The 134107-nt window shown below is 43.8% G+C and overlaps 2 protein-coding genes and 1 long non-coding RNA gene across 7 annotated transcripts; 1 reads left to right on the top strand and 2 right to left on the bottom strand.

Annotated features, from left to right (window-relative positions):
• Positions 1-16405: 16405 nt before the first annotated feature.
• Positions 16406-22643, bottom strand: MRPS10 (mitochondrial ribosomal protein S10). Of its 2 annotated transcripts, none has more exons than XM_032184846.1 (7): positions 22601-22643; positions 19763-19821; positions 19586-19658; positions 18498-18637; positions 17929-18037; positions 16852-16941; positions 16406-16596 (listed from the first exon to the last, which is right to left on the bottom strand). In XM_032184846.1, exons 1-7 carry the CDS (start codon positions 22634-22636, stop codon positions 16510-16512), a joined length of 594 nt encoding a protein of 197 aa, XP_032040737.1. In that variant the 5' UTR covers positions 22637-22643; the 3' UTR covers positions 16406-16509. The 2 variants fall into 2 exon arrangements, with proteins under 2 accessions (XP_032040737.1, XP_032040738.1); XM_032184847.1 differs by lacking the exon at positions 22601-22643 and adding an exon at positions 21775-21983.
• Positions 22644-23523: 880 nt separating this feature from the next.
• TRERF1 (transcriptional regulating factor 1) lies at positions 23524-124655 on the bottom strand. Of its 4 annotated transcripts, none has more exons than XM_032185257.1 (17): positions 124476-124655; positions 95897-95952; positions 56176-56273; positions 46787-48435; positions 46127-46176; positions 45229-45379; positions 44045-44293; positions 40280-40649; positions 38255-38315; positions 37331-37470; positions 36504-36607; positions 35237-35312; positions 29907-29995; positions 29001-29114; positions 28065-28253; positions 27363-27571; positions 23524-26703 (listed from the first exon to the last, which is right to left on the bottom strand). In XM_032185257.1, exons 4-17 carry the CDS (start codon positions 48164-48166, stop codon positions 26382-26384), a joined length of 3504 nt encoding a protein of 1167 aa, XP_032041148.1. In that variant the 5' UTR covers positions 48167-48435; positions 56176-56273; positions 95897-95952; positions 124476-124655; the 3' UTR covers positions 23524-26381. The 4 variants fall into 4 exon arrangements, with proteins under 4 accessions (XP_032041148.1, XP_032041151.1, XP_032041149.1 ...); XM_032185260.1 differs by having other exon boundaries at positions 46127-46173; XM_032185258.1 differs by lacking the exon at positions 124476-124655 and adding an exon at positions 124063-124161.
• A 4987-nt stretch (positions 124656-129642) lies between these two features.
• On the top strand, positions 129643-130729 carry LOC116487837. Its single transcript, XR_004253112.1, has 2 exons — positions 129643-129766; positions 130148-130729. It is a non-coding gene; the product is annotated as an uncharacterized LOC116487837 (long non-coding RNA).
• Positions 130730-134107: the final 3378 nt, after the last annotated feature.

Genomic DNA, 134107 nt, shown 5'->3' with positions numbered 1-134107 from the left:
GAATGCAGCAATGAAGCAGGTTTATTAATTAATCCCACATTTATAAGTGGGATAATTAAGCATTGCATTATAAACTTAGTAGAACTAATTGCCTTAAACATGTTTTTGAATTACTATTCAAAGCTCACAGGGGTATCTTCCTGCTCCTGCAGTATGGTGTGATAGGATTTGCTGGGGGTAATTATTCCTGAGTTTCCTTAAGGCCTTCTTCACTGTAATCACAGCTGGCTGAACCAGTGCGTTTGTGAGCAGAAAGTAGGCTGTAGCATGACTGTAAGAGAAATTCTGCAGCATTAGTTCAGGGTCTCTTCCCTGGGATTGTATAGGGTAGAAGTATATTGCAAGCAGATGGGGGTGGCAAGAAATGGAGGTAAGAAATGGAGGTTCACTGGATTCAGTTCCCATATGATGTCCGAACAGTGCAGACCACAAGCTGAAGGATCATCTACTGATGGGGCTGACCAGAGGGGATAGAGGGGTCTAACTCTGAAGTGGGGGTGATGAGGAGTCACATGTGGCTGGGTGAAGGGTTCAGCTTCATTCCCTGGACCATGACTTGGAGGAACTGAGTTATTTTGGCATGCTGGAGGTATAATGCCACTGCCTCTGCTTTGAATAGCAGGTCTGAGGCTGTGGATATGATGAGAGGCCCTAGTTTTTCTGCCTTTCTATTTTAATTCATTTTTATTTTTTTCCAAATTTCCTTTATACAAATAATCCTCTTGAGAAGAGATTCACTAAAGCATAAAATACCAGTCCCTAAACTGATGCTGTATAAATGCTTCTGGGGACAAACTACTGTAAGAATTCTTGTTTCAAAATACCTTTAAAACTCAGTGAATTATGTTACTTATTTTTTTTTCCTGGAAATAAAAAAAGAATGAATAGAAGAAGCATAAAACCATTACAGCTCCAAAAAGTGCCTTTAAAGCATCCTTTGTGTCTGCTTAAAGGTCTCCCAAGTTTCCTTAAAGCTTCAGTCCTGTGCTTGAGTTCTGGGAATGCTAGATATAACCTAATAGTTCAGGTTAGAAGCCCAACAGTCTTGGTAGTGCTGTGTAGATGTGAAATGAAGCTGGGATTTGAATCCTAAGAAGTGATATAAACAATTTACCTACATTCTCTCTCTAGTCCAAGCTAACCGAGCCAATTTTCGTTCCAGAATCAGCTCTCCAAAGGATAGCAAGGGGAGAAAGACTGGAAGCAGCCAGACCTGGGAAGGCAACACCATGAGAAATTGCCCTATGTCTTTGCCACCAGAATGGGTCCTGTAGAGGTACTTCAGTTGGTCACTTAACAAAAGACTAGGATAACAAATAAACTATGTAGCTTCATTTCTCAGATGTCGTTAAATCAAAACACTTAACAAAAACCCAACCTGTGGGAAAAGCACTGATTCAAATGATGAGCTTAATTGCTTTTAGTTACTATCTTTCCTATGAAGGGGCTTAGCCCACTTGGATCTGTTTCTACAGGCAGAAGGTAGGAATACTTTCAAATAGCACAATTTCATGGCAGACAAATCAATGTTCTTTGACAGTGTTGCAGACTAATTTTCCTCCTGGAGAGCCTGCAATTTTAAAATCACTTGTGATATAGTAGATTGCTTGCAATTTTGAAAGACTGTCGTGAGGACTTGTCAGCAATGTGTCCTGGTGTGAAAAAGGGGAGAAAGCAAGGCATAGCTGGCTCTCTGGAATATATCTTAGCATTTGGAGCAGCTTACCACCATAAACGTTAGGCTTGCATTCAGGTTTGTGATCTCAAGCCAATGCAGAAATTAAACTCAAGAGGTTGAAGGCCAAAAATATGTAGATATAGCATAGGTCAATTTTTTTTTTTACGTGTTGAATTATTCAGAATGTGGCTTGATCTTTTTGTTAAGCTTTTTGTGTCCACTAGATGTCACCAACGTATGCTGTTCTTACTAAAACTTCTGTCCTTGTGTAAAAGACTTGGGTTAACTGGAAGATTTGTTAAAATTTGTGGTGGTGGAAGGGTTGGTGCTTTTTGACAAACGAGCAGGTAGTGGATAAAACCAGGTCAGTCAGAGGGATGCTGCATGGAACAGAAGGAATAGATTATTGTTTTGAGTGGGGAAGTGATTCTTTTCATCAGATTAGACTCTGCCAAATGCTTTGTAAATTCTTCCATTTCTTCCCTAATTCTTCCCCAGGTCATTCACCAATTATCATAATCAAAACTGTGATTTCCTGCATGTTCCTGATCATCCAGAACTGGAAGAGGCAGCACACGTGCAGATTTGAAGAGGGTTCACATGCTTACAGATTTTTACCATTACATAGAGTAGTAATGTTAACTAGTAGTTACAACTAGGCTGGTCTGTAGTCTTGTTACAAGCTTTAAAACTTGAGCAGAGAAGTGGTACAGACTGAATCACATACATAGCAAAGCTATAGTTCTGGGCAAATTCCTCTCTGCTTTAGCTGCATCCTCCAGATTAAGGATGGCTTGCAGAGATGCTGTGAGATTTAATTATCTCCAGTTTTCCAATTTGTTTCCCTTTGATTTAAAGAGAACCAGCATGAGTCTTAAGGGTAGTAAAGGGCTTTTAAATATGAACAGAAATGTTAAATCATAAATATTTTTATTCGATGGACTGAAAAGAAAGCAGAAAATACCAGAACTAGCCTCTTTCATGTACATTTGTTCAAGCGAAGACTTTTTCATACTGCTTCTTAGTGAAGGAGAAAGCTGTCATCTTGCTGAAGCTCCAGCCTGAAACACAGATTTGGGTTTATTTCAACTTCTTATATAACTTTGGGGGCAAGGTTCAAGAAGACTTTACATGCAGCTCACAAGAGAGAAGAACTTAGCAAGGGTGCGTTTGAGAAAACTGTGCACAGATCGTTTTCTCTTCCAGACCTTCTTTACATCTTTTTTCATTCTACTAGCAGCAAACTATCCAATGTTACTGTTGTGTTGCAAAAGTCGCTCAGCCATGCAGGCTGCTTATCAGTGCTCATTGTGCACTGCACGTACTCTGCATGCCCTGGCTCCTGCCAGGGGTGTATTCTTCCCTTTCAACTCCTTCAGGGCTTTTGCAAGGCTTTCAGATTTACTTCATTTTGGGGGAGATATTGAAAAAGATGGACTCTTCCTCCATATCCTTGCTTCTAGAAGGAAGAGGATGCAAATGCTTCTGGTAGATCACAGTACTAGCCTGTCTTATGTTTTTTCCTATGCTGAAGTTTCACATGGGTTTACAAAGAAAACTGAGTACTGACCAGTACTGTAAATCCCATGATTTTTTTTGTGTGCATTTTGTGTACCACTGTGACCTTCATGTGTCCTCAGAAGCAAGCAGGTCAGGGTGTAATGCCACTTGCAGCACTTTCTTCACACCCTTAAATAGCAAGCCAACAATTACAGCAAGCCACAGTAATTTGAATTGGTAATATAGTCTTGGTATATAATACCACAGCCACCCAGGAGAGCAAGGCTTAATGACTTACTGCAGCTATTTCATCTTTTATTATCACTTCTGTAACGCGCTCTACATTGTTTCCATGGCTAGCTAATTCCTGCACACACTAGTCACACTCCTGTCATTCTTTGTATCATTCTCGAGAACAGATTGATCAGGTGCTCAGGAGCGTGTCTGTCATCAGCACCCAACGTTGTTGTGTATGCAGTGATGACGAGCCATCCCATAACAGCTGAAAAAAGCCTTTTTTTTTTTTTTCAAGGTATAATTCTTCTCAATGTATGCAGTATTGTCACTGTCACTTCCAATTCTTACCAGAACTGGCCTCCACTGAATTATGCCTTTGCGCCTGTGAGCAGCAACCCTCTGTTTCAGTAAGTAAGTTGGGCGTGTGTCACTAATGTCCAACATTCATCATATTCTAGCATGTATGCCAGGTGTTACGTTGCCTTTTGAAGTGCCTGTAGAAAACTTGTTCTATCTTTTACTGTAAAAGCATGCAAGGATGGAAGCTCCCTTTTTAAACCCTTTAAAGCAGACAAGTCCCTTCTTGAGAGGATGTTGCAGCTCCTTTTCTCAGTACAAGGATATGGAGATGAGTGCAGGCTGACAAGACTGATAGGAACATTCCTCCGGAGTTCACTGTGCCTGCATGCCCCTCTGCATTAGTTGTACCTTATTTTCAGCCTTTCTCCAAGTAATGCTATTTCTGTGACCTTCAAGTTCTCTGTCGAATTTCAGTTCTGCTCTTTGAGCCCTATTGGATGCTCTCTGCAGCCTTTCATTCGGATTTATTCTTGTCCTTTTAGTGCACTGTCTGTTACTTTGCCCTGTATTCCTTCAGGAATTTGTGATGCTTTCTTGTAGGGGAATGAAATACCAGGGACAGATTTTAAGCCACAGAGTAGTCTATAACAGTATTTGCTCCCATATGGCATATTGGAAGTGCATATTGAACTCTCATTATCTAGAGAATGTGCCAGAACCATCAAAATGTTTAAAAAATATTGAGCTTCAATCATGTCAATAAAAATGTTCTGCTAGATGTAGGCAGTGATATTTATTGAACATTTCAAGTCCTAAATATTTTCCTCAGTGACCTACTACTTCTTCCTGCTACTGTTGGTAAATTCACCCAGTTAGTAATTTTTTTTCAATTTATTGACTTCATTATAAAGGATATTCCTGGTAGCATGAATTTCTGGGCAACAGTGCTAAAAACTGATTTTCTGTGTTCAGTCCAGTCCTGTTAAAGAAACCTGGAAATTATTTTGTGTACATTTTAGGGGCCCCTTTATTGTATGTGTTCTCTAAATCAAATCCAGAACTAATCACCTGTGTTTTTTAAAATCTGATATTGACTGTTCCAGATAAAACAATCTTTTATTTTGAGCTGTGATTTTTATTTTTACTTTTATTCGATTGGAAATCAAATCATACCTGCAGTAGGAAAAGGGAAACTGGATCATTCATACCAATTCTCCATTTTCTGTTTTTTTTTTTTTTCCCTCTAAATATTTTTTTGTCAAATACTGGTTTCATCTGAATGTAATTCTCTTCTTGTGAAGGAGTTAATCTGGACATTTCAGTTCTTGCGGAGAGCACCCCATATATCTGTGCCTTGCCACCTTTGCTGCCACATCCCATAAAGCAGCAATGCATTTACTGTGTGGTCCTCACTGCACATGGTTGTAAACCCTTGCAAAATTAATAATTTTGTTTCAGTGTTTTCCAAATGCTGGAGATACACTTTTTCTTTTGCAATTCCTAACAATTTGCTTTGTGAGGTGTCTTCTGAAGGTTTTTGCTCTGTGGTAACTGTTTTCTGGTCTTATTTTTTCGCAGATGCTTCTTTCTTGCTTCAGACTGGGTGTTTTCACTCTGTGCTGAAGGAGCCAAGAGCCTGACAACCCTTCTGATGGAAAAAGCTGTCCCTTTAGCCATCTGGTCTCACCAGGACTTTCTGATACCTGATTATGGAATCTGTCATATCTGACTTCAGTCACCAGTACAGAGTAAAACATGAAAAGGGCTTTTCTGTTACCAAACTTCCAGCAGCTTGCTTTCTTTCAGAAGAGAATGTTTCTGAAACTTGTTTCTGCAGGTGTCATTGTGCTGCTGGCATTGGCTCCATCAGCCAGCCGGTGGCTGAGCTTGTAGCAGGGATGCTTTCATTCTGTGAACTCAGTTTTCCCTGCAGGGAGGACACACACTGTGTTCTTGCAGGTGCTGCTGCTGACCAGGCAAACCCACCACATTCCCCCCATAGCCCCTTGGTGCCTGGGGACATGGGCATGGCTGTAAGCCCCCAGCCCAAGACCTTTGGCTCACCTCGGGGCTGTGGTTAATGCTGTGGGAAGCAAGGTGAGAAATCACTAACAGCCTCTTTACCTTCACAATGTGCAGGTGATGGTAACTTTTCCTGAGCCCAGCCTTGCTGTGTTTGTGAGGTGGTTCACTGATGGATGTAATATAATGCTTGCACTGGTTAGTTGAAGCTGGTGGTGTACAAAGCAGTTATGAGTGTGATACATGTGTACCAAAAGAAAATGGTCTAACAGGTAATGGAGCTGTACAACAGACAGAATTAATGCTGTAACTGACTGCATAAGATGAAGACAAAAAGAAATACATGTACAGCTCATCTACAAAGTTTCTTTGCAAGTTACAATGCTTTATGTTGTAAAAGAAGTATTTTTAGAAAGCTAGTTAAAATCTGTAATGCTCTTCTCTTTGAAGGGCTTGGGAAGATTATTATTGGAGTGCTAATATTATTGAAGTTGTGCTGGAAGAAGAAAATTGTTATTTTAAGGAAGAGCTTTATTTTGGGCATTCTCCTTGGACATCCCTTTCTGCAAATGCTAGAGCCCTGCAGTCAGGTTGTACTGAGCACCTTGTAGTAGCTTTGCATGACACCACAGCTCAGTTTTAATATGAAATACTTAAGATATACTCGAGATACCCAGTTTTAAGACAAGATACTATCACTGTTCCTTAATTATTAAATTGAAAATGTTTCTTGCATAACTTGCATTGTTATATTGACATACTGCTTGATTTTCATGTAAACTCTGAAATTTTTCTAATAAAGTTTCAGAGCTGCTACAGGCTTGTTTTTCCACAGACCTCTTTTTTTCTTATCTTTGCTGTCCTGTGTGACTTTTTTGCACCTTGCTTAAAATCAGCTCAGCATTGTGATATATGTTCATCTGATTCATGTCAGTATGGAACAGAGCTAGGGCCGCATGGTATGATGAATGTGACCTTCTGTCTTAAATACCCTTGTATGACCACAAGTCTAAGAAAAACAGAATGGTTATGTATATAGTTCTTGTACCTTGCAAAGGAATATTTTAACAATTCGTGTCAATAGAGAGCAGTTCTGGCTGTCTCTGGGTCCTGCACTGGCAATTTAATTCTTCCACAGATGTGGTTTCTTCCCTTTCCTCCCAGTGTCCCAGTCTCCCCCTCATTATAGTCAATTTATCAAATCTTCAGAAATATTCCTCAAATCCATGAGTCTACTTGCTTTTGTTATTCCAAACTCTTATTCCTAACAGTTAGTTACAGCATTTTTGCCTTCTTTTTGGTTGATTTAACACTGCTATAGATGTGACTGTCCATGTGAATGGCCTGTGAGGAATGTTTTAACAACACGCTAAGTGTCAATATAGAGCTATTTGTATGTTCTTTCTTTGAAGTCTCTGATGTCTGGGGTTTCAGAACAACTGCTAACAACTAGTAACTGTTACGGCTTCTGAATGGGACACTGTGCAAGCCCGTGATATCTGGCCAGGTGGCCAGGAGATTAAGGAGAAGAAAGAAAGAAGCTGAAGGATGGCTAGAAGACAAAACTTGCAGGGGACGCTGTGTAAGCTTTTGACGTGCTGCCAAGGAAGTACAAAGGGGAAGGACAAAAAAAAAACTTGGAGAGGAAGACTACGAGCCTTCAGCATGAAAGACCCCTATAGACCCCCAGAGGGACCACCGGAGACTGATGCACATGCTCCAGTAGGAGGGACTGGACCCCGGAAGCTAATTATAATAACCTATTTTTTTTAGAAGTAGTAATGAATATGTATTAGTCTAGGACCATAAAAATCAGCTACTTGATGTAACTGGTGTGCGTCCTGGTGGAGCGGAGACTCCCGGTGCACCCAGCGCTGTTTGCTTACCTCTATTCTTTTAATAAATCCTTTTTTTTTTTTTTTTTAAATTTAATCCTGTTTTGAAGATTGAGCCATTTCTAACAAACCCATACTTCAGCTTCTTTTTTTTCTTCTTATTAATCTATTGGCCACCTGGCCAGATATCAGAGGTCTGCATAGTATCCCGTAACAGTAACTAGTTGTTATCAGTTGTTCTGAAACCCCCAGACATCAAAGACTTCATACAAACACAAATAGCTTTCTTATTAAAACATTCCTCACCAGTCATTCACAGGGACAGTCACACCTATAGCAGTGTAAAGTCAATCTCGAAGAAGACAAAAAAAAAAAAGGCTGTAACTGTTAGAAATAGAAGTTCGGAATAACAAAAGCAAACAGGTTCATAAATTTAAGGAGTATTTTCTGAAGACTTGATAAATTGATGAGAATGAGGGGGAGACTGGGACACACTGCATCTGTGGTTCAAGAATTAAATTGCCAGTGCAGGACCCAGAGGCAGACAGGACTGTTCTTTATTGACATGAATTGTTAAAACATTCCTAACAGTTTATGAAAGGCAGGTCCTGCTTGACGAACCTGATCTCCTTCTATGACAAAGTGACGTGCTTGGTGGATGAGGGAAAGGCTGTGGATGTGGTCTACCTTGACTTCAGCAAGGCTTTTGACACCGTCTCCCACAGCATTCTCCTCAAGAAGCTGGCTGCTTGTGGCTTGGACTGGCGCACGCTTCGTTGGGTTAGAAACTGGCTGGATAGCCGGGCCCAAAGAGTTGTGGTAAATGGAGCCAAGTCCAGTTGGAGGCCAGTCACTAGTGGCGTCCCCCAGGGCTCGGTGCTGGGGCCGGTCCTCTTTAATATCTTCATCGATGATCTGGACGAGGGCATCGAGTGCACCCTCAGTAAGTTTGCAGATGACACCAAGTTAGGTGCGTGTGTTGATCTGCTCGAGGGTAGGAAGGCTCTGCAGGAGGATCTGGATAGGCTGCACCGATGGGCTGAGGTCAACTGCATGAAGTTCAACAAGGCCAAGTGCCGGGTCCTGCACCTGGGGAGCAATAACCCCAAGCAGAGCTACAGGCTGGGAGAGGAATGGTTGGAGAGCTGCCAGGCAGAGAAGGACCTGGGAGTGATGGTGGATAGTCGGCTGAATATGAGCCAGCAGTGTGCTCAGGTGGCCAAGAAGGCCTACGGCATCCTGGCTTGTATCAGGAACAGTGTGACCAGCAGGGCTAGGGAGGTGATTGTCACCCTGTACTCGGCTCTGGTGAGGCCACACCTCAAGTACTGTGTTCAGTTTTGGGCTCCTCGCTACAAGAAGGACATCGAGGTGCTTGAGCGGGTGCAGAGAAGGGCGACGAAGCTGGTGAGGGGCCTGGAGAACAAGTCCTACGAGGAGCGGCTGAGGGAGCTGGGCTTGTTCAGCCTGGAGAAGAGGAGGCTCAGGGGCGACCTTATCGCTCTTTATAGGTACCTCAAGGGAGGCTGTAGCGAGGTGGGGGTTGGTCTGTTCTCCCATGTGCCAGGTGACAGGACGAGGGGGAATGGGCTTAAGTTGCACCAGGGGAGTTTTAAGTTAGATGTTAGGAAGAACTTCTTTACCGAAAGGGTTGTTAGGCATTGGAAGGGGCTGCCCAGGGAAGTGGTGGAGTCACCATCCCTGGAAGTCTTCAAAAGACATTTAGATGTAGAGCTTAGGGATATGGTTTAGTGGGGACTGGTTTGTGTTAGGTCAGAGGTTGGACTCAGTGATCTTGGAGGTCTCTTCCAACCTAGAAATTCTGTGTTTCTGATGCAGTCCCCCAGCCCAGAGACAACCACCTCTTAGTCTGGCGCAACGGATTTGTGTGTTCCTTGCAGTAGCTGCTCCTTCACCTCCTCTTCACATACAAGGACACGCGTCTCTTTCACACTCCTTCAGAAGTAAACAAGCCAGGAGAGATTAAAGCCTCTCTTCAGGTCAGTAAGATCCCTGCTTTTGGTTTCATTGAGAATTCAGGCCCTAACAACTCAAGTGTCTTCTGGACGGTGTTTCTTCCGGGTAGGATAATTTCATTTCCCTTTTGAAGACCTACAGGGATGCAGTAGCAAAAGCAAAGGCATAAAACGGTACCTGAGGCACAGGCTACTTTTCAGCCTGCAGCAGACTATAGGTATGATATCATCCCTATATCATATACCATGTTATCATATCAGGAACTGTAGAAAACTGCCTGTTGCTTCTCAGGTTTAAAGTTTTCCCTTAAACGGTGTATGCAAAGGTGTAATCAGCTGTTTCAGTACACGTATGTGTACACGTATACACGTATAATGTACACGTATACATGAACATTTTCCTCTCCCCTTCCCAACTTGGAGTGCAACAGTTTTCATCATACTGTTATAAATTCCGAGTCAACTTAGCTTTATGAGATTTATTTATGGGCTTAATAAAAGGCAAGTAAAGAGTGCTGGGTGCGCGGGGAGTCTGGGCTCCTCCAACATGCGCACAAGTTACATCAGGTGGCAGCTTTTTCTACTCCTAGGCTAATACATGTTCATTACTACTTCTAGAAAAGGCAGGGTTATTATAATTAGTTCCCGGATTCCGAACCCTCCCACTGGCGCATGCGTATCAGTCCCCGGTGGTCCCTCTGGGGGTCTCTCGTGCTGAAGGCTCATAGTCTTCCTCCCAGGCTTTGTCCTTGTCCTTCGCCTTTGTCCATCTTGGCTGGATATCAGGCATTGCCTCTAACTCTATCCAAGAAAGAGAGAGAAGCACACCTTTCTACTCTGTCAGCTACTGGCAGACCTAGAGAGAGAAAAAAAAAAATGTTGTTAATTAAAAAGTAATGTTGTTTTAAGGCATTTCACCAAATATGTGATATTTGGTAGAAACCAGACAACAAATGAAAGGGAAGAAGAAACAGTAGAAGGTACTTGCATGGCCTTAATTTACATGGCAATGGACAACAACAACCTGCAATGATTTACAAGTGCCTTACACCATTCACCCTTGAGACAGAAAACCAGGATTCCCGTATGATGTAAGGGGAGTGCAATCCCTCTCAAAATACAGGAGCCTGGGTGACGCTACTGAGTACTGAAAAGGTTAAGGCTAGGCAGCACCGAACTCAACAGAGAAGGGAGGCTGAGTCTCCCTGGCTGTTCACGTAACAGACAAGAGCCTCAGCCTTTAGCCCTAAGCAACGGTTCGTAGTGCCAGGCGGGGAACTAGTTCTTCTTAAGCCAGGGACCATTTCAGCATCTTTAAAGCTACAGAAAGGCTTGAAGACTCTGTGGAATTGTGTTCCTGATGCAAAAATCTGGGGATCAGGACTGGGCAAGTGTGCTGGGGAGCAAGCTCTCTGGGCTGCTTACCAGGGCTTCTAACTAGGTTTGATGGGGGAAGGGAGGGGAGGCTAAAGGGGACAGAGAAGGGCTGGGGGAAGTCCTCACTACTGTTATAAATGGCTCAGTCTTCAAAATAGGACTATAATCAAAGTTTACAATTTATTAAAGGAATAGAGGCAAGCAAACAGCGCTGGGTGCGCCGGGAGTCTCTGCTCCACACCAGTTACACCAAGCAGTGGATTTTTGCTCCTAGGTTAAACACATATTCATTACTACTTCTAAAAAAACAAACCAGGGTTATTATAATAAGTTTCCAGAATCCAAACCCTCCTACTGGAGCATGAGTATCAGTCTCTGGTTGTCCCTGTGGGGGTCTCTCATGCTGAAGGCTCGTAGTCTTCCTCCCTCTTGTCCTTCTCCTTTGTCCAACTTGGCTGTATGGCAGAGACTGGTGCAGCGTCCCCTGCAAGCTTTGTCTTTTAGTCGTTCTTCAGCTTTCCCCGTCTCCTTAGTCTCCTGGCCAGATATCAGAGACTTGCATAGTGTCCCATGCAACAGTCATAATAAATAGTCATACTAGTTAGCAGCTATTCTGACAGCCACCCCCCCCAGATATCAGAGACTTCAAGGAAAAGCCTACAATTACATTTCCCTTCAAGCTCTCTATTGACACGAATTGCTAAAACATTCCTTTGCAAGGTACAAGAACTCTATACATTAAGCACTCTGTTTTTCTTAGACTTGTGGTTATACAAGGGTCTGTAGGACAGAAGGTCACATTCATCATACCATGCGGCCCTAGCATTGTTCCATATTGACACGAATCAGATGAACACATTTCACAGTACTGCCACTGTTGAAGACAGGGAAAAACTTCAGAGCTCTCCCATAGGATTGTCTGAGGGCTCCTCAGAGAAGGTAGCGTTCCCAATCCCCTGTCCAGTACATTCTTCTTGCATCCCCCCAGGGTAACTGTACCTGCTGCTTCCCTAAAATGCCTGTACACCAATGCACGGAGCACGGGAAATAATTTCTACCCTGGCCTTTCAAAGAGCCAACTTCGACCTCTTCTGGGACCTGCTTGGGAGTATCTCATGGGATAGGCTGCTAGGCTGCAAGGGTGCTTGTGTGAGCTGGGCTACATTTAAGCAGCACTTCTTCCATGCTCAGGATGGGTGCATCCCGAGGAATAGGAAATCAGGGAAGAGGGGCAGGAAACCCGTGTGGATGAGCAAGGAGCTCATCAATAAGATCAAAAGGAAGAGGAAGGTCTATGAAATGTGGAAAAAGGGCCTGTCATCTTGGGAGGAGTATAGATGTGTTGTCAGGGCCTGCAGGGACGCTATGAGGAAGGCTAAAGTCCACCTAGAGATGATGCTTGCAAAAGAGATAAAGGATAATAAGAAGGGTTTTTCCAAGTATGTAAACAGTAAGAGGAAGACTAGGGATAATGTGGGTCCCTTGCTGAATGAGGGAGGTGTCCTGGTCACTGGAGACATAGAGAAGACAGAGATACTGAATGCTTTTTTTGCTTCTGTCTTTGCTTCAAGGACACTCCCCCAGGACTCGTTGAACCTGGCAATAAGACAAAGGGTCTGGGAAATGGAGAGCTCCCCCCTGGTGGACGTGAGAAAGGTTCGGGAGCGTCTAAATGGGCTCAAAGCACACAAATCCATGGGTCCCGATGGGATGCATCCAGATGTGCTAAGGGAGCTGGCAGACGCGATCACTGAACCGCTCTCTATCATGTTTGAAAGGTCCTGGAGCACGGGTGAGGTGCCTGAAGACTGGAGGAAAGCCAGCGTCATTCTGGTCTTCAAGAAGGACAGGAAGGAGGACCCGGGAAACTACAGGTCAGTCAGTCTCACCTCTGTCCCTGGAAAGGTATTGGAGCAGCTTGTTTGGGATATCACCCCTGACCAGGTCTGGGGACCATGACTGGGGACCAACCTGCCTGCTTCTGAACTTGAGTCACTGCCAAACTACTTCACGAAGAAGTAACACCACCAACGTAAGTAGCTTATAGAGTCTCCAAAACTATTTCACAGACATGGTAGAAAACATGAAGAAAAAGCAGTCTACTGGGGAACCCTGAGTCCATTTCAACAGCACATTAGAAAAGCACCCTAAGTAACCTGAACCTCAAGCTCCCCTGGAGTGGCAATTCTTCCCATAAATCCTCATGCTTCCTATATAGCAAAGGTCAAATGATCCCCACCTGGCAGATTTCACTTCACAAGGGTGGAGCCAAGAGAGCTTGTGGAATAGGCTTGTTATATATGGAGTGGTAATTCGTGTTGAGAAGATGGTTGATATTAATAAAGAAGGGAGAGATTTGGGAATGTGGCCATGGGGGCTGGAAAGCCCCATGGTTGAGATAGCATTAGACTCTTAACGACGAGGCCATCAGGAATATAAGAGTTTAGAGGGAACAAAGAAGGGTGATTCAGGAGACTCCATGCAGTCTCCGCTTTCTTTTTCTCCAGCTGGTTCTCTTGTTCTCCAGCCGTTAAGGCATGGATGTTTCTGGGTGTTTGCTGTTGTTGTTACATTCAAAGTTGTTTGACCAATGAAAAGTTGTTTTGAAAAGAACTGCTGTGGAGAGAAGGGTATAAGAGGGGAGCCTGCCCTCAAGAAAAGAGAAGAAAAAGAAAAAAAAAAAAAAAAAAAAAAAAAAAAAAAAAGGGCAGCACGATGAAGTTACATCAATAAAGAAGCAGGAAAAAGAAGTGAAGAGGAACAGGCTGGCAGAATGGAGACCAGGACGGGAACAGGCACTTTGATTGCCTCATGAAGATAGGTTCGGCCAGACTCAGCAAACCGCTCAGAGAAGCTCGTACAGAAAGTTGCTGGAAACAGGCACACTGGAGCTGGAGAGAAGCTCGAGCTGAGAGAAGCGGAGCCGCGCACACAACTGCCTCTCGCTGGTAAGCAGTTGCGCATTATGGGGAATCATACGTCCTTAGGAACAAAGACTGTCCTGGTACTTAAAGCGAGACATATTGTTCAAAAGGAATGGAAAATGAAGACTTGTTAGTAATCAAGAAAAGGAATGGAAAATGGAGACTGTTAAGTCATGGAACTTGGAGGATTATTTACCTTTTCTGATCGTACATATGTATAGGTGTACTCGATTTTAGCAAGTTATGGAACTTAAAGGATTGTTTGTTACCTATCCTGATTGTATGTATGTATAGGCATACTCGGGTTTAGTACGTAAAGCAATGTTCTGTATATTTAGAATGTTTGATGTTCGTGTGTGCGTGTTGGTGGAGTGTAGATTCCCCGCACACCCAGCGCTGTTTACTTGCCTTTTATACCTTTTAGAAATATTTGTTTTATAAATATTACAAAATTCAGATTGAGTTGAGACCTCATTTATAACACTTTCCTCACAATAAAACAAAGAATTTAATGCAATTTGTCCTACCTGCAGTGACACATTCTATTATCCATTTGCTCTGCAACACAGTTCTACAGACATTTCATGTAAGTTAGAGACATAAGCCCATGGAAATCTCACATCTGTATTGCAATCACTGTGTTCTTCTTTTAGCAAGTAGTTAATAATATTGGAAATGAGTCTGTTGGAACTGCAAGAGCCTAAAAAACTCTCACGACTCACTGTTCCCTAAGATTATGTTTCCTGACTTACTGTAAATTAATAGGTAAGCTGTGTACACAAGTGGATTTTTTTTTTTTTTTGTTGGTAACAGAGAAAAAAAGTCTAAATCTGGCATTCATTACCTTAAAATTACACAAATATGAGCAACTTTTTGAAAGTATTTCAGAATTCAGAAGCCATTCAGTATCACATAGGGATCAAGATTATACCTCTCTCAATTATTTTTCAACGATCCTGGGAATTTGGAGAGGTCCCGGTAGACTGGAAGCTGGCAAATGTTGTGCCGATTTTCAAGAAGGGTCAGAAAGAAGACCCTAGCAATTACAGGCCTGTCAGTCTCACGTCAGTGCCTGGTAAAATCATGGAGAAGTTGGTTCTCGGACTTATTGAGGCGCACCTGGGGGACAAAGCAGTCATTGGTCCCAGCCAGCATGGGTTTGTGAAGGGTAGGTCCTGCCTAACTAACCTGATTTCCTTTTATGATAAGATCACCCGTATGGTGGACCAAGGGAAACCAGCTGATGTGATTTTTTTGGACTTCAGCAAGGCTTTTGACACGGTTTCCCATAGGATCCTACTGGACAAAATGTCCACCATACAGCTAAATAAAAACATCATACGATGGGTGAGCAATTGGCTAACGGGCAGGGCCCAAAGGGTTATGGTAAATGGGGCTGTGTCAGGCTGGCAGGCGGTCACCAGTGGGGTCCCTCAAGGCTCCATTTTAGGGCCAGTACTTTTCAATATTTTTATAAATGATCTGGATGTAGGAATAGAAGGTATTTTGAGCAAGTTTGCTGATGACACCAAACTTGGAGGAGTTGTGGACTCAAATGAGGGCGTAAAGGCCTTACAGAGGGATCTGGACAGGTTGGAGAGCTGGGCGATCACCAACCGCATGAAGTTCAATAAGAGCAAGTGCCGGGTCCTGCACCTGGGACGGGGAAACCCTGGCTGCACGTACAGACTGGGCGATGAGACGCTGGAGAGCAGCCTAGAAGAGAGGGATCTGGGGGTCGTGGTAGACAGCAAGTTGAATATGAGCCAGCAGTGTGCCCTGGCAGCCAGGAGGGCCAATCGTATCCTGGGGTGCATCAAGAACGGCATCGCTAGTAGGTCAAGGGAGGTGATTGTCCCGCTCTACTCTGCGCTGGTGCGGCCTCACCTCGAGTACTGTGTGCAGTTCTGGGCACCACAGTATAAAAAGGACATGAAACTGTTGGAAAATGTCCAGAGGAGGGCTACGAAGATGGTGAAAGGCCTGGAGGGGAAGACGTACGAGGAACGGCTGAGGTCACTGGGCCTGTTCAGCCTGGAGAAGAGGAGGCTGAGGGGAGACCTCATCACAGTCTACAACTTCCTCGTAAGGGGGTGTCGAGAGGCAGGAGACCTTTTCTCCATTAACACCAGTGACAGGACCCGCGGGAACGGGGTTAAGCTGAGGCAGGGGAAATTTAGGCTGGACGTCAGGAGGGGGTTCTTCACAGAGAGGGTGGTTGCACACTGGAACAGGCTCCCCAGGGAAGTGGTCACTGCACCGAGCCTGTCTGAATTTAAGAAGAGATTGGACTGTGAACTAAGGCACGTGGTCTGAACTTTTGGGTAGACCTGTGCGGTGTCAAGAGTTGGACTTGATGATCCTTAAGGGTCCCTTCCAACTCAGGATATTCTATGATTCTATGATTCTATAAATAAATGGTAACTTTTTACAAACGTTACAGATGATCACAGTTCTTGACCACAGAGTGCAGTGAAACTTCTACACTTCACAGATGTTCAGTCTACAAGTACTGGAGCTATGATCAAGAGTAACTCAGTAAAACAAGAGTTTATATGATTTCTTTGTAAAAGAGAACTTTTATTTGTCAGCAGTGTCTTAGTAAATGAGGTTGACAGGAACAAGTAATTCCACTACTAGTAGCCAAGTGCCCATTGAGTTCATGATTTGACTTCTGTTTCTTCTACTTGAGGTAGTGTATCCCAAACTGGTTCCTGAATGTGTTCAGGTATTTTCTCTATCTTAGTCTAAAAGGAAAAGAAATAAACCATTTATTATACGAACTACTTAACATCTAACAACTTCATTTACTTAGGTTTGAGATATTTATCAGATTAAAAATGCCACCTAGTGGCGTTTTCAAGCAATACAGCCTCTTTACCTTTCAATACTTTGAAAAAAAGGTCCTTTACAAACTACGTGCATTTCCTCTACTGACAATTATTAGTATTTACATCTGGACTTAATCTCACGGCAGTTAATAATGTGAGATGGAAACTTACCTTTTTTACTTCCATGGCAACTCCTTCAGGTAAGTTTCGTTCAACATACTCCAAGTACACTGCAGCAGTACTACCCGTTAGGTATTTTAACTAAAACAGAAGTAATGTTTTTTAATGAGCAACTAATATTTCAAACAGGATATAAAAAAATGAGTTTTCTATAGCTTCTCTAGTTCTTGCTATGGGACCATGCATCTTACAGCGAGAATGGAGACAGTTAAGCTGTACATAACAGTTATGCAAGTATGAAATAGCAATTTCATACCACAGAACTGTGCATACTGCCTGTGATCATATGCATTGATTATGCTCGAAGTGCAACTATCTGATCAAATCAACTTGAGGTTATGCAAAAATTCACAGCTTTTGTATGCTCTCAAAGTTCAAGCTGGCTATAAATCCTGCCACTCTGGAATTCCACTGCATTCTTGATTTTCTGGTTTCTCCCAGACAGCTAAAGCTGTTGGTCTGCGGGTAGTGATGCCCGACTGTCTGGGGACGTTATGCAAAGTCCCATTTTGCTAAGCTCTGTACAATTACACAGTAAGAGACCCAGGGGCCACAAAATGCTGGCAGTAAACCTTTCTTCTAAGAAAGTCAACCACAGCTGCATTCTAAACCATACATAAGTCTGCGTCATCAGCCACAGAGCAAGTGGTTTGTACACACTTCCTTTCCTGTATTTCCCCCTTGCAATTTTTAGTTTGCTACATGATGCTGCATAGGGCAAGTGTGTTCAAAAATTATTAGGCAAACTCACAGAGAACAGAACCTTCAGTGACTGGTAGTGACAATGATTTACCTGCATCTTTTTCCCTTCCTGAGAAAATTCCTATTCCCTGGATTATTGGAAACCAGGAACGTAAATCATACTAAAGTAACTCTGGTATCTATCTTATTTTTAACCATTCTTTCAGATAGTGATCAAAATCAGCCTTTTAGTCCAAAAATTATGTAGGCTGTAAATTCAGAGTAACTTGTGTTACATTTGGTGTACTTAGATCAGCTCTTTTCTGCTATTCTTGGTACTCTCCTCCCCAGCCCAATTAATGTATATATTTTTAACATCTTTCTTACCTCCAAACATGTGTAATGTGTTCTCATTTCATACTGAACTCTGTGCTTCTTGTAAATGTGTACAGATTTTAGAAGAGTAAATCGTTCTATCTTCTTTGGAGGTCTGTGTCTGAACAAAGCACAAAGAAAATGTTGTAATGCTTAATTTTATATAAAGGATGCTAATATAAATTAACTGAGATTATGGTGAAATCCTTGTTATTTGACATTTTGAAGATCCACAGTATTAAGTGCTGGTACGTTTAGTATTAATCCACATGGGCACAGTTCATTCTCAGGTATTAACCAGCTTTAGTTCAAGGAAGCTACAACAGCTGTAACAACAGTACTGTTGGTATTCTTCATGCACTTAACATGCAATCCTTCTGTGGCAGTGCTGTGTGTATCACTGCTGCTGCTTCCCCATCATTGCACTGCTATCTAGAAAGTGTTAGATTTATAACCTGAGAAATGTCAGATTACACCCATTTCTTCTGAAAAAGGAAATACTTGTAAGCACAGAACTTAAGTTACAGTAGACAATGTGAAAAGCACCTGACACATCATCATGCTAGAGATCAGTTACTTACATTTTTTCAACAGAGATGCCAAGTTCTTTAGCTGCAAGCACTGCGAAATATTCATAGCTGTCCAACACAGCTTTATCGTGGCCTTTAACCAAAAGGGACAGTCTCTTGTACAGTGTTTCTGGCTCCTCTGAAATAGTCACCTGCATTTAAGAATGGATAAGAGTTAACACTCCATGTTCTCCTTAAATAATCCATGCAATATGTTCTATGTTTTCTTAGCCTGTGTGCCACATTTGAAAAACAGGGAAGAAAAAAAACTTCACACACTGTTAGCTGCTCATATTCTTTTACCTACAAGAAGCTGGCTGTATTATCTCGATTGACAGTCCTTAGTTTTATTGTCCCTGGTAAATGTGAGAAGTATCCTTTCTGTTTGTCCAGGTACAAGTCTGTGACATTCAAATTACAAATTTATGACTTTCAGTTCAAGCATTAATTTCTGACACCATTCATCCAAAAAGCCCTGGTGTGTCCAGGAAGCACTGCTTTTCTCACAGCTTTACTCTCCTGCAGTTTAGAGCAGTAAATGCCGTATGCAGCAGATGTGGCAGGAAGGCTGGGATCTAACTGTGGATCTAGCACTGCCTGTAAGAACTTGGCTTGTTTGCATCTATCAGAGAAATTTAACATGTGTCTGAAATCCTAGACAAAATCAAGGCAACCACATTCTATATATAAGATATACACCACACACTTCCAAGAACTTTCCACCTCACCAGCCCTGGTTTCCCAGCTTCCAAACCAGAAACAAAGTACTAAAAGTACTAAAAAGTACTAAAGTACAGAAACAAGGATTGGCTAAGATGCTGCAAGTGCTGAACTAAATGTGGCCAAAAAGCTGTTTTTTCATAGAGTTACAGCTGCATAGAGAAGGAAGAAAGTGACAAAGATGCAACTTTAAGCTTCAGGAATCTTTCTGGGAAAAAAAATCCCAAATACCAGTCATTAAAATGTTTTCTTTCTCTACGGCAAATTTGACGTAATTTAGACAGAACTTTAAAAAGATGAAATTGAAGGATTTGTTTTTTTCTGTATATCCTTTTTATTATTAAGACAATTTGCAAAATATTTTTCTATGAAACACTTACCAGAGGATTAGTTTTATGCTCCTGAGTTTGAGCATGGGATCCAGAGAATCGTACTCCCATCAAGTCACTGGTTCTAGATAGATGGTAAAGGGAAAAGCACAACATTAGTGTTAAAGTTAGATTTTTTTAAGGGAAATTGGGGGGAAAGTGGAAAGGAGAAAGATCTTTTAAACTTACGGAAGAAAACATTGCTTTTGAATAATTCTGCTTGCATAATTGGCAGGACGAGCCGATGCCTGTATAAAACAAACAGTCAAATGGCTTTTTTTTTCTCCCCAAACCAAAAGTAGCCAGCTAATAATACAGGTTTATTAGAAGTTACTTTTATGCACCATGATGATACTCATTTGATCTACCAAAAGGTACTCATTTGATCTACCAACTAAGTAAGTTTGCTCTATTGGAAAACACAGGAAAACAGTAGCACAGAATCATATTTTAGTATACAATAGGATCATAAAAACAATGACAAAAACACACACAAAAAAATCATCAACCACAAAAATAACCAAGAAAACCCACATGCATGCAGGAAAGAAGCTAACAGCATGCAGCTATTATTAACCAGGCACCTGAATAGCAATCATAAAGTGTTTTTTATTAGAAAAACATGTTTTGTGTGGCATCAGATACCATTTCGGCATATAGTAGTTTCCTGTTTAGACCTGCTTTCATAGGACAGTATCTATTAGCTCTATCAAGAGACAAGCCCAAGTAGGTCTTGCTGTTGTAAAGGCAGTTGAAAATAGTATCTTAGAAAAGATACTATGCAAAAATTCAACCTCTGAATTTAATTTGAAATTTTCCATTCTTTTTTTAAGAAAATGTTCCTTGTGTTTTGAACATTTGTTCTGTTGAGAAAATATAAATGGTTAGAACAAGTAAATGAACTGTCGAAAAGATAGCATGATTTTTTGGTGTTAAAATGGAAACCCAACTGTTAATCAAGATGTAATCTTGCTGTCTGTCATACCAGATAAATCTCTCCCTTCTGAATGTTCATGTGGCTTCTAGCTTCCTACCAGTAACTCAACTTGGCAAAGTTAGAGACTACTCGGGGCGGGGGGACAAGGAACCAGAACCCTCTCGCTTAAGAGAAACTCAAGACTGTGCAGAATGAAGGAGCACCATGAGCTGAGCCTACTTATCCAGCCCCTTGGTACTCTTATTTAACAGGTGCTGGGGTCATGGCTTTCAGAGAGAGAAGACAGATTCCCCGTGCACCAGTCAGAATTAACGCTTGTCCATGTAACCTTAACTTAGTCACTCATGAATACGTATAACTCTAGCTTTATGGTGCTATTAGGTCCATGTATAATTTATAATGTGATGTATAATGTATATACATGTATAACTTATAATGCAGTACGCATTATACATTAATTACAGATCAGCAGTGAATGAAGCTGTTCTCTGAAGTAATTCTGCCTCGGTCACTGTTTACCCAGCAAATTCTGCATTCAGTAGGAAGGAAGAGGCAGGACGCTTTCCTGTTTACAAAGCTAATTGTTATCTGAAGAACAGGCTGAGTGTCTCCCGTTAGGCAAATCCAAACTTTGTCAGATGATCACAGGTATTACATCTTAAGTACACAATACAATGAGCAACTTTACGAGCACAGAGGATTTGCCACTGTAGCTGATGCCCACCAAAATGTTTCCAAGTTCACGTTAATAACTCCTTGAGACCTAATACCCCAAATTAAAGAAACAGATCTGATGGAGTTATGTTGACCCTTGTACCTCCATTCTCCTGATGTGAAATCAGAATACCACCTTCCTTTTGTTCAGGTGGAAAACCCACAGTCATCGCCATCACCTGACATCATGTCAGAGCACTGATAACCCCTCAAGCACAGAAAATTTCTGTTCAGATCAGGGCTTAAACTGCATGTGGCAACATCCTACCCCAGATGGCAAAGGAGAGTCCACGGATTGGGCAGACATCGGGTAAGTAAGCTGCTGTTAAAAGAGGGCAAAAAAAATTGTAGCTAGAAGTTGTATTGGTGCTTTTGTGTTTTGTGTGTACGCAGTCTCTGATACACACATAGTCTGTTACTTTATCTAATTGGCCTTGTATTACAGATATATTATTTGCACATAAAGATGCACACGCTTATAGCACGTACACCCTGTGCTGCTGGAGACAGAAATTACAGTCTTTGTAAAATAAAGATGAATAAAACAAACCATGAAATATCAGAGTTCCGCCCCGCGTACTGAACTCCACAGCCTTCACAATTCTGTGTGCATTGCTCCCACCGCACGCGGCCCCCTTGTGTTGCTAATTGTGCATCTAAGTGTTGAGTCTAAAGCTTCTGTCAAATAAAACGAAAGGTGCTCTGTGCAAATTTTGATTGATGCTTGGTGTACCCCAGGTAACCAAAACAGCATTTGGCGTGCGTTAAAATCTGTTCTAACAGCTTCTTCTGCTGTCCGACTGAAATATTTGACGTATCCTTGCTAATGGCCGTTGTAGGAGGTGGAAGAGATGATCAAACTGCAACAGGATTTAATTTAATTCCCTGTTTGAACCAGTCCCCTGCACAAATCGTAACTACTGCCCCCTCTCAATGGCAAACAGCCCCGTTATTTGGGGGAGAGATCCTGAAGCGAGCAGGACGGGATGGAGACGGCTGGCTGGAAGGTGCAGACAGCACATGCACCGCGAGCACTTAGGGCTTCGGGAAGCCAAGGGGAAACTCCTAACGCTGTATTTCCCTCAGCTTGTGAACCCGGCCAGCCTCCCTGCTCTCCCCCCTGCAGCTCCGCGACCGGGAGCTTCACGCTAGACGCGAGCTCGGTGCGCGACCCCGAGCCCCAGCCGCCGCCACCCCCGACCCGCAGAGCAACCCGCCGCAGCCGGGCTGCAGCGGAGCCCTCCGGAGCCCCCTGCACGGACGGCGGCGGCCGAGACGCGGCCCCGAGCCTCCCCTTCGTCCCCGGGAAGGGGGAAGATGAGGGACCGGAGGCCGGGGGGCCGCCGAGGCGCCCCTGCCCCACCGCACGCCCCCACCTGCCACAGCCGCCGCCACAGGCACCCCGCCGCCATCTTGTGCCGAGCCCCGCACAGCGCCCCCGCCGCCCCGGAGGAGCCGCGGCCGCCGTGAGGCGCCGGCACTGCGGCACCGCCGGGAGGGGGCGGCCACCGGGACCGGGACGGCGACCGGCACCGGGACCGGGACCGGGACCGGGACCGGGACCGGGACGGCGACCGGGACCGGGACCGGGACCGGGACGGGGACCGGGATGGGGACGTGGAGCCGCGGTTGCGCTCCCCGGCCCCCGGGTAAGGGCGCCGCCGCACCGGCTCTGCCCCTCCGCGGCCGCCCTCAAATCTCTCCGATTTTTCCAGGCATCAAGGGGAAAAACCAGTGCCGCAGGGAAGAAAGAGGCTACGGGACACTCCTCCCAGCCCCGGCCTGCAGAGGTGGCTTGTTTTTTAAGACGGTAGATCAGGCTTCGTCAATTTTATCCCCCCCACCCGCCCCCCCAAATAATGCGCCGTTTTCCCCTATGCCCACCCACACGTATGCAGGTGAACACCTTGATTTTTTTCTTGGAACATTTTAGAAGCCATCCCAAAAGTTACTCGTGAGTTTGGGTTTTGAGGTTCACCCCTCTGCAAAATGCTCAAATAGCCTGCTAGCAAAACGCTGTTGGCTGGGTTTTGCTAAAATAAAATGGACTAGAAGCGTCTCGTCACGTAAACCCCTCAGTCGTCACCCAGGTTCTTCACCCCTTTTCACCAAGCACGAGGGTGCAGGGGATGTGAACAAGCACTTAATTCGCACCACTAAGCCCTCCTAGTACACAACCAGGCAAGCAATAACCTGCAATTAAGCTGTGTGCAAGTTAAATGCTAACAGCAGGAACCTGAAACCAGCAGAGATCACAAGCTATATAAAATGCATATATTTTTTTATTTTGTTACTTCCTCTGCCACCTAAAATTAACAGTCTGCTTTTTACACTAAAGCACCTAAAATATTTACAACCATCTTCTAATAAAATAACAGTTAAATATTGAAAATAAGATTTTTCTCATAAAATATGTTTTCTGTATGTACAGGTTTTAGCAAAGAGGACCAAGTTCAATAGTGAACAGTTTTCCATCATCAACCATCAGTAAGAAAACATCTTCCCTGAAATAAAACTGTCCGATTTATGTACAAATAGGCAGAACAGCATCTGTTTCATATCAGCCAATGCAACACTTAAAGAAGTCAATGTTCGAGGCCTAAACTGTGTACTGTGTAAGACATGTGCATTTTTTTCTTTATGAATAACTTCTTTGGTTATTGTTGTTCTATCATCTTCTTGGCTGTAGAATAAAACAGCACCTGATTAGTATTACTGAACCAGGCATATATATGTATGTATTTATGTATACACTGGGTTTAGCACAGATACCTGTCCAATTGGTGCTAGAAAAGTTCCGCTGTAGTTTCTTTGACACAGAGCTGCTTTTCAGAATCCAGTCCACACGTTTTACTGCACTTCACTCTGTTCTTCAAGCAGAACTCTCACTGACTTCAGTTAACCACTTTGCTGAGACACTTGGTTTGCTTCCCACCACTGACACAGCAGTCGGGAAATGTTTCCATTTTGCCAGGGTGGCAGCCTTTCTCAAAAATCTCCTTGAAGTTCAAGAGCATACAGGTTTGAAAGAGAAAGAGTAGACTGCTCGATTGCTTCTGCCACAGGCCAACTCAAGTTACAGCTCACAAAAGCTTGCTAACTTTGCTAACACTAAGACTTGTGCACCCTACAAAATGTGCCATCCGTGGATTTAGTTGGCAGCACCCAGTTGAACTTGGGCTACATGGGCCCTGCAAACAGTGACGTGTCACAGCGTGGACTGGAACTCATCAGGAGTCTGCTGACTGGCAGCTCAGGAAAGGAAAGAAGGCTGCTGCCTGATCTCCTGAAACTCACAGGTACAGCAATTGAGAACATTGTCCTTTCTGTATGAGAGGGAGCAAAATTCTACCCACTGGTCAAAAATAACCGAAAAGTCTCTGAAACAACCCCCAAAACACTAAAACCACATACACAGGAACTTCACTAACCTGAAACTGAGAAGTGACTGCCATTCTCCTGAAGGGCTGATCTTTAGTTTCAGAACACTTGACCTGAAGTAAAAAGTTCAGGTCATTTGGCTTCACGTATTTGGCTTTGACAGAGAAGTCACCTCTCTGCCAGTGAGTCCCACTGGTTTTGAAATTGTGGTCCAGTACTTCTATACAAAAGTATTGTGGTTTACCCTCATTTTGCATAGTTACACAAAAAAAAAAAGATAGTAGAAAATAAGATCCTCCATCTCTCAGTCTTCTTAAAACATTAGGAACGTGACAAAAAGACCTCAACAAAAAAATAAAACCCAACCCATAAAAAATTGGAAACTGGAAGATCTGAAATTGGTCTTATAAAATATTTTATAAAATTAGCAGTACCCTCTACTGTGCGAGATTGACAAGAAAATCAATGCTACTTGCTGTGAAAGCTCTAAAGTCAGTACTCCTTTTTTTTGTAATTAAATGTCCACTCAGCCTAACTCCATTTCTTCCAGAGGTTCTAGATTTGCTCAAGATTCTGCAAGGTACCATTATTTTCAGATCTCATTTAGAGAACCACATTCAAATTTATATAAATGTAGTTAGACATCTGGCATGTGGGTCTGAGCCTATGGGAGGAGAAACAGTAAACAAACAGCAACATCATCTCACCTTGGGAGTGTGTGTTACTAAATCAATACCATTTGAATTTGATGCAATGAGGAAGACTGAAAATGGCACAAGAGCAACATTTCATGCACAGGAATACTAACTAACATATGCTGAAGGCATATACGCCATCAATCTCTTCCACAGGCAGGAACATCTCCTTGTATTTGCCCAGTAAGAGTAAGCTGCTGCATTGCTCAAGCATATGTTCCTAAAACCACTGAGATGGCTATTCAACAGTGTGATTTATTGTCACAGCAAAATATATTTCCAGTGCAATCTGATTACCAAGGCAGTGCTCTGATTCAGTGTTCCCATCAGATGATGTGAACCACAGCACAATCGTCTTCTTTCTTCAATCCTTGAATTAGGTCATTTTAAAATCAGCAGATCAAAACCTTGTTAAAAAGGAAGCTCTAAAACGCACAAGGTAACCAAAGCTTTTATGAACTGACTAACATGTATGCATTAAGGCAAGACAGAACTGAAAAAGTACTGTGATACTGCAGATGATACAGTCACTCCTGTATTTAATTCACAGTTAAAGATTTTTTTTCTTCTACCTCCCTTGAAATGACAGCACAAAGAAAAAGAATGTAATCATCTCCTTAACAGAGATGACATTTAGCTTCTAGAAGATGCTGGAAGTGATCCAGTGCAGGCAAGAAAAATGTTCCACCAGAAGTGTGCAAAGATATTCTTGTAAGTGGGGTAAAGTGAAACTTGGAAGGGTTAAAGACTAAAGATCCTACTGTGAGTGTCTGGAGGGAAATGACAGCAGAACTGCGAGCTTCTCTAATTAGTGGCCTTGGAAGATACCAGCAAAATAAGCCCAGATAAAAACACCTTGTAAGAATATTTGTACCAATTATTTATTTTTCCCCCCAAAACACAAATTAATAAAAAAAGGGAAAAAAAAAAAAAAAGCAGATTTCTTTTCTAGACCTGGATAAAAGAATTATCATTTCTCAACAGGTAGTTTACAATCAGTGGGAAATAAACGAACAGTCCAGGTTTCCTGATCGATGCATTCAGGGTGTGCTCAGTAGCTGTCTTTATCAAACAACTTTATTTACAACTCAGCATCATCCTGCAGTAGATCTGCATCTTCATCATCTAATAAAAGGTCAGCATCCATGACTTCATTCTCTTCCATGACATCACCTAACTCCTGAACAACATCGTCATCAATGTCACCAACATTTTCAACGTGTTTAACCAAACTCATATGATCCAGAGGGATCAAACTATGCCCAACTGGCCCAGTAGTTCTCGCAATAGTAGCTGCCATTTCTGCTGCCACTGCAGCTTTCTGAGCCTTCTGCCTTTGCTGTTCTTCTTGTTGTCTGTGTGTCTTCATATGAGCATTGCGGCTTTTGATTTTGAAAAATACTCTAAAATTTTAAAGAAAAAAAGAAAAAAAAAATCAGATAAAAGTGCATTGCTTATGATGAAGGGAGCCAAAAAAGACTCAACAACCTATCAGTACATTTGCTTCCTTGTTCTGAAATAGAAGTTAGCAAAGCCTGCAGTGCGGTGAGAATTTCAGGGACAGACTTCCAGATTTGTACATCCTGACGGTATCAAAATGGCCTACTCAGACTGCTGAAGCTATTTTGCAGCTCCCACAATTGCTTCAGTATCTACGCACATTGAAATCCTCCCTGGACTTATTTTCACCACGTTCTTGCACAACAGGCAAAAAGTGAAGGAATCCCCTGCTAGAATGGACAAACTCGAGCACAGAAATAGAGAAAGTTGCTCATCAGAGTCACATGCAAGCCTGTGATGAAGTAGGAAACCAGAGTGTCAGTTGTAGGAACTCCAGCAGAGGAGAAAATTCATGAAAATTGGATTAAACGCTGCAGGAGATGCATCTAAAATGTCATGCAAACCTACCTCTGAAGGTTTTGGTAGGAGAACATGACATCTTAGGGGGAAACTATTCTTTTGAGACCATTACAGCAGAATAAATAATTTGGTGCAACACTATTCATTTGGATTGTAAATAGGCAAATGCGGTGCGATACCACAGACAGTCATATCCACTTACCTGCCACACTCTTTACAAGGAAAAATTGTTGTTGGGTCGGTCTCACCACTCGTTGTGCTGTGGGCAGGTGAACTCTTGATGGAGCAGTATCCGCTCTGCGTACCAGATTTCTGCTTAGTGCCTGGAATAGTGCATCGTGGTTTTGTCACCTGGTTTGTACCTCCATGGACGCGAGCGTGGCCATTTAGCGCTTGTCGGGAACTGAACACCTAATGGGGCGTAGGAAGGAAAAACATCAAGAAAAACTGCACTAGAACAGGAACTACAGACAGCTGAATGCATATTATAAAAAAACAACTGTAGTGTCAGATGCACACCATCTACTTGGTCATATGCTGCTTGCTTTCAGCTATATCCCACTAGAGCTAAACAACCAAGTTATAATAAAAACTTATAACTCAGTTATAATAAAAGCAAACCAATGAGCTATCTTATTATTACAGTTGTATAACAAAAAGGCAAACAGAGCTGTTACTATATAGTGCTTGTCATCCCTACATCATCTCAGGATACAACTTGGTGTAGAGCTCACCATATTGGCTGTATTTAATACTATAAGATATCAATGCAGCTGAAATGACTTGTCCCAAGATATTCAGGAGGTATCACTGGCCAGGAATATATGCAAATTGATTTCCAATAATCACTATTCGTTAACATACGAAGCCCCTGCTATTACTTAAAGATATGAAATGCACGTACAGCGCCGCAGTTTGGCATTTCACAGATGAAGGAGGATGAAGAAAGTGAAAGACTCTGAAGGGCAGGCAGGTCTATAGGTCCTACAAGAGGGATAGCTGGTGGGTCAGGAGACTTCTGCATTTCCCTTTCTTCCTTTCTGTCTTCTTCAATCTCCTCATCTTCCTCTAACACTTCCTCTTCTCCGCTTGTCTGAAATAGAGTGCGTTTAAGAAATACTAGAAATATGGCCAAGTACAGAAAGCACAGGCTCGTAGAACGTAGAAACTGCTGAAACAAGTTAGTCAAGTCTGCTTCCAGGGTTTGGGATTTTTTTCCATTCTGGTCTTGCTAGAACCACCACTCCTTAGTGGACAAGCTACAGCTCATGAAGCTTCACTGCAGCACTCAGAATGCCCTCCGACTGTTTTATGGAGCTGTGGCTCCAAAAGGCTACAGATACCACAGTGCAATACTCCCATTTTTAGAATGGGGATGTACACTACATTCATAGTTGAATTAAATGGCTTTCTAAACAAAACATGTCTCTTAAGAACGCTTCAACGACCTAATACTGACCTTGCACACCAAGAATTCATTGCCAGTCTGTGTAAATGCTAGTTGTACCAGAATGGCTGAGCACTTTCAGGCACGTTCACACATGCACACACACACACAGAGGAATAACTTACAGATGGTTACCTGCTTCATCAGTAGCAAAGCCATAATTGTTGGACTACAGTTAAATAATGCACCGATTAACATACTTTTATCTCACTACGGGAACACAAAATCTTGGTGTAGCTGAGATCACAGAATGTTCACACAGAACATAATTTAGAATTACAGAATAATTTAGGTCAGAAGAGGCCTATGTCATCTAGCCCAACCTCATGCTCAAAACAGTACAAACTTCAAAGTTAGCAACTGTTAAACTTTCTTATATGCTTCTCCATTTACCATGCATTCCTCTCTTTTTTTCTCTAAACGTGTTCTGTGTTTCCGTCCCAACCGCAGGATTTTCTTCCAGGTGTAGTAGTATTCCACACATTGTGCAACCGTCTTAGACTTAACCTGTAGTTAAGGAATTGCAGAAATAGTCCGATCTTAGTTTCTCATTTTAATTCAAGACAAGTTTAATAGATCCCGAGAGGCAGGTTTTGTTTATCAAACGTTCAAATGGAGTAATAAAGTCAATTTAAATACAACACAAAAAGTCTTGCAGAATCATTTTGTTAATTATTGCTTTTCAGTCAAATTTGTGTTGACTGTTTCAGCTTCAGTACATTTTTCTGAGATCCTCTAGACTCTAGTCAGAGAGTGACCAAGAAAGTACATTTATAGCTCAAGCGTACAATACCACTGAGAATTAAGACTTGGTTCCCATAAACCCAAATGTTTTCCAACATTTTAGCTAACAGCAAGGGGATTTACTTCTGCCCCGAGACAGACACAACTCATCTTTTCTGCTTTGTGACAGAACGTGAAAATTAAGCCCAAACACGTTCTCTCTTTATGAGCACATTTCAACCCCTTCTGGTGCGAGCTCAGTGCCTGTGACACGGGCAGCTTTCAACAAACTGCCGGGGAACGTGAAGGCACTGGGGGGCACCATAACTGGGGAGCCTTGGATTTCTGATGTGCCAACTTTTAAATTTAACAAGAGGAACACATTGTTTTTATCTTTTTACCAGTGCTGCAGTTGCATGCATAGGTACAGCAAATGGAAAACCCCACTGACAGCACCCTTCTACCTGCTGCTGCGTCTATGCCTGCAGTAAGCGGGTCTGTCACTGGAGGGAAGATGAAGGGGAGCAGAATGCAGCAGATGGAAGCAAACAGTTAACAGAACAGAAACAACCTTACCATTTTCTGTACAAATATAAAATCTTTGCTGTAGGTGGACAGTGCCTCTTTGAACAGCCTCCTTTCTTGATGTGTCCATTTGTCAGAGCCTTTAAAAAAAAAAAAAACACACACAGTGAACTCACTATAAACAACAAAAACCTTCCACCTTTATGCTGAAGTAATATCTGGACCAAAAACTGGGAAACCTGAAGCACAGGCTGGCGATTGCTGCCACGCAAACTAAGTCTGGCTGTGCTGACTCCGGCCTGAAGCCCACCTCGGCAGCACTTCATCTCCAGCAGCAGCCCCAGGCAGTTGCCTAGGAAACAGTAAGATCAGGGCAAGCAAATACAATGCCTCTCCCTAATTCTGCCTAACCTCTGACCATTTATGGCTCAGGGGATTTCCTGAATCTGCTGGAATTTGCTTATGTGGTAACCAACCTTCTAAGTGCTGACCCACTCTTCCTTTCAATTAATTAAGTCTCTTGCATCCCCAACATACTTTGCCAAGGGGGCTTTGCAGATCAATAAACCATCTCCATGAAGGATCCAGCTCCTCTTCTTTGATTCCTGGCTCCCAAGTAGCTTCACTGGATGACCCCTCATTGTTCAAGTGGAAAAGAGAAATGAACCCATTCTCTACCAGCATCTGCACGCTATTGAGGATTTCATGTCCCTTCTGTCACTTTCTTTCCCCTCCTGAAGAAGCCAAGATGCTTCAATGCCTTTGGTCACGACTGTTGTTCCTCTCCGAACCTTTTCAGTACAAAAACCCCCATCTAGTGATGAAGGGAACAGAAAGGCTGATAATAATCCACAGACGTGCACACTGGCACCACCACGTGCTCTATTCTCTTAACATCTGACTTGTGCCTTTTTTTTAAACTGCTGTAAAGTACAAAGCTGATGTTTTCATACAACTACCATCATAATCCCAAGGTCTCACTCTAATGGATAAGTATCAAGCCAGAGCTCATCATTTTATATGTAATGCTTGTACTGACTAATTCCCATATATGCCACTTTATATTCAGCTTCTCAGAAGTTCAGCTAGCATTTTGTTCTCCAGACAGCAACTCTCAAAAGGTCCTTTAGCAGCTGTTCACTTGCATGGCTTGAGGTAAGAGAAATTCTTTGTGATTGAGGCCACAAGTAGATAGAGATGGCACGGCGGTGTGGAATACGTGCAAAGCGCTTTCTGATCAGTTAATGGAAGCTGTACATAAAGCTTTCATATATTATTATTCTGTTTGCTTCACCAGCCTAACTGCCTATGAAGATGTGAAATCAACACTTAAATTGAAATGAATTTGTGCTTCCTCAGTATCAGTCCTACCGAAGGAACACAGAAGTGCTGTACTGCATCAAACACCCATGTCCTGACTGTAAGAGCGGGTGTTACATACATTAAAGGCAGGGTATGCAAGAAGCCATAAGGCAGACGCCTTTGAAATGACTCAGAGAAGATCCTACCACAGTCTGAGAGTAGCTGAAAGTTTCATCATTAAAAGAAATCCCTAATATTCCTGTCAATGTTACCATTCTCCACAGAAATGCTTGCCTCTGCACTGAACTCAATTAACTAGGGCTTGGCACCGTGTGCGGTATTGAACTCTGCAGGTTACTTATGTCTATAAAGGATATATACATTTTTCATTAACTGCAAATGTTTTGCTTCTCAGTGTCAATTCCCAGGCTCCTAAAAGCCCAGAGCAGGTATCTCACCACTCCGTTATATACTGAAAACTCCAAATTAACTTTTCTGCAGCCTGTTTTCTGTAGGCTTTTCCAGTACTGGCTATAAGCACGCATTAGTTATTTCCACAGAGATTTATGCTAAAGCTCTCTATCTAAGCGTCAGAGAAAAGCACCAGCTTCAAGCTGCAAATTTTATTTATTCTGTTACCACCCAAAGATCTTTTTGCTGACACACTGCCTTGCCATCTTTTCCATCCCAAAACAGTGCCGTTCCCTTTTTACAAAGCCGGCCATTCATTTGCATTTACCCTCCTTTTGAGCAGGGGTAAATGCACTGATCCAGTCCAGGGTCTTGGACTAAAACATTTTAGAAAGCATGAAAACACCACAGGATGGATTTTAGTTTTCAGCAATCCTCTCCAGTCACCCTCTCCTGTCTCTACCCCACTCTCCTGAAATAATAATAATAAAAATCACTTCTATGAACTAATTTTATTGTACATCTATGGCAAATTCAGGCCTTACAGAGTTTCTCCAATAGCTATGGTATTAGCAGAGACCCTTATAAGATTACGAGGGTTAATTGGAAGTAACCTAATTAATAGAATAAATCCTGTGTAGGAAAAGAAACAGAAGAAAAGCTGTTTTTAACTCTGGTTGCTGGGAAACCGCTTTTGCTCTTGTTAGCTTGAGGGAGATATAGAGAACGTGTAGAGAGAGATCTGCAATGCAGCAAGAAAGAATTTTGGACTTTGCAATACAGATCAAATTCTAAAGCTGATCTTTATGCTTAGAGATTATCGATTTTATCTGCCATATTAAAATACTGGTTTTGAACTGATTTAACTGATTGTTTGAAAAAAATATATTCTGTGGACCGGGGGTCTTTAGGCCCAATCTGTGGGTTTCAAGGGAACCACACCTCCACTTGTGAGCCCCCTCGAGAAGCAGCTCAAATCCATTACATGTCACATACACTGGGTCTGAGCCTCACACCATCACAGCACCTATCAAAGTTTTCAGACTGCCTGAAGTTCAGACACCACTTCTCCTGTCTCAAGTTGTGCCAGAGGAGGTTCAGGTTGGACATTAGGAAGAATTTCTTCATGGAGAGGGTGGTCAAGCACTGGAATGGGCTGCCCAGGGAAGTGGTGGAGTCCCCATCTCTGGAGGTATGTAAGAGATGCGTGGACATGGCACTAAGGGCCCTGGGTTTGTGCTGGGACTCAGCAAGTTAAGATGATGGTTGGACGTCTTGAAGGTCTTTTCCAACCTGGATGATGCTATGATTCCTGCAATTCTCACTGCACGAGAACTTCAGACCTGAGAAATTTTGCTGCTAAAATGAAAAACCATTCAAACATCTGTAAAAGTGCTCCTCTTGTATGAGGTACGTGCTCCCTCTCTCTTCCTTAATGCACCATCCTGGCAGATGGCAAAGCATTAGGACACAGAGGTTAGGGTGTTCTTCCAAGCAGCCCTAGATCAACATGCCCAGCTCTCTTGGTGGATAACAGAAACATCTGAAGTTTTACAACTTGCTTCCCCTCACAAACCAACAGGTTTCAAGGACGAAGGTTTCACTGGCATCCCTGCCCATGGCAGGGGGTTGGAATTAGATGGTCTTTAAGGTCCCTTCCAACTCGAGCCATTCTGTGACTGTATGATGAGCTATCACTCACATCTTTATTCTAGGGCAATGCATAGGATGAGTGTGGATATTTATTATTTGTGCTACCACCTGATCCTCAGGAGTCAGTGCCGTGCTCTGTTTTGGTCTACTCCAGCTTTAACAGTGGCTGTGCCTGTTAGCTGTGATTTCTGAATACAGAGCAGAAAGCCCAATGAGTTTTCTGAAACAAATGCAACTTGAAGTTATATAAAGCTATTCACACACTAGATTTTGAGAAATCCACATACGTCTTGAGTGCCTGATTATCAACCACAAAATCTATTATTCAAGAGCTGCATGGTGCTAGAGCTGAGCTGTCAATGTAAGGTGCAATCACATGTTGCATTCAAGAGCACTAGTAAGTAATGCTTCTCTTGTCGTTTTATGGCAGTGAAACCTAGGCTGGTGAGATTTTGTTTCATGCTGTGATAAGCAGACAAACTTCCTTTTCTGCTTAAGAAATAAATTAGTTATTTCTTATACTACTTATAATACTGTTACTCTAATGTCCAGAGCTCTCTGCTAGTTAACAAGGATTAGCATCATCTCATGTGAAAGATGAAACTAAAGTCTCTCCTGGCTCCTCCCAGCATCACAACAGAATACTTTCTGAAACTACTGTGAGCTTGCTTCAGCTTAAACTATCCCCCCTCTGCCACACAGGCAGTATTTTCTCATCTGTTCATTCTGCCAGTTCATCCTCTCACTGAGGATGAGGTTGCTGGGATATCCTTCATCCCCCTACTCTCCTCCCTCGGACCACATCACACACGTGCTTTGGTGTTCTCCCTCCAGACATGAACGCTCAGGGACCTGGTTACAGCTCCTGGCCGACATCCTCCTCCTCCAGCCAGCTCCACGTCCATTCTTAGGACTGCAGTGGAGCTGCCTTCAAAGGCAGTAGGCATCTCCCCCAGCCAAGACTCAAACCTGACCTTCACCTTTATTCACTCCTGTTACCAGCGGCCACCAGACATACTTCTGTACTGGTTCTCAGGCCTCAACTAGGAGTTCTTTGCAGAAGAGTCCTTGCTGCTTGGGAATCCCTGCAGTGAGCTGCTACAGCCAGCAAGTAGCTTGTTTTTGTACTTATGTGGCACAGTGACTACAACGGGAAATGAGTATATGGCCCTGAATATTGTGACTGACCAACCACCAGAAGATTCTCGGCTTGTTTCCTGCTGAGCCTAAACTGGAGGTAAAGTCTCAAGTCTCTTAAGTAAAACCCTGCTCTGTGTTAAAGCAGTTGCCAGTCACTGCAAAGCCCAGAACAATAATACGGAGGGTTGCAGAGGAGAGACGTGTTACCTTGAGCTATGCTTAGGTGACAAAACTGAAGCCCAATAACTTTAACGCCACCCTGTGTATGTCACAGAGCACTTCTGCCTCAAAACCAAAATGAGGTTCTTGCTGTGTTTGTTAAAGCTGTCACCACCGCAAACCTGTTTCTTTTAGGCTATATCCATGCCAAGAGAGGCTCTGTATTCAGCACTAAGACACTGGTGAGAGTTATAGCGCTGTCTTTTTGGACGGATGCTCATGATTATCACATTCCCTTATCATGCACCATCACATCAAAAGAGAAAGGCATGACAGCAGACAGTTACACAGCACAGGAAGACGACCTTATTGCTATTAAATCAATCATGTATGAATAGAAGCAGTTTTAAAGGAAGATCAACAAATTAAATTTTAGTTAAAAGAAAAAAGAAAATACTCCAGGCAGTTTATAATCTGCAGAACCCTACACAGGAACATGACTACAAGGTTTCTGTCTGTCATTAGTCAGGTAAAACTGCCAAACTCGTAAATGAAAGGCTGGATGTACCACACAGCACTGTCCACATCGCCCTCTGTCAGAGGCTGCCATCCCTGCAGCAGACAGCAGAGAGAGCAGTGCAACTCCGCGCACCGGACGGGGATGCCAACCTCGGGCTCTGTGTACCAGCAGATGCAGAGATCACAAGGAAACCTACCGGCGTAGTGGTAATTTGCCAAAGGATGACACTTCAATCTCACTGGCTTCCTCAACAGCAGCTTCTCAAGAGTAACCTAAATGAATAAGCAGAAGGAAAAAAAAAATTAGCACATGCAGTCAGTTGCTGCATACAACTGCATTCAGGAGACTACTTGGTAAGATATTAAATAATGTTATCTTTTTTTGTTGTCACACAAAACTCACACCAAATTACTCCAAGGCCCTTTAACACTGTAGCTCACATAAGAGCACCCAGTGCACACCTCTCCAGCCTTCATTAGCATAAATGTGGCTATTAGCAGCTTGCAGCAACTCCCTCCCTCCCGATTGTCACAGACAAATATGATCATAGTGTTTAACTTGATATTATTAATTAATATTAATATTTAATGGTTGATTTGGTAGCATTGTTTTAGAACACCTGTTTAAGTCACCATCTGTCAGGAATGACAACAAGTATAGTTAATTCTCCTTTGGATCAGGGAGAAAGATGATTTGTACATTCCTGATTTTTTTTCCCCCAGATGATGCATATTCCCATACAGCAAATGTTGAATCCTGACAATAAGACTCAGATACCTGTCTCAGAGCCCCCAGATACAACTAATGGAGCCTGACGGAAGTGGGATGCAAGTTAAAGAACACCATATTAGCCTATCTTGTGAGATTCATTCCAGCCCCGTGTTCTGTTGCATTTTATTTTAAACTGGCTCTCCAGGAACTGGGGCAGGACCTTGTCTTTCCTTAACACTGGGCAAAAGGGATGTTTTGCCTCTTAGTAATGTTCCCGTCACAAAGCTAATGCAAACATTTGAAATGCATCATTTGTATGACAACTGTATGCAATTACCTCACAGTACCAAATAAACAAGTAGATGTGATTGCTGCTAATATATATATATATATATATATATATTTTTTTTTTTATAAGGGCTAGAAGAAGACTAAGCTCTCTCTGACCACAAACCCTGTGAAATATCAGGTCTGGAGAAAGCACTGGGAGACAAAGTCCCAAGGCTATAAACCAAGCAATCTTATCTATCTGAAATATACAGTAAGCCTTCAAAGAGGGACTGCTTTGAAATTTAAATTTATTAAAGAATGAAAGGGAAAAGTCATTCCCCAAAAATGTTACAGGATGCTTAAAGCATCACTGCTAATCAATCAGAAATCTCCTTATTATATAACCATATCTAAATCCATTTAATAAAGCATGCTAATTTATCTGCAAAGAGGATCGTCTCTCCCGTTTCAGCTTATCTTACCATAATATCTCCTTTTGCCTCAAAGAGGGAGTGCAAAGCATATTCCGAGTTAGTTCCTCCACCAGGTAACACACTGGAACAACTCATATTTAAGAGGTCTTCCACTGTTAGAAACAAGTCAACATTTTACTGCTAATACTGTACCAGTCAGTAAAACAACCCGAGCCAATGATTCTGTAACTACAGACAACGTAGTTCAGGGCAGCAGCTTTCACGTTTTCCCTCCCCAGGGTAATTTTTCTCCTGGTTTTAGGATCACTCACTGGGGAGGGGACGTGACTGGATTTTCAGAGCATGTCCCTGGGATGTGATGGAGTATTATAAAGCCAGAGGCAGAGACCTGGCTGTGAGCAGTGGCTTGCACAGATAGATATGGTCAGTGGTGCTGCTGCACCAAGAAAGCTCCAGTCAGGGCAGAGGAACAGAAATGAATGAACTACACTTGAGCAGGAATAAACTCTGTTCAGGACTGTAGTAATCAATAACACCATCAAATTTCATCTCTATTATGGTCCCAGGAGAGGCCTAGGAACCAAGAGCTGCCTCTCACCTGTGATCTCTGCCCTTACCCCAGGCAGTGCAGTGCCCAGAAATCTCTTCCCAGCAATAACCTTTCCCTGTTGGCTGCCAGAGAACATTTCATCCACATTAAAGGCCCAGAATGTTGCTCTGAATCTGTAACATGCAGTTCTGGTCTTCTGCCCTGAGTTCTCAGTAATTAACACTCTCTTGAATGTTTTGTACAGTATACAAATGAGAAATCGATGGGAATTTCTTCAGCAGGCAGAGGGTGATGTATGGGTGTTTAGAACAGCAAGTCATCATACCCCTTTGTTGGAAGACTTTGTTCTCCAGTTCTGGCCATGGTTTCCAAACCAAAGTAGCCTTGTGCACATCTTTGTCCATTAGCAACCTGTCCTGCAGCTCAGGAATATCAGCCTGGAACCTGGACCCAATATTGATTCGTCTATAAGAACAAACAAACAAACAAGTATTCAAGCACGCAACATGCAGAAAAAAACGGAAGTCACATTAGCGTTCACTTTGTTCCCAACAAAACTTTTATTACACTGGAGCGGCAGGAAATTGTGTCAGACTGCTTTACGCAATGCTTTGCTCTCAGTGGGATAAGTATTTTGAATATTAGAGAGAACTGATCTCTCGGGGGGAAACCAGAATTTCCATACACAATTTAAACTATATTGAGACACCGTACCTTACAGATAAAGAAAACCCAAGCTGGTATATATACATGCTGAGCAGCAAAGAGGCTGGGTGCAGGAAATGCTAGCTTTCTGTTCCATAGAGAATGGGACTCTGGCAGAAAGCAGAGACATTACTGCTTCAGAAGGGGGGTAATGTTGTTTGCAGACTGCCCTGAGGAACCTACCAGATGACACCTCTCTCCAAAGCTCCACAGAGAGTATCTACATATATGTATATATATAAAATAGCAAAAGTACTGGAGCAGCATATGTTCTCCTTGTGACCCTTTCTCCAGCCATCATTAACTGTTTTCCGCCTTCAGTGGCTCCCACCAAGCATTTCAGAACCACGACACCCACATCTCCCACGGGCGCTTTGCTCCAGGAGTCCTTGGCCATCACGCCGAGTACCCTTAAATGCATCCAGACTAACATACATCCAGGCAGCCGAACACTACCTGTCCGGTTCAAAATATTTCAGGGCACGCACTCTAGGTTGGAGCTAGTCTATAAAAGCAGTGACAAAAGCAATATTGTTTTTCTTACGGTTCAACAGTCTGTTCTCCGGGCCCAGGCGTCACTGGAATGACACTTCCATCAATACTATCTGAAACAGAGATTGGAGTGCGGGGTGATTATAACATATTTTGGTAACAACAGTATCCCTGCTGATGCTCCACCACCCAGGCTATTTTGCCACCTTCCTATTAACATCCTGCAGGAATCGGTGAGACATCAGGCTACATCTGGGAGAGCTAGCAGCACCTGGGATGTGTTTGGCTCAAAATTACCTAGTTCCTGCATAATCGGGTGTACTTCTCGTGTAAAAGAGTAGTCAGGCGCAATACACAGGGTTAAGTAATAGCTGAGAGGCTAAAACAAGTTCACTTTAAAGCACATACCATCAACAATAACTCTATACTCTATAACTCTATGTTCTCTATACTCTGCTGGTCTGGAGGAGAACATTAGTCAGGGTGGTAAAACAGCTGAACACAAAGAGCACACAATGATTTAGGTTCCTTAAAGCAATTCTTACTTTGGCTTTTGTAGCTGTAGCTCTGCAATACCTCCCCTCCACCTTTGACTGTACCGATCAACGCTGCACCTCTGATGTACCTTCATTCATAGCTACAGCATCTTCTGGCTTGTTTGCCATGCAGTCTTTCCCCCTTTCAGAAAAGCTATTGCTTTAACTCTTCCTCACTCTCTCTCCTACCTGACCTACAGTTTTGTCCTATTCGACTCACAACTGTAACCACTGCAAGTCAGAAGTGCTGATACTTCAACTGTTCTGAAAACATCTTTTCACTGAAGCACTGAGAACATCTTTTGTGAGATGAAATGATTTTGTAAATAATTCTACAGCAAAATGCAACCCCAACCCTCCAGTCAGGAGTTTCCATTTTGCTTTGGTTTTTGAGGAAACTAACAACTAGATTTTAATGAGGTTATGAGAAGACAAAAGATTCGTGCACAAACTACTTTCCTGAAGGTGGACATGGCCAGTCCTGATTTCTATTTCCCAATTTTCTCCAAAAAAGAGCAGGCAGACAGGAAGGACAACGTAAGATAAATCTGTGAGTCTACTCATGCCTACCCCAAAGCATGACAGGCTATGGCATTTACCTTTGCTGCCTCCAACAAAAAGCCACCCAGCATGTTTTTTCATCATTTGAGCAGCACTGGTGTGGTACTGCAGCGCAGAAAGGAGAACAGGGAACCAAAACCACATCAGCATTGGTTAAAAAGAGTTTGTCACATGCTTGTCTCCCAAGCCAGAGTGGCTCTGATGAGAGGAGAGATAGGTAACCGACCTCCAAGAGAGAAGTGGGAAAAGTGACAGGAGCTTCACTTTCTTTGGATTACAGGACACAGGTGGTGGTCTGGTAAGTAAGATTTTAGCTTACTCCTTGCATTTTCGTGCTAATAACCTGCGCATTTTACAAAGCTAAGAAGGAGTTGAAAGAAGGGCAATGGGAGCTCTAAGGTATTGCTATGATAGCACAGGCAACCATCACAAAATACACAAGCCTTTGGTGACCGTGTCTGGAGTGACTCAGAGCACAGTTACCACCTCCTTTCTACTGGGAGGCTTCTTCCATTCTGTTATGGAAAAGTTACCCTTTCTCAATATTTAGCCATAAAGACTGTCTAAATCGTTAAAGGTAACAAATGTCACGCCCACGTCTCTACCACCATGATCAGGTATGGTTAGCCACCTTTTCTTGGGAAGCACCGAAGAAAAACAAAACCCCAAGGCTCAAACTAATCTCTTCCCTCCATCTCAGACGGCCTTGCTGCATGGAGAGGCACAGCAGTCGTTCCTGGAGGCAGCCACGGTGAAAGATCTCGGCCCTTCTCACTGGTTAGGCCCCTCTGTTCACTCCGTGCTTGTAACACCACCGCTCCCAAATCCAATGCAAAACCACTGAGGAAGACAGACTAGTCCTGTGACATAACACAACCAGCCACAGGCGTGCTCACACATAAAACCCTCAGTGTGGTACCACCAGGAAAGAGCTCGGCGCTGTCTGCTACACGCTGCCCCCCTGTAAACCCAGCACTTACTGGACCGACACAGGAGCACCCGTGGAGTGGGTGTGAGCGGCGTAAGCGGCAGCTGAGCGTGCGAGGTGCTGTGAGATGACGTGATGACGCTGCTGAAGAGCCCGGAGCCTTGCCGAACGGGACTAAGCATTGGTGGTGGAGTGTAGGGGGGGAGTTCGTGCGGCCGGTCCAGCAGATGATCTCCGAGGATGCGGGGAGAGCGGAGCTGACTCTGGTACAGCATGGCACCGGAGTGGGACATGCTGAAGTTGAAGGAAGGAGGAGGTATGAAGAGAGGTTCGGGTCTGTGCCGATACTTCTTCTTGTCCTGCAATGGTTTTAAGTTTTCTTCCAATTTTGAAGCACTTTGATGAGGTTTTTTGCTGATTTCCTAAAGGAAAACATACGGAACTGTAATATTTAGCCATGCTTACATGTGGTTTGCATTGAACGCAATCCCCTGCAGCCTAGGGCACAGAATACAGCCACAGAAATGCTGTTACCAGCAGGCAGATATTCAGGTACTGGTCAGTACGGTATCTGGTCCTACCCAGAAACCACAGAGGAAAGAGGAGAGCCGGGAAGAATTACCCTCACCTCCCACATGGATCCCTCTGGGTCAAGGCAGGGCTGAGCTGGAGGCACAGACCTGGAGAGGCTGCAGCCAGCTTTTGAAGGTGCAAAGAGCAGCCCCCTCAGGCCACGGGTCTCCCACACCCTTCAGCTCCACCTGAACACCCTGGTCACTTTAATTTGCACTGAGTACACAAAGGCTATTGCAAGTTGCTTCACTATCCAGCCACGGTTTATTAGGAAGTTTATACGAGATGTTTTCCAATGCATTTATTTTGTTTGACTAGGAAGGACGTATGAGCTCAGTGAAATTACTGCAGCACTCAGCAGCAGGAAAGGAAGAAAAATGTAATAAATTCAAATTCTTCGCCTCTTATCACTACATTCCCATCAGCTTGAGCACAGTCCAGCTGCAACAAATCCTGAATTTAACTCTCTCCTCTTTTCTTGGAGGAAAAAAAGGGTAGTAGATAACCATTTGGGAAATTCAGGCATTCAAACACTCCTCAAATTTGAAGGTTAAAAATCATTTAATACTAAATCCCTAGAAATCACAGAAAGCAGAAGATACAACAGTTGTGCAAACCTAGGATCTGGCTATCCTGAGGGTGGGTAAGAAATAGGTTTTCAGATTATGCTTTAAAAACGTACAGAAGCTGGTAGATGAACACAGTAGTAAATACGCTGCTTTAAGGTGCACAGATTGGAGATCTATGATTGAACTGGAAAGCGGAAGAAAATTTTTGACAGACAAAACAGGGTTACTCCAGAATGTCTGCATCATCTATAAGTACTATTACTATGTAAAAGAATTACTACCATGTATGTTTATACAATATATATCTTTACACCATGGGTGGTTCCTGAGAATCACATTCACCCAATAAAAATCATGTTAAAGAAGCATTAGCACTGTCACCCTTTATCCCTTACATTAATGTGTTCCAGCTTGTGGAAATGTTTTTGATTACAGAGGTCCTGTCCTCTCTGTTAGATCATGGCTGTATCCTCTCCAACAGCTGTTGATGGTTTTGCTCTCCAAAAAAGTTAGGTTTCAGAAAATTTTTCCTTTAGCAGAAGAAAAAGTGCAGCTTTGCAGAGAATTTTACAAATAACGAGCATTCAGAACAGCAAGAGGGTGAGGGTTACCTACAGTCACAGACAGCCCGCCACGATGGTGAACATTTAGCGTTCACAGAGGTGAAAGTGTAAAGACTCTAAACTTAAGAAAACAACAACAAACTAGCAACCCCTCCAACCCCCCCAAAAAATATAAGTCCAGATCTATGTATTCGATTAAAGGCTTGTTTTGTTCTGCTCTTTAAATGTGAAAGAGCTGGCATTCTTCTCACTAGTGTAAGATCAACTAACCAGCCAAGGTGACATCTCAAACAGTTAAGTATACCTAAGTACACCAACACTCTTTTCAAAAAAGGCCACACTGAGTATTCAAGGAGATCTTGGTGTCCATGGATTTTCAGTGCAGAATCACCTCAACACTACTCTGAAGCTCCAGAAACTTATGTCCATTATTCAAGAATTTATGCTTCCACCTGCCCCAGCTCAACAAATCCACTCTGGGTAGACCCTAATGGACCTCACTTGACTGCTGGGTTCACCACACCCAGCATCCCATAGTCTTGCTGAAGACTTACGTCCTTCTGCTGCTTGACTTCTACTAATTCCATGAATTTGTGAGCAATTTTCTGGGCAGCTCAAAGCACAGTGCAAATGCAACATGGCTTCAGGTCTTTGGTTAAAGAAGAAAATTAGTCTCCAATGGCACAATACCTTTACAGAAGAAAAGAGAACTACAGATCTTCTGGTGTTTGAATGTTTCCAATGCTGCTACTTAAATAAAAGACAGGATCTAGGATCTAAACTCAGGAAACTGAATTTAGTTTGCTTGGGCAATAACAAAGACTACCAAGCTTAATTTTGAGTGAATGAACATGCATTTAGCCAAACTCTGGCAGATTTAATCACAGTCATTTTATAAACGTTGCAGAAATACACAAGCCCAAGCCACCTACTCTGATGTCTCTAGAGAAGATCTCCCACTCAGAGCTCATGGATTCAGAAAAGACTGTCCCTTTCCTCTCCAGAAACTAGAAATAGAAAAGAGAAACTGCACTGGCAAGTTACAAGCTAAGTACTGTGAGATGCTGGTTTCCACAGTAGAGTGGAAGTTTGTGTGTAAAATTTCCATCTGAGAGGAAGAGAGTAAAGATTTTCTGTGTATTTAAATTAGCGGGCATCTCTGAGTGAAGGGTGAGGGGAGGGTGATAAATATACAAATACTACAAAGAGCCACCCATGATGGTGTATGCTGTCCCCTCATTTAGCCATCTGACTGGTGAGAAAATAAAAATCACTGGAATATCTCTCCACATTATTATATAGATAATATTATGGATAAGTAGAGTACTTCTACTCCCCAGTAATCCCTTATCATGGCGTAGTCTGCGAGCACAGATTCAAAACAATGAGCAGCATCTATTCCTGGACTGGACTGTGAACAAAATAATACTGCTTGCTCCAGGACTCTTCAGGAAAACAATAAAGAGCGTTCTCACATCTCATTCAAGGGCTCATCAGTTCCTCGTGCTACTTGACAATTTCAGTTTTATGAGCGAAATGAAAGCACTATGCACAGCCATTTTTCCTATGTCAGAATTCCCAATGATTAACCCTTAGATCTGATGCATGCAGAAGGAAAGGGAAAAATGACTTCATTTTAAAACTCCGAGTCAGCAAGCTTCATACTGGCTCACAGCACGCACTAAGTACGGCACAGTGCCTTCCTATCTACAGCTGAAATGAGAAGCACATATATCTGACTCAAAAAACAGGAAGAAATAAAACTGCCAAATTTAAGCAATAACGTAAAAACAAAGCAGCCTGAAAAGGAAAAAACAAAAACAGTAAAAAGATACTAAATCCCTTTGTTCTAGTGGGATAAAAAGAATATCACATTCCAATTTCAAATGGCTTATTTTCAGCTAAGTCTTGATTCCCCAGTAAAGAGAAAATTAGTATTTTCAAAGGACCGAGGAAGAAATGATACAATGCCACGGCCTCTTTTTGTTTTTTAGGCATCATTAGGATTCCAGAAAATACTCTAAAACACGGGCATTTTAGAACACAGCAGCACTACAAGCAAAGGGATTTAACAAGCACAGCACGGTTAGTGGCAAGAAATGCAGCACTCACAGAGGACGAGCAGGGGTTGGCCACTTTTGGACTGCACGGTGGAGAGTAAGTCATCTTCACGAGAACGGGCATCTCATCATCTGACACAGAGTTGGCAGGCTTGTCTTTGACTGTGGCAGTGCTGGCAGAGGGCTGCGTGCTGGGCTCGGGTGACAGAAGCTTTACAGGGACAGACACGGGCATGATGATGGGCGCGAGGCTATCCACCTCTTTAGGCAGCGGCTGCTGTGGTGGTTTCTCTCCTTCATCCTGTACAGACAATTAGAGGCTTTCAGCCCGAGTGAGGGAGGGCTGCTTCTGGATCGATAACTACACAACGTATGCACCGTGGCTGAAAAGAAGTGGCCAGGGTTACAAAACACACAAGAGCCTTGCTTCTTGGACTCTGTTTGCCTTGAACGAAGTTGGCAGATTACTTGCAACTCCTATACAGGATTTAGCCTCGGTGATAAACAACCACATTAAGCATCTTTACAGATCACTCACAGAATGGGCAATGAAGATGTGCCCCTTTTTTTAGATCTCTATAAACGCAGAATTCCCCATCACCCACCTAAAAACAAAGAGATACAGATGGTGTAACTGTGGTAGCTCTTTGCCTTCCCGTACTTCTCCCCATCAAGAGAGAATTTTTAACATATCAGGACACTGAAAAACTGATTGACAGGCAAGTTATTTTTATTCAGAACAATTTAAACCCACATTTTTCATTTGGTATTTGTTGATACCTATAGAACTAAAACACTCGGGAAGAAAGCTGTCAAAGATTCAACAATCCTGCTCCTTCAATTAAAGCCTGGGAATGCTTCCAATAAACATCCCTTAGTCATCTAAGTAGTCCAAATGAAAATAAGGAAGACTTGATGTTCCTGATATTTCTAATATAATAAACAAACACAAGGGGAAAAAATCAGAAGCTTGTGCCATGACTTCGTCGTGTGTTTGTAATGTGCAGAGACACAAAGAGGCACAAACGTTGTTCTGTCCTCCACCACTCTCTCACTTTTAAGCAAGACTTCTGGCCTGTAAATTAGCAGAATTCTGTGTATTTCTACTTCCACAGGGTGTGACATAAAACAGCGCCAAGGAGAACAGGTTTTCACAGCAAAGCAAAGCGTGGCAAAGCAAGCAAACATCAACATTGAAAGAAGAGAGTCAAATACTGAAGTAAAATGAACTGCTACCTGTTTGAAGTTAGGAGATGCTCGTACTCCTCCATGAGATCTCATGTGACCATTCAGAGCAGGCAAACTCTTAAACTCCTTCAAGCATATTGAACACGTTAGCTTGTTCTTCACATCAGCTCTCTCAGGAAGTGTTTCTCTGTTCTGGCCACTATTGTTTGTTTTTTATTTGTTTGTTTGTTTTTTAGCATGGAACAGAAGAAGAGACATCAGGTTGGCATGCTCCTTTCATTGCAGAGGAAGCTTTTTTGTTAAGGAAGTCAATAAAATTTTACAGCTAAATGTTTATGAAGCCACAGCTAAGCACATGGTGAGTACTATGGAATACACAGGTGATAACCTAGGCCAGCTGTTCCCAAGATGGGGAGAAGGAAACCTTCAGGTAGGAACTCCCTCTAACACGCTTTTATAAGGTGACCCTTGACATGGGAAAGTCTGAGAAGCCAGGAGATCTATTGTGACAGATCTTCACTTCCCCTCTGTGACAGCACTCAGCGAGTACTTGGATGTACTGCCCCTACTTAGGGCTGGGGGATGGATGCCTCAGCCCTGCAAAGGCAAGACCTTAAGAAAAACAGAAGGTCCCTGCTGCTGAAGATACAAATCTAAATGCATCATCGCCCTTCTCTTACAAATTCAACACCGAGTGCAGGCTGTTCCCCTGCCTGGTTCTTTTTTTATTTTGTTTTTTTTTGGGGGGGGAAAGACAAAGCGCTTGATTTTATTGCTAGAAGGGTGTGGAGTGTAAAATCACACAAGCTTATATCCACAAAGCTAAAAAAAGATGTTTCTAGAAGAGTAAGATCTATGACCTACCCAGAGTGCATTCTCCTCCCTTTAAGCTGCAGCACTGCTTTGTATTTCTCATATTTAAACCACTAACACAAAATATTAATACCTTTGTTCTGGCGACAGCGGCTGCAGTCTGCCGTCTGACAATTGCACCTGCTATCAAAGTAGGAGAGGGAAAACGAGGGGAAAAAGGCAAAAAAGAATTTTTCAGGAAATAGTAATACATAAATGAACATCCTCACAGCTTTATGCATGCATTTTGCGTATGATTTTCTTAATACTACAGGCCTCTGAACTGAGAGCCTTACATGTATCCAGCAAATCAGTGCCCCTGTGAGCATGGTGAGCACGTTTTCTTGCACCCACCTGCTGTTCAAAGCCTTCCCTCTGACCCAGCAGTGTTACTTTTGGAAACAAGGAGCTAAGTCTTCCTGCACATTCAGCCCTCAGGTGTTGAAAAAGGAGCAGGAGCACCTTGCTGTAACCGGGTTCCTCCTCCCCTGAACCCAACCCCAAGCTCCCCGAACCCTCTCCGGAGGGAGCCAGCAGCCCCACAGCAGTGGTTTCGTGCTGCTGCCAGCCTGGCCTGTAGCCAAGCCAGCCATGCAGATGGCAAAGTCTGTTACCACAGCTCCCCAAATCACCCAAGCAATGCCCACTGCTCACATCATACCTTCCCGGCTCTCCCACAGCAGTTTCATTTCCATACCTGGCTGCTCTTCTACAGAACAAGTTTGTCTGAGCAGGGATCTGAAATGCCACCTACCTGAGGCCACCCGGCGCTGGGCGAGTCCTGCTGAGAGCTTTTGTTGTTCAGATGAGCTCCCGAGGGTGGCAAAAGAGTTCGATGAGGGACAGCGTTACCCACAGAGTTGATCTCCGGCCGCGCGGGATCCTCCGCTGTCTCTGGCGGCGTGAGGCCGATGTGGGAGTTCAGAGAGGGAGCTCTGCTCTCACTCGGGTATTGCTTCTGCTGGTCGTGCTGCTGCTGCAGCAAACCCTGCGGGTACAAGTGCCTGTACTGCTCGTGGGGGTCCTGGTAGCAATACTGAGGCACCGCTCCCAACTGGATGAGCTGCACAGGATGACTCGGGTCCTGAGGGTACTGGTGGGGTTCGTGCATAGTCTTTGGATCGGGTTCCCGGTGATACGGAGGAAGCTGCAGTTGCATCTGTTGCTGCTGCTGCTGGAGCTGCTGCATGACGGGTTGCGTTTGGTAATACTGAGCTATTTGCATCGGGCACTGCCTCTGCTGCTGCTGCCGAGTTGGCTGTGGCTGCTGCTGCTGGATCTCCTGTATCGAGAGCCGCTGATGTCCCTGCTGTGGCTGAGCGTAGTACTGAGCCTGCTGCAAGTGCTGCATCTGTTGCGGTAGAAGCTGCTGGGACTGCACCTGCTGCACGTGCGTCTGCCCTTGCTGAAAGGCGGAATGCATCTGCATCTGCGATAAATGCTGCTGGTAGTCGTAGTACAACTGTTGGTGCTGCATGACTTGCATTTGCTGCTTTTGCTGTGTGCTTGCAAAATTCTGGTGCGTTTGCTGTGGCACTGGTTGATATCTTTGTACACTGGAAGTTACAGGCTGTTGCTCAACCGCTGGCTTCTGGGACAGCAGCTGCCTGAGCGCGCTGTCACCAGGATTATCCACCATCGTAGACTCGGTGTGCAAAACCTGAGCCATGTTGTTGACTTGAATTCTCAGATTTTGGTTAGCGAATACTTGCGTAAAGGAGTCCAATTTATGCAGGACCCCACTGGTAATTTTTTGCGACCGATTTTCGCTGGGTTGAGAATAAGGATATTGGTATCCGTCATGAGACTCCCCCTGCCCGAGGGGGCTCCACATTGCGCTTTGATTACTCAAATTGTTCCTCGCTGGGACATGGTTTCCTGAGCCAGAATGCGTCCATGTTTGTCTAGGTGTATCCATTGACCCAAGACTTTTTGAACCTACAGGCAAAGCTATACTGTCTCTTGAATCTTGGGGAAACTGGGGGGACAGAGGGGACGCCTGGGGAGCATCCATAACAGATGTCCCGTAACTGTGGTTTAGCGATGGAAGGGAGTTCATTTGGTGCTGTTGGTAGTACAAGTTCTCGTTGCTGTTGGCAGCATGGTTAGTTTTATACAATTGCTGGTCCCCCATTTTTGGTCACTTCTGTTCCAAGCTTACAGGCACGCGAACCATTGAAATCTCTATGAACCCTGAGATAGCTGAGTGAGGGAGGGGAGGGGAGGGGAAGAGAAGCTAGGATTACTTATAGTTCAGCATGTCCGTGTGCATCGCAAGGACTAAGATTTCCTCCAGTCTGTCAGTAATTCCAATCGCAGACTCAACGTTGCTTCACATCTTCAAAAAATGGACCACAGCGCAAATCTTACACAGACCGGTGACAGGTTCAGCGCGCCAGGCACCTGTGGGGCAAGAGAAAGGCAGGGTAAGTGCTGGCTTTCCACATAAACTGTTCTCCTTACTGCCTCAAAGCAAACTGCAAAATCTCCTGGTTCAAAACACATAATCATATGCAAAATTGTAGCAGCTGGGCTATTCCAGAGCAGTTAGATTACTTCATCTCATCCCACTATCCTGCTTCTTCTCTAGTTCTCTGATAAAATCGTTCTGCCAGACCCATAAAGGCCCGTTCTTCTAAAACAAGAGTTATTTCTTCCTGAAGTATATGAGCATTCAAGCCATAGCTGGCCACATATTGCTCTCTTGTGACTAGCTTTAGCCAGACAGTTAACTATTGAGCCAAATCACCTTTTCTAGCATTACAGCTTTCTTGTCAGAAGCAACACATCCATTTTCTAGCATAAAATAACAGACGCCTGCACAAAGGCCTGAAAAGAAGGGTAAAAGAAAACCAGGGCTTTCAACAAAGCTGACAGTACTCAGATTAAAAGGACATACAAAGAAAAATAAATGTAATTGCCATCCAGGATTTGCACAGAGCCTTCCACAGCTTCTCACAGCTTTCAGGGTACCTACAGGAAGCATCCACCAGTGGAATGAAAACAAAGCATCACTGAAGAGTAAGATGCAAGACCAATGCTCATTGCTGTGACAGAACAAACAAAAACCCTAAAACAAGTAAATAAATAAATAAAAACACACCCCCAAATCACAAGCACAGTTACCCAAATGCAGCTATGCTTGCAGCTTTCTTTGCTCACCTGTTTGGAATCTGATCAATGCTAAGAGCAAATAAGTCCTTGGAAATCTGTTATGGTCGCTCACCTTACACCAGAAGCACTGAATTCCAGCCTCTCTTCTCCTCTCTTACCTTTCTTCAGTTTGCATTACTTTAACGGACTAATTCATGCTAAATGCAACCATTTATCTTTCTCACCACACAAACTGCAATTCAGAACAACACTTCACCGATGCCTGTACCGTTTTCAATGAACAGCACAACAACAACACAAATGCAGTCACGTTACGAGGCTGTTTCTCCATCCCACAACACGACGCGATCGCTGTGCCTACAATCATCCACATGCAGGGAGGCACAATGTGCCTGCACACACGAGTACGTTTCAACACAAACCGTGATTCTGAACTTGAACAAGAACACAACAATATTAGCCCACAACTTCAACCCTGCCCTTTCACATCTGCCTTTCTACACGTAACACTTTCCATCAAAGGCTCCTTTGTACCGATCTCCTTACCTTTTTTTAACCTAAGAGAATCCTTGATGTGGATGAATAAACGTGAAGCCACAGATACAGACAATTTTAACCATTGCCAGATGCATATTAACGAGTCCTGTGCTAGCAACAGCAAATAAGAGCAATATATAGCTGCGGGCACAAAACCCCCTTTCCGTTGTAGCACAATGTATGACAGAAAACCGTAGCTCCCAAGGAAGAAGGCTTTCAGTGTGTACAGACAGTTTTTGTGTATACCATCTGCAACCATTAGTATGTAACTTTTTCATGTGACTAATAATGGCAGCAAATAATTGCAAGCTTATTTCCCCTTCCAGAAATATGCGTCGCTTCGTATTTGCTCCGCGCACGCTCCCTTCCAGATTTTTATGGATGTACAATTAGAAAAGATAGGAGTCAACAATGAACGGCCAGCCTGCCAACAAGATTTTTTTTAGCCACAACCCAACTTCAAAGACTTCCTATTAAAAGTTATGAAGAGAAACTAAACAAAGCCTGCACAAAGCATTCAAAGGGCATAAAAATAAACACTTGTGTAGTATTTCACACTGAAAGGCCATCAACTTTTAGAGGAAGAGGGGATCCTGCACAGGAATATCATCTCCTTTCATGCCTGCCAATTCCTAAAGCTCGGCTGGGACTCTGACCATCTTTCCTTGATACCAGGGCACGAGTGGACCTGTTCATACACCTTTTGCATAGGACCTATGTCCTATGTTCGCTTATTGATGGTATTACAGTTTACACCGAGCTCTTTCAGTTTTAGCCATTCTTTTTATAGTTTCTGTGAAGTGACAAGCATTAGCCAAAGGACGAGACCCAACAGTGACACAAACCAGTGAAGGAGAGTAAATATCTTCAGGAGACGATTAAAAGACCACAAGAGCTTCAGGGCTAGGGCAGTAGGAGCACTTACTCCTAAAGCAGCCAATAACACAATTTAGCTAGAAAAACGACCCAAGCAGCCAGGCAGGTCCCTGAACCTCTGCCACAGGAGGAGCACCACGCTGACAGATGCCACCACCTGCAGCCACGGCAGCTCTGTGGGCAGCTGTTTGAAACCACACCAAACTCCACTTACAGCACTCTTTCACCTGGGGGTTTACCTCTCCCGGTTCTCCACGTACTGGTCAAGGTGTTCGTGTTTGAGGCACAGCCAGTAATAAACCAGACCCTGAGACATCAGAATTGTTTTTAGTACCTGAACAGGCTTAAATTCAAGGGCATGATGCTATATGCTGAGTATCTGCAATCAAATTTAACAAAAAGCCCACGGAATACATTGTTTGCTGGATTAAAAGTTACCAAGGAGTATTCCGATGCTGTACGAAACATGATTAAGGCTGTAGGAGCACAGAAGTTAGTCTCTAGCCAAGTGAGAAGCCATTGGCAGCATGCTGAATGATTTCTGTTCCTTCCAGTGACAGGAAGAAAAGGCTTTTTTCTCCTTTTTGTTACGCACACACTTCTGAACACCTCTAATTGCCATTTATCACAACAGCAGCTTATTACTAAATGGTTAAATTAAACAACTCAACTTCGGAAAGCAGCAGGAGTTTTAAAGCAGGAGCAGTTCTGCAGCCGTGTGCTCCTGTCCTTTCCAGCAGTCACTTACGCTCTTAGCCTATTACATTTCTGACATTGCAGATATATCCCAATTACGCAATCGTTACGAAGAAACATGAAAACAAATGCAAAAGGACAGAAACATTTCTGCAGACTGCCTAGAAAGAGAAATGCCCTATTTAATATTATGGATGGAATCTGGACTCAAACTAATGGAAGCTCAATTGATTTCAGCAGAGACGAGATTTCACTCCAACTCTTCTCTCATCATTTCAGTGTGGTCCCTGTAAGCTGCACAGGCTGAAAGCCACACACATGCTAAGCTTGCCGAAATGCCTTTACACACGCCGACTGTCTCCCTCTTCAAAACACAGGCAACTCTAAGGCAATGCAAGCAATAGTTGCTCCTGGAAGCGCGCCATAATTTAATTCTGGTATACAGAAAATGGAAGAATATTCTGATGTTATGAGTCTTCAATAAAGATGATCCGATTTTACATCCTTCATAAATTGTATCACTGGAGAGACAGAAAATCCTAGAGAAAAAGGCAGGCAGCAAAAAGGGGAGGATAATTGTAACATATTAAAAAAAAAAAAAAGCTCTATCACACAACACAGAACCTGAAACCTGCAGAAAATTTCAACTCTAGTACACAACGTATCAAGTCACAGTCACATTTTTCAGCTCCCTGAACCCAGCACAAATTTCAGAGCTAGACATCCACACCAAATAAGTCAGTGCTTGCAAGTTGTGCTGGGTGCGGGCTGCAAAAACAGGACCGAATGCCAGCCGACTCCAGTTTCAGAACAAAGTTAATGGAGAGGGATAACAAAAGACTGTAGGCAAGCACACGCTGAAGGAAGCAGTCTCATTAATAGGCTGTCAAATTATTATGGCACTGATCTAAGCTGTCTCAGTATGCTGCATGGCTGCAAATCAAAATGGAATTGGATCCTATAGTTTCAACTGACTTCAAAATTTTCAGCAATGACTTTACTCAAAAAAATCTACATGTTTTTACAGACAAACTACCAGTTAGTCCGAAAAAGGAAGACTAGATAAGAAGGCAGAAGCAAAAAAACACACACACACACAAACAAAAAACCACAACCAAACAACCAAAACAACAACAACAAACCAACAACTCTTCCACACTCAACTGGCTTCTGCAGGACAGAGCACTTGCAGCTACTCACAAGCAATAGCATTAGCAGATGCTGACTTGCACAGTGCTGCCAGGGACTGTAACACATCAGTTGCAGTAAGTTTACCATTTTCAGCAATTTAAACAATTTTGTTTTGCTTTGTTGGGTGGTTGTTTGTTCTGGTTTTTGTTTGATTGGTTTTTGGTTTGGTTTGTTTGTTTGTTTTGAATAATATTTAACTCAAAGCACGCCTGCTTAGAGAAATGCATCACTACTTTTTGTTCTTCCACCACCAGAGTCACGTTTTAATGACACCTTATTGCCCTTTAGTCAGACAGGCTGAGACAGGGCTTTCTCAGGTGCCCGTCTTTTTGCTATCAGAACATAAGCTTCGTTTTTACCACACATAAGACAAAATCCAAAACCAGAAGTTCTCTGTTCCCTTCCTTCATTTTTTTTTCCTACCACTTAGCGTCAACAGAAACAAAACAGGATTTATCTTACTCAATTTTAGCTTTTTTACCGGAATGTTTTTACTGGCTTGCTTTGTAACTCAGAACTGTGAGATGATTTGCTGTGCTGTTCCTAAATCCAGCCAGCCATCATTCATATCATCTATCTCTCTCTCTCTGATTTCTCTCAGGACAGAGACAAGTACACAGTAGATCCTTCCCTGATACACTCTCTTTTGCCAACACTGACAGCACCAGGAGCCCCCGACACCTGAGCTAACTATACGCCATCCTTTAAGTAAATGATAGCACAGACAGGCGTGATTCTCAGCTGGGCACTAGTGGCATAAAACCACCACTAAGAAGCCACCAGAGAGAGCGTCTTTAAAACCCAGGAGAGATCTGTGAGATGGGACACAGCTGCGTTTCCCAAAGCCAGCTTCCAGGAACAGAGCTGGCTCTATCCCTACGTCTTCAGAAGCCTTAACTCACCTGGGAGAGGAAGAGCGGTATGTTTCAGAGACCCCCGTGCTCTTGCAGGCTGCCGAGACACGAGGTTTGCTTCCGTAACTCTTCGTTTAGCTACAGCTCAAGCCCCAGCTCCAGTTTTTTGGCACAGGAAGTAAGCGTGTGAGAAAAGAGGCACAGAACTAAAGCAGAACAAATACTTTCTAATGCCAGGCAAGGTAGCTGGGAGAATTAGCAGAGAAAAGGAGATAGGGAGGTAGGAAGATAGTAACTCAAACATCACATCTACCTTTTTTCCTACAGAACTTCTGAATGTGTGTCAGATACAACAACAAAGAGAGGCAAACGCTGGAAATAAGGGTTAAAAGATGCAGGATTGTAGCTATTTTGGTTAGAACAAGCAGCAAAACAGCCATGTGGATTTCAAGGGCCACCAACAATTTATATAGCAATCTCAAGGACAAATACTTCATGCTGAAAACCTCTTTATCCCAGTCCTGGATAAAACTATTTGTATGTTTTGTACTGCACTTCAATGCTATCTTTCAATGGTAGAGGTCTCAAATCCATGCCCCACATCTGCATACAAACCCCAAAGATGGAGTAGTTAGGCAAAAACACCACCACAAAAACACTCTGACATAGGAGAGCATACAGGAATAAAATAATTGCAAAAGCAAAAAGATGGAAAGGAACCAAAATACTTAGTACACTGGTTTTATAGAAGGCATATCAGGAAAGCTAAACATTCAAAACGGAAGAGGAAAAACAGATTAGCTGCTTTTTATTATTAACACTGGTAATTCTTCAACAGTTGCACAAATCCTTCAAAAATTATCATTCCCTTTGCAGCTGAGCTCCTTCTGCAGTGCAGTTGGAAATGCTGGTGAGTCTCATGTGGCTGCACATTTGAGCTGTTCCCATTTCCACTCTTAAGAGAAACGAGAATGTCCTAATTCACTTTAATAAAGAACACATTGGACTTGGGGGAGGGGAAAGCAACAACGGCACTGGGAGGGGAACCGAGCAATTTCTCCACTTCAATAAAGTTTTTTTTAAAAAAAAAAAACAACGAAAAAACAACAGTTGATCATCTCAGGAAAGTCTCTAGAATAAAGGGGGAGGAGAGAGGAAGACAAACAAGCAGAAACATTTTCCTCTTCTTTTGATCTAAGTTATAAGTAGAAAATGCATTCTGAGGCACTGGTAATTTAATGAAAACTTTTTTTCCTAAAACTAACAGAATTCTTGTTATTCAAGAAGAGGAGGCTACTTCCTAAATAAAGCCATTAACTCAGTTTAGTTTAAGGGAGATAAAGTTCCACGAGTCCCGTAGAAATAAGGAAGGCTGCTTCAGCGCTCCGATCATCTTTGTTGTCAGTTAAGCAACGTTACGGTTTCGAGGTACTTTGAAGGTTTTGCAGAACTGTGGCTGAAGCAAGCACAGCATTATTTCATAAAAATGGCAAGCGTTAAATGATGTGCAAATACAAAATGATAAAGTAAAAATAAAATATAAAACCTTGGCTGAGGCCAGAAGGGCATTTGAATTGCATATCCCAAGACTAAGTAACTAAAAAGCTTACAGAAGACAGCATTTATTAAAGGGGCTGATCACCTCTGATAAAAACACAATGTTTTTTAATATTCACCAATACATCATTGTATATTTGATCAAAGCTGAAGCTGTCTATGAAACTTTATTTGAAATGTCTTCAGCCAATCCAGGCTTACTGACTGCTGATGTGTAAGAAATTGTATCACCTTCTGCTGAGTCCTACATCAAGGGCAATTCTTCCACATGCTTCCTCGAAGATGAACATGTCCTATGATCCAAATTGCCCTCAATTTCATTTTCCAGTTTACTTGTATTACTTAATTGAGCAATTTTTTTTTCTTCAGAAAGACCCTAGTTCTGCGGACCTGCCAAGACCCCAGCATGAAGATCACAGGCAGAGATAGGTCAGGCTTTGCCCACTGCCAGACATGGGTACATTACAATGTCTAGTCACTACTGTTGATTTGATGAATTTGTTGATGGAATTGAGAGAGGAGGGAATATTTATGCCTTTCCACTCAAACATCAATCCATCAGCTCTTGTTCCAGCCTCAGCAGTTGGCAAACAATACTTTAGTATAAGGCGAGCACCCTTATAACGCACTTTGCCGATTTCTTCCTGACCTCTGTAGTGTTTATGTTCCGAAGCTTGTAAGGTGATTGCCTTTTTCTGTGACTGTAACTGCCGTGAAGCAGTCAGAGAACATATGCTGGGATTTGCAAAAACAGGCAAGAAGGAAACATCCTGAGACAAATAAACAATTAGGAAAAAAAAAAACAGGCAGGAGTAGCATGTGGGAAATAGCATATGGCTAAGCTTTCAATAGGGAGGGAACAGCTATTTTGATCCAGCATCTCCCCCAAAGGAAATCACATTTTCATAAATGCAGCTGCAGGACCCTTTGAAAAGTACCTCTAAAACACATCATGTTGGTACCTAGCAATGGGACTTGATAAAATTGAGCAGCTATGCTGAACTGAGCACCACAGACTCACTTCTTTTAATTAAGGTCACGTCGACTTTGCTTGTACTAGACAATAAAGCCAAGGTAGGCCTTTAAGACCTTTAAGAAAGATGTAAAAACATGGGGATCTCCTGTGCCATATGTACTGAGGTACAAAAAACAGTGTTTCACAGGAAAAAGCCAACAAACAATTAGCCATATTTAAGAAGTCCATCAGTAAAGCTACAGAGACTCAGAACTGCGAATTCTGGGAAATGGTTAAAAAGCACCAAGCCACATTAAACGAGCAAGCCTAATAGAAAGTGGACTTGTGATGTTGCAACATTACCTGATTTTTGATTATTTGTGAGACTGCTGTATCTTGCCGTGCCGTCTTCTCCATAACATTTCATGCTGCTTTCATTCTGTGACTTCAAAGTGATGTAACTAAACATAAAACAAAAGAATGGAAATTCATTTTTTTCCTGCATGGTTAACTTATAAAATATTACCAACTCATCCCAAACCATCAGCAGATCTGCAAGAATGAGCATCCTATTGTTAACACAACCAAATATTAACTTCTGTTCAGTATAGTATTTTCATGCTACTCTGTTCTTCAATTCATTACCGCAGAAGACATCCATCAGCTTGGTAATTCCCTTAAAAACCAGTAAAGTACCTACTTTTCCATATCGATAGCAAGGGATTGCTTTGTTGTCAAATCTCTGGGATTAATACATTCATGGTCCTTCAAGCTACAGACTGAAATAAGAGAAAATTCATCTTTTCTTCTTACTCAGCTTGGCGCCTACTGCAAAAATGAGGAACGGGTTACGTTGACTCAATAAATAAAACAAGATGTTGTGTCTCTACTGCAGAGACCGTAAAGACTTCGCAGCATCTTACGGCTCTTTGACAGAACCCGAGGGCAGGCTGGATGCTCTCACGGAGAGGAGACCTCGCTGGCAAGCGTGACACAAACAAGAGAAGGAAGGGAGGGATTAATGAAAGTCAAAGGTGTGGGAGATACAATCAGGTTGTCACCCAGTTCAGACAAGATATCTAGACGAGGCATCTTCAATTATTTAAATGAAAGCAACGTATTTGTTTTGTAGGTGTTGCTGCTAAGACGGCTTTTAGGGAAGGCCCTGAATGAGGCCAGCCTGGAAGCCAAAGCTGCGATTTCACCGCTCACTGATGTCAATGGGAAACTTTCCATTCGCATCAGGCCCTGCTAGGAGGTATTGGAAAGTCATTAGAGCTGTAAGAGGTAACCATATGAACAGTGGCTCGCAGGAGAAGGGCACAGGTGACCCCATGAGCTCAACCAGCATCTTCCTCCTCTCGCCCACTGGCTGCTTGTCACCTTCCCGTGAGACAGGCCTGCTGAAGGCGCTCTCTGAATATCTCTGGTGATGGGTCCCAGGCTCTGTGACACGACTGCACACAGCAAGAAACAAACCCCCCAGAAGCAGCAGGTCCTTCCCTCAACCCCCACAGCAGGTGAAACCAACACAAGTGGCTCCCTCACCCGGCCCAGCACCAACCTCAGTGTCCCAGCTCACGCTCCTCCAAAGCCAAAGGAAAGAGGGGGTTCACGGCACAACCCCAACACACCTGACCAAAACACACACTGCAGGAGATAACAGAGCTCCTCGTGAAGCCTCACCAGCCCCCAAGGTGATTCTTTTACAGAACCCCTCAGCTGACAGTAAATGCTGAGAGCCTCGCACAGGGACACATGGGTTTTCTTGGAGACAAGCGAGTTCTCGCATACCAAGTTACTGAGTCACAGTACCCGCAATTTGTGCGTGCCCAGATCTCATTCTGGATGTGAGCTGAAAGGCTGCGGATGTCCCAGAAAGCACACCATTCCTTACCTGCTTGCATCCTATCTGCTGATGGCTTTTCTCAGGGAAGCCCACCTTTTGAGAGTAACATCTTTAATAAATCTGCTTGTATGTTGAAATAAGACTTTTTTTTAAGCTGCATCTACTTCATGTTTTAGCCAACTTCTTTTTTTTTTTATACTGATCTTCAACACCTGTAGATGCACGATGAGTCTCAGAGAGGACTGACTGCTATCGCCTGTGTTTGTAACAAGAAATATTCGGAAGTGGATGGAAAACCCAAGGTTAACTTTAGTGGAGACAAAGGGAAAGCTTTTTTTTTTTTATCAGCTCAACATGGCTGTTTAGAACTTGCCAAGATCTTTTTAAACATCATTAAAAAATAACTGCTTTATCATTAGCAGTGACCACAGTCACAGTACACGCTTCGGCTTGATTTTAGTTTATCCATCTGCTCTGGAACAACGAGCGCTTGTACTGAACCTAAAAATGCCAAAGTGTTCTGCAGACAGACCATCCCTGGCAGCTTCCTGCAGAGACCAGCCCTATGGACAGTGGGAAAAGCAACAACAGGAATGCCCGAGAAAACCCTTTCCTTATTATTTTTTTTTTCTTTTGGCTTCTTTTCCCACTCCACCCCCTTTTTGCTCATTTATGTTCATTTATGCCGCTGAGTCACTCACATTCATCAGCAGAGCTACAAGAATACCCACACGCAGTTGTATTTAAATTAGCAGGCACGTGCAAAGCTCTTCTGCATAACACCACAGGTAAAGAACAAAACTTTGGACATTTCAGAGCCAGAAATAGTGAACTAATGACTGATAAATATAAAAAATAGTCCCAATATTAATTAATGCAGGACCAAACCAAACAAATTCACAAATAACATTTTAATTCCTTGACAATAGCTTTCATTAAATTTTCATCATCTCGTTTTTGAAGTTGATTAAAAAGCAGTGTAAATTAGTATTCCTTCACCATATTCTTCAGTTTTGTTCCTATCCCAGCCCCTCGATTCCAGCTATAACCTAAGCACAGTAAGGAGAAGAGAAGCAAAGTCTTCAGCAACATTTACAAATGAAGAGCTAAGTCAGAGATCAGCTATCCCATACACACAATATAAATTCTCATTCTTCTCTCTTCATTAGGATTGATGACACTGCTGGAAAATAAGGAGCTCTTAATACCTTTTATGGCAATGTAAAGCACCAACGAATTAGCACAGAGAGAATGCAACTAAATCAATTTTTCATCTCAAGATAGTAATGAAGGCAATTTCTTGAACCTGACTATGCTTATAACATATTGATCAGCAAAGCGCCACGCTGAAAGTTACACTAGGTATTTTCCAGGGATAAAATGGAAGATGGCAGTAAACTGTAGACAAAACACCAAAGGCCAGGGAACTGACAGGGAGCTACCCACAGTTAGACCAGCCATGTTAAACCCCAGAAACCCAAAGCTTCCACCTGCCTGCAAGTTACTGAGAAACATCGCAGGAAGACAACTGACAAGGGCTAAATCAGTGGGTGCTAAACCCTTTGCACAACAGACTTAAGGAGAAGCAAAAAGACACACAGGTTATCTAGAAGGGATCACACAAACACCAACAAATTTCTTGCAGCAGTGCCCTGCGGTGGCAACTCTGGGCCGCCAGTTTTGCTGCAAACCTCCGCTCCCCTCAGCTACACGCCCCAAGTCAAGAGCCTTCAGAGAAATCTTCCAGCCTGCTGTGACTGCATGGTGCTCCAGGACATTGGCCCCCTCCTGAACTTCTGCTGCTGCTCTGAGGCCCAGCAGCAGGTTAGGACAAGACGCAGCTCCGTCCAGAAGAAGGCACTACACAGTCCCACCATGATGAGTGGTGGCACCAAGGCAAAGCCAGGCAAATACACTGCACTCTACTCGTCTTTGTCCAGCACAGGCCATGTGCTTCCAAAAGTAACACTATAGCTGCTATTGCTTGGAAGATTTTAGACATTAAAAGAGCAAGACAGATCAAAGATGAGGGTACACATACCCTCTATCAAAGTAAAATGAAACCAACGACAGGACACACAACCTTAACAACAACAATATTTACTTGAACAAGATGGACTTTTATATCATTTGGCATCAGGAACTTAACTGACTTGCAATTGGGAACTCAGACTCCACACATACCATCAGAGCATCCAAAGTGTGACCCTACAAGAACACAACTCATTTGTGATTCTCTTCTCCTCCTGCCCAGTGGCAGCCAAACTAACCATACACAGATACCAGCTGATAACCTTCCCGCAAATTAACAAACCTCTTCTAACCCAACGAGACACAAGAGTTTTCTCCACTGTGTTTGCCATTATTTCTGTTACAAGGGTGACCAAGAGCATCCTTTTATCTGAATTGGTCCATCATAATTAAACAGTATTTAAATTATTTTTGGAAGGGAAATTAAGCCACCTTAAGGTATGAAGCGGATGAACAACAACTGAATATAACCGTAACAACTAATACCAATAAAGGCAACAACATCAAGTGGCAAAACCAGCAACAAAATGTTGAAAGTACCAGAACTATTGTCATCCATTAAATTGGCTTGCTTAACTACTGCAGAAGAGCACAGTCTCTATTCCAGTCTTTCTGGCATTCAGCTTTCTGACTGCACCTTATTTCCTAGAAAAGCCCTCTAGAAATTTAAATTCTCTTTTGAGGACAGGATTCTTCATGCATGCAGTTATTTCTTTTTTTTTGACGTGCTCATTTCTACAACTTCTAAATGCTCCAACAATATTGCATTAAGAGATTTGCTGTGGAAATGAATGTAGACAAATGGCACATCTTACAGATGAGATGCTCTAGTACAGATAGTTATGAATTCCAAAACGAAGTAGTTTTTCACATGTAGGATCCAGCGCTTCAGATAACAGATACTGCACTGCGCTAGATTATATTCACTAGATTATAGATCAAGCGGTTTTGATTTGAGCTTGAGGCATCGAGTTAGATGCTTCCCAGTCACACAAAAACAGGTGACCAAGTTGAAACCTGGGAAGAGACCACCACAGATATAGCAGATGCCTGCCCAGGAGATGCCCATTTTCAATGAGCACATTACATGGCAGCTCTGTGGCACTGGCCCAGTTCCCCCAGGCAGGGTTCAGCTCATCCTGTCCAGGAGAAAATATTCTTTACTGCCATTTCTTGCATCTCTCATTACATAACTTCAAACACCTGCTGCAAATGAACTGGAGATCCAACACAGCTTTCTTCTACACATTTAATCTGTCTTCTCAGCAAGTCCATCATATGCACCAAGCTGGGCAGCAATGTTGTAAGGAAAAAAACAATTCAGTTTACAGATTCCTCAAAAAGTACATTTATGTAAAACAAGTCTATAATGACATTATAAAAGCATATTTTCATTCTGGTGTTTAATCTTGAGAGTGTCTTTATATCTTCTTACCTATGTGGTGTCACTTAAAAAGAATATTCCATTACGAGGTGTTGTCTAAAAGTTATAATGGTTCTTCAGTCAGTAACACGGCCTCAACACAGACCAGTCAAGGTGAACAAAATAAAATTATACCAGTAATAGGCTGTCATCTGCTGGGGGATGGAGCGCTGGCACAATGCTCACGAGTTTGACAGGCATTTGCTGACAGCAGAATCTCAGATCCTGACACTCCTGTTTCCATCCCCTCCTTGGAAGTGTGTTTCAGTAGGCAGAGGATTGCCTGCCTATTTCTACAGCTCCTGTGCTTGGCTGCTTCCTTCCTTTCCCTCCATTCCCCAGTCCTTTCTGCAAAAGTGATCCTGCGTCCAAGGTCCATGTTCTTCCTCCTCTCTCAGAGCAGGCTTCACTCCTCCGGCACACAGCCAGGCTGCCCTCCTCAGCCTCACCTCAGCTCTCTTCTGTCCTCCTGCAAGCTCATTTCTTCTCCTCTCCACAGGCCAAAAACCCACAAGAGCCCAGAAAGGCTGTGTAGGAATGCAAGTGTCATCACCGTACTGGAAAGGTAAAGACAATGAAAAATACCTAATCCAAAACCCCAAATCCCTAGTACTCTCATGCTCGTTTTGCCCAGGGCTCCTTAGTCTCCTGGAAAGGACAGCAGATGCTCACTCTCCATTCCCTTCTTCTTGTCACTCATGGCTTTTGCAGGTCTCCTAATCAGACACGTTCCAAACTGAGGTCTCCTACTAGGTTTTGTGACTCCATACTTGAGATTTTCCTTCTTTACAATGTTTGTGGAGTGGGGGAGGTGAGAGGCAAGGTGAGGAGTTACCAGAACCGCACACAGTATTTAAGACAGGTGAACATCGCACATTTACACAGAGGCACATTTACGCTTTCTGTTTTGTTTTCTATTCCTCCACAAATGAGTCCTGGCACTCATTTTACCAATAATTACACTGCCATTTTTACAGAACTACTGTAAGTACGAAACCTCTCCAGAGCAGTAACACCTGGTGCAGAACTCATCACGGCGTACGGAGAGCTGTGACCCCCCTTCCTCCCACACGCATTACTTTCATTTATCTGCGAGCAATTTCCTCTGGCTTTTTATCATCCAATCACTCAGTACAAGGAGTTCTCCCGCAACACATTTCTGTCAGCTCTTCTTTTCGTTATTCTTAATACCCTAAGCCTACACTCTCGCAAAGATTTCAGTTCCTTACTTAAGCTACGAGGCGACTGAAACTGTTCAAACAAATCATCGCCAAGAACGATGTCAGTAAACAACCCCGCTTCCCTGAAAAACCCTTAAACTACACTTTCCCTTCGCAAAATTACTGGAAAACAACCACTCTCCTAAATGAAATTCCCCCATCGCTCAAAATAAAAGATACATCATCCAGCAGGCACTCCCTGTAACAAGCCTTAGCCCTCCTTCTTTCACTTTGACAGACTCAAGAGCCCCGCAGCCGAAGGCCTGGAGCTATCACGCCAGGCCTCCGCGCCATCTCTGCCCTGCGAGGCCGGAGCAGGAGGCCCAGCACCGAGGAAGGAGAGCTGGCGGGCCCCAAAGAAAGCCAAACAAACACGCAGACAAACCTACAAGTCTACCAGGCACTGCTCGGTTCCAGCGCTTCCATGCAGAAGGTGGAAGGAGGAGAAAAATCCCACCCCTTTGCAGGCAGACTCCTATGCAGTGCCAAGAATATTTTGAAAGACAAGATGTATAATAACTTTTTAACTGAATATTCATTTCTGAATTGAAGGGAAACATCTTAAGGGCGAGTGGGCGTAAGGAACGATCTCTCCTCAGAACCGTCGCACTATTTATTGAAGGCTGCGAATACCCACAAGAATTCAGCTTTGGCCTTCGTACTGTACACTAACAAGCTGGGTTTACTGACATTCACATCGCATATGGAGCTCTGCTTCAAATGATCCCTTTGAAAGGGACAATTAAATCAGACAACTGGAGATTGAACAACCAACAGAGCTAATTAAATTCTTAAGTCCTGTTTGTGTATTTACCCAAATCTTCCTCTCCGTTCCTGCTGAGAAGTGCAATGGGTTGGCTTGGGAGGTTGAGGGAACAAAAGTCTGCTTTTTTTTCCTCCATAGTTACAGATCTGTTTGCAACAAAACTCTAGGCACTAAATCAATGCAGCCAGTGGTGGAATTCATCTTATTGTGACAGAAATATTCCATTTTCCCTAGCTTACATTTTAAATTGCTTTCTGATATACCAGGTTATTATTTTTTAGCCTCTCCGGTTCCTCACATAATTAAATGCCATGCCATTCAACTTTTAGAATTACTTTTACCATTTTCAGAGGCACATTGACACTCAGGAGCTTTCTCAGCTTTGCGTGATGAATTTATTCCCCACAAGTATTAGCTCCATGAAGTATCTTTTTCTTCATTACATTCAAAGTCCTTAGCCATCCCCATACAAATCCATTTCTTCCCCTTGTACAGACTTTTCTGTGGAGAAGGTGCTATCTGCTGATCCCCACGCTCCTCTCCCAGTATTCCCCATAACCAGAAGTGCCACAAAAAAAGGCAAAAGGACTATGTTTTCTGGTATCATCATGCCTTTAGCTTATAGGCATGGCAGAATGGTGAAGTAAGCAAAATGTAAGGATGCACTTCTGTAACTAATCCAGATTTTGCATTCAATATTTGCAAAACCAACAAGGAACGCTCCCACAAGATCTCCTAGGTTAAGCTGTGAACATTTGCCTGATTTTCCCATTGGCACAGATACACAACCTCTGATGCTTTGAGAACGGGCTTCTACAATTTGTCTTGGACTGCCTAAACTTTCAGAGCATACCTGCTCCCAGTCCTTCTTACCTACCTCTCAAGGTATTTCCCACACTAAATGCATGTCTGGCAGCACAACACCCTCTCTAATTTTGTCAGCTTGTGACAAAGCACACAGGACACCTTACAGGAATACTTTATGTTTACTTTCTCACTTCAGCATCAATAACATTCTACAATGAGCAAGTTCATCCTGCTTAACGCTTACCTGAGAGAAATGCAAACAGAGAAACACAGATGAAGGTAATTTCTCCCTTCCAAGACTAAGGAGAATTATTTGACCATGGGTTACATGGGTTTCATTATTTTTGCTTTGGGAATTTTTTTGGTTCTGGTTTTTAATCTTTTTATTTTGTGGACAACTGAGGAGAAAACAAAACAAACAAAAAAACAAACAAACAAACAAACAAAAAACACAGAAGAGTATCCCAAGAAAGGGGACTTAAATAAATGAATGGTTAAAGTCATATTTCTGTCAAAACTGCCAACTTCTTAGCAGAATGCTAGGAAGAAGTTTCCAGAGAGCACCTAACAAGAACCAAAGAAGAAACCTGGATAGCAGGCACAGCTCAACACCATCATATCTTCTCCCAGGAACAAATTAAGCAGGTAACAAGAAGGTGATATTGATAAACCTGCCTGTCATCTATAGCTCTACCTTACGTACTGGTTGACCAAGTCATCCTTCATAATTCCTAGCACATTACCAAACATCACACTTGTAACTGAAAACTGTATACACCTGACCATTTCATCCTCATTTCATCAATATTACAAACTGCCTGGCACACTACCCTGGATGATAATTCAAGAGCCAAAAGGCTCTGCCTGCATTTCCCTGCTGCCCAGCCGGTGTCCTGCCACGGCGCTGTGCACAACGGCGAGGAACTGGTGGCTCTGCAACAGGGAGCCCAAGGATCATCTCTCCTTTCAAGCCTCCTTTTTGCCCGAGGTCACAGCGACCTGATTCTTGCAGGAATTACACGTAATTGCCCTCCAAGCAAATGGATCTGCGCCAAATGAGCCTCATAAAAGTTTTGGTTGCTAGGAGGTAGCAGGGGACGTATTCTGAAGTCCTGTTTACTCGAGCCTGTCAGGTTCGTCTCTGGAATAACCACCCAGTCTGCTCACTGGTTCCTCTCTCTTCTCGAGCCATCAGACTTCTGCTGAGATCTGTGATTACCCATCTGCTGTCATCTAGAGAAGCCTCAGTGAATTATCTCCCTAAACTGTCTGCAAAAGATCCCCAACAACACCAGAACAAGCTCCCATATCTTTAAACAAACTGGGTTACGTGCCCAGCATAAATTCTGCTCAGGTAAGTCTCTTACCTGAGCTCTGACTTCAGGCACTGGGTTATTCGGATGCCCAAGTACCAAGTTCTGGGCCTCAAACTCCAACAGACAGCAGTGATCACACGGCTGGTGTCTGTCACCTCAATACCACTTTATAGAGCTGGCCCTGGATTTTGAGCTCTCTCAAAAAGTTTCTTTCAGATAGATACGCGATATTTTTTACATCAACATTTTGCATCAATTGTTTTATGTGGATATTAAGTTTCAGAGTGTGCTATCTGGAAATCTAGGCTGCTCCAGACCATGCTTTTAAAGACTTACTCTGTAATTCTCCTACCAGTTTGGAGGAGATGCATTTTATCCTCTGATTTAGAAATGCATAAAAGGATTTGCCATGCTTATCTTAGCTACGATTGGATTTATCAGAGTATTTATTTATTGCATTGTTTACATGTACTGCGAGCCATCTGATGGGGAAATGGAGAAAAAATAAAAGCAACCTCCATCTTTAGAGCACATTATTTCTGACACCATTTCTACTTCGAGAGCAGCTCAGCTTTGTTTTTGGAGGAGGAGAGTAAGCAGACACAGACCAGTTTTTCATCATTTACTGAACCTCTGGGATACACGGCCCCTTTATCATCAAGTCCTAGACTCAAGATGAAATGCTAATCAAAGATGCAGAAAAGGTAATGCTGTTTCAATAATTAGTAAGCAAGCGATTCTCAGAACAGTGTTATCTGATTTATCACAGGATTCTGGAAAGAAGATGGTGCTGCTGACACACTCGTGGTTTCCCTTCTGTTCACTTTTCACGTACAGCAGCCTGAAGCCTCTCTGGAGTATCTATCTACCCAAGAGATCTAACTGGAAAAGTAATATGGGACTTGGAGCAGGATGGATGCTAACCTCCCCACTGATGCATCCTTGGGACACGCCCGAGAATCCATGGCTACACGCACCATGACCAGAGGATTGAGAAGTAATGCTGCAAACCTCAGGTATTTTTAGTTCTGACTGCAGACTCCTTCATGATTGAAGTATGTGACAAATAATGCCATTTCTAACAGTCCTCATCACCACAAATACCAGCAAAGATAACTCGGGGCTGGAGACGGGGAGTGAGGAGGGAGGACGTGTTCTGAGTTGATTTACAAACCACAATTAAAACAGTAGGTAAGAAACAACTGCAACAGAAATTAAAAGTGAGAGACTTTGCAGTCATACAGAGCAAGTCAGGAGCAGAAGCAACTCGTACAATGCCAACCAAGCACGAGCAGGCAGCCTCTCTCAGCCAAGTGATGCAGCTAAAGATCTCTCTGAAGCTTCGACAGACAGGAGCGAAGTCCACGTGAGCAGGCACACAGAGGCACGAGTCTCCAGGAACCTCTCCCACAGTGAAAACATTCCCGCTGAGTGCATGTGGCACGCTTCCAGGTGGAGGCTGGCACTGTGTGGCCTGAAGCTCTTGAAGCCATGCCTTTGTCCCTCGGACTGACTTCCAAAGGCACAACACTGGCATTCAACACCACAGAGACACCATCACTCCTCTTGCTCAAACCTCACAGTCCTCAGCTTGTGTCCGTGCTCCCACACCGTCTCTTCAGGGCAGCGGGGTGTTCTGCAGCACTGATGTAAGCCACAGGAGCTCAAGAAAGGCGTCTCTTAGAAACAACCTCAATAATTAGTTGGATAGCCACATGAAAATAAATCCAATGTTACCAGGAAGAAAAATAAAAGATAGAAAGAGCTCTCTTAAAAGAACGATACAGGTCCCACCACTGGGAGTCAGGACTTACCAACAGCAAGGCTGAGGTACGCGCGCGGTGTCCAGACCCAGCACAGTGCCTCAACAGCCTTCCTACAAGGCCTCATCCAAAGGAGAAAAGCATCAGCTTGCATGTGTGTCAGGTAAATGTTCAAACCATGGTCATACCTGACAAAGACCTCAAGCAGAGACCTCTCGGGGAGGGCTATAATGTTATTCAAGGACTTTCTCCGATGTATCTACAGCCTTCAGCACTACAAGTGTTGTTTTATCTTGCAAAGGACAGTTCTTACTACCATGTTTCAGTTAAAAGGAGGAGAAGGACTGCTAAGATACAACGAAAGTACTGCACATGTGATTTAAAGTTGCCTCCAAATACTAATGTACAAGCATTTGTTTTCTTTCAGATGCTAAGAATTAGGCCAGAACAACCGTAATGTTATTTCGGCTTATGCAAAACAATGCTTTCACTTTTAATAAGCAATGGACCTACCTAGAAAAAATAAAAACTGCAAAATCAAATTGTCTTTATGGAAGATTCAGAGACGAGGCTTCTTGTCCTGATTTCTGGATAAAAAGTTACTGCGTGAGACAAAAGATCATCAAAAGAATACTCGTTTTTGCCTTGCTCTCAATAATCTGGGCTACAAATTCAAGCCACATCCATTACTAGTAACTGTCTCTGGACAACACGGTGCTACTCGACTCATGAAATCCTGAGATGGCTACACCTTAGACATCTCTAGTTTGAGGCTTCTGGTGAATTTACTGGGGAAGGCAAGATCTGTGAATGCTTACATTTCTTCATTCTTTTCAGAGCACAAAGAACAGCGAATATGCTCTGCTCACCTCCTCCATTGCTACTGCCACGCAGCTTCGCCCTACAGCCTGTGGTTGATCACTATTTTTATTTCTTGGGGGGATCACACAGTTCATTTAACCTGGGGAAAAACATGTCGCTTAACTCCGTGGATGTGACTTCACTGGTCTGCTGCACAAGGTACAGGTTTTTCACACACACAAGATACTGGCATACTCTAGATGTCCCCGAGCACAGGACACCTAGTCAGCAAGGGGGTTCTGGTTCATGCTATCTGAACGTTTCCAGATACATTCAGTTGCCAGACCTCATGTCTGTTTCTGAGCTTCTCACAGGTTCTTAACAATATGATATTGCTCGATAAAAAGTAACAACAACAAAAAATCATTAGCAAGACAGTAGATTAATTTCTGGTCTCGTTTTAGTTGCGTCCTCAAACAGATGAAGTCTCCTGAGTATTGGGTTAAGATGGGAAGGAACTTGCCCTGGAGTTCAAAACGTCACAATTTCCAGCAGGTTCAAGTCTTGTGGAAAGTCCTAAACTATAAGACTTGAAATAAGAGGGAAAACCCTGGCACATGTCAGGGCTTTACCTCCATTCCCATGCTTAAAAGTTCACCACAGACGACTAGTTCTGGCTTCAGGTGGCTGTTGGCATCTGTTAGCTTGTACCAAGCATGGGGAAGGAAAGATCCTGATAGCTCCTACTCCTGTCTCTGGTGAAGTAGTAAGAAGAGTTTTTTCCTCTTCCTCCCCACGGTGCTTTAAAAAAAATCATCCATTTGAATCAAATAACTTGCTGAATGACTCATGACTGTCGTTATCTGAACAAAATAGTGCCATGCCAGCAGAGAGAATCTGAAAATTAAAAATTATATAACCAGAGATGATTAAAGCAAAGTGCATGAGTATTACAAATTCTAGATCTTCAGAACGGATGCCATGCTGTATCTTCCTAACACTGGAACACACATATGTACTTATTTAGTGGCATAGCACCACTCTTGGAAAAAATGGTAAAAATAACATTCATCACAGGAGGCAAGAATTCATCACATCAGATACTCTGTGAGGAAAACTCTCTGAATAAAGCAGATAATACGAAATTGGAGAACAGAAGTACAACAGAACAGTCATTTACAAACAAAAAGAACTTGCCTCTGTTTCCAAATTAGCAACCAACTGGAATTACATGTATCTGATGTTTTAAAATAAGCAGATACACAAAGAGATCTGGAGTCGCCCACCCGCTCAGATACACTGGGTTTTAACATTTAGTGAGAACCGAAGAAAATACACTACCTCTTTTCTCTTGATTTGATGCTACTTTTGGCACAAACCTTCCTGTTCAGAAAGAGATTTGGCTAGACAGCAGATGGAGCATTCCATTAAAACACAAGTGGCAAAATGTGCCCACCCTCCCAGTCAAAAACAGCAAATCAGTTCTCAGTAACATCTGCCTGCAGATCACAAGATGCTCACACGGATGCTTTCCCACAAAATACCTCTTCCTTACTCCTGTCCACAAGTGCTCTTCTTCATAAGTGAATTGTGAAGTTTAAAAAAAGGTGAGAGGGCAGCTTCTGGAATGCCTCCTAGCACCACTCAGCTACCCAGAGAAGCGTACACAAACTTTAATGGCATCAGAGGTAGGCAGATATATAAAAGGTTATAAATGTCCAACAGAGCTCTGGAGTACTTGGTTCAGTAACAAGTGACTGTTTCAAGGTAAGCATAGCTAGGAGGAAGAGAAACTCGGTTCGCTTTATAAAAAGACATGTGGTAATATTAAAAAAGAAAGAAAGAAAAAGAACAGAGAGCACATTAATTATAATGCTTCTGTGGTTCTCCTGTCTTTCAATTAGAAACCACTTTATTTACAGCTCTCCGTTCAGCAGCAGGCAACCCGACAAGAACGTTTTTCATGGTACAATTTCTAAAGCAAATAAAAGTAAAGGTAACCCTGGAGTGCTTTGTTAACTTATATAATTAGACAGGAAACAAATGGTACAAATGAGTAACGATCATGTCAGATGCGTTCAGAAAGACCACGTGGCAAAAAAAAAAAGTAAAAAAAAAAGTTGTATGACAAGTACATTTACCCCGAAGAGCTATCTAAAATAGTTCTTTTTCCACAAATATACGAATATTTCTTCATAGATACTTCAACAGGAATTTATAAAATTAAAAGCATCCTCCCTGCCCTCAAAACCAACAAGTGACCACTAGAGATAGGAATCTGTCTCTTGTGCTCAGAAGTCCACTCTCGCTGATTTCAGACAGATTGAGAAAGAGCCCTGAAAAGCAAGGCTGGGGTCTGCTCAGCCCCCTTTTTACTATTTGCAGCTAGAGCAGGACAGGAGAGGTGCACAGGAGTGGAGGAGATGTGTGGAAGCACGCACGTGGGAGGCACCAGTGTACACACAAGCAGGTCACAAGCAATTGACACCTCCCAAGGATGGCTGAAACACCTCCCTGAAACCAGAGGTGCTCGCCAAGGACTGGCGACGTGTCTCCAAACAGCAAAGCCCTGAAGAGGTGCCTCACAGGCCCTGCAGGCCACCTTGTACAGTTCCTCCAATGACCAAGGCACAGGCTGGAGTTGCGGCACATGCATCCTTCTCTTCCCCAGCTGATGAACCCACAACTTTTCTCACTACTGCCATGTTCATCAGCCACAATCTCCAGGAAGAAAGAGCAGACCTGCTTGTTCAGTAAAAGGGTTTTATAGGAAAAAGTAGAATTGCACCACGTTATTTCTCCCAACCCCTCCACACAAAAATGCACTCATCCAGGCTAAACTTCCATCCGACAGCTACTGGCCGTGGCCAAGATGTTATGCTTTTACTCAGCAATGGAACATCATAGCGAAAAACTCTAAGAGCAATTTTTCATTTCATTTTTAAAATGGAAACAAAATATGTTTGGCCTCTCAGCAGCACTTTTCCAAATCACGCCAGATCCAAAATTTTCCATCTCTTGAAATTCACGAGGTTGCATCAAACACTCACGCTACCTCAAATGCTCTCCTCTCCGGTTTGTCAGTTCACTTAAGAAATAAATGCCTAAAAACAAATAAAAATCAAACCAAAAACAAAACAGAACAACAACAACAAAAAGAAACCCAGCACATTTTGGGCGTTCCTTTGGCAGGATGTTTTGAGGCAGTTTCTAATATCCTAGAAAATGCCTATCAACAGCTGCTAGCGGTGCAGAAGGGATCTGTTTATACAGATGCTCAGATGCTAGCGAGCACTTCACCAAAAGGAGTAAGTGATGTGTGTCACTTCTGCAATCCATTTGACTGAGTAGTTTCAGTTTGTATTTTGCTCTTAACGGTGAGCAGATTTAGGAGCTGATTGCTATCAATTCACAAAGGCCTGCTGCATTTACAGAAGAAAGAAATGCAGGGACTTAATGCTTTAAGCTGTAATTAATTTAATAATTAAATAAATTTAACCTGAATTCCTTCAAGGACATTTCTTTGCTGAAAAAAGTATTTTCCACTGGGCAGGCTACTTAAACAGTCTTTCAGACCAATGCTTTCCTTATTCTCTCTGAAGATGTCCCACTTGACTACACCGGGAAGTGGATGCCACTGATAGCACTGCCAGCCAGGTTGGCTTATACCTCTAGGTACCCCACACAGGCAATGAAAAGGACAAAGCTCCCAGCAGAGGTGAATGCCCTGGAGCACTGAAGTGAAGCTCCTGCTGAGCCACCCTAAAGGACAGCCCCTCTGTCTTGCTAAGGAAATCAGTTGACCAAGCCAGGAGCCTGACCTTGGAACTATAACTCCTAGTAACTACTGCTATTAATACTGCTGGTTTTTGCAGTTTATACCATAAACTGAGATGACAGTGGGTTCGGTGAACCCTTTTCCCTCTAAGTTAATCAATATCAGCTTTTGAGGGGCCAGATGTCACTTCGTTTTCTATAGGCTGAGGTTCAACAACCCACTGCTAACGAAGACAAGCTGCACGTTGCTGCAGGTTACAAGAAAGCAGGCTGCAACAAGGCAAGTGCAACTGCACTCAACACAGAGTAAAGGCTCCTGTAAGGCAAAAACAGCGAAGATCCAACGCTGCTCTGTTGGTACGCTGGAGAACCATGAATTTCATTTAACGCTGAAACAAACCAAACCCACCCACCCAAGTGAAACCCCCAAACACGTCCCATGCCCAAGCACCCAGGCAAGTAAGGCTGCCCGCCCACCCACCCCATTAAAGCCACCCATTAAAACCCCCTACCTACATGAGAACCAGCTCTGGACGTACCGAAGCGCCGCGTGTGCCATTCGCCCATGGCCGCAGCCCAGCTGAGCGGCACGAGGTGCCCAGTGCCAAGCACCCGGCCTCTTCCACTGGGCAGCGCCGTGAAGGAGAATTTTTGTGACAATCTCAGCAGCCCGTAAAGCTGCTGTCGTGTGGCTGGTGGAAAAAAAAAAAATCCCAGCACGCAGTACCACTCCCACAAAAAATGGATAGAGCTTGTTCTTATATAAGTATGTATATTATTTAACACTCAAAAACAACAGTTCCATCACATCTATGCAAAACCAGAAGTGGTGAGGAGCCGAAGGAAAGGAGGAAAAAAAAAAAATCTACTCCATTGTATCTATCCATTTTGTTTATTTGCCTCAGGGCAAGTCAAGGGCCCTCAACACACTGCAGAACAAGGACCAATATCCATTTTCTTTTTTCTTCCTTTGTTGTAGCACAGGGTAGACTGAGGCGAGTATAATTCGCGCAGTATTTGCATCTATTAACTGTTATCTCCTAGGAAATTATCTTTTGGATCTGGGAAAAAAGCGATTACAAAACACCTTACAGGTGAGGTAAACAATTGCATGCCATCGTTTTTTTTTCAGGCACGCAATTGTTCCTGCTCTTGCAGTCATCTGAATGAGTTTTGCTCTCCCTTAAATTAAACAAACACACAGTGCTGAGATGCACGCCTTGCTTCTGAGGTGGATGTGAAGAAGAAGGCCTAGGTGACAAAAATAACTTTCAAATAGATGTTAGTATATTCATATTGCAAAGAACATAAAAGGAGGCAGGAAGCAGGGGAGGGAAGTGTCTCTCTTTCATATCATATTTAAGTGACAGTACAAGTAACAGGGACTTTTTTTTCCCCCTGAACTGCTCACAAATATGGGACCATTGCATAATCTTGCAATAATCTTGTAAATTCTATTCACATTTTTTTTTTCTGAACATTACAGGAATTCGCAGAATTAAAAGCAAAAATCATGATTTTTTTCACTCATCACTCAAAAGAAACAGATGCAAAATAGAGCAAGTTTTCCTGTAAAAACAGCTTTGTCCTACTTTATGAACTAGTTATTGCTAACTGTAGCAACCTCCCCTCGCACAGAATATTCTGTAGTGCTAAGAAGCTCCTTGCATCCCCACAAACCAGCCACGATAAACAAGGAGGCTTATTGCAAACACAAATCCGTACACACAGGAGTGTAACAGCTGGCTGATGAAAGCAGATGTGTTTGTCTGTCCCAGGCCTAAACTCATCTGGGCAAGCAGCACTGGGGAGAAGCACCCAGGGGAAGGGCGAAGAGGCACAACTTGGCGGAGAACTGAGGAAAGGAAAGGGCGGAGGGAATGAATGCGCACATTTTTGAGATTTCTCCCTGGTAAAAACTTGGACTAAGATAAATTTCGCTGACATTTCTGCAGATACAGGGAGAAAAATCTCTGGAGATTCAATGTGAAAAGTTATTTAAAACACGCACAAATTTCATTTGATAGTCAGCCTTTCAGTCAACCTATTTTCTGCACTTCAGTTGAAAGGGGGAAAAATGATTTTAATCCTTACAAAATAATATGGAAAAAGCACTTTCAATTTCGGAATGTTATTTTTAGAACCACATGGAAAATAGCCCTCAAGGATACCATCCCTCAGTGGCATCTTAGATGGTATGCATGAAAAGCATGCACCCAATAAGCAGATAACTCAATATCAACAATACAAAGAAACAACAAAAGCAAGTCAAACTTAATTCTACTTGAAGATGTGGCTTTCTAAAATACCACAGAAGGAAAAAAAAAAAAAAAGGCATTTCTGCAGTAAAAACAAAACAAAAAAGATGAGCTTTGCATTCAGGACTCGCAAAGTACAGCCCATTACACCAAAATCGAGAAGCATTTTGTTTGATCCTCTTCCAGACCATCCTTGTTCTCGGAAGGTTTTTCTCTACCTGTTATCTTTTGCAGTTTTTCGTTCACATTCCTGATGGTTCTTTATAGTCTCTCAACATTATCCTGGAAAGCTTTTTAAAAATAAACTCCAGATTTGATTCAACAAACTCCCTAAATCCACCTCGGGGCCTCTGCTGTCACACAGGTACCTCCTCCTTCCAATCAGTTTTCCTTAGCTGGCCTACGCTAGTCCACTACACTCCGTTACTCAAATTTCTGAGCCTACCTTCAAAAAACCTGCACGGCTGTAAAATGCACCACTCATGATTGTGATTTTGTAGGAAAGCATGTTACATCTTTCCTGTGTGAGAGCTTTGTAATTTAGAAGTATTATGGGGTAGCACAAATCTTTTGAGTTGCCTTAGTGAAGCTTTGAACACATGAAGTACAAAAGCATGGCACTCCACGGTTTCTGAGGTTAAATACAGAGACTGCTGGACACCCTGATCGGACCAGCCTGGTGTTGCTCTGTCCACGTTCCTACCCTCTCACCATATTTCAAAGCCAAACTAACGCCACTGTCTGGTTGTGTGCACACACGTGTGTGCCCGTGCTCATCTGTGCAGCATCCCTTTCAAAGTGCCACTTCTTCTAAGGGAAAGCTATGGACTGGAAAGAATAAGCTCCTGCTGTGTTAAGCTATTTAATGCTCCAACACTGTAAAAGATTTAAAAACAAACCTTGTACAAAGAACTTTTCCTACAGCGTTTTCAAGGCAGAACCAATACTGGTTTACACGAACAAAACCCACTAACTACAGGCTACGAACCTCGGTCAGAAATTGTGTCTTGGGAAGAACAATTGCTGTGTCCTAACTCTAGAGCTTCAAAGAAACTCTAAGAAATCTTGTACACGTTTTATGTATGGTTTCCCTCAACAGATCTCAAACCATCCTCAGGTATTACCATCCTACGCTACCCCAGCCAGATTGGGATGCTACAATGAGGAATAAAACACCTCCTAACAACCACAGATGCTTGAGAGTTCTCGCTACTACTTGCATTCGTAGTATTTACTTGAGAAAGATAAACTGGCATCATTCAGTAAACTTAACTACAGTCAAAAGCCCGGTAAACCCTACTTTACAGGAAGGAGAGAAACATACATTTATAAGGTAGGGCAAAACAGTGTCTATGTTAAGGCCAAGAAGAGTCAAAGCCTCCATTCAAAGCAGGGTATCAGCACCCAGCGGACTGATGGCCGTTGGAAGGAGTACGTCATTTCTTCTACAATTCCAGTATTTTCATTTTTGGTCAAAATATAAATGTCCTGGATTCAAGACACGCGTCTCGTGGAAAAGCTGAGGAATCTCCAGCTAGAAGCCAAGACACCTAACCCTAACCACCACCATCCCCCATCAAACCACAACTCTCCTTCAGGTAGACACAGAATAAAGCAGGACTATTACTGTCACTGGAAATAGCCTGGAAGATGTAGACAAATGGTTTTCTGCATTCAAAAAGGACTGATCATAAATAAAACATTTAAGATATAACAAAGAGCAATGCAAACAGAGGCAATAGTGTCCTGAAGGTGGACGAGCTACAGACTTGCTGCACTTAATGTAAATATTTCCAACAGGATATGATTTTTCAAGCTTAGCTTCTCCACTAGAGAAAGCCTTCCTACTTTTCTCTTTACTGTTCATGAGTATTTTGGACTTGTCAACATAAGTACGGATTTTAAAAGGCTGTGAATTTGACTTGCAAACAATACTTGACGAAATCCTTTTAGGCTACTAAGAAAATTGAGTTTTATTAGGGAGAGCATTTATGTAGATTAGAAAGCAGCTGAGAGACAAAGAAAATACAAGAGAACAAAAGAAATAGCTTTCAGTATGGCAAAAAAAGATCATGGGAGAGACGCCCTCAGCTCTGTATCAGGGATAGCAATGTTTCACATCATCTTGAACAAACCGGAATGACATGAAGGCACCCCCTCACACACACACAAAAAAAAAAAAAAAAAACAGAAAACAAAAAACCCACCACTGAACAGCTGAAACTCCAAAGATGATAAAATTATTTACAGTTGGTCAAAAACAGAAGACTGGAAAGAATTTCAGATGAACCACACAAGGCCAGGCCAAGGGGCAAATTAAATCTACGACAGATCAATAGAAAGCAAAGTGCATTTAAATGAAAAAAGTGAAGTGCTCAAAACTCATTGTTGGGTTTAACAGCAACTTGGAGCAACTCAATATTTGAATCAAGTCTTCAGCAAATAAATGGAAACCACTGCTAGATATGCCAAGATACAGCTGAGAAATATTCTTTTTTCCATTTTAGAGACGAAAGCATTCACATGGTTATCTAAGGGAAAACACTGACAACAGTGTTGTGCGACAGCACAAGTCAGTAGCACGTTTCCATCAGAATGCTGTGTTCAGCTCTTATCATTTGATCTTGAGAAGAGACAGCAGATGTAGTAAAAGGTTCAGAAAATGGAAACAAAAATAATTAGGGACAAAGAAAGATTCCTGTACAGAAGAGGCTGTGAAGTCTGAAGCAACTACACTAACAGGAGATGGATACATTATCAAGGATATACAAAAATAGAAGTGGAAGAGACTGCAGTACTCCTATACACTCTCCTCATGTAGAAGCAAGGGCATCTTTGAAACGGCAATACACTTACAGCTGCTGAAAGGAAATGTATGTTTGTTTAGTTGGTTTGGCTCTGTGGTGGTGCTCTGCTGTTCTTCATTTTATTTTTATTCAGTGCTCAGTTTGCACCATCTTTTGCCGCAAGCTATAATGAAGACCTCAAAGACTCAGAGAAAGACTGCAGTTTTATATAGCTCCTGACAATGAGGTAAGTTGCTTTAGACAGGGTAAAGACTTGCAGGGTGCAAGACTTCCATGGTGCAGGACCAAACACTACAGAACTGGTTCAGAATCTCCCCAGTGGGGCTGCAACACAGCTACCACCTTAGGACAAACGACATTTTATAGTATCTAGTATTGCCCTTCCAAATGGTAGGAAAAGGACACACACGGGTTGCAGACCTGGTCCGTTAATATACCTAAGTATCTTAAGTATCTAAGTATAAGTGCCGAGTGGTGTTTCATAGAATGGCTTGGGTTGGAAGGGACTTTAAAGTTCATCTAGTTCTTCAAGTTTCCATAGCACTGTTTCCATACGGTTAAGGCAGAGGAAGCTGGGAACAAGAGGATAATATAAAGCTTTGCTATGAGGTGTCAGCCTAGGGATGCTAGATCCAGTGTAGCCGATTGAAAGATACTGCTCACTTTGCTCAAGAGTGGTCTTTGAAGAGTTTGGAACAAAACTTGCACTTACTTTGCAAGATGGCAGACACAAGCAGCAGCTGGGTCGCATCAGGGCAGTGCCATTGCAGGGGTCTGGCACAAACGGCCTCCTTCAGACACCATCCCGCTGCAACACTCACAAAACTGTTCACATGCAAGGTGTTTACAAAGGGAACAAGGTATTCTTGTCATTAGTACTAAAATGCACGTTCTTCGTCAACTTATTCCTGAATGTATGAACCCCGTGTTATGCATGACAGTATGAGATTTCTGTCTTGAAACCACACCAGAACTAGGTTAGCCTGGCAGGCTTGCAGCACTTCATTTACATATGAGTCAATGCTTCTGCAATACAAACATGAATGATGCATTCCCCATTGTCCTCCTATTTATACTCACTATTTAACCTGCAGGCATCCCAAGTTAATTAAACAAATCAATCCCATTGAGATAATTGTGTCTCAAGCAAATTAACACAATTATCCTTTTTAAAAGAAAACCCAAGCAGTATCCATTCTATTTCTTCATATAAATCATAAGTTTGTTCCTCCAATTCTAGTTTCATGGCCATCTAGGAACCCGCCTTAAAACAAAAGGTATAATGACACATGAAACTAGCTAAACATTAGCCTACTACACCCAGCAGCTTCTGTTTGCATCACTCACTTATGCTTTAGTCAGAGGTGTCAGTCAGAAATAAATGTTCATGGGGGAGAAGGAAACAGGGAGGGATCCGACTCTGCCAGGCATGCACGCTGTATTACTTTGAAGACAGTCCCTGCTCCAGAACAGTAGTGGCAAGTTACAACCTCGGCAAGATAAGCAGTGAGCTGTTTAATTCAATATACCAGGGATTACAGACGTTCTTCATCTTTTGTTCCTCCAGCTCAAACTTACAGAAAACCCTCTGGAACAAAACACCTTCTGCAAATGACATCTTGGTACACAGACAAGACTAATCTAGTCTGGGCTCGTTTTAACTTGACTCCTGTCCAAAGCCCGGACTCCGGCATCATGGCAGATAGGGTGAGCAGTTCTTCAGAGGGAAAGAAGGAAATGTGGAGGAACTGTGAAGACAGGATGGGCAGTCCACTCCAGAAAAGACACGTGAAGTGCCAAATCACACCAAGCACCATGATGGCTGGTGAGAACTGTAGGCGGACAAGCTCAGGTATTTCCCATCCTCTTCTGGAGAGCTGTGCCTCCATCCCTCTCATTCACCAAAGCTGCCGCGACATGATACTCGTCCACCTGCTGCTCCCCTCAGCACTCACGGGTGTTTCTGTTCCTTAGTCATGGCCTGAGCCTCCAACCAGCTGGCACCAGGGTGGCCGAGGCAGGGCACACGCTGCTCTCTCCTCACCCTGGTAGCAGCAGGGGCCGCTGTGCCTCAGGGAGGCAGCCTCAGGCTGGGGAGGCCTCACACAACCAAAGGTGGGCTCCTGGCAGGGTGACTGTCAGGGCTTGGCGAGAAGTGCTGAGTGCCCTGCAGCCAAAAATGGAAAACCCTGAAGAAGAGGCTGATGTCCAAAACTGCAGCCTTGTCAGCTGAGGCATCTCATCAGCTCTGCTCTTCCAAGAGACCTGAGGGAACTTATGGAGCTCGTCTGTGACAATATGGACCAAGCCCCGGTCACTGCCACCTATGGTCACTGCTTTATGCCACACGGGGCTGTTCAGCACCCTGCCCAAACGTGGTAGACTCCATTAAAGCTTGCAAGAAACTGGAGGAAAGAAGCCGTCAAGCAGAGGCAGCTAACTGTGCATGTGTGAGGGCAAGCACACATGTACGTGCGTGCAGGAGAGAGAGAGGGGAAAAAAAAAAACGTTAGGGAGTGCAACCAGTAATAACTGTCTTCTCGTGTCCCTTGGCGGATGATTCAGCACGGGGCGAGCGCGCTCCTCGCCATGCCGCCCGGCGGCTGCTAGGCAACTGCAGCAGCGCAGGGGCAGACAGGCATGGAGGCCGGCTCCTTCCTCCTGCTGAAGGAACCGAGGGGCTCGTCTGTGAATTAGCGGCGGGAGGGAGTCACTGACAACCAGTACCTGGTGCTGAGCCCCGGGGAGCCGGTACAGGGAGACATGAAGGGAGGAGAAGTGGCGGGTGGGAGACAGGAGGGCAGTCACCACGCGCTGATGGAGGTGGGGTAGGCAGGAGGTGATTTAATGGAAGGCTGCTTCCTTCTCTTTGCAAAAATAAAATGTGTGTGTGGTTTTTATTTTATTTTTCATTTTTATTTTTCACCAGAGACCCACAGCTGGCAGGGACTGTCTGCAGGCCATGCAATGCACCAGGCCACCAAAATGGGCTGGGTTATGAACGGGCCCTTTCCTCATGGAATTTTTTTTTTTTTCCAGCTTGGATCATTTCCATGACTTGGTTAAGAGGTCAGTTGCCCAAAAGAATCAGTCAGTGCAGGCCAGGGTGAGCCCTTCAGGGACCCTCTGCTGGGCTGCAGAGCCGTGGTCCCCCAAGATGGCAGCTCCTCCTGCACCACCAGTGCCCTTCCTCACACTCACAGTGGAGATCATAAAAATCACAGAATCATCCAGGTTGGAAAAGGCCTTCAAGATCACCTACTCCATTCATCACCCCGATTTACCAAGTGCCATCACATCCCCTTGTGCCACATCCACATCTCTTAAATACCTCCAGGCATGGGGACTCCTCCATTTCTCTAGGCAGCCCACACAGGTATAACCACCTCCTCTGTGAGGAAATTCTTCCTCATGTCTTTAATCTAAACCTCCATTGGCACAGCTTGAGATGTTTTTCTCATGTCCCAAATCACAGACAGATGGCAACACAGGAGCCTTCACCTGCAAAGGCACGTGCAAATACACTAACAGTACTCATTGGCACTGTGCTGGGAAATGGCGGAAAAGGGACCAGGTGGAGCAGGCCTGCTCCACCTGACTATCCTAAAAAGTGCTTCCACTGACTATCCTAAAAATCCAGAGAAGTTTCACTCCTTTCCCGCTAGGTAACTCATTGTACAAGAGTCCCATACTAATTAAGCCTTCAGCTAAGTCCTGTTCAAATCATACAGATAAGCATCTGAAGAAGTTAGTCCCAAAGCTGTATAGTGGGACAAACAGGCAATCCCCCCATCTTTTAATGACCATTCTGAACTGCTCACTGTACTTAGCATTTTCATTACCTCTGTGGCATTGCCAGAAACATTTTTCTTTTTTTTCCTTAGTAAGAATTAAAGAACTGTCTTATAAAAACATGTACTCTTCAGAAAAGTTAGGAGCAGCAAACTTAATTTATATGGCACACAAGTCCTCCACTAACTTGATTTTACACAGCACAAAAAAAAAAAAAATCAGAATGTCTGAGGATACCTGGCTTCTTATTATAAAAGAAAATCAACATCATGTCAACTCTCAACAAACAGCACAAACTTTTACCTATACATTTATGATTTATGAGCCAGAGTCAAAATGGATAATAGAGCAGGAATACAAAGTACTTTATTACAGTCTGGGAAAAAGGATAGCTATCTTATCATGAAGCATATTTAGAAAACCAGTTCTGTAACACAGGATCCACGGAGCACAGACACAGATGTCCTGCCATAAAGAATTCATTATTTACAAATATACTACAGAACACTCCATTTGCAATGAAGGACCATAAATTATTCATGCTAAATATGCGTCATAAGCGCAGACAGTTCCACAAAACAGGCAGTGGCATTTTCTCCGCCATTCTCACCAAGATCAGTGAACCAAAAGCTATGCTGTAACATCAGAAGCGCAACAGGTACTAAATTTTCATTAAATCACACCACCTCATTCTCCACAAACAGTCTCTTCACCAACACAGATTCCTGTGTCGTGACTTCTACACAAGAATTGCCACTCTGGGAACAAAACAGTGCAAGTCATTTAAAACATTAAATAGTGCATCAGTTTTATTTTCACTCCCATAAATAATACCGGATTGACAACTCCAGTCCACTGTCTGGGTAGCATTGCACAGCTCTACCTTGCGTCCTCTGCTCTGACCTGAAGAGGCAAATGCAGAAGCTGACAAGAAACTCCACATGTGACCTCTGCCTTTCTGTGAAAACTTGGGGCAGCAGTTATTACACAAACTGTGCCACAGGGTTGACACAGTGATGGAAATATGCCTCAGTAGGAGATTAGATTAATACAAGCTTTATTTATACATGTAAACAAACAGTTGCCATAAAAAAAATCCAGTTGTGACTGACACAGAATGAACCTGAATAACCTATGTAAAAGGTAGAGGGTTCCTAGTACATTTCCATGACCCATGCAGATACACCTACTTCCCACAAGATCAAGCAAAAGTTGCTTGAAGCACTTGATCATTAGTTTGTCTGAACAGCTGCTGCTTTACAAAGAGCATTCAGTATTTCATTTTCTATTTTACTGGATGATTCTTCCCCAACATGATAGCTGTACAGATGCAAAACCTCATTTACCTGACTCCAGCAACCCCATCCCACAACTCATTCTCCTTTAACTACAGATGTCCCTCTTCACAAGGGTGGGTGAGCAGGACTTCAAGTCTGTTTTCTTCCTTCTGAGTCATAACCCAAACAGCAGCAGATTTGGTGAAGAGAAAAGAAACAATAAAACAAAGAAAGACCAGCCTACTGCAAGTGGTACCAGGAACAAATAAAAGCACGTACACAAACACTAGACTTGTAGGATAACGTCATTTCATATCAGGTGGTCTCTATCCCTCTCTCACAGATCCTGAAACAGAAGAGCCCCCTGTGACCACCTGGCTGGTCTTCCCTCCCCCGGTGGGCCACAGGACTATACGCAGGTACATCACTGTCTGAAGTCGGGAATACATTCATCAGCAGTAGTCCCCCTTGCTGAAAGCATTTACTGCCGATTCAAAAGCAAGTGATAAAGTATCCATCACATCCAAAGGGAGTTGTTTCGGTGAGAAATTCACAACATTTAATAATTTGTTACAACTAGTCCAGATTCATCTGGTTTCAGCTATTCATCTTGCCACTTACTCTTCATCTTGCTACTTACTCTTCCTGCTAAACAGGAGAGCTTTGTACCTTCTCTCCCCTCTATACATATTTGCAAAATACAGCTCAGACACGTCACTTAAAGTAAGCATGCAAGGCTTTTTTCTTTTTAATTTAAAAAAAAAAAAAAAAGTTATCTAACAGTAAAACAGGTTTTCCAACTGTAATCGATCTCTCAACTCTCTGAAAACATTTTGTTAGCATTTTTTTTCTAAAGCAGGCACGTAAGTAGTGGACTCAGTATTCAAGTAATGATTTTGTGCCATTATAGCCTGGTAATACTATATACTCCTACCATGCACAGTTAGCTTTTGTGTCCAAAGACTGCATCCAGTCTTTTAGCAGCTTTACAAGGAGTCTGCATTTTGTTAGCTTTTTTCCACTGCCCCAACTCCTTCCCACTGTAAACTGCCCTGCAGAACATAGTTAAGTCCTTCCCTCTGCATAACATACAGAGGTGGACCAGTCTGTGCTGCCATAATATAAACGTAAGCCTATACAAAAAGGGAATTAATCCTGTGTGAGACAAAAGAACACGTCATTATTTACTATATCCTTGATTTTTGGTGTCATTTTCAAATTTAACAATAACTAACTTTGTTTAGCATGATGATTAGTGATCCTGAAATAAATTGGTATCAGTTCTACCAACTAAAGGCTTGCAGTTACTTCTTCCTTTGCTTTCCAAATAATTCCGTTGCCTCATCACCCCTTTATAGTCACTGCCATTATTTATATATTTGTGTCATAAATGTAGATATACATATATGTGTCAGAAGTGCTGGTGTAGCATTTGTTCCTCCTTGTACAGAAGCGCTGAGGAGCACTGAAAACATGTATTTGATATTCTCACAAGCACCAGTATGGCATGCTGGTGTATACTGGTCTGTTCTGAGCACTTGATACAGTACTTCAAATGCAACCTCGATTTTCCCCTCACAGAGAAGATTCATGAGTTAGAATATATCCTGGTTAAGTGAATGCAGGATTGCGGTTTGTTGTTTGTTTTCCTTTTTTTTTTTTCTTTAAAGTATCTAATAAAGCATCAGCAACATTAACATTATGGTTATTAGTTTACTTAATATGATGATGTTCCATTAGACAAAAGATAATATAATTGTAGGCTGGAAATTAACTATGGAAACATGTTGATATAGTTATATGGAGTCATGAAACTTTTTCAAATGCAGGAGCACTGTGTCTACAATACAGTTTAAACAAGTTAACTTATCTCATCTGTATATGCATAATAAACTTTTGCTCCATGCTGTCATATCAGATACTCATTATTCCAGTATAAAAATGTTTTGTTTTGTTTTTTATATACAGGAAAGCATTTAATGAATATTTAAAAAATCCACCATTGAAGTTAAGTCAGTACAACTTGTTAGAACCTAGTGCTTCTTATGTTTTCAGCTCAAAAAGGATAATTCATATTTATAAACAAAAGTACTAATACAGTTATACTTTTTTTGCCTTATTTTAAGAGTAAAAAACCTTTATCTTTTAGACAAATGGCACCAGTACTGTGATGCTGTGCTAGAAATGCAGCACACACGAAGAGGAACAGAGGCAGAAGAGTCTGAACCCAACATCACAAAGGAGCTAAACGTCAGATGATGTTACAGGCTCCGAGATGACTCTTGAAAAGCCGGGATTGACTCAAAACCGAAGTACCCACTGTTGATCAGCCTACATGGATTTATTTAGGGCATGGAAACAACGTAACACAGATCTAAAAGGCTCATTTCCTAGGCTAAAGTTTAATAGAGCTTTAACTTTTTAACGAAGTCAAGGTTTCAACATATCTCCTCGGGTTAGCAATTCTGAAGTAAAACCAGTACAGTTATCCGTTGAACCCCAGTTCAACAACAGAATTAATTACTGGAATTAATCATCAGCCACAAAGCCTTCCCTAGGATATTTAACTGATTAGCTAACAACATACTTACCAGAGCTCATATTAAAAAAAAAAAAAAAAAAAAAAGCTTCATTAGAGCTCAGGAGTTCAAAGGATGGCCAACTTGCCAATCAGAGGAGCACAGAGATCATCATGGAGCTGTTCCTGAAATAGCCACGCTGAGGACTCACTTCTCTGAATAGGAGTTTTTTGTTTTGTTTTGATCCCCATCATAAGTCAAAGGGCAGAAATCTCCTCATTTCTGAGCGTGCTGGTATCCAAATCAAGGCGGTGGCAGGGCTTTCAATTCTCACCTGCTCGCAGGAAGTCCGCACCTCGCTGGTAGCAGCTAAAATAACTGAAGCACCAAATGACTCTCCAGCCATCTGCTCATCTCTCCCATTCTCCATGAGCTGCCTTCAGACGAACCAAGAGGTTTTTGCAAGCATCAGGCCTGTGGGTGCAGAAGGGCAGCCTGGGCAGGGCAGATGGAGGAACTGCGACCAAGAACAGCTCTGCCTCAGAAGGACTGGCTGCAAGGTCCCTCCTCGCGACGAGGTGGGCCCAAACCTCAGTTCCACCGAGCAGAGCGGGTCAGGCCGTCACTTGAAAGGAGAACCCTATCACGGATATGCAGCTTGGTTGTTGTTCTGCTGGCAGGATACATATTGGCCTTTTTGCAGCTTCTCGAGTACGATCCAAATGACAAAGCAGGCTGAGAGACTGTTTCTTTAAATGCCAAATTTCTAATATAGGTTCCAGCCAGTCACTTAGCACTGTACTTGTCTTTTGTGGTTGCGTGTATTTCCTATTTAAGAAAAGGACTACAGCAGTTCCTGGTTTGTCACATTTTCTTCAACTAAGAAGTTTCAGCAGCAGCTTCCTCTGCGATGCATTATTCTGCATTGGTAAACATCGTATTCCCTCTCACTGGGCTCAGAAAAGCTCAGCCATCTACAAAAAGGATTTACAGATGTGAGGCAACAAGATGAAGGAGTCCAAAGCCACATCCATGATGACAATCCATGGGATTTGTCCTCCATACCTAGATTCAATCCTCCCTTCTCCATCTGCACTTACCAGCTCTTCCAAAATAACGAGCAAATGTTTCTCCAGCTACACAGATCTGGCACATTTCATTTTCCTTGTCATTTAAGAGATGCACACAAACTATTTGGTATTAATAGTAAGAACACTCTGCACTTTGTAAAGCTTTATTCAAAGCCTTCTGTGATCTTCCACTGAAAGCATTAATTTAGCACCTTCACAATAGTTGTGAGGCATGTCTTGTAGCTCGTTCCACGCAGGTGGAGGCTCAGAGGCACAGGCAGGCTGAAGCAGCTTGCTGGCAGTGCAACCACCAAAAGAACTCGTGTTCTGCCTCCCCACATTCATTCTGTATTTCAGCATTTCTGGCCAACGCTTGCTCCAGCACTTCCTGCCCCACGTTTAACTTCAGAAAGCATAGTCCCTTCTCTCCTCTCTCAACCTGCGTAAATCTCTGGCAGAACTTCCCAGACATCTTTCTTTTTTTTCCCCTCCAAGGACTTCCTAAGATTAAGCAGTTAAATCATTAAGAAATAACTTCACCTCCTCCTAAGAAAAACACTTACTCAACATTCTCACCACCTGTGTGGCCATGTTTTTACATCCCAGATACCAGCCACATTGGCTGAGCCTGGAAAGCTAACAGTAACCCCTTCCAAATGAAAAGAATACTCCCAGGGTCTGGTCTTTAAAAATAATTTCCCTGGATAAGCAAGAGACTGCTAATAAAATATCACGAAAGTCTCAATTTGTTTTAAACAGGAGAAGAAGAACATAGAAGGTCAGTCTGTCTCTCTCACATTCAACTGTTCTTCGTATACACTTTATGTAATTACATAACAGGATTGCTTTAATAAAAAGTAAGTAAAAACATATATAAAAGACAGGCAACCAGAAAAGGGTTAACATTTTATCCTATGTTAATATCTGAGTAAGGAAATAATTTCAAATTTAATCCATAATGAAAAATAAAATCATGTACACAAAGAAGGCAAACGAAGTGACCATGGAGTTGCCTTACATAACAGACAGCACAGGAGCCCCTGACTGTCCATGACTCACCAGGGCTTAAAGAACATTACCTGCTTGGACTTTCAGACTAGGATCCATCACCCTGACATCTGGGCACACGATCCTCTTCCTTGTTTTAACACAGCGCTTTTATAATGCCAGGAGATACCTTGTCATTAACCGCTGCCAGATGTGGTTTTGCTGAATGGTGACCATTACTACTTTTACTCAAACCTCACACAGTAACAGGTCTCACCAGAAGCTGCTGGTTGAACTTCAGATCAACTGACAGATGACCCTTATGTATCTTTTAAGGCTAAATTAAAAAATTTTCACCTCCTTTGTTCTCTCAGCAAAGCTGAGCCACAAAGCTGTACGGGCTCAAGACTCCACTCTTCTTTGGGGCATTCAGAGCACACCACGCCGTCCTTTTCACTCCCTCACACCATATCCAGAAATTCAAGAAACAAGAACACACTCACATTTGGCTCCAACCCTCAACCCAAAGCTCAGGAACAGCTGGTCTTTCTGAGCAAGTGACCCACAGAGTGTGCATTTATCCATGGCAAGAGAGAGAATGCAGCAACCTCTCAAGGGCTCCCTAAGAGCCTCTCTTGGTACAAACAAAGTTTTCTAGGCAGCATGGTCCTTCCAAAAGCCTATCAAAGGCAAAAGTTACACAGGAAGCTGCACAAGTACATTCCAAGCACATTTTTCACATTTTTCATTCAAAGCTTGCTGGATATCCCAATAGCATCGTGTCAAAAAGTTCTACTTCAATTGCGTTTTGTTAGCGGGATTAATGGTATAGCTAGTTCAACTTAAGAGGACACATCTAGAGAAGACTTCATCACTCCTGCTTAAGCCTACTAGAAGAGACAATATTTTAAGCTGCAAGCCAGCAGAAGAAAGCCAAGAGAAAAAGAACAGGGGATAATTTGTTCTTTCAACTTGTCTATTCAGGAAATTTAGAGGAAGTTTAAGTGGGACACCAACAAGTCTACTCGTTTGCCTGTCTTAAATAGCACAGACTAGGATAAGGGCCAGCAAGCATACACTTTTCCTTTTATAAGAAAAAGGCATGCAATCGGAGTAATACTCAGGTTTATGAAATGCACAGGATCAAAGTGAGACCACTACTATTTAACAAGGGTAAAAATCCACCTAAGCCTACAGAAGACAGACACAAAGGAGAGCATTCCCTGGCTACCAGAAAATGGTTTTGGTGGGAGGGTACCGTCCCTCCAGCTCCCACAGACTTCCTGGGCCACCCCAAGCAGATTCCTTAACTCACTTCAGAAATGGGCAGTGAGTTGAATAAAACAAAGCTGTGTACAACACCGTCGTGGAAACAAAGGTCTTGACATTTTTCATCTCTAAGAGGTGTTCAAATACTATTCTCACGGGCAAATGCTAAAATGAATCATGAAAGCAATGCACTGCTAAGGCTCTGCATTTGAAAGCAAAAGGCTAATGAAGTACTAAAGCACCACAGTTTTTTTCCTCTTGACGAAACAGAAGAGCAAAAAAGATCCCAACCCTGATTGCACATTTGCAGAGAAATTCCTTTTCAAGGTTATTAACTTTTTTTCTTCCCATTTAACAAAAATTACTTCAACAGTATAAAAATTGGAAATAACATTATCTCAGAAGCAGAAAGTTGCTCTATTCCTTATTGGTAAGCAGCACACAGACATACAAAAAAAGAAAAACCCACAGGAAATTGAGAGCTATTCATTTAGTTTTAGTCAAGTCTTTGCAAGACTGTACCTTTTGACTATTAGTTGGTGGTAATGCGCAACTGTCTGGTACTCAATCTCCTAAGAACTAGACCAAAAAAAGTATCAACATTAAATTTTACCTTCAAAAAAACACAAGTGGTATGAATACAATTCTCCAGAAAAATGCTACTTAGCAAAAACAAAACAACTACACCCCCACATACATGCGATATTTAAAAGAAAGAACTCAAAGTTGCAATTATGTTCACACAAACCCAAACTGCAAAGTACAAGTAGTTCAATTTCGAGATTCAAAATCCTTTAAGTATTATCTCTAATGACAACATGTACCCCACTTCCTCTCACATTTTTCCTTTGGCATTTTGGGGGCCTGAAGCGATGCTATCCATTGCCCCCACCAAGCACCTGAAAGAAGGTATGACTGCAGTTGTCACTGGCACAGAACACAAAACCTGGAACAACCAACCGTAAGCAGAAAGTGAGTCAGGTTACTTTCTGGTAAAGGCTTTTTGTTTGTTTGATAGATATAATTTACATGAACGACAACTAGCTTTGAATACAGCAATGCCACAAAAGTTACAAACTTATGGGAATCAAAAAGAATCACGAGGATTGCATCCTGGAAAGCAACGATCCTGTTTAAAAAGCCTGGGGGTCACAGCAGACACAATCTAGACACTGAACTTCCTGCACGACCCTGCAGCTAAGCAAGGAAACCCAGCCGCTGGATGGATAAGAGCATTATTTTGTATAAGGCTGGGTGGGAGGGAGAGCATTATCTAAGAAAAATAACAGCAAGAGCAACATGTATTTCTGGTCTGTTCACTGGAGAGAAGAAGGTTCCACTAGAACAGCTAAAGACTCAGAAAATACATCTTATATTGAGAGTTACAGAGTCAGCGTATTTTGCTTATCAAAGAGGATAATGGTTATCAGTGACTTACTGACAAACTGGCTAGATGTCTCTACAAAAATTTACTCAGAAGATAAGGAATACATTAGTCAAAAGTAGGCCCCAAAAAGATGCTGCTGGGCAGAGGAAAACATTTTGAAGAGTTCAGAATTAATCTCCTCTGCCTGACGGTACTTAATTATAGCTAACTGATACAGTGTGCGGTGCGCCCAGAAACTCATCGGCAGCAAGCTGGTGAAATGCAGCATCCACAAGAAACACTTCTTCTTATCCAGCCGACTAAAACTCTGCCCCACTGCTCTGCCATTTACATCTTCCCCATGCAGCAACGCCGTACATTCAGAAATGCAGACCTCCGCAGCAACTCCTACCAGAACCGCTCTCGGAGGACATCTTCAGAAGCACAGGCTGCTCCCTATGCACCACTACAATATTAAAATCATAGTTCATCATTACGGGTCTTCAGAGTGCTCCATGGCCTCCATTCAGAGTATTTAAGGCTTTTCCCAGCGCTCCAGGACAGAGCAGCAGAGCTGTGGATCAGTCCAGCTAGTGTCAATCAGTGCTGGAGGTGCCAATTTTTGTGTGGCTGGATGAAGGACACAAAGCAAGCTTCCCAAAGAATCGCTCGTGGCAGATCTGAGCACCGAAGCTTGTAATATTCAGATTTTCCTCTCCCCATTCTTCGGTTCATAGCAACTTGCATTAAACAAGGACACCTGGACAAGGCCCTGCACTGCATCCCCCCTACAGATACAGACACAAAAGAGCTCGACATATTGCTGAATGCTTGGCCCAACGCTCTACTACTACAATCAAAGTACGCAAAAATGTATACAGCACAGAAAAGAGAATTGCCTAAAATCCTTCCAGAGAGAAATGAACACAATTTACAACTTCAACATGTCACATTCTGTCATTTATAGTTGAGAGTGGACACCTCTGCAAAGTAACAACAGAAGTTGGGGGCTTTCTGCAGAAATTACCAAGCAAGAGTTCATGATCTGCACTAAGAGAGGATGAGCAGACAACAGAGGCTTATTCTGGGGACAGACATCTATCAAAGTATTCCACAGAATATAGGTTTCCTAAAGCTACAGCCCATTCCTTGGCGTTTATGATGCCAGCACATCACGAGCAGCTTATTTCATTTCAGGGCATGCTGGCCAAGAACGAAGACAGCAGCCCAGCAGAGGACAGGAGTTGCAGCAGGCTTGGCCTCCTGAGCTGCCAGCAGGTTGCCACCCAGCAAGGACCAGTGACGGCCGCCTGTCCTTCCCTTCCCACCTTCAGACGCGTGGCATGGGGCAAGGCCTCAGCTCCTCACAGCATCCATCTCCTCCAGGGGGAACAGGACATTACCACACACAGATAAGGGTCAATCACGAGCCAGAAAAGCGCATCTCTGAGGGAAGCTAAGTGCAAGCGAGCTTCTGGTGTTCTCAGAGCACAGCCACCAGCTCAGCCCCAGGACCTTGACTATTTTTTTCTTTAATTTCTAGAGTTTTTTTTTTTTTTTAAATCTCAAATATGAATTCTGCAACTTTGCACTCGCCAGGCTCCCCCCAACATTTTTAGAATTTTCTTTCTTTTTTTTTGTTGAACCAGTGAGTTACTGGCATATCTCGGCTTGGCAACAGAAGCCAGAGCTTGGAAATTGCATGGCTGCCACCCAGAATGGGCTGGAAAAGAAAAAAAAACAGAACGTTTCCCTACCTCTCTGCCTCAGCAGCACAGCCTTACATTCTCTGCTAGGATTTCACCTTCAGCCTCAACTAAAACTTCCCTTTTAGATCTCCTGGCAATTTGTCCTTAATTCAGCTAGGAAACGGCTGATGCGAAGAGTGGAAAGGCAAGAGAGGAGGTGTGGGGAGGAAGGAGAAGGGGAGGAGGGCACGATCCAGATGGCCGGTATTGGTGGTTAGCACTTCAGTACTGAGAGTCAATCTGATCTGTTTCAATAGTTAAGAGGAACAACGACAACAACAACAAAACAGCCCCCCAAAACTTTTGTGTTTTTGGAGCTGGGGTTTCTGAACAAAGTTTGAGATAGGCCTCGCCACAGCAATGGTAACAATACATGGCAGGACCTGGGTACCTGAAGCACTGTGCGCAGCAATTAATCATTTCAGCAGTAAGTTATAAAGGAGTATTATCCCCTTTTTACTGACAGGGGAGCTGACTCAAAGAGGGCTGAGGGAGTTGCCCAAAACCACAGGCTAGTCATTAGCAGAGCTGCAGTTACGAGTTCCTGGCTTCCAGCGCTATTTTCACGCACTGGCACCAGCGGCCGCCCTGCCCAGCGGAGCGGGCACGCAGCAGGCTCCCCACGCCGAGCGTCCCCTGCCCTGCACGCCACATCTCCAAGCTCTGGTTGAGCTGTCAGAGCTGCAGAGGTGCCCAGAGATCAGCAGCAGCAGGGGCGATGCTGCTGTGCCCCCCCCAATACTCCCCTTGTGCCTGTTTGAGCCCAGGGACACAGACCAGAAAAAAACCCTGAGGAGGAGGAGGAGCTCATAGTTGGTCCAGGTCCCGTACCCCAACTTGGCTCACTGAGCAGCCGGACAAGTGGCAGAGATGGTACAGAGGGGTTGAGAAACAAGAAATATGCACCCCAGGAGCTGCGAGGCCAACAATGCTCCTTCTTTGTGTTTACAAGCTCAGAGGGGAACTGCAGATCAGTTCACTTTTCAAGCAAAAACTGAAATGGCTCTTTCAATTTTAGCCCCATAGCTTGACTGTGCGTTTTACAGCGCTAATTTCAGTTTCTCTTAATTGCTTGGTCAAGACTGCAGAAAAAGTTACCTGCCTCTTACAGAACCAAGCAGCTCACAGCACTACTCTAACAGCAGAAGGTGACCTTTATCATAAAGATAACTTGAGAAGTATAAGATAGGTCAATTTTCCATCTCGCTGTTTATCAAAGAAGCACAATTCTTATAACAACAAGCTTGGGAAACCTAGTGCGACAGAGCTGGGAAGGGGGAACTGAGTATTCCACTTTAAAAGCAGAACCATAGAAATTTGCTTTTCATAACATGGCTCCTCTTAATTTATACATAAATGTACATCTAGGCCTCTGTTATGTTAGCTGAATGTATTCCCCCCCACTTTCAGTATTCTGCCTAATATTAGCCTATGCCGAGATCTCCAGACATTCCTTCTAACTCACTTCATCCTTTGAAGCTGACAGTTATCTACACAGTCAGGCACTGAAGTAATTTATTCTTTCAGAAGTGTTAAGCATTTACAACTTGCAACATCAGATTGAGCAAATATTCAAATTTTCTGGAAGAAAAAGAAAAGGAAAAAGCATTTACCTTGATGTCTACATTTATGTAGATATTCCACCCTCCCTCCCCCCAACTTTGTTATCTAGAGGTTTTCCTTATGCATGAGAGATTCCCCATTTTCCTCCCTGTACTTTCCAGGTACTTTCCACATACTGTGACAAAACAACTAAATAACGCAAGAAAGGGAACTCAAAATACCTGTTACTCTTTTATTCAAATAAGCTTTCTTATTTTGAACATTTTTCTAAGATGGCTTCTGGGGAGACAAAAATAATTCATACGCAATGTCAGAGGACATTAGCAAAAGTAATCTAGCAGCAATGCCACCATTTTGCACGTATGTGAATTAACGCAAGAAACCACAGTGCACCAGTTTAGACAAAAATCATTCTTTGACTTTGCCTGAATCTGGTCTCATCAAAATCAAGTGTTACTCCCACTAAAAAACAACACCAAAACACCCAAAACGAGAAAAGAACACAAATACTTCAGTGAGATACTCTGAATTAAACTGGTGTTTTCACTGCCAAGACTCATTTAAAAAGAACAACCAGAAATGTTTGCAAAACAGATTGCTATTATAAAATGCATGAACATAGCATGCCCCAGCCATTAATAACAGAATATACATCAACACACTGCTTTTCAGATAATCAATATTAATTGGTAATCTAATTTGGAACTGTTAAGACAAGCGGCCTTGGCGCAGCAATCCATCAGGTCGATGCAGTTTAACAGAGGGTGAAAATAGGCCTGGTAACTGTTACTTCCTTGTCATTTCCTTTCCAATATGACACAACGCCATCACAGCGATCAGAGTCATTTTCATCTCACAAATGCACCTCTGAAACTAGATCAGCTCTGATAGAATGAATTTATGATTCTGATCCAAATTACCAGGCAGACCCCGTGTGAAGCTCAACTTCTCATTCACAAGGGTCCCCAGCTTTTTGGAAGAAAGCGAGATAAAGGCACAGGGAAATATGGGGGAAAGAAAAGAAAATGCTGGGTGGGAGCTCTGGCACCCATCAACATCAGCAAAAGCTCACCACATCTCATGATGCTCTCATGAATACTTCCTAAGTTCCACTCCAGAAGCAGCAGCAGCAGCAGGGAATGGGTCAGGAAATATCCATGAAAACTACAAGTAATCAGGAGAAAGCTTGGGCACGAGGCACAGACAGGACCTGAGGGCAAGTTTGGAGCAGGATCCAGATGCCTGTCTGGAAAGATGAAAGCACAGAAGCAAATGGGGAGAGGGAACACAGTACTTTAAAAAATTAACAGTAATAAGGGATGGCTCTAAGAACTAGGGGTGCCTGACAATTATGGCCTTAAGCAGGAGTATGAACAGGAGAGCCGCTTCTTCCTGCGAGGCAGGACAGGGAGTGGGACAGTGACACTTCTCTGCCCCAGGCTGCCAGGGAAGGAACAAAAAAATGAAGTCCCTCTGAACGCCAAAAGATGAGAATGAGACAGGCATATTTGTAGCTCAGGATTAATTTCAACCCTGAAACAGCATCACACACTGCCAGGACAGAATCTTCTCTTCTAGAGGTGAAAGACGAGAGCCAGTGGGAAGTGTTAACTTCTCTCTCCCAGAATCTCATTTTGAAGCCAGTCCTGTGATTTCTAGGGACCTGACTCACGATTTGTACCTGCCTGGGGCTGGCAATAAAACCATGGCAAGAAAAGGTGTCAAGGCCCGAAGCAGCAGAACATGCTCGAGACGCAAAGCTCCCTCGGTAGCTGTTCTATGAGGTAAGGAGAGAGCAAGCTCGCCCTAGGAGAGGCATTAAAACAAACTGCTGCTCAGGTTAAAGCACGTACATTCAGGAATATCCACTTTGCAGTGAAGAATGATACTTTAAACAAAAATCAAATGACTGAGTTAGACAAACGAAATAATTATGAGGAGCCTAGGAAAACACGAGCAGCTGAGTGAGTGCTGAGGAGCAGTCCCACCTGCATGCCAAAGCAGTGCCCGCCACTGCCAGATGAATAAAATTCTTCCCCAAAATCGACAAAATCTGCTAAACCAAACCAACCTGAACACGAGCATTTAACCCATACAGGCCACACTCGACTCCACACATCGGCTCTCCGCAGGCGGTGGCTCCCCTATGGCGGCCACCACCACAGCAATGCCAGTGGCGGGCACATGAGGGGACGGCAGCCAGGCCGCCCGCACAGTCGGGCTGAACACGCTCTAAGAAGTCCTGAACACAGCCGTAATTCGTAATTCACCGCTCTTGGAACAGAAGTAGGCCGGTTCCAACACGTGCGAGTGAGTGAAGATGGTTTACATAACAAGCGAGGTATGCGCTGAGGTGCTTTACATAATAGCGCTGCAGATTGCCAGACCTCTCACCTGAAGAGCTGTATTTTACCAGCTATATACATACCGTCTACTCAAAGGTGGCCTCATAAGCCATTAAATAAAATATTTATAATGTAATTCAGTGGTGGGATGAAAGGGTGTGGTTCGAATGGACAAAGGGGAAAATGCCCAATATTTGCAGAAGGCTAAGAAGCAAGCGAGCCTTTGATTCCTGCATACTCTACGCTGGGCTGAGAGCCACCGAAAGTTTTCGGTTCTTGCTCGGGTAGCCACCCTCCAAAACAGTAACTCCACTAAGCAAACAAAACTAAAATGGAAAAAAAAAAAAAAAAAAAAAAAAGGACTGTCTGCAACAGCTAAATCTCTCAATTGAAGGAAAAAGTCTTTTAATCCTGATCCTTGCACGATGACATAAGATTTTTAGCTGTTTTCACTACACTTTCCAACCAACAGCCTCGAAGAACAAAAGGGATTTTGAGGCCCCTAAGTTACACAGAGCTCAAACAGGAGACGAAATGAAATGCATAAATGAATGAGGTGCATAGTGATAGGCTGGACTGCAGGTTGAAAGACTGATAATTCCTGCATCATGCTACTACTGTATTCAGCTGTTTGGTGTCTGAATATAGTTATTCCACTGCTTTTAGTTTTAAAGACATCTACTCTTCTCTGACAGTAGAAAAGTCTGGACCAGAAACTGAAAGAGAAAAAGCACCTATCTGAACACAGTCTTTTTCAAATGCTGTTATTAAAATTCTGCAAACTTACTTCCTTCAGTATATCAGTGACAGCAAATACTTGTTTCAAACTCAAACCTAAAGGTTTTCTGCTGATATACATTCTATCCTATTCAAAACAGTCCAATTTTGAAAATATTGCAACAGGAAAAACAAGTTTTAAAGCATAGAAGCTAAAACAGCTCAAAGATCTTTTTACTTTTCAGAAGTCTTGGGGGGGGGGGGGGGGGGGAATCCTGAACCCAAACAAAAATGCTTCTACCTCACATGTAAGTTTTAAGAAACTTTACAATATTAAGGCAAGCATGACCAGCTGGCTAAGCTCGTGCCTGAAAGAGTTGTATTTCTGTTGTCTAGACTTTGTATACCACTTCACCAGGAGAAAGGACTAATGAAGCTGTACAGAACTGAAATGATCCCTGCTCTGAGATCAGAGACAGAAAAAATATATAAATAAACACCTCAATTATTTGCAGGGCTTTGCCAAGGAATGAAACAGTTGTCTTCAACCAGAACACGAGACCAGGGAGACTGTTCTATGTAAGAACATGTTTATCTTACCCTCTTCTCTTACCTTATCAGACACATCTCCTCGCCCTATTCAGAATCCAGCAAGTCACAAAATTCCATCTGCAACAAAAGGAAAACTCCATTAATACCACTCAATAACCTTACAATAGAAAGCTAAGAAGCAGTTCAAGAAAAAAGCTAAACTTCTGCTCCCATTCCAGTATAATCCACACCCCAGGCAAGTCGCCCTCCTGTCTGCAGGAATCTGGGAAACCTGGATATAAATGTATTAAAGATGTTGTAACATGTTCTGTAAGAAACATGCTTTTCCTCCTTCAGAAAGGTTAAAAGAGGTGGCCAAAGTGTACAGGTTGCCCTACCAAGTCATAAATAAGTCTGCAGCATCCTCTCATTAAATTAAATGAACATCAAATTATATAATGTGCACAGTTGTAAAATGAGACCAATGGTAATGGCCAGAAATAATCACAGCAGCCTTATACTTCGTGGAGACAATTTTCTGTCAGTGTATCAAACCTGGATATGTTGCATCTTTTATCTGCAGGCCAAGAAACTGTCAACACACAGTCCTTCTTAAATATGGTAAAGCATGCAAGACATGGATGAAACAAAGCTCTCATGCACAAGTTTAAATGATGCCGAACCCTGATCAAGTAACGTCTTACCACCTTTGCACACCAAACTGACAAGGAACAGAAGGATTTTTTTAGGTAAGCATAATACAATTCAACGTACCTGGGGTCACAAGGAAAGAGTGCCATGCACCTAACTAACAAAACTGCAACTTCGGAGTTAATAAGATCTAAATCCTGACAGACTGGGGCTCAAAGAAACAGGCTCAAACAAACAGGCTTCTGCAACACCATTAAATTAAGGGGGCATGACCTGCAATCCATCCAATTAGCAAACCCACACAGCAGAAGGGAGATGTCCAGTTTGACACCTTGAAAAGCATTAAGAGTCTGCCTAGAGAAAAAAGTGTGAACCAAGAATCTCCAAACCCACCAGACAAACCCCTCTGTATGTTCTGTTAGCACTTTGAGCGCTCTGCCCACCAGCACTAGAAGCCTGTTAGTCCACTGCCAAGCTGAAAAAGACCAGAAATGCGCCAGTGAAATTGGATGCTCTATGAGAGAACAGGGTGGTGGTGGTGGCTTTAAAAAAAAAAGAAAACTTTTTTCTCTATCTAGTTGTCTGGGAGGAGATAAGGCAGGAATGGAAGGATTTCAAATGAATTATTTTCACATTTACTTATTTTTTTCCTGCAACGACTCTACAAAGAGCATTCCTGTGCCTAAAGCACAAACCTGGATACAAGGGAAACACTGCTTTTTAAGCCTGGATCTGACGTGCCTGCTTTGCATGCTGGCTTGGTTTCCCTCAGGCAGCAATTCCCCTCAGGAATGGCAGGGGCCTAGTGCCAGGTGATGGGGAAGGTGACATCCTCCAGTTCCCCAGCAGCGGGATGGGAGCAGTGGTACTGGGTCCCAGCCTGGGCACCCCTCTGTGCTGTGCTCTTCTTTTTGAAGTGTACAGCAGTGCAGGCTTGTAGCGCTAAAAAGAAACCTGTCATACACTGAAAACCATTTCCTCATCTTTTACTGACACAATTTACTCCCTCTTATTTCCTCTTTTCAGTTGCCATTTGCTTCATTGAGAAATACCTTTTATTCATAAGGACATGGATCATTTAGGTTTTGGCATCACCAGAAACACCATACCAACATATTACACTGTGGTATTTTTTTTTTCTTTTGTGGGTGTGTGTGAAGAAGAGATCTTTTGTCCACAGGACAAAAGGATTTGAGGAAGAAGAGAGTCACTGACCAGGAGCCCAGCAGAGCACCCCTGTGCTCCTACTCCCCTGCCAACCCAGTAAAATTCCTCACAGCTCAACCTCTTCCTGGCTATTTTCAGAGAAATTGCAGCAATGGTATAAGAACAATGGGGAAGTTTGTTTTAGTCAACGAGCAAATGTTTTGCAGCTTCCAATGTAAATATTTTAATTAATGGATTTTTTTTTTTAACTGTCTACTGCCCTGCTAGTGTTCACCTTCACCCAGAGCTATAGGAACAGAGTCAGCACTTGACTTCTATAATAGGAAGAAACGGGGAAGTACAACAAAGAAAAGCAAGGCACACTGACTTCAGAAAAAGCACCTTCAGAAGCAAATCAACACTGACTGGGCATTTGCTGGGGGTCACTGGGATGAAAGAATGAAAGAAAAACGAGTCTGCCCATTTCCTGCTTCAGGCTAAGGGCTCATAGTGGCTCCCATCAAGATAGTGGGCCTATTTTAATAGCCAACTTGTAGAAAACCACAACCTAAACCGTTTCCAAAACAACATTACACCCCACGACCAGCCTGCAAGAAGAAAAGCGGCGACTATCTTCTTGCCTCAGTCACCAGTACGGCAGCTCCTAACCACACCGGCACTATGCGTCCCCTGCACAGAGAGGCTCAAATCTCTTCTCAAGGATTCACAAGCAAAGCGTTGTGGATCCCTCCAGCAGGAAGGGACCCAAATTCCCTGTCACTGGGCAGGGCTCTTTCGGCACGACGTGCTCCTGTGGCGGTTCTCTGGCCGGACACGCCACCTCCATCCCCTGAGGGGACACGGCCTGTATACGAAGCCAACAGCAGATGGCTGGCATTCAAGACTTAATTTTTTCTTTTTAAATAAAGTCAGATGCGGATGGTGCTGTTCCTACTTTGCCAAAACCTGACTGGAACATGGACAGAGACGTGTCCGAGCGGGGAAGCCCAGCCCCGCAGGATGCTCCTGAAGAGCCTCGGAAACAACCGCACGAACCCACCCTGACTGAACCAGCCCCTCACGGGGCAGCACTGCCCTTGCCCTGCCCTTACCTGAATGGGGTTTTTGTTCCTCTCACCTCATTTTGTTGCTTTTTTTTTGTTCCTCTCATACTGACCTCATCTCATTCAATGCCCATTAGCAACATCCTTCCAAACCTTTAAATTGCAGCTCCCCATCACCCTCCAGCGATCCCCATGCCATCCCCTGGATAAAATCCTTACCACATCCATCCAAAACCACCGCATTCGTACCCCTCCGGCAGCTCAGGCGAGACGCTGGGGAGGCTCCCCAGGCGCTGCGATCCCCCAGTGGCCGCCCAGGCCCGCGGCCCCATCACCTCCAGACACCCCACAGTGGGAAGGCAGGCTGCCCGCCCGGCTGCAGGGCCCACTAATTGGGCGAGGAGCGAGCTCTCCTGATTGCAACGCATTGAGAACAAACCTTCCAGATCCCTAAATTAGTAAATGATAACTATTAACCACTCCCCATTAGGATGGGGCGAGGGGGGGAGAAGGAGGGGGGGGGAAAGAACGCCTGGCTGTTAATTGAGAGAGATACTCTAATTTGGCAGCAGCGGGAGACCCTGGGGACCACGAGGCTATTGCTGCTTCTGCACAGGCAATTCGAGTGCCAGGGAGGCTGGTGCTTCTGTGGAAGGAGGCAGACAGAGGCAGATGCATCACCCTCACGGCGTGCACGCACCGCGGTACCTGCCCCTCACGGCAGGACACCGAAGGGCAAGGCTGGACGGACGGCTGGACGGACAGACAGAAGCTCCCCTCGCAGCGGGGTGTCCAGAAGCTCGTGCTGGAGAGACCTTTCCTGCCCCTGCCAAAGCGAAACTAAGCCTCCTGATCCTGCGTGAGCGTTATCAGTCACTGCTGTGATTGTACACGCGCTGATAATCTCAGCTCTAGTTTCCATGCCAGTGGAGACTTTCGTTTCTTTTTTTAATATTTTTTGTTTCTGATAGATATATATTTCCCCATCAGTTTTTCTGGCTATGCATGCAACACTAAATCACAGTAAGGATCAAAGAAGTATCTCTCTGCTCAACACAGAGCCCTGGCAAAATAAAACTTTTACCACTTTTCATGAAAGGCTGAAGCAAAGAGGTGGGCTTTCCATTAAACCCTCAACATGCACAAGCTCCTGGAAAGGTTTCCTAGCAAGTGCCCCCACTCAGAGAGCAGCCCCAAGGCTTTTGCTGGTCCTTCCATTTTCCTCTCTGACCTCTTCCACAGAGCCACTGTGCTTGGCTTTTTCATGTGCCTGATTACCAGTGACATAAAATTCACACCCGTACCCATTTCTCTATGGCCTTCTCATCAGGGCAACAAGCAGAAACACTCCCTGAAGGAACAGCACATTCATAAGTCTGCCATGCCCACAGGATGGAAAAAAAAAAAAAGAGAAAAAAACACAGATGAATGTTAATCTCTCCCCCTTGCCTCCAGCAGCAGTTTGTACTCTCCCACGCAGAGAAAAAGGAGGCTGTAACGTTTGTGGAGGCCAACCTGTCTGGAAAAACGTAGACTAAGAGCGGATGGCAAATTCCCTCCTATACCAATCCCCTTACAGTAAGGAAAGTGAAAGTCAGCCCCGGCGTTGCTGGTGGAACAGATCACAGGGGCTTTGAGGTGCTGCTTTTATGCAAACGGCAGAGCCGGAGTGCTCAGGATTGCATCAGTTCAACATCCTCACTGCATAAAATATTCTGCTCACACACCACGCGCACTGTGTGACATTTCTTACGGGGATTATTATTATTGTTGTCAGAGTACATATTTTGTCTGATCGCAGGAACACAGAAATCTGTGCAACGCGCAGGAAGGACGCACAACCGATCCATTTGAGATGTTAATTCACAAACCCAGGACTCGTCTGTAGCCTACCTGACTCCAAACAGCTGCTTGCTAACCATGAGTAGGCAGGCAATAAACGCATCCAATACGGAGCTCAGAGCGGTTGCCAGCACACATTTCTTTAACGGGATGGGCCTGAAAGGTGTCTCTCAGCACGCCGTACCGTACATGCGCCCAACCAGAGCCAGGGAGAAGCTCGAGGCAGGAAACCGAAGCGCGTCTTCGATTAGCGCAGCTCACTCGAGAGTAGTGCTCTGCTCAGATTTGGTTTTGGTTTGCAAACTGCGCTGGCATTGGCTAAGAGCCTGTTTGTAGTTTTGTTTTTTTAAAAAATAAGCCCGCCCAAAAATAACAAGCCAGGGAGCTAAAATAAACACCATAACACACATGAAGTCACCCTGGCAGGAGCCGGTACCTTAAAGACCCCTGCAAGACGTGCCTTTCTCAGCCTCTGTTTCACAGCGCCCCGTCTGCACCTCTCCCATCTCCCCCGGAGCCACCAGCAGCCTCCATGCTGCAGGATGCACAGGGCGAGCACCGGGGCAGCACCAGCCACCTCCGACCTGCAGAGTGCCTCCCCACCACCCCTGAAGCACTCGGCTGCCCATTGAGGTGCCTTACAAGCAAGCAGAGCCCAGCACCAGCTTGGTGCCAAAACGTCTGACAGCACCTCGGTGGGCTCCCAGTTCTCGATGTTAATTCCCAGGGAACAGACCCAGCATCATCCCACTGCACGAAGACGGCAGACCCGACCCTCAAATGCACGCACCAGCAACTGCAGCCACGGCTTCGGCACTGCTGATACCTGAGGATCCCAAATCCAAAAGGATTCGCCGCCTTGCCCTAGCTCCAGGTAAATGACAGCAGCAGAGACGCACTGCAACTCGTAACTCCAGCAGGGGAGAGGTGGAAGCTCTCCTCTGGGTAACCCCGAGAAGAAATCTGAGCCCTAAAGGGAGAACTCAGAAGCAGACTGAGGGGAAAAAACGCACTATTTAACGTTAGTATTTATTAATATCTGGGCTTCAACTGCAGATAAACAGACAAGAATCTCCCTGCCTGTGCACATACTTACAGGACTGTTTACACTTGAAGTCCAAAAGGATGTCCTCATTTTATAAATAATTTGATCTGATGACTGCATCAGAAAAAAAGTGCAATTTAAGGCTACACAGAGAGGCAAAACACTTGGCTACCGATGCCTACATGGGGAGGGTTAAAAAGACCAACAAAACAGCAGGGTCCCTACAACTCAGCAAATGGTTCAGCAAGAGCTCAGCACGTAACACAGCGTGCGTTTGGCACACGCCAAGCTGTGCCTGCTCCAGCTTCAGACTCCCAAGACTTCACTTCCCAGTAAGCCATCCTCATCACTCCGCGTGACAGGGCGCTCTCCCGCAGGTAAGCGTTACTTACACCCAGACACGCTGTACTCATCCCGTTCAGCAGGCACAACACACCGTAAGGGCACTTGCAGAGCCACCGAGCAAGCAAGCCACGGGCAGACTAGGGACAAGTTTGTGCCCCTCTCCCCTAGGGAGCAGAAACAAAGGCTCCTGGAGGATTTGCCGGCTGAGCTTGCCCCGTGCGTTTTGTTTTCCTTTGTCACATGCTCACCGATGTGTGCCTACATGGTTGTAGCTACAAGTGTATGTCATTTGCTCAAGACCAATCACTTTGCATGCCAGGGCAGCCGGGGAAACAGAAACCCTGCACACAAGGAACTCATTGCTCTAGAAATAATATTATTTCCAGCTAAGATTTGTTCTCCACTCCAGTCAAATGCACCAACTCAGTTTGCTTCCAGTTTTACTTCTCAGTGGGGAGAATACCTGTGATGAGCCACAAGAACTGCCCGAGCAGTCTCAAAAGTCATTCAGAGAAGAACATGCTACCAACATTTTGAGCAGACTGACAAATACTATGGTCCACTGCAAGCCATTACGGTTACACCAGGTCATACAGCAAACACATTAACTCCAAGCAAACCTTCGTGCAAATGGAGAGAAAACCCAGAAGGAATAAGGCTTTTTTTTTTTTTTTTTTTTTAAAGCAGTATATGTGTAATTCTGGTGTAGCTACTACACTTGGCATAGCTGCAGATACTGACGTGTTTATCAGATACTGATGCTATGTCTGATATATCTGACAACAGAGTGGAACTCCACGCTTTTAAGAAGACCTATGTTTCTGGTCCAGAGGAGCAACAAAGACTGAATGAGTTTTGAGTTGAAATCAGTGACCACATGTGGTAAGAAAGGCTTGCCAGGATGTGATCCTTGATGATGACTTCATCCTGCACAGCTCCCTTGAAAAAGCATCAGCTGAGACATCTTGCCCAGAGCAGCTCCTGCAGAGCACAACCCAACCAAAGAGGAGACAAGGGTGCCAAAAATAACAATAAAAGTTTTTTCCCCTCAAATAATGAGGTATCCCTTATAATTCAGGCCTATAAAACCAGATTTGTCAAGTTCTAAATTGGGTTGCAGCAATATTTCATTACAGCATAAATCTTCCTCACACCCTAGTAAAGATGCCTAATAATTTAATATGCTATAATTTATTTTTATTTTTTTTTAATCTGGAACTCGTCAAAAATAGCCTGAAATAGGCATCTCCTTTATACTTTATAGTCCCTTTTCCATATACATACAGCCTCCAAAATGTAACTGGCTCGCATTCTTTGCATGGAAAAACATTTGCAAAGCACGGTTGTATTTAGACTAAGAAAGGTTGTAATTATCTCTCTTGGGCTTCTTAGGTAGGTCAGTGCACATCCTACACAGGCTTCTGTATTATCCCATGATATTCATTGAGCATCATTTCTTTCAGAAGGCAGCAGAACCCCTTGAAAATAATTACACAGAGTAAAAATTACAAAAGGAGGAAGGAAAAAAAAAAAAAGATTCCAGAACTTTTAGGACATTTACTTTTTAAATAATAGCAAATTTCGCAGCACTTTTTTGCTGAAATGTATTACTATGCAGGATTCTAAATCACAACTGGTTCATAGACTAATAGTTCAGTGGATAATATGCAAACAAAAATAAAAGAAAGGAAAACATATTTAAATAGGGAGAGAAAAATAAATATTGCCAGTAGTACTTGTTATTAAGATGTGGAATTCCCATTCCTTCCTAGCTAATCAGGTCTTCGATAAAACAGAAACCATTTTGAAGCAGTTACCGTAAGACGTCTGCATAAACCAGCACTGTGAAAAATTAAGAACGTGACACATCAGTGCTATAGAACATACACATTTTTCTTTGTGAAGTGGATATGGCGAGAACCACTACAAGAAGTGAAGCTTGCTCCAAGTTTGAAAAGCAGTGATGTCACTTTCCTTCTGCTTCTGAGAAGCGCGCAGAGTTTACGTCCTCATTTCCTGCTGTCTCTCTTTACTTTTCTTAAAGGCAGCAACATACAAACAGCATCGCAGCACTTCAGGGCTGGGATGGTTGGAGGAAGGTGGGACAAGCCCGTTTTCAATCTCACCAAGCTCCTTTACCAACAATTCAGTAAAACCTACACCACCCATAGTTAAAACAGAAGGTGGACTGCTTTTACTTGCTGTGTCTCTAGCAGTCTGCATGCAATTTTGTTCTTAACCCCCCTCAGACAAGGGTCATCAACAGTGTGTTGAGAAGCTCATTCATGGTCCTGATCCGGCAAAATCCCACCACAAGAATGCGCCAGAAAGCATCTCAGTTGCACGTGGCAACTGAGACGTGTCCGACCAACTGGAGCTTATTGCAGGGCTGCACAAGCAGGAGCAGAGCCCCCGATGCGGGCTTACATCAAGACAGCAAGTGTCACAACCACGTCACAGCTCGCTGCCATAGCTTTCCAAGGCAATTTTAAAGGAGGAAAAAATAATGTATCTATCATTATTTACTATCTAGACATAAAATGTATAGAAAAGAGGAAAATATGTCTTTTTTTTTTTTTCGTGAAATACTTTATGCTGGGGTAGGGCTGACTCACTTCTCCCACAAATGAAATGATATCAACCAATTCCTAAAGAGCGAGGCAATCTCAAAGCTGTTCACTGGAAAGAAAAGAGGGAAGGAAAACAAAACGAAAAAAAAAAAAAGGGCTGGGTTCCTACTATCACAGCAGTTAGCTAGCACTGCTTCCCAACCATCCCACTCCCTCTCCTGGGGCTCCCACCAAAGCAGCAGCAGCCTCCCGATGGTATTTGAGGCTCTGAGAGCTCCTCCAGCCTCCTTGCCCCACTGCTTGTGCTGGGGAGGCTGCAGGACAGAGGATGCTCTGGGCAGGGTTCGTGCAGCCTTCTGAGAAGCTGGGGGTTACCTTCTGAGGTTGCTGTGGTTTGGGTTTTTGGAGCCAAATGCTAGGACTGAGACTGCTAACAGGAAGCTCCCTGGTTCACCATTCCTCCCAGCATTCCTAAGGAACAATCTGTCTGAAAAAGATTTTTATTATTGTTATTATTTTTCCTTAAAACTAGAACCTGGTTATCTAAGATTAATGCCCAGCCAGTTTCCCCCCATTTTTTTTTTATTTTTTTATTTTTAAAAAAGAACTGGGTTGGGTTTTCTGGCCAACGAGGAAGTGAGGCTCAGCTGATAGCTGTTAAGCTGATGCAGATCTGCAGGAACTCTACCAAGTAGAGTGCAGTTATTCTGCATTTACAGCTCTGTCAATAAAGGCAAAATCCAGGAAAAAATGGTTTTCAGGTATTGAAATTGTACTGGCCTTAAAAACGTAGTTGTAGCAGATTTCTGCTGACTTTTGAATTGCTCAGATCAAGGGGGGACCTGTCTTAATTTTCATCTTTCTAAATACACTTCCGCCGGCAACTGAGTTAATTCAGAGCATCTACTACAATTAAAATTTAATTTTGTTATTCTACTCAGTGCTTTGTATTTCACATCTGCAGCTGTATACACACCAAGAGCATGTTAGCATTCGTTTGGTTTTGAGCAAGTGGCACACAAGAAAGTAAACACAAATACCTGACCCTACATGAGCAAATCACTAATACCTCAAACACAGATTTTTATTGTTAGCATTCTTCTTGTGTGTGTGCTTTAAAGAACAACAAAAAAGCAGAAAAAAACCACCAAACTCTCTCCTGAGCAGCAGTTACTCGCTGAGAAAAATGATGTTTTCCTTTGCTGAAACATTTTTATAGCTGGGAAAACATGCAAGGAATGGCTAAATTCATGCGCTTGTACGTTTATTAGCTAAAATATTTCTTCATGGAAGGTTAACCAACAGTTATCAACAGTTATGTCTAACGTGCACAGTCACTTAAGTGGTGCTGCCCACAAAATACTAGTGACAAGTATTGGTATAAACAGCAAGGGAAGGACATGATAGTGTTTATTTCACAGGTGGATCATCTCACAAATGAGACTCAGAGCTTTTATAGATTTACAATTAGCAGTATAAATTTTTAACGATTACAGCCTTGGTTAGTCTTCGTACCTGGCAGAGTTTACATCTACTACTCCCGATGCACTTAGTCTCGATTTTGAGACTAAGACACACCAATTAAATTATTTACATCCTGAACATTCACTACTGCCCTCCCTTTGTGTGCGTGTGATTTGAAGAAAAAATAGAAAAGTCTCCAACATCTCTTCCCAGAAGTATGCTTTCTAGGTTTTCACATACAGAGCAGACTGGAGCTTGCACCAGCTGATCTGTGCAAGCTTTGATGACTCGGTTTTCAAAATAAAAGCCAGGAAATTAGTCACGGTAGAGTAGCATCTCTAGGGGGCAGTTTGGGTGGCCACCAGCAAGATGTGCATGGCAGGGTGTGCGAGAGAGAAAGATTGGTATCTACCACTTCCTCTCTTCAGCCAAAAAAAAAAAAAGAAAAAGAAAGAAAAAACTAGAGAGCTCTGTCTTGCTTGCTGCAGACGAGCCCAGAGGCCAGAGAGGGCCGATGCCGGCCTTCACACACCACCGGAGAAGCAGCAAAACCAGCAGCTTGGGTGGGGAAGCCCCCCGAAGCCAAACACGCACACAGTTACACCAGCTTGGTTAAATAGCAACCTCATTCCGTACCTCAGAGGGGGAGTGTTATCAAAGCAAGCCACGGACCGTGAAACATCAGACAGACCTGCAGAAGGACAGCCCGCCCCACTCATAAGCAGCCACTGGATACCTGCTCAGCATCCAAACCCATAAAAAATACAAAATATCCTAAAAACTCACAACCTCCCCACAGCAAGCCTGCAAAAGGGACCCTTCCTCCCACCCCACATGAGGAAAGGAGAATCCCCCCGCACCCCAAACCACTCGAACAGGAGATCTGACCAGGCAGAAGGTTTGGTTTCTTTAGGGTTCAGACTGTGACCCAACGCGAAGACGACACGACAAAACTCAAGCAGCCGGCAAGAGGCAGAGCTGCTCCCAGAGAAATTTTAGAAGCTGAAGCCATCGGCTGCCACCCCTCAGACAAACCCGGACAGCTTGTTTTGGCCACGAGCCAGGGCTCAGTCGGAGCCGCTCAGCCCCAGCCCAACAGATTTCAGCGATTACACGAAACGCGCCGGCTGGTCGCAGGGCCGGCTCAGCGCGCCAAGCAAGACCGCTCTCCTCAGGGACAGCAGCAGAAATGGTCAATGCTCAACAAAAAAAAGGTGTTTTTAGCACTACCTGCAGAAGGCCAACGCCACAGGTGAGGAGACGAGCAGCAAGTTTTCCTCCACAGACCGCTGGCCTTCTCCTAGCACCTTGCCACACCTACCCGACTCTCCAACAACGTGTGTACGTGACAGATTGAATTTTGGGGGATCTCGGAGGATACTGAGATTCTCTAACCAACAAGTCCCACATCCTCCACCACAAATCCTGCCAGAGATGCTACAAAAGCAGGTGCAGAAGGAAAAGAAGGTGCGATGGCAGCCCAGGACCTAGCCCTGCGTGCTGAAGGATGAGGAGCTGAGCAGGAAAAAGACCCCTCCAAATGCTGCCAGAGCAGCAGCACGCCACCAAGATGCAGGACCCAACAGGCTTACCCTAGTGGAAGTGTTTTGTAATAACCTATCTTTTGTATGCTTCCATGTCACTAACACAGGATGAAAGAGGAACAAAAAGGCACCCCGTGAAACCGAGAGAAAACCATGCAGGAAGCCTCTGATGAAGATAAGAACATGGAGAGGGAGGAGAAATGGATGGATGGACTTGCTGATCCTAAAGGTTTTTTCCAACCTGGATGATTCCATGATTTTATGAAATGGGAACCCACGGAGAAATGGGAACCATGGACTGAACCAGCCAGGCTGGCGAGGCAGCCAGGGAGCAACCTCCACAGCAGCTGTGGGATGGCTGGAGGAGAAGAAGAAACCCTCCCTTCCCTTCCAGGGCACCACCCTTCCTAAATCACTTTGAGCAACCACCACACCATTGCAGTACCCTGGCCTAACAAACGCCTTTCAAAGACCTCAGCCCAACACTTCCTCACTCTCCCTCCTTTGTCTCTTCTCACACCCTTCATCAGCCTCCAGGCTCCTCTCCCCGCCTCGTGGCTCTTTGCAGGTTCTGGGCAAGACAGCAGCACACAGCACCAAGACATGAGGAAACTACTTTGCTCCCTCGCCAGAGAGGGAGGAGGAAGAGGAAGGGACCGGACAGAAGAGCCTAAGCCAACCTCAACTGGCAGCAATCACAATTTGACCAAATCCAATTAACCCACCTGCAGACCTGTCTCTGGCGGACTGGTGACTCCAGACTGGAAGGGCTTTGCAGGAAACTGTTTTCTTTATGGATGCTCTTCTCCTTTATCCTCATTAACGTTACTTGCTTACTTTATTTCAAAAGCAGGGAAGCTAACTATCATTTATACTCAGAGCTGTGTAACACAACCAAAGTCTTCTCTTTCACACAGAAAAACACGTTATGAAACAGATTTTAGTAGTGTTCACCTAGAAAAAGGCTAGGGAAAGGGACAGAGTAAAAGACATTTTTTTTCAAGCTTTAATGTTCTCCCTGGAAAGCTTTTCCAAACACCAGTATGAATTCTCAACAGATTTCTAGCCACATGGTAATTACATAGGCTAATTCCTTTGAAATTTCAAATGTTACTTAACAGCAAAAGGGCGACGTTAATAGTCGTTTTTTTTAAGCTTTCTGGGATCATTACTTTACTCTAACTTCATACAGCCTGGAAAGAAGAAAACATACACAGAGAAAGACAGCAAGAAGAAAGGTAGAATGCGGCTGTAATTTAGTAAGAAAAGGAAAATTTGATGGATGAATAATGCAGGAATGATGGACTGGGTTATTCAGTTGTATGCAGCGATATGACCGCGTGACAGGGCCTGTATTTACACCACGCACACGTTTGGTGAGTTGGGGTTTCTCTTTCGCCTCCTGCCACATTCGTTGCGCAGCCCCTACAGAGCGTCGTGCTCCCTCCTGGAGATGAGGAACCTGCCCTCGGCCCAGGCCCACGCACCTCCACCACCTCCCAAGTCACACCGGCTTCCCTCAGGGACCAGACAACAAAACCCACAACGCACAGAGCCTTTATAAATAAGAATTCGCCATCTTTTTCTGGAACTAAACCTCCTCATCCCAGGAAAAAAAAGATGACAACATAAAACCCTTCAGTATCATTTTTGTTTAAAACTCAACAGTTTCAAAACCAATCTTCCTCAGCTATTAAAGCAAGTCAGGAAGATACTGTGGGGAGGTTAAGCTCACACTTCAAATCCACTGCTTCTGATATCTGAGAGGTTTCATACGGATACTATCCCATAAACCCTTCGGCATCACATTTATGAGCAGAAGGACACATTTATTTCTTTGGATAGGAAAGATGGAGTTGATGACCAACACATCAGTGGTGAAAACTGCTATGCAATAAAAAAACCCACAGCCATGTGAATTTGTAAGTTCCTCTAACGAAGTAACATGTGCCAAGCCAAGCAATTCTGATGAGTTACATTAGAAGCCTATAGACTCCTCAGAAATAATTAACTTGCACAGAGCTGCATCTGCACAAAGACACACATACACTCAAGAAAATAAATTCTGACTTCTTGCTTCCATGTACTTTCACTTGAGTGTAAACCTATAAGATTATTAAGTGTAATAAAGCTCTAAAATGGATGCTAAAATGGCATTTGAGGGCAGCATCAGACATTCCAAAAACATACATAAGCTGAGTTCTATGTACTATATAAAGGCAAGTTTCAACTAGAAAGCCTTACTGTGATTTGTGGTACTTTAAAAGCACTCTTGTAACAATTTTAATAGTTTAAAATATTGGAGCTTAGTCCCAAAGAGATATAGCTAGCGCTAAACTGCCATTTTAATGGAATTTTTGCACCCTTTCTCTACGCTCCACTTTATAAATAAACCTCTAGACTTTTTATTGATTTTTTTAACATGATAGATGGAGCTTCTCTGGCAGAGTGGGCCAAAGAACAGCCCGTGAAAAATTACAGGTTCGCAATTTGTGAAAGGGACAACAATAACAGAACTCCCCAGGGAAAACTACTGCAATATAATGCGTATATGTATGTGTGCTCATTGCTTTTCAGATGTGCAGTGCATACGCTCAGATATATACATATCAGGACCTCTTTACTAAGTTTACTGTCAGAAACAATTAAAAGAGTATCACCCACAGTTACATCACGTGCCGTACATCTTTTGCAGCTGCAAAGCGCAAGCTTGATTCAGTGCCTGACTTGAGTAACGCTTGCTCTGAAGTGGTGTGGGTCACGCCACCAGAACTGCCTCAAGGAGGAGGAAGTCTTGTAGTAGTAGCTCAAGTCCAGGAGATGTAGAAGTAAAATCATTCACGAAAGCTGTTATGTAAATACACCAACAGCTAGCCTGAGTTACCACAGTTAGCAGGTGTCAGAGCCTGCAGGGTCCCGCACCAGGCAGCTTCCCAGGATAGCGTCCTGCTGACCCAATTCTGCAACCAGCTCGGCCCATGGGAACGTCACCAAGCGCGTCTGTGGTCAAGCCGTGAGATCACAGCTCCTCCTGCAACCGAGCTGAGCAACATACGGCAGCAGCAGACTGAAAACTTACTCCTCGTGTGCACGGATGGGAGCGTAATGGATTCATAACCTACCCATGTGAAAAAGCCAGGGTTAGTTCTCCGGCAGACAGGGACCCCTTGGCTCACGTGATCCACATTTCAGTTACCAACATTTTGCTAAGGACAAGCAGAACAGCTGATACCACAAGTTCTTTTCTTACATAGGGAAGGACAAACAAACTTAAAAAAAAAAAAAAAAAAAAAAGGAATCAACAGAACACCAGCAGCAAAACCTAAACTTTTTGTAGTACAATCACAGATATTTTGCAGTATTTTGTCTTTCTCCATTTGGTTCATCTCTCCTTACTGCAATTTTTTTTTTTAAACCTGGATCTATTCACTATATGTGTATATTTGTGTGTGTGTGCGTGTGTGCGACTAGATTGAAAAGGTTCCTTGAACACATGACTGTACAATATTGTTTGAAATCTTTGCAGGATCTTGCAGACTCCTGTGTGCTTAATTTTAGAAACAAGGACAACAACAAAAAATCAAGAACCCAACAACAACGTCTGCCATTTCCATATGTGCTCTATATTTTACTAGTTCTTTACCAGAAATGAAAACAAAACAAAGCAAAACAAAACAAAAAGCACCGCAAAAATATTAGGGGTATAATGTCTTCCCTGACATTTTCACATGCAAGATACTTCTGAGTTGCTGGGCTCCTAGAGATCTGCTACACCAGGCTGAAAGTTCCCCAGCTGATACATGAAAGGAATGGCTGTTCAGAGGGCTACTTATGGGGATGTGAAGATGATATGGCAAAAGTATCTGGAATACTGGGGGATTTTTGCTGTGCAACGCCCCGGAATGATTTTCAGTGGATGCAGTAGCATTGTTTTAAGTCCACAATGACTGCAAGTCTCCCCACATCCTCCTCTTAACAGTTGCTCTTCTTCAGATGATGGAAGGAAAATCAGGGTCAAAAATGGCTATCACGGTAGTAACCAACAGTGATCTAGTACACATGCACACAACAAGCTCAGGATGCTCAGCAATACATACAGGGGAAGATGGGGTCAAAGAGTGGGAGACAAGCAAAATAGAAATTTTATTTCAAGTCTCCTCCAGCCCACACCACCAAAGCCACCAAGCAGGGGTGCAGTACATGCCCAACATAGAACCTGTGGGCTGATGAACGCATAAGGAATGGTGTTTTTTCCCAGATTTAGCCAAAGCAGATCCAAAACCAGAACTACTGACTCCTCAAAAGTCACAGCTCTGCAGCTGAACCATCGCTGCTACCAGCCATCCCGTTGCCCGATGACAAACATGAACTTCAGCGGCCAAGATTTTCAACCTGACATTTTTGCTAGCACTGAACTCACACGGTTCTTTTTCCCCATTAGAAGTCTAATTTTAAAATACCGCCCCGCCTCGGTTCGCAGGCACCTGTTCCCGACAATTATCAGAGAACATATGGAAAAGAAAAGAATAGCATATGGCTGTACGGGGAACTGCGCTGGCGAAGTCCTCCCCTCGAGCTCTAGAAGGGACGTGTAATTTCTCTAGTTTTTTCTCAGAGGCCACCTCCACGCCGTGTGCGAGTACCAACATAGCTGCAGGCAGGGTAACGCCAACACGAGCCCCTGATCTCTCCCCTGGGTACGGCGGGTCAGGGCCATGTGCTTCTGCTCCCTGCGGGCATCCCCTGTACCTCCTCCTCTGCCAAGTCCCTGACGGGGACTGTTACAGGAGAGCTGGAGCATCAAAAAATGCACAGCATGTGAATGGGCAGCTGTAACTTTCGCCTGCCATGAGCCTGATGCAAAACTGCTGATGTACCTGGCCCAAAGGCCTCCTCGCCTTCCTCCCAAAGCAGGGGGAAGACGATGAAAGGCAGGAGGGAAGGCAAACCTCCACATCCGTCATGGCACTGGACGGTTTTGTTATAACGTTTCCTTTATTTTATAAGTAACTGGAATCAGTTTTGCACATAGAACAGTGTGGCTGGAAATTTAGGAGCCTGGATGATTGCTATCCTTTTGCTCTGTCTCTGTGTGTGTTTGGTACCACCATCATCCCAGCACCGTCTGCCACACACCATCACCTGGATCCAATGTCGCGTTTCTCCCCTTTCTCTCCTGCATGTGTTTATTTTTCTCATGGAAAGCAACTTACTTAAAAATTGCCTCATATTAACAAAGGCAGCAACCAACTTTCCAAAACGCCAACTCGCAGACAGGGGAGACCTGCGCAGCCCCACTGAAGGGTCACCAGGCCCACCGACAAAGTAAGCTCTGTGCCCACCGATGTCAAAAGGCTTCAGCCCAGAGCTTTATTTCTCACATTTAATTGTACAAAAGCGCAGTTATGGGTCTCTGAACCGAGATGAAGTTATCACCAAGCCACGGGATGTAGGGAAAGACTCAGGACGTTGAGCTTGCGCCCAGCTAACAGCCCAACGGGGAGGATAAAAAGGCCTGAATGCAGCCTGGCTGACATAAGCCGTGATGTCACTTCCATAAAAAAAAAAAAAAAAAAAAAAAAAAGAAATGATCTTTTTTCAGATCCAAGATGCAGAGATATGTAAATCATCTGGCCTCCATTTCAAATAAACAGTGCGAGATAACCCACAAGTTAATAACTCCTGCAGCCTTCGTTCCTGCTCTTCAGAGGGCTCCAACAGCGCTGCGGGATCAGATCATCGGGCGAGCAGGGAGCCAAGCCGCCTGTACGGGCACGCAGCTCCACGGCAGTCCCACCCTGCGGTGCCAGCACCGTCTGGTTCTCACTCTTCAGCACCGTGTTTGTTTTTTCTTCTCTTTGGGGAGGAAGTAATTTTAAACAAACTATCAAAAAAAAAATAATAATCTTGCTCTAACAACTCTACAGTAATTTTGGTACAGTCATGGCTGAAATTTACAGTTCTCTAAGGATAGATTTAAGAAGCCAAGCAAAACAGGTTAGGATCAGAGAGAAAGGGCATCTAAGAATTACAAAAAATGCCCAGCTAAATTAAGAAAAAATAAAGTTTAGCCAAACAAAAAAGAACAAACCAAAAGGAAAGTCTGGAAGTACAAAACAAACAACTTACTAATTTTTGGTAATTCAGAAAAGGCTGCACAAGAATTTAACCATTTTAAAAAATATTTTTTAATATTATTAAGTTTTTAAATAGGAAAAAAAATAAAATTCCACATTTCCACAAAAAAGTCACTTCTTAAATACAAACTTTGCCTTAAGTGCTATGCATACCTATTATGCCAGTAAATATTTTCAGAACTTGGGAACATTTATGAGAAAATTCAACCTGGAGGGTAATCTTCCTGAAGTTTCTACTTGGCAAATGAAAATAGTGCTTTTTCACAGATGAATATCCTTCCCTGTAATTGTTATTCTGTTACCGTCATGTAAATTGGTGTTTCAACCAAATGCAGATTGAAACCTACCTAATGAAAAAAAAGCACAAAAATCAAACCAACCTGCACAGGACAGGGCAGAACAGTACTAACAACATGTAAGCACAGGTTTCTAAATAATAAAAAAAAAGAGTTGTTGCATAATTTATTCACTTCCCTACTAGTTTCAGAGATTAAGAAAGATAGCAACACTCTGAGATAACTAAAAGATTTCTTTTGCCTTTAGCTCAGTAATTTACAGGTCTTCAGGTTTTGTGTTTTCTTGTTGTTGCTGTTGTTCAATGGGAAAATACTGTGGAAATAACATTTACCTGAATTCCCAGCCTACAAAGCTCGCTCACGGCAGCTCGATACAGCCGCTTGTCCACCAAGCGCCATAAAGAAAGACTTACAGTAAGTGGTGACTAATCTCTACAGCATATACTGTACGTGTATCACTGAGTCAGCTTGAAAGTTCGTTCATTCACTCGAACACCGCTTCTTCCATCCCCTCCGCTCTGATCTGCAGACAGATCTGCAGTCTGGCTGCGCTTCATTCAAGGAGAGGTTCTCATTGCCTTAATAGGCAATAGGTGCAGGTACAAAGCCCTCCTGCTATGGCACAGGACTGACCTAAAAACCATGGAGTCGCCCACGCAGCAGCAGAAAAACAAATAAAGCGAACAAAAAAGGTCCCATGAGTACAAAGGTCCCCATGAGCACAAGCCCCCATGGCATGTGGCCCCTGGCTCCCTGCTACCGAAGGAAATGCTCAGTCCCCACCTTTGGCTGATCGTTTGGCAACCTGGCTGTGCAAAGCAGGTGAGACACGGCAAGGCCAAGTGGTCTGGCCCACCGGTGCCAAAAGCAGCCCCAGAACAACACGGACAGACCGCTAGAACGGGCGCATTCGACTTTGCATTTGATGGGACCTAAAATAAGGTGCCCCGCTCTTTTGTTCTCTTTTTTCATTTCTTGCAATTTACATACTTAGCAGGACGGATTTTCCCAAAATAACCTGAAAGTAAAAGTTCCTCCTGAAAAACTGTTTGTGCTAAGTATAGCGTGGGGCTTAAATTTAAGGATTTTCTTCACATAATTGAAGCGCATCGTCTGCTTTGTAATTACAACTCTTCAAGTAGAAGAACGCAATTATTACAGAGTAAAATAACTACAGCTAAGAGCTGCCTTAATACACTGACCCAATCTTGCACCTTCTTCCAAACAGTCACAGAAGTAGTTTAAGCGACTACAATATGAATAGATATTGCCACAGATGACTAAAAATTGAAAAATTTGGCCCAATCTGGAGCACACTTAATCCAACGGAAGCCTCTCCATCAACCAGCTTTATGCAGTAATCTACATGCCATTTCCACAAAGTCTGAGCTGAAACCTTATGAGTTTTGGATCATCGCCTACTGGCTGAGAGCTGGTCTTTAAAGCCAGATGAGCCCATGTTATTTTAATGAACCCCTACTTTAACTAACGATCGAGTAGTTAGCCTAGGAATCGCATGCTACCAGACTTGAAGCATGGAAGTATCGTTCCCTTCATAAATTATTGCACTTCTGCAGTCCTAGGCTCTCATTTATATCTGTGCATTCGATAGTCAGATTAAAATTCCTTTGGACAGTTGGAAATCTTTGAAATACATGTCTGCTAGCACCTCGTTTTATCACCCCCTGCTCACGTTGAGCAGAACCTCAATAGGCAGGCAGCCACAGTTGGCTTAACACACAGACTTTTCATTAACAAAACAGCACTTAACCCAGTGTCTTTTCTCTGTATACCTCCCTCTTCAGGTGTATTATTTCTTTAAATTTAAAGCTGTTTTTAACTTCAAAGACTAATTTTTACTACAAGCAAAATGAAGGGTAAAATTCATCCTCTGCAATGCATTTTTGGTTTTCAAGCATATAAACGGAGAAGCCTTTTTTCATTTTACCTGCAAGGCATGTTCTCTTATTCATGCTTTTTCATTATAATAGCAGCAACTTTAGAAAAGTATTAAAGTTCATTACGACCTAGCTCTTTCAAAATTTCATAGTGCTGGAAAAAAAAAAAACACTTTTCTTTAGGTAAATTTTGCTTCTCATTTTCTACTTCTCTCAAACACACGTAGGCAGTAACAATACTTTTTTATCTTGATCCATGCAGCTCAGATACCAGTTTACTCACTGACAGCATAAAATAAGCCTGGCCCGATGAAAAAATGCAAAGAATTACTGCCCGTCATTCCCACTGAGAAGTTTCTTCCAGTCTTGCATACACACAGCATCAGTGAAAAAGAGGGAGAAGCTACCTGCCCGTGCTTCTGCAAACATGCTGACTTAGAAGAATTACTGCCACCTTAAATGAAGACTTGCTCCTATCATACTCATAAATATGGGTTCAATGTAGTTATGAATATGAATCTCACTTTTCCATACATAAATTGTCTGCTAATTCAGCAACCTCCCTCTCCTCTGTATCTAACGCTTAGTACCTAATACTGCATTACCTCCCCTCTGTACCTGATGCCAAGTGCAGGCTTACTGAAGCATGTGCAGATGCTTTGCAGGGCATTCCTGCAGATGAAGACTTCAGTGACGAGTGCTTCGCTGCCTGGGTCCAGAGAAACCTTCTAACAAAGCTGTTACCTGGTTCCAACAACCTGCCCTATCTTGGCGTGATGAGGACGGTGGGAGTCCTTCTGGACAGAGGCAAGAAAGCCATTGCTAATGCTCAAATGTGTACAAAAATACCGCGTTCTGCCCTGCGTGGCATGCTACTGCTCACATCAATTGTGTTGCCAAAGAAAGTCAGAACTTCAAACAGTTTTACTCAGTCCTTTTTATAAAACGTGTCTTGGTTCAGCATCTCACCACTAAAGCATGTCAATCTCTGAGATGGTTTTCTGCCCTATTTTTGCCAGGAACTAGTTAGAATATCACTGCAAGTACTTGTTTATTATCATTGCTGTGATGCTGAATTCACGTTTTTACACTGATCAATAAAAACTAAATCAACACACTACACACCCAGCCCACACATGAAGAAAATTCATTTAACAAGGAGATCAAAGTTGTCTACCTTCTACTGCTGTAAAATCACAACCAGCCTGTTGGTTTTGCCAGTTATCTTTGAAGAGTGATTGGAAATGAACAAAAAAATAATTCTGGAAGCACGTACTGAAATCGCAGATATAAAACACAGATAGGAGGACAGATGCAAATAACCATGTGGGAGACCACTGAGTGAATTCGAATGGCGTGGCAGGCCAGCGAGGCAGCAGTACCAACGCTTCTGCAAAGCTTCCATGTAGGTGAGCGTTAACTACTTCTTTTGTTCCATCAAAATCCAAAGGGTTGGCAACTGGACGGCTTCCACATATTTCCCTCCGCTGTATCAGGGGCACAAGCAGCAACCCAACTGCTGTGCTCCAAGCCGTTGGGTTTGAGCTACACATAATGTAAACTTGCGGTTCAGGGGACTGTAACCTCCTGCACTCAGCAGACACAGCTTTGGTAATGGCCACAGAGCTCGTGTTTATTTAAAGTCCCACATCAACCTAGGAGCCATTGCAAAGGTGATACTTTCAGCCTCCACAGAGAGAGTGAGGCGAGGTGCTTTCGCTGCTGAAAGCAGACCATGCTCAACCCAAAGATGACCACCTCCCCACAAGGTAAGCCCAGCTCCAATGCTCAGGACGAGACAAAGTGAGAGGCAGGCCAAAGGGAAGCAACAGCAAGATAATTAAGAAACTCGTCCTAAACATCTCAGGCTTTGGTGGCCTGAATTTTTGGGGAAAAGAAAGCTCAGCTTAGCTATGTAGGGTCTTTAAGTATTAAGACTTGTGGCAGATGTGAATCACTCACAGATCAGTCAGTATCCAACTCTTATATAATACCCCACTATTGTTGCTAACAGTGCAAGGCTTAAGTTCAAAAAAGAGCAAACAACTATGAAATTTCCACGTGAAAAAACAGCAGTACTATCTACTAGCTGACTTTCTGGTACAAACAGGCTCTTCCACCAGCATGCCCTCTCTGTCTCCCAGAAGGAGCCTGCAGGGCAGCAGCAGAGATGCAGGACCGAGGGCACAAGCCCAGCAGGCAGAAGGGTCAGCAGCAACCTTCCTGGCATGGCAAGGAGCTACACGCTCCTGCCAAACAATCCCCATTTACCTATTCCCACGTCATGCATCGCTGCACTGTCCACATAATCTTCAGCCTCTGATCAAAGTGAGCATTAATAGCATCTCGTCTTATGCCTCCAGACTTTCACAAATCTATAATGCAGCATTTCCAAATCTGCGAGATTTAAAAACTGTGTTCAAAATTAAAGTAAGTGGAGTCACTTGGAAGAAAGAAAGTATTACAGCATATGAATAATATACTTCCTACTCAATGATAAATTGCATTCAATTCTGCATGCATAGCAGAGGGCTACTGCAACTTATGCAAAGCTCCTAGAGCATTTGTTTCACTAGGACCCCCTTAAAACCATAATCCTGCAAGAGTGCCCATATGCATCTGTGTCGTAGGACAGCAGTGTTTACCCCACTGGCTGCTCCAAAACTACACGCTAGGACTGTACTGCATGTTCTGTTAAGAAAATGAAAGAAGTTACTATTTAGGTCAAGTGTAAGATTAATCGAGTGAGAGAGTGATAGATATAGTGAGAGAGGAAAAAAAAAAAAAAAAAAGGTTGTTAATATAGCTGTAATTGGCATAACCCTCCAAATGTAAATAGAGATCCTTCCAAGAAAAGGCATTTCTAGTTTTGATTTGGCATGTGAAACATAACAATACTGGGAAAAATACTTTCCTGCTAATACAACTGGAGCTCAGACAGGACTCTTACCCACACAGAACTGTTGCAAAACCCCTCGATCTCCTAACATACACTATTTTACCAGTAGAGTTTTTGGTTTAAAGGGGAGAATGTATTTCAGGCCATTGCTAAACCCATTAGCATTAGAGGTTTTTTTTTTTTTTTTTCTTTTAAATACAAAAACTAGAACACAGACTTCCCTCCTATCTTTCCCCACACCCCCCAAACACCCATACACTAAAAATATATAAATAAAGGAAATGAAACTTCCCCATCAATGAGAATAGTGGGGGGGGCGGGGGGGGGGGGGGCAGAGAACAAAGACAAAAAATGGGTCTGTACAGAACCTTTTTATTGCCAGCTAAGAATCAAAAAACTTTAAGACAGAGAAGTTTTCAGCCATTACCAAATTTTAAATTGAATTCACAGGATTTGTTTTTCACAGCCCTATGCTGAAGGAATCATTTAGGATTTAATATTCAAAGAGAAAGTACCTGGTGTAAGTTCTGCATCTCAGACAGACCCTGTCATTCTTGAGGAAGCCTGAAAGCCTTGAGACAGGGCAAACAAAAATCTCCCACCTTTTAAAACAGAGCTGCTGATAATTTAACACTTAACCCATACCTGTTTTGCTGGAGCAACCCTTCCCCAATCCGTATTTTTGCAGCCTTAACACTTCAGGATTTGCTGGAGGTTTTAGTACCCGAGTCAAAGCTTTTCCTCATTACAGAACACAAGATTTTTGATAAACAACAAAACAAATACCAAAAAAGAGCATCTACAACAATCTTGCTTTGCTATAAATGCAATGAAGTCTAAACATGAAGAGAGAGAGGAGGAAAAAAAAAGGAAAAGAAAAAAAGGCAAAACAAAACCTTGCAGCACAGCACTTCAAGGACATATCACAATGCAGTCTCTATCAAAAATCTTACAATGAGCACTTGACAAGAGGAGGGAGGGGAAAGGCAGCAACCATTTTCTTGCTGGACTAAAAAGACTTGAGAAAATTTGTGATAAGGCCCACGACGGCTGATTTATAAAGGCCTCAGTGGTAGCTGAGGAAAACTCGGCATCTGTGTCCATGTTCCTGGAAAGTAAACTGACCAGCCAAGGGAAAGCTGTATATCAGTGATCTGGACAAAATCCTAGCAAATTTTGAACTGTAAACGGGAGAAAGACAAGCCAAAAAGAAAGAATCAGCTACCTTTCGAGCCTACCTCATATCAGCATTTTGGGTCTTTCCAGAGCAAATCATCAGTCAACTACGAAAACTGAGGTGGGCTGTTTGTGTGAGACGCGTTACCCTTTGTTACGGAGTAAGCTAAAACCACAAGACTTGTTTCTGTCAGAACCTCAAAATACACCCAACACTACAGAACTCGTCCAAAATGTTGCAGCAGCCCCACTGTCATACATAGAGCCTAATCTCTAAAAAATACCCCATTACAGGGTAACGGGGCATCCATTAAGAGCGTGCTGTGGGCCTGCAAGCCGTTATCCACCTGAGAAGAAAGTGAGATGAACTACGCGCCTGCCTTCTGCTTTCGGAGGCAGCAGGTTGTAGCCTGAGCACATTTTCCAGCTCTTCCCCACACAAATCAATGTCCTCTTTCTCTCAGCAGAAATCTCTGAAACCGAGGGCTAGAGAAAAGCCGGGAAATATCACAGGACTTGGGTCGATTCTTCTGATCGATGCGAGGTGCGTGCGCTGTAAGGGTGAGCCGATAGCCAGAAGCCTGGCGGACCCGGCCCACTGATGCTCCAAGCCCCTTGCTTCCAGCATGCACACACCACCACACAGCCAAGCCGGGGAGGCAGAAAATTAACACCTGTACTAATTACTCTTCCCCTCAGAAGCCAACATCCAGCACGAAACGGTGCTGACGGGACACGCTGTGCTGCCCGCGGTGCCATCCTGCCTGGGCTCGACCACGCACCTCGAGGCCTAAGGGGCAATGTCTCCCCAAAATCTGCAAGGCAGCTTCACTCCTGAGCGTGTCCTGCTCAAAAGCCACTGGATCTCTTCAATCTGCCTGGTTTCAAGAGTTAAGAAAAATTAAAAAAAAAAAAATGACACAACTTTGGCCACCGTTCTTTGAGCCGTGCTCAGACACACTCTTTGAAGGAAGAGCCGCCTGTCTTGAAATATATTTGAACGTGCTATTTTTGTCTTTATCTTAGAAGGCCCGATTTCCCCTCACCGCCCTGCAATTGATGACAATAATAGGTTTCTCAGCACCGGACAAGTTATGAAGAGGTTTTAAACCTCCACAAGCAGCAAAACTCACTGCCTCCATTTTTTTGTTTAGTTTCAAACCCAGCCCCCCTTCCTACGAACACTGACACACACGGCAATGGTTCTTCTCAGCAGCTCCATGGAAGCCAGTGCCACCACTGGTGCTGCTTGACAGATGTAAACACGCGAGGGCTTGGAGGCTGCCCCAGGCAGAATTAACCTGTGTGCTCGGAGGTGCTCCTGTCTGCACCACACAGGAGGACCAGAGGCAAAAGGGTCCCTCTGATTCTAAAAGGAAAGCCAGACAGATCATGATTCCTTGTTGGAAGCCAAAAAGCCTCAAAAAAAGCCTAAGGGCTAAGTTCTTGCCCCTTCAACAATTACCTTACCTCCACCAAACACTGCTTGCCCTTTTTTTTTTAAAAAAGTATTTCTAAGGAAGCTGAAATGAAACTGCCTTATCTCACAAGTTGCTATGACACATCATAAAGAGACACAGCCTTCCAACACCAGAATCTCACAATGACGCTACAGACCGGGGGGCCTCTCTTTAGGTTAGTACTGTCCCATTACAGAACTGGGAAAGGGAGAGGAACGCCTTCTCCACCGCTTTGCCAAGCAAGTTTCTAAGTGACATATTCCCCACTAGAATGGAACAAACAAAAAATTACAGAAAGAGTTTAAAATATTCACAGCAGAATATTATCTCACATTGCTTTAGGAAGCTTGCAGTACATTATGTGACTGTTTTCCTTATACTCTTCTCACACTCCCTACCAGATGCTAAGTTACAATCTCAGTTTATAATGACAAACCTCAACACATCACTGGAAAAATTAAAATGGCCTGAAGAAGTACAAGCAATGGAGCTCCTGAGCTTCCAGCCTAGGAATTCCCTTTTCCAACCCAGCCCTGCTGAGTGCTACCCAAAAGTGAAGCAACCTGAAACAAGGACTCACTTTCCGGTCTTAAACACAAACCAGAGGCACGTGATCAGCGGCAACACAGAGGTCGAGAGCATTAAGTGGATAAGACATGGAGCCTTTTTCAGCCTCACCAAATGCAACGTGAGTCAGTGTTAGATAGGGAGGTTAGTCATGCTGTGGTTTATTTACGCTAACCCTGGCCAAGGCAGGATCCCTACCTGGCTGCCCCTGGGCCCCATCCCTCCCCGCGGGTGCCCCGGGCAGGACACGCATTGATGGCAGGGTGATTAAGTGCTGCCCTTATCATTTCGCCAAGAGGCTGATCCTGCACTCTCCGCTCGGGCCAGCTTCATCTGAGTTGTTTTTCTATTAAAGTTGCATTACTCTTATTTGGGCTTTTCAAGACACACTGGTTTGACTGCCACCCCGACAGCGCTGCCCAGCTCCTTGCTGGAATCTCCCAACTTCAGAAACTCGAGCCGCTTATCGACTGTAGCGGAAAATATCATAAAGGCATTTATTTGCGACAAAATTTTCACGTGCAGCATACACCAGCGCTTACTTTTTCCAAAGCACTATCAGCTATGGAAGAAAAATGCACATGACATGTTTTCTTCATATGAAAAAATCACTTATCAAAGTTCTAAATAAATATGGTCTATTTGGCACGACTTTATTAATTACAAAGCCACACAGCTTAACTTCCACACCATCTAGGCCTCCATGAGCACTGATGAAGTAGCACCCTGGATGTTAAACATGCGCCTGGGATAAGCCTCAGAAAAGAAGGTAACATACCACAGAACTTGACGCCACGTCACTCCAGCGGGTATCAAAGCGAAATGGTTATTTCTAGATAAATATGTCTTATTAAGGAAACGGCTCCGTTCTGAGCCGACGTAACATCCCAACAGACCACGAAGCAGATAAGCAATCACGGCGAACGGCAGCCTGTATAGCATGCAGGAGCTGCTCACGCACGCACCGGTATCACAAGAGCAGGTCGGTGTCACAACAGCGGGTCGTGCTATCGCGACGATGCCTCCGCACTTCGAGGGGGAGAGGCAGGTCCCAGCAGGGCGCCCCACAAGATGCTCGCAGGAGCAGCGGCATCGCCCTGCGGAGCAGTGCAGGGGGCAAGGCCCAAGCTGAAGCAGTGAACTCCCCTCTCTGCAGCAGACACAGCAAAATTATAGCCTTCGAAGATATAAAACTTTACCCCCGGTGATTACCTGCTCACCACGTTAATCACGCAGTTAAGCACTTTGCAATGTTTTCCATAAATAGTTTAGTTATGGGTCATCATATCTACTTTGCTGCTATTAGATTAGTCTGTAAAAATCTACGGACGTCAGCGGCGGCTGCAGGAATTATGGGCGGCGTGGCCGCGCTGGGACAGCAGCAAGAAGTCAGATTTTACCGGACTGCCCTGCCGGCACCGCTAAGTTTCACGCCCTGAATATTCAGGGCTGGGCTGGTAGGCATGAAAACCGATCTGCGAAGTCGGCAGAAGGATGAGTAGGCATTATCCATTTATTAACTGGTTAACTGCCAATTAATCTCCCTTGCAAATCATCTCTCTGGTATTTAAACATCTGGCTAGCAGTTTTTCTTCCTTACCCCCCCCCTCCCACACACACACACCCCCCGGAATTAGGACAGAAGAGGAAAACCACATCCTTCTGCGCCCCTCCAGCCACCTCCTCGCTGCCTGCCCCTCTCCTGGAGGGGGACAGCGGGGCAGAAACCCCGTCCCCACCGCGTCCCCGCAGCCTCCCTCGGGAGGAGGAAGAGGAGGAGGAGGAGGCTGCGGGGAGCGCCGCGCGGGGGCAAGGGGGGGGCACGGCCACGCGTGGGGCTGCCCCTGGAGGGCCGTGGCCCCCAGCCCCGATGCTGTGACACCCCAGGGGGGTCCCCCCCGCCGCGCTGCCCCCCCCCGGGACCAAGCCCCCGGCCCCACGGCGGGCAGGTGGGGGCCGCGCCCCGCCGCCCCCCGCGGGAGGAGGAAGAGCAGGAGGAGGAGGAGGAGGAGGTGGAGGTAGGGCCTCGCCTCCCGGGCGCTGCGGCCCGAGAAGTCAGCTGCAAACTTTTTTTTTTTTTTTTTTTTTTTTGCAACAGAAGCCCCAGCTCATGCAAAAATGAAACTTGCCAAGCGTTCCCCTACCTGGCGTGAAGTCTGCAACAAGTGCACGCGGGGCCGGCCGCGGGGCTCGGGTTTCTCTCTCTCCTCTCCTCTCCTTTTTTTTTTTTTTTTTTCTTTTTCTTTTTTGGCTTGAAATCCCCTCCCTTTCCCTCTTTCACCATGCCATTATTTTGGCGGCGCCCAGGGAGGGATCGCGCTGTGAATTTCCCCCCCCCAACACCCCCCCCCCCCCGGCGCGCTGCCTGGGTCCTACTTTCTGGCGGCGCTGGGCCCCCAGACAAATATCGCTCCGCCAGGAAACGCAGCTCCCGGCCCGGCACGGCTCGGCACGGCTCGGCCCGGCACGGCTCGGCTCGGCCCCGCTGCCCAGCACATGGCCGGGACGGGCTCCCCCCCCAGCACCACCCCCCCCGGCCCGGGGCAGCGCCGCTTACCTCGGGCACGGCCTCGCTGTGCGCCACCCGCGGGGCTCTCTCCTCCTTTCTAATTTTTATTTCTTTTTTTTTTAAATTATTATTATTTTCTCTGCCCCCCCCCCCTCTTCCTTCTCTCCGCGATGCGCCAAAATCCCCGCTGTCAGCAAAATCGCTGTCAAATTCTTTTTTTTTTTTTTTTTTTTTTCTCGAGAGGAGAGAGGAGGGAAGGCTTTAAAAAAAAAAAAAAAAAAAAAAAAAAAAAAAAAGCAGAAGCAGAAAAAAAAAAAAAAAAAAAAAAAAAGGGGGAGGAGGCTGCTGGGAGGCGACGGGATCCCTCCGCCGCCCGCCACAGCCGCCGCCACCGCCACCGCCACGGAGCCGCCCGGCCCCGGCCCGGTAGGCAGCAGGAAGTCGGGGCGCTGCTGCCGCTGCTGCCGGCGGCGGCCGCCCGGCCCCGCGGCGGGGCGAGGGGCGCCCGCCGCCCCCGGGGCCCGCTCCGCCGCCCGGCAAGCCCCCCCCCTTCACTCCCGGCCCCTCCTCTCAGCGCAGGTGCCGCCGCCGCCGCCCCGGCAGCGGCTGCCGGAGACCCCCAAAGCCCCCCCAGACCTCCCTCTGCCCCCCTCAGGGCTCCGGGTGAGCCGCCCCCGAGCCCCCCCTCCCTCCCTCTCAGAGCCCGGCGTGGTGCTGAGCGTGGAGTTGGTGCTGCCGCGCAGCCAGCCCCCTGCAACTTGCTGGCTGCGGTGGATTCATTTATTCGTTTATTCATTTCTTCAGCCGCGAGTTGCCCGAAAGCGGCCCTTTTTCCCTCAGTTTTTAGCCCCGCCGGCGTCGCGCTGCGGCACCAGCTCCCCTCCCCACACCCCCCGCTCCGGGCGAGGGGCTGCGGGATGCGGCCGGGGGGTGCCGGGGAGAAACGGAGCCGCGGGTGGGATGGGGCCTGCCCCTGCCCCTGCCTTCACGGAGCGGGAAGGGGGGGAAAAAAAGGAAAGATAAAACTCTCACGGCTTATACCAGGAACAGAAATAGGTCTTTGGTGTTAGCGCTCCTGATTCAGCCCTACGTGGTAATGGTTACCAGCAGCCTCATTTTCTTTTTATGGTCATCCTGGTTTCCTGGTTGCATGGCACTTCCATTGGGCCACCGTTCTTAATAATTTAACCTTTTATGAGATTGTTTTGATTTACGGTGTAGATTAGAGCAAGAGTGAAAAAGCATGATATCACCCTCTGGCTGTTAAACTCCTTTTCCTTTGTACTACATGCAAAGGTCTCAGTTGTTTAAAATGTCGAGAGAGAAATGTCTTTCTTCTTTTTTTTTCTCCCAGCCAGCTAGTCATTTTCTAATTTTATTTCTCCTTAAGTGAAAAATACCATTCAGATACTGTAACTTCTCCGTGCTGAGCTATGCAGAATCTATGCTGAGTTTTGGATTCAATGGTTAGCTTGTTTGCTTGCTGGAGTCCTAAGTCATATAAACTGTGTTGAAAATAGAATTAAAACCACAACTCAACATGTGCCTTGCCTCTGTTTGTTTTTTGTGTCTAGTCTGAAGCCCAGACTAGCCCGTATTGCTTGTGATTTCCAAAATGACTTTGGAAAATAAGCAATGTAATGTAACGCTATAGGTTTGTTGCAGCATCTTGACTTGTTCAGCCGATCCACACAAACAAACCTGTACTGAGTTGGCCAGGAGATACCGGATTTACCTAAAGTGTGCGGGTTTGTGTTGCAGTTCTCCAAGTAGAAGCAAACACGTAGTATAACTTAAACCGGAACAGAAAGTCATTATCGGGCAGCCTTCTGACATGCCATAAGCTCGGCCCTATTACTCTGCCATAACAAGCACATCCATAAAACTTCTGAATGAAATAAAGTAGTTTGTTAGCTTTGGACAATATTTCAAGAAAAAGGTGGGGGCCAGACCCCATTCTTTGTAGTCATACTGCAATTTATGAATTGGTCTTCATCAGAAGCACAAAGCCGTAATTGATGCTTGCAGTTTTCCTGATCCGTCTTCTAATCTTGGAGGATTGGAGGATTGAGCTTCCCGGTTTTGAGTAACAAAATATACCTATTTTCAGTATTGAACCTTGGGATAATTCTGTGGGCTTGCCATGATTTTGCTTAACAACATTTTGGCCATGGTTACTGGCAGGTACGTGTGGGCTGCATGCCCCAGGCTGGCCGAGTGCCCACTGCCAGCTCGCCGCCGTCCCAAGAGGGAGAGCTCACTCCCTCGTCCCTGCCCGCTGGTTTGGCAGGCTGGTTCACCTCTCCACAGCAGAAGAAGCCTCTCCTTCTGGGCTGATTTCCTGCGGTTTTAGCAGTTAGCTCTGTGCGATGGCAGCCGGGTGCTGGAGCTGCAGGGACGCCCGGCCACGAGTGGGATGGGGAGGGACTGGGGCCAGCCGCTTGCCCCAGCAGCAGCGAGCTGTCAGGGCGGCTCAGCTGCCTTGAAACCTCCCACTGCTTACAAACAACAGAAGAGCAGCAAACGTCTTATGGTAACTGCTATCGCTCTGTCAGATTTTTGTCAGAGATTAATGAATTTTAATTTTTTCTAAGTAGGGCTGTTTTAGGAATGCGAGAAGTACAGAAGTTGGGAAGTGACAGAGGTCTCCGATCATCCTTTGGGCTAATTCCTTTCCGGTACAGGGTTGCTGTGTCATTATCTTCCCAAATGCCTTAAGTTTGCTTAGTAGGCTTTGTCTTGAATTTATGGGCTTCTCTCCCCCCCCAAAAAAAGACAAGACTAAAGAAAAGCAAGGTTGTGGTAGAAGGCAACCTACCTTTGTTCAACAGCTGCAGTGGTTAAAACAAATCCCTTAAGGCTCCTCAATGAATCACATGTATGCAAGCATCTCGCTGGCCGGAGTCACAGCAGCCAAAACACGGGTGTCTGTCCAGTTTCTCAATTTTGCATGCCTCTTCCCAGACTGAATTTTGAATCGTGGACGTTAGCTTAAATAATGAATAAATAAACTAGGCCTTAATTGCCAAGTTGGTTGAACAAAACTCATGGTGGGGTTAGTTTTGTTTTAATAAGGAACCTGTGGTCCATACAGCATACCGATACAGGATTCAAGATTAAAAGCAAATTTGCTTTCAGAATCTGACATCCTACATAATGTGGGCTGTGGTGTTTCTAATTGAGTTTATAACTTGCTTAGTTAAAGTTTATCTTCCTGAAAAAGAGTCAATGTGGGGATTTCAAGAAATAGCGCATATGCCCCCTGCTACCCCCTGTTTTGATGTAATTATCAATCGCTTCATGGTTAAATGTTTGAACCTGATTTTTCATTTTAACTTGTCAGCTTTCCAGCATGACGTTGCTGTTTTTTTTTTTTTTCTCTTCTGAGTCAGTTTGGTGTTGTCGGAATGGATTTAGTGAATTGTTTACCTTTGTCTCTTCCCTCTTATAAACGAGAAATACTGGGCCTTGAAGGAGTGACACTAATAGGACAAGAAAAGTTTAAAAAGCTGAACGTGTGTTTGCTGTGATCGTGTTCCCTGTGCATCATAAGGGAAGTAGCCACAGCATCCCATATACCTGCATACAGAAAAACAAATGACAATCTGTGACGTTTTTTCTCAGAAATCAGCAAGTGTATCTATCGTTCCAGTTATCCCAGCGCTCAGGAAGCTCTCTCTGCTTGTCAGACCATCAGGTAATGTTTGCTACCCCTGCCTTGCCTCCATCTTCCTTGCCTTTGTGCGTATCAAAGCGTGGTCTTCCTCACTCATGCCTCCTCTCTCTGAGAAGCGAAAGGTATTGAAAGCTTCCAGGATCAAGCAGCTCTGACTCTCTGGTGTCACTTCTTACCATTTCCATTGCAAGTTAGGAAAAAAAGGTCAAGTTTGTAATGGAGCTGAGTAGCTTTTAGTAGGAACTCAGCAGGGCTCTGAATCCCTGAGCACTACCACGTGTCCTGCAGCCTGGCTAAAGGAGCAGGCTGCGTGGGACAAGCAGTCATCCCAGCGTGGCTGCTGAGAGCTGTCTGTTGTACAGTGGAGCTGCTGCTCTGATCCCAGCTGCCTGGTGAAGATTTCACCAGCAGCCTCGTGTCTGATCTCAGAGCGTGAAAACAGACTGGAGGTAAGACTTCTTTTCCCCTTCACTTTCAGCCAGATCGGTTTGCTGATTGTGCAGCGGAATGAACTGTGCAGAAAATGTGTCCAGGAGGGAAAAGTCTGAAAGCATGTGGCTGTCATTTAAATTGCTCGTGGAAGCCCTGCCCGGTGGGTCTCTTTCCTTGACAGCTGAAACCAAATTAAATCATGACAGCTAAGGTCCTGCTGTCCCCGCCACAAGTCACTGCCCCCAGCTGTGGGGTTTTCTCTCCTGTTTGCACCAACACCAAAGCTTCGTGCTTCCCCACAGGGAGCCAGATCAGTGCCCAGCACTGACAGAAAGCCCGTGCTATTTCCCCCTGAATTGCTTCACTGAATCAGCCGGATGAGTAGCGAGGAAGGCTGTGTGCCCCAGAGTGGGATTTGCAGCAGCACTGGTTTAAACTGCTTTTAATTGTCATGAAGCCATAGCTTCTGCCTCATCTAGCAGATAAGATGCTCTGTAACAATGTCAATGCAGGAAGCAAGCTACCACTTTAGGAGGGGGAAAAAGAAGAAGGAAAAAGAGACGAGGGGAGGAAAAGAGAACCCCCCCAGATCTGTGACTGCAGCCTCCTTTGCATGTGCTGCAGTCAGTTCTGTAACTCCACAATTGACAGTTTTCTCTTCACTAGCACTTTGTGGAGTTTTTCGTCCAGTTTAGAGCAGTTTGTATATGAGGACATCACTTAACTGCTTCCTCCAGGAAGGCCTGAGGGAGCTTTGGTCTGGGTGTGGGTGAACCAGGTCACTGCAGGATGGGGGCACTTGGGGTGCTGCAGGATGGGGACACGTAGCAGCTTTCTGTGGGACCCCAGGCCTTAGCCTTCCTGCCTCTCAGCACAGTCGCGTGCAGGGATAAGATAAAAAAAAAAAAAAAAGTAAAGCCTGAAAGAGTGCTTTAGGGATGTTTTGGTAAAGAAGTTGCAGATATGCAAATCAGAAATAGTGCCGAGTCAGAGATTTTTTTTCAATGACTTTATTACTGTTTTGCAAGCGCGTGAGAGCTGTAGGGAGGAACGCGAGCTAGAGATGTTGGGAGTTTTAAAGGGGACATTCTTGTTTTGTTCAGTTTGTGTCGGTTCCCATTTCTCTTGGAAGAGCTGCTTCTACGGACATCCTGTCAGGAGTAATGTGTGGGCATGTATGTGCGTGTGCGCGAGATGCAGTGACATGGACCATCTTGCAGATCGTGTCCCAGTGAGTAATGTTCAAGTTCGTGTGGGTTTTTCACACACTCGAAAAAAAAAAAAGATGTTTTATTTTATAAAATATACAATCATATGTATTTATAAATTTACAAATGTATATAATATATACATATATAAATTATGTAAGTTTATAAATTATGAATGTATAAACATCTAAAACTCATTTGTCTTCATAAAAATAACACAACTGAAAATTTCATCTTCTTTTTTCTTTTTTTTTTTTTTTAAATAATTTCCAGATTTTAAGTTGATGGTGTGGTTTGAACTATTCTAAACTTTAAATCTGCTCACACTATTACAGGTTTCTGTATAAGTAGATCTGATAGGATCTTACTATCAGGGACCCAATAATGCTCTCCTCATTTTACAGGTGGATAACCTGGGGAACAGAAATAGTCCAACATCATCCTGGAAACTAGCAGCAGTGGTACAATAAGAAACAAAGCCTTCTAAGTTTTCCCTATGGTTATATGCCCAGTTTGAAGTGCATGGAGCTTTGCCTGATGTGCAAGCAGTAATGAGCTTTATCCTCCTGTCTTTGCATGCACTCCTGGTGGTAAGAGTTGAAAACTGCTGCATGAAGAAACATCTTCTAAATGCCATTCTGCTGTTCTGCTGGGAAGAAATACACAGTCCTGTACACAGATAAAGATTCAGTTCAGTTACAGATGGAAACTGCCATTACAGAGAGACACTGTCAACTCAAACTCCAATGAAATGCACGGACAGATTTAAAGTTGAGTTTCCTACAACTTCTGTTGAGTGTCACCAGCAGTCCTCATGAACTGTGTTTGCTCAGCTTTAAATTCCCGTCACATGGTAAAATTGACATAAACAAAAAGAGGCTTGAGCATGGCTTATTACACAGAGCTGTGCTAACTTACAAGGTGTTTGTTGAGTGAGAGAAATCATACCTTCTGAGTATGGGAAGGAAAAATTAAGTGGTTACATGCAAAAAAAAAAAAAAAAAAAAGAAAGAAAACTCTAAAGATAAAAGGTAAACAGTTATGGAAAAGATGGGTGATGGGATTAGAATGAAGCCTGGGATCTTAACTTCTAATTTCAGTTAATCTAGGTCATTTTCTGTAACAGAAGGATAATATCTAAATACAGATATGATTAAGTCAGTGTGGTTCCCTACCACAATGGGTACCATGTCCAAGTCCACATTGACAGCGAAAAACTAGATTAAAGGTTTCCAGTATATGTGGTGAGTTTCAGTCCAGACACAACAGTATTATTTTTTCAGGATTTTTCCCTCATAAGTGGATACAACATTGTAAATAGCATACTACATGTTGTTTGGAAAGAGCTTAGAAGGCTATCTGATCAGAAATATCTTAGTACTTTTATCACCCCACTTTCAGCATTTTCTCAGTTTTCTCTTCTGTATTCCTCAGCACAGAAGCATGTTATTTTGCTGATTTTATTCAGATTTGAATGTACTCTATGTCAGCCTCGTTGAGCGAGTTTAAAAGAAAAGAACCATTCACATGTTCTGCTCTGGACTTTCCCATTCAGAAATGTAACCTGAATTTTTATACAAGCCTGCTATAGTAATGTTTACAGGTCACCTCTAGGTCTTGATGCTTCTTGCTTATTTGTTTCTTACATAGGTGGCTGGGAGCAGATATCACCTTTTAAATGTAAGGATACAGCTGTCATGGTTTTAAAAAAAATACTGTTAACTAACATGCCTGCGCTAATATTGTATATCCAGTATATATACATTATGTGTGTTTATAGATAGTGATGTAAGCCGCTATACATCAAATTGAAATAAGCAGTATTGGTGCACATATTTTTATGGTGATGGAAACGCACTTACAGTAAACGACAAGCACATTTACATTTCTGTGTCGGTGTTTCTGTTTGGTTTCCCCCAAAACACTTGAGGAGTTGAGTCCTGCACTGAAAAACAGAAAGCAGAAAATGCGATGGAGTTACTGTATAGCGGCAGGGAGACTGGGAACTTTGAGAGACTCATAAAGCAGGTTAACAACATGTAATAGAGGAAAACCAATTTGCTCTATAGCCACGGAATTTTTGCCAGCAGCAGCTGAAGGGCAGCAGATGACAATTAAATCTAGGAATAAGTAAATATGTGGAGCCTTACAGTATGTTTTCTGCTGGACAAATTTTGCTTCTAAAGACTAGGAAACTGCCTCAATCCCAATCAAATGGTTTGTGACTCTCCAAACAAATATGGAAGATGGGAAATTAAACAGAGGGTCCCCAAAACAATCTGGGTTGCGCTCCTGATGCAAAAGGTTGGGGCAAGCTTAGGTCTGTGAAACAAAACATCTCAGACTCTTGGGTCTGTTCTGTTGTGGAGAGAGCTAATGGTGCAAACCGGGGGCAAGATTGTTTTCAGAGGGGAAAAAAGACTCTTTTCTGGGTCACTAAGATGTGGAATTTTATTGTAAAAGTTTCTGAAGCTTTCTTCTAGCCACGTGTAGTACTGACTTGCTCTCCTGGATCTGAGAGCTCCCTGGGAACCCTCCAGTGACAGCTGTGTGACCTAGGGGCTGGAAGGCTCGTCCCTTAGTCTGTCGTACCCACAGTATTGCCAGTGTGCTAGAAAAGCATGAAATACGGGGAGTTGCTTCTAGGGAGGGAAAAGAGGTTTCTCAAACCAAACCTTTGCTTTAGCCGATCCGTTGGTCTGCATAATCCATTCCTCTGTATTCAGAAAGTCTAGCAAAGGCAAGAGGTACATTTGTGTTTTTCTGGTTATATATTTTACCACATCTGCATCCTCTCACTGTGTGAACATCTCTGAGCCCCTTGGAAGGACAGGTACAGCTCCTTGCCTTTTTGTTTTGAGTCCCACGCCGCTGAATAATCTGGCAGCTAGTGATAGCTGAAGATTGAAACATTGATAATTCTGCTGTACCCCAGAGGGAGGCAAAGCAGCTAATTATACCTGTTGGTGCATCAGTTGAGGAAATCCCCAGATAGGCAGTTGTGGGTGTATTTCACTTTCTTTGCACTACTTGAATGATGTACTGGGAACAAAGGAGGGTGAAACAAACAAAAAAAAATCAGCCCCTAATTATTCATTCTGAACTTGTGGCCTTCTTAAAATATGCCCAGCCTGGGGAGTGAGCACAGGGTTGAGTGAGGCTTGTCCCAGACTTGTTAAGACTGCACTGTTAGAGGCCATTCTTGTTGAAGCGCCTGCTGAAACCTCTCGAATCTGTGTGTAAGGGTCGGTCCTGCGTGGAGGTCCCTCGCTAGTGATGTGCCAGTGCTTTTACCCTCCTGTTACAGGCTATCTGAAGATCTTGGACCTGTTCCACGCTTGAACTCCAAGCATCTTTGTTGTCTATCTGACCTTGCAATGTGATAGGCTGGAAACTTTTACTGCCTGGCTTTTTGTAAGGCTTGTTTCACAATCTGGGTAATGTAGATTTCTCTGCTCCCCATTCCCACTTCTGTAATGTTTATCGTATTGAATTGTATGTCTGGTTTGGTGTTCATTTCTGCAGCTTCTGCCTACGTTTCACACAGTTCTTCATCTTATCTGCAATTGCTATCTCTACTCTCAATCAGCTCATCTCTTTTTATTAGTAATAGATCCAGTCAGTTCGCATGCTGCATATGCTTTAGGATGGTAATGTCTTGCCTTGCCAGCAAACAGATTTTAAGGCTGAGATAACCTATATGCTCGTCTGAGGGATGTGAAAACAATTTTATGAATATTGTTTACGAAAACTGGGTTTTGCACAGCTTCAGTAGTTTTCACGTTCTGTATCTGACTGCCCTCAAAGAAGCAACAAGTAGAGCTGATGGCATTGCAAGCCCCTTGTTTACAGCTGGCCATGACTAATCGAACACCAAAATTCTCAGCTTTTCCCTTGCTTAGCACTGCGAGGACTGTTTTCCTTAAATTATCCTGCATCGCTTTTGCTCCAGTTTTACCTCTGATTATACCTTCTCTCCCTTTCCTAATTTTCTCTTCTACTGACGCTGTACTAGGCATAAACATTCTTCATAAGGAAATCAGTGAGATGTTTGTAGTTCATTTTTTATGCCTTAGATTTTGTGCCCAGTACATAATGATCCAGTTACATCTCCACTTGCGTGCTGTGACCCCGGCTTTCCACTTCTCCCCTCTGCTGCCAACAAAGCGAGTTTATTTTCTAATAACCTCAAGTGCCTCCTTTTATCCTTAACTCTCTACAGATGCGTCCCTCCTCCTCCCTTGCTGGTTTGATTCTCTTTCGAGGATCCTCCGCTTGGGGTTTTGCCCATCTCCTGCCTGTCCCACGTTGTGCTGCTGCCTGAGCCAGCAGCGGGCAGGCAGCTCCGGTCCTGGTCCCAGTCC

Source organism: Aythya fuligula, chromosome 3 (assembly GCF_009819795.1).
Source record: "Aythya fuligula isolate bAytFul2 chromosome 3, bAytFul2.pri, whole genome shotgun sequence".
Lineage (NCBI taxonomy): Eukaryota > Metazoa > Chordata > Aves > Anseriformes > Anatidae > Aythya > Aythya fuligula.
This window is presented reverse-complemented; position numbering and strand designations above follow the sequence as displayed.

Coding starts and splice junctions, on each gene's coding strand:
- MRPS10 (XM_032184846.1), bottom strand. CDS start 22,636: ATGGCGGCGGGGTGCCTGTGGCGGCGGCTGTGGCAG. Junction 18,638..19,585: donor AGCATAAAACTAATCCTCTG/GTAAGTGTTTCA, acceptor TCTTAAATGCAG/GTGACTATTTCAGAGGAGCC. Junction 18,038..18,497: donor GGCATCTCTGTTGAAAAAAT/GTAAGTAACTGA, acceptor TGCTTTGTTCAG/ACACAGACCTCCAAAGAAGA.
- TRERF1 (XM_032185257.1), bottom strand. CDS start 48,166: ATGGGGGACCAGCAATTGTATAAAACTAACCATGCTGCCAACAGCAAC. Junction 40,650..44,044: donor CCAACCCCTGCTCGTCCTCT/GTGAGTGCTGCA, acceptor GTTTTCCTTTAG/GAAATCAGCAAAAAACCTCA. Junction 38,316..40,279: donor GGTGCTCCTGTGTCGGTCCA/GTAAGTGCTGGG, acceptor TCTCTGTTTCAG/ATAGTATTGATGGAAGTGTC.